This window comes from Pleurodeles waltl, chromosome 8, assembly GCF_031143425.1.
Source record: "Pleurodeles waltl isolate 20211129_DDA chromosome 8, aPleWal1.hap1.20221129, whole genome shotgun sequence".
In the NCBI taxonomy this organism is placed as follows: domain Eukaryota; kingdom Metazoa; phylum Chordata; class Amphibia; order Caudata; family Salamandridae; genus Pleurodeles; species Pleurodeles waltl.
This window is the reverse complement of record NC_090447.1, coordinates 1,452,351,937-1,452,496,115: the sequence shown is the minus strand read 5'-3', so window position 1 is coordinate 1,452,496,115 and position 144,179 is coordinate 1,452,351,937. Positions and strand designations below refer to the sequence as shown.

Below are 144,179 nucleotides of genomic sequence, written 5' to 3'. Positions count from 1 at the left end.
CTGCGGGTCCCTATGTGGCTCATGAAGTGCACAGGGATAAGGTTCCTTCCTCCAGTGCAGTAGTATATGGTCTGGCCAGGTGTGGAACCAGATGTCCGAAAATGTATGATAGAACCTTACTGGCAGACCGTCAGATTCCAGAGCCTTAACCATGGCCAAGTCTTTGATAGGTGCTAAGATTTCAGGCTCCATTATGCCCCCAGTTTTTCCCTATCATTAGTGGAGGCCCATTGCAGAGCACCTTGCTGGAGGTAATCCATTACCGTTTGCTCGGGGGTCTCCTATTGTCTGCTATAAAGTGCTGAGAAGTAGTCAAAGAACACTTCTTTTATTTCAGACTAAGATGAAGGAATTATGTCCTAGGAGTCCCAGATCTGGGTAATGGTGGAGTATCCCTGGTTAGGTTTGCCCACTTTGTCTCCCTCTGTGTATTGGCACCATAAATATTCTGTGTAGTTTATGCACTGTAGCCTCTCTACTAATGTTGCCTATTGTTCCCTGGCTGCAGTCAGTGTCTCATTTACCGCAGTGTAATGGAGGGCAGTGTTTTCTAGGTTTTTGGGCTCTGAACCCACGCCGTCTTCTCCCTTTCTAGGTTTTTGTCAGCTGCCTACTTTCACACGCATACACTTGCCCCACACCACCACTCTGAAGGCTTTGCATTTCACGGATTCTGGAGTGGTGGTGTTGGCATTTTCCTGAAAGTAGTGCACTATTACTTATCGCCCGCATCTAACCACCTCAGGGTGCACCCCAGCGCAAACATGCAGATAGAGGATTGCACCCTGGATATTCTACTCTAATGAAAGTCAGAACTTCTTCCCTAGATTCAAGGATTATATCCAGGTGCACATGCAAGACATGAAGCGGTGAAATGAATGAATATTCATGTGCATGGGTATGTTCTGTGTGCCAGACATCTACTAGCCTCCAGTCTTCTACCAGCTGGAGAACATGTGTGCCAGTTTCTCTGATGATGTGATGGGACTTAGGTTGCCCAATGCCATTTCAGCTGTGCGCACTTTGTCTGCTAGCTTTTGTTTGTTCTCTTGCAATAGCCCCTGGTCAACTTATATGTTGTCTATTTCTGTTTTAAGGGCTTCACGGGTTGCAGTAATGGCTTTTAAAATTGTAGCCAGTTCTGCTGCCTCAGAATTACTGCCCATGCCTCCACATCTTTGATCGCACTAGGTAGCGAGGCATCAGTGCCAAATGTTGCATAATCTTAGGGTATCGTCTGCAGCTAATCAGGTCTCTTGGGGTGGGGGGGGGAGTATGTTGGGTTGGCCCTCTAGGGCAGGGAGGCTCCCGCTGTGTTTTCCGGAGCAGGGCAGTCGTGATGCCATACTGGAGAATCCAACTCCCAGTGGCATTGGGCCAATTGAGCCAGGACCGCTGTCACCTGTTGCATCTGGGCCACTTTGCAGGGGGTTTGGGATGCAGGGAGCACCTGCCCATGTGCTTTTTGTCCGCTCCTAGCATCACTGCTGCCACCACTTCTCCATTTCCCCACTTGTGGTCCGGGCCCACCACCACATACTTAGTTCACTTTTATGGAGCCCAGGTAGGTCCCCCCACCGCAGTCTCGCCTCCTCTCCCCAGGGCCATGTTAGTACTTGGCAGTCAGTACTATTCCTATAGCAGACCATAACACATCACCCCCCTTTTTAAAACAATGTTACAAAATCACAACATCTGTTGAACTAGGCAACACATAAAATGAACTTATAATATTTATGCTACATATAAAAACTTTGCAAATGCAAAACATTAGAATTAATTAGTGAGAGAACAAAGACATAGGAACGAGAGACGAACTTAAAACATGACAAAATCTGCATAATGACAGTGTCTTCTCTTTGTCCATGAATTGCTTCTTCCTGTATCAGTGCCATTCGACGCATTTCAAATTTTCATTGCTCACACATCATTTTTTTATAGCTCCATTATTTTTACACCACTGTCAAGTGAGGTGTGACACTCACAGGTGTGTACTCATGCATTTCACCACTCTGGGCACGTTCTAAGTACTCCCTGAGGTCACAGTAACTACATGTTTCCTAAAAGATAAAATAACAAAAGCACCCATATACTAGGTTAATCCTTTCTCTCCCCAACGTGGTTTCTTTAACCAAACAAGATCATCCACATTCCACTTCCTTGCTTTGACAGAGAGTAGCCATTTCACAACTCTCCTTATACCCCTGCTGGTATCTTTCATTGCAGTATTTTCACAATTTTATACTGGTAACATCCATCTTGCTTGTAGACAACTTCCAGGAAGGATTAAGTTTGAAGCTTGCCACTCTATCTTTCAAAAGCTCACAAGGTGACTTAAAAGGCAAACAATTAAGTCATATGATAGGCCCATCAAGACTCCTTGACGACTGTTGGCGTATAATGAGAATAAAGCTGTATTTTGATGAGTTATTAATAGACGCTTCAGAAAACTGTTAATTTCATGTGAAACGAACAGAACTCCATTATCTGTTGCCAAGTATTTAGGCAATCATTCATTGGCTAAATCACCCCTGAGGAACTCAGGGACCATTCTTGTGTTTGCTACACTCACACACCTGGTGCATACCCATTTAGAAGAAATATTCACTAGTAATAACTCATGTCCTTCATTATTATAAGATAAAAGCTAAAATGGACCCCTAATATTCCAACCCAGTTTTACCTAAGGTCGATCTGGTATCACCACTGGAGGTAACGTAGCATGGGAGATAACCTTTAACTTATCATTTGTGGCGCATGTAAAACAATCCTTAACCACCTCTTCAACTCGAAAAGTCATGCCTGGCCACAAGTATGTTTCGCTTATTCTTGCCCTTGTGAGATTTCCACCCAATTGCGTCTCATGTGCTAAATTCATCACTCTCATCCTCAATTCCTCTGGAGGAAGGATCTTTTCTTCCCTCAACAATTCACTCCCACTAAATGGCAATAAGTTTCTAACACTGCAAAAAGGTTTTACCAGGTGATCCAGGTTTACATAACGAGGCCAGCCCTATTCCACATGATCTTTAAGGTTTGACCTTTGACAAAGAACAGTCTCTCACCCAGCACATCTCTAGATGATCAGTCACTTCTTGAACATCCACCTGGCAATCTGGAAAGACAGTCTGCTGTCTGATCAACAAGACCAGCTAAGTACTGGAGCTGAAAGTTACACTTCTCCAACCCCTCACTCCATCTCTTCAGCCTTGGAGTCAGCCATTCAGTCCCTTTAAAATAATAGATCTGAATCAGAGGACGGTTGCGGACCTGACACAGAAGGGAAGACCCCAAAGATAAAATGTGAAGTTCTGTGTAGCCCATGTCACTTCCAGAGCCTCTCTTTCCATTGCAAAGTAATGCCTCTCAGATTCATTTAATGCCCTTCAGGCAAAAGCTACTATGTTCTCTTCTCAATTGTAAATTTTAGCCAACACCACTCCTAACCCTTTCAAACTAGCAACTTTCATCAAAATCTTTTTTTTCTACATCAAAATGTTCCAGTACTGGAATTCTCCTGTTTTCTGCTTTGACCATCCTAAAGGTAATCTTACATTTTGGAGACTAACAGAAAGGTGAGTTATTTTTCAACAGCAACCTAATCGGCTCAACTACTAAGCAATTAATTTAATGAACTTCGAATAATATTCAGTCAGACCTAAAAAAAGGGTATTCTTTATAGTGTCCACCAACCTAAATTTGGGCTTAATTCCTTCACCAGAAAGTCACATGGCCCAAGTAAGTTACTGATGTCACCCTTAACTTAAATTTTTTTCTTTACAGTTAAACCATTTTGGGTCAATCCCCTCAACATTAGCCTTAGGATTTCATCATGTTCTTTTTCATTACTTCCAAAGAATGGAATGTCATCCTTTGAAATCAAGGTACAGGGTACACCTTCCAATACTATTTACATAACCCTCTGGAAGCTCCTCTCAGCTGCAGACCTTAAACCAATAGGCATCCTCACACAGCTGTATGTTCCCAGAGGCATTACAAAAGATGTAATATGTCTTTTTGTGCTAAAACTATGGGTGCCAACCATTCTGAGTACTCAATTTTATTAATCACATTAGGATGCAGCAGTCTATCCAATTCTGCTCTAACAGGTTCAGGCATTAAATTGGGACCCATTGTACTTTATGAACAGATGGCTTCTCGCCACTTCTGAGAATCATTTTATGTTAAAAATTCTTCAACAAGCCTCAGTTGTTTGTAAACACTTGTCACTCTGACACCTACCAACATTACTTGCTCATGAGCATTAGAATTTAAAGTAATACCCATATCCCTTTAATGAAGCCAACCCAACAAATTGTCTCCCCTCTTGGCAACATACATCTTCCAAGTTGTAGCTCTGTCTTAAAATAAAGATTTCATGACTACAGAATCTAACACATCAATTCTCATACCACCATAACTCACAGGATTTATGTCCGATGGCTTCATATCAATCTGTTCCTCTGAACATTTCACCATCTGGATTGTATTACAAATCATGGTGTAAGGTGGCCCAGCGTCAGTTAGGACTGAAAACCTGTTTGACTCAATGTAATTCCCACTCTCAGGCATCACCAAAACTCCTGTATCCACTGATGATGATCCTTTGCATTTAGAATTACATTCCATTTTCTTCCACTGCATTCGCCACAGTTCTCACTTCCTCTGACTTAAACAACCGGGCATAGTGTCTGTTAAGATCACACTTACGACAATTAGAATTCCTTGCAAAATAATTCAGACTATTAGATATGTGTGAAGAACTGCCACACCTGTAACACTTTCCTTTGAAATCTTTAAACTCTGTAGAAGGTGTGCCCTTAGCATTTTTCGTAGTCAGACTCTGTACCATGGCTTCACAGTCATCAGAAACAACATGTATGCTGCTCTATGCATCACTGTGAGTGTTGGGTTAAGTTTGTTGACCTATCATTTCTTTTTAGCCAACTCAACGTATTCTTCATAATTACCACAATGATGAATGCTTCCTTAAGTGATGGATTCCTTGATAAATTTTCTTCTGTACCAGATTAGAATTGGTGAATTGCACCAATTGATCCCTAATCAAAGAGGCTGTCAGCTCCCCAAAATCACACGTACATGCAAGAGTTTTGAGAGAGGCAATCTAGTTGTTAACTTTATTGATCCTTGAACTCTAATGAAGAACTTATGATGTTCAAATACACTATTGTTGTGAGGTCCAAAATGCTGTTCAAGAATTTTAACTGACACCCCATTGATGTGCACTGGTTCTCCATCTGTATTACCTATAGGTATTTCATCAATGCTATTGTAGATATTGCAACCCTGAGTACCTAAATCTTGTAATATGATGGCTTTTTTCTTTGCTGCCGAACATTTATAGGAAAGAAACAGTATTTTTCAGAATTTGCAAGGTAGCATAGGCTCGCCCTTCTTGGATAAAATGCAGGTGGTTGAGACATGTAACTGACCTACATGTCGCTGCACAGATTGAAGAACAGTAAAAAGGAAAAATAAAAGAAAATCAGTACCTTCATTCCAATCCTCTCAAGAGGGAATATCAATTTCAAGTTATATAAACAGATGCAATGTAAGACTAGAGACAGTTCCAGTGCCACACAGTTAAGTGAAAATGTTGACTGCATGATGATTAAATAAGAGTTCAAACTTGGCATCCTGGCATCTTCATATATCCTTCCAAAGAGTGCCTAGTTGAATATGGCCACTGCAGGGTGACACGTCTTGTCCACACATGTCAATCTCAAAATAAGATGCCTCAAGTAGAAGATGACCAAAGAAATATGGTCACCATCGTGGTGTGACAAAGTTTCTACGCTAGCGTGATGAAGTTTCCTTCCTGTGCTCTCCTAACTTATGACCCTGCAGCTGTCAACAAGGCAGGTGATGCAATGACATGATGGCATCCACTCGCGAAGGGATTCTTCACTGCACGCAAGCAGCTATTCCTCAACACCTGTTGCTGCCAAAATGGCAGATGCTTCCAACCGTTGTCGTAATACAAACAGCCCACGAGTCAAACAATGTTAAAATATTTCATTGAAATGCCATTTGTGTACAAATCATGGCCTGGTAATAAAGAACACTTGCAGTTTAGAGATGCATTCAAAATCCTTGGATGCACAGAAAAGTTCTTGCAAAATTATTGGGGAGGAATTGGTGGTGGCTCTGCCTGTCCCCAATCAGGCACAGCTCATCACCAATGTTAACAGTAGACTCCACAAAAAGATTGGGTTTGATAATGTGGATTTATTCCAGTTAAGAACTTGCAACGCCAACAGCTTCTTGTCAGGCTCCAACTCCAATCTCGACTGTCAGAATAAAGAACCTTAAGGAACCTACAGTCCTATTACATAGCCAGCGTTGTGATGTACTACTGACACAAACAAAGCAGTAGCCAGACCATACCAGAGAGCTTCTGTCTAGGACTGTTAAAAAAACTAATTGGCTAGCCTGATCTCAACAGTCTAATGAATGTTCAATGACACAGATTGTATTAGTGCTCAAACAAAGCAGCACAGACTTTTCACGTGTGTGTGTGCCCTCAGCACAATAGCATTGAGATAGTGGAGGTCTTTGCATTATTCATTTCATTTTCAATCTTCATTTTGCAGTAAAATACAGATCAAATTTCAATGGGGTGATATCTTGTCCACCTCTGAGGAACTTGAACTTATTAGAATGCTGAAGAAAAAAAAGTAATGGTAAAATTATCCAGGTACCTGTTCAACAAAGGAAGTACCCATTAGCAGAGACACTGGTATTGAAAGCTACAAGCTACAAAGCCATAAACACAGATTGTGTGTTTATATTAAGCTCCTTTGAAGAGCTTTAATGGAAGCAAAATCTCTTGATGTGAGGAGCTTACCGTAGTGAAAAATGATCTGTACAAACTGTTTATATGTAAGTCTAATGAGTGTGCTAAAGCCCGAGTTCTTTGGATATGTAAGAAAGGTTATCTAAAAATGGGATATGTCTGTATTGTAGAACTCACCAGGTCACACGAACACCCCCTTACATTACTTTTATCAGATTTTTCCAGTCTGGAAGGAAATATAGGAAAAATACATAGAACCACAAAATTCATTTCAACTGTGGATTGATGCGGCCTTAACACGGACTATGACTTTTCCTGATTACATTTCAGCTTTGCCTCTATATCAAATTATTCATCTGGCAACTCACTCCCAAGGATACACATTCAGAACTTGAACTGGAAATAAAGTATTCTGAGAACCCACATATTGGGATTTGGATTGGCGGTTCAAAAGGGATGAAGTCAGGCACTGATTAATTTGCAAAAGAATAAGTGCCAGGGCCCAATGTTTTGCTCAGAAGCCACGGCCAGTGGCAGAGCTATTGAATGTCGAATGTTCTTTTTGTTGCCCCTTTCTCCCTCTATTGTGTTTTTTCTGTCTTTTACTCCTTCCTTTTTCCCTCTCATGCATTTTCTCTTTCTTGCTCTGGGTCAAAGTGAGTGCAACCACCGGCCCAAATTAAGTACTGGAGTTTTCAGGGTAGTGCCACGTAGAGAGCCCATGACAGTCAGCTAATGTATTAAAAACTCTGGCCCCCCATAATAAAAATTGGCAATAAGGAGAAATTGGATGTTGAAGCTGTTCTGGATTATGTAATTAGTCAATTAGTCACAAATAGACTGGATTTGAAGATAGCTTAGAAGGAAAAAGTTGCAAATGGGAAATAAGACTGTCCCCTGTAGGAGGCTGGCCCAGTGTGTGGTGGGCACCTATGGTATTACACCTTATACTGGATCCAGGCAGCCCTTATTAGATAGTGTTACAGAGTCTAGGTAGTCAGGGCTTTCTAGTGGTAGCTGTGGTGAGCAGCCAAGATTTATCTAAAAGGAGTGTGAAGCACTTGCAATGCCACAGTAGTCACTCAGTAACTTATCACACATGAAAGGAACTCACACAGTGTTGCAAAAATGTAGGTACTTTATTACAGGAACACTAAACTAGATTACTATAGGCAAACCCCCCCTCTGGAGTTAAGTACACGCAAAATATACACAGGTAAGTGTCAGGAAACAGCACAAAATAGCAAGGGCCCGATGGAGGGGCAAACCATATACAGAAAAAGTGGAATTCAAGAATGGAGTCCCCCCATCAGAAGATATGGAGTAGTTAGCCAAGGGCTGGGAGTGAATGGAACCCCAAGAGGTAAGTATCTAGAAGACTCCCTGCTACCATGAGAGCAGGAGTAAGTTACCTGGTCGCCCCATAGGCTAACACGGGTACTCAGAAATGGAATATTGCAAGAACAGGACCAGGCCAGTGAATTCGGGAAGAAGAGGACCGGCAAAAGAGGGGGACAGAATCAAGTCCATGCAGGAGTGTCCAGGTGGGGCAGGAGGCAATGCCCACACTTCTGTGGATGAAGATCCAGGTCAACTGGGTGGATGAAGTTCAGCTGTGGAGTCCAGGACCTGCAGAGGTGTCCCTGAAGTCACCTAGAAGCTGTCCCTTGGCGGTTGCCAGATTGCAGATGGGTCAGTGGTCAGGAGGACCACCAACAAGCACAAGCAAATGCAACTGGAACTGTTGGAGATTTGTAGAGTTGAAGAGGACCAGCGAGGTCCTGGGGACCCGACCGTTGGAGGGGAGTCCAGGCTGACCCTCAGAAGACAGGAGAGCCAGCAGAAGCAGTCAAAACCCCCACAAGCAACCCACTGGCAGCAGGCACAGTAAGTCACAGTGAGGCCCAGGCAGCACACCGAAAGAGGAGTCCCACGTCACTTAAACAGCAGAGACAAGACTTTCCTTGCAGAGGTAGAGTGCTGGGGGCTGGAACCTGAAGATCCCTTGGAGCAGGAGTCAACAATCCTTGATTCCTGCAACAGTCACAGTGCACAGTGGTTCTGTCTTGAAGGAAGAGGCAAGGACTCACCGTCTCCTCAGTTGGACAGAAGGTAAGGAGGACCCAGAGGAACCCTCAGAACCACCACCTTGTTGGAGAATCTTCGCAGGTCCAGAGGTCAGCAGATCCTAGTGGCCAGACATAGGCCCTCATTCTGACCTTGGCGGGCGGCGGAGGCCGCCCGCCAAAGTCCCGCCGTCAGGTTACCGTTCCGCGGTGGAAAGACCGCGGCGGTAATTCTGACTTTCCCGCTGGGCTGGCGGGCGGTCTCTTTCAGACCGCCAGCCAGCCCAGCGGGAAAGAGGCTTCCACGATGAAGCCGGCTCGGAATCGAGCCGGCGGAGTGGAAGCTGTGCGACGGGTGCAGTTGCACCCGTCGCGTATTTCACTGTCTGCGCAGCGGACAGTGAAATACATTTAGGGGCCCTCTTACGGGGGCCCCTGCAATGCCCATGCCAGTGGCATGGGCACTGCAGGGGCCCCCAGGGGCCCCGCGACCCCCCCCTACCGCCATCCGGATCTCGGCGGTCCGACCGCCGGGATCTGGATGGCGGTAGGGGGGGTCAGAATCCCCGCGGCGGTGCAGCAAGCTGCGCCGCCGCGGAGGATTCAATGGGGCCGCGGTACACTGGCGGGACCCCGCCAGTGGTGCCGGTCCGACCGCGGCTTTACCGCCGCGGTCGGAATCCCCATTGAAGCACCGCCGGCTTGTCGGCGGTGCTCCCGCGGTCCTCCGCCCTGGCGGTCAAAGACCGCCAGGGTCAGAATGAGGGCCATAGTTGCTTTAGGTGCCTGCAGATGCAGGGGAGTGGATCCTTCACTCCAAGGGAGATTCCTTCTTGCTTCTTTGGTGCAGCTGAAGTCTTGCCAGCCCCAGAGGATGCACAGCAGTGGAAATGTTGCAAGATGCTGACAGGAGCGACGGAAACAATGTTGCAAGGAGAGGTTATGTTGGTGTTGCAGTCTTGTTCGCTTTCTGTGAAATCTAGCAGTGGTTCTGGTGAACAGGAGCAGAAGAGGTCACTGCAGAGGAGTCCTTGTTGAGTCTTGCCCCCGAATCTGGGGACCCACCCGCAACGGCGTCCCTAAATAGCCCAAAAAGGGGCTTGGTCACTTTGCAAGGTGACCAGCTATCAGCGAGGATCACTGACGTCATCTTCCTAATCAGACCAGTCAGATGCTCCCAGGGGCCTCTGCCCATCTTGTTTTCAAGATGGCAGAATCAAGTGGCCACCTGAAGGAGCTCTGAGCACCACCCCCGGGGTGGTGAGGGATAGGGGAGTTGTCACTCCCCTTTTCTTTGTGCAATTTCAAGCCAGAGCAGGTACCGGGGGTCCGTGGACTGGTGCAAACCAGATTATGCAAGGAGGGCACCGAATGTGCCCTTCAAAGGAAACCGGTGGCGTGGGGGAGGCTACCCTTCCCCAGCCTTATAACACCTATTTCTAAAGGAGAGGAGGTTGCACCCCTCTCCTACAGGAAATCCTTTGTTCTGCCGTCCCCTGCTTGAGCTGGTCAAGCAGTAGGAGGGCAGAATCCTGTCTGAGGGGCTGCAGCAGCGTGGGCTGCTCGCAGACCCTGGAAGACTGGTAGGCGCAATACTGGGGGCCCTCTAAGGAGCCCCCAGTGTGCATTGAATCATGTCACCAATACTGGCATCAGTACTGGGGTATGATTCCGACATGTTTGATACCAAACATGCCAAGGTTAAGAGTTACCATTATGTAGCTGCACCATAGATGGTGACATATGGCCAGTACATAGCTAAAATGTCTTCCCTGCACTTATGAAGTCCAGAGAATAGGAACTGGAGTTCGTAGTGGCACCTTTGCTCCTGCAGGGTTTCCCACTAACACAGGGACCTACACCCTGCCCTTAGGGATTGAAGGGCCTGCCATAGGGGTAACTTACAGTGACCTGGTGTAGTGACCAGTAGTGAAAGGGTGCATGCACCTTTTCACGCAGGCTGCCAATGGCAGTCCTGTAGACACAGTTTGCATGGGCTCCTATGGGTGCATAATACATGTAGCCCATGGGAGCCCTGGTGTACCAATACCCTGGATACCTAGGTAGCATATACTAGGGACCTATAGGGGTACACCTGTATGTCGATTGTGGAGTGTAAAGAGTACCAAGACAAACAAATTTAGAGGAGACAGCCTGCTTAGCAGGATCTCAGTGAAAACAGTTTAAGCACACTGACAACAGGCAAAAAGTTGGGTTAACCATGCCAGAAAAGTGGGCTTTCCTACATCCCCAAATTGAGATGTTTGCAGCGGGGACAATGATCGAAAGAACTAAGTGAAGGCCCCAGGTCTCCTGCATGCTGCAGCTCACAATGAGAACCACACAGTGAATATAAACTGCACCTTTTCATGTGTCCCTGTGTTGGCACTCTGCACCAAGACAGCAAAGAGAATTAGGTTGGTCCAGCCTGGACCCTGGTTAATACTCAAGAATAGATGCTGAAAACACAAAGTAAGTTTTTCCCATTTAATGTCAACACTATACGTACCTGATATTAAATTTTCTTCTAATCCAGCAGGTCTAAATGTTGATGCCCTATTCCAAATTGACGGCTGGAAAATATTATTCTCGAGCATCACTTCATTGTGATGACACCCCCTGACTTCAAAAAGAAAGGTATTTCAAAAGGCTCTTTATTAGAAAAACATCCATTGAAAACGGTTTAAGTATTTGAATGAGCCCAATTCACATAATCAACATTGCATCAGTCATTTTAGAAGAGTACCAGAGCAGAGGAATTCTAAGAGGTGTGCTCTCTGACATCACTGTAGCGCTGCACGCAATTGTACATTCAGGGAGCTGCAGACGTACTTGAAACACTGCCAGCGTAAAGCACTGCAAAACTTAACTAACAACATGGCAACATAAAGAAAGTATTGCAAACATACTCAAACCACTGCAGAATTAATTGGAGCAACGCATATATAATTAAAATATTGGAGTCGGGATTGAAGCACTGCAAATATAACCACAGGACTGAAGTCTTAACTGAAGCAATGCAAACTCAAAGCACCGCAGACTTACTTGAAGCACTGTGAACATGATCAAAGCACCGTGCACTCACCTGAAGCACTGCCAACATAACAGCAGCACTGAAAGCTAAACAGACTTAATTAAAGCACGGAAAAGTAATCATATCACTGCCAAAATGTGTTAATCAGTCACCGCAAATATAATGTCTACGTGTGATCGTCAGAAAATAATACCTCTGCTGGAATCCGAATCTCCAACAACAGCTTATGATAAATATTGATTACAAGAGTCAACCTTTATATGATGGAAGAGTATGGGGCTTCATTTACCTACCTATGTTACAGCGCCTATTAGGAACAGCTGCTTCTGAGAGTGCAGAGCGGGACGCTTTGAAAAGGAAAATAGAGGAGGCAGATGGCCAAAAAAGGGGAGCACTTAGCGCTCAACACAGTCCACTGCCTCCAGGGGAGACAGAGGCCATGCCAGTGGATATGGATGTAATGGGAGATGAGGATGGAGATATGGTCCCTGGGGCCAAGAGGTTGTGGGAGCCAATAATATTTATATGCAGGCCCCCAGGAACACAGGGCCCATAATGGAGGGCCACAAGCCCCAGGTAATCCCATTTGCAGGGTATGCAGGAGCAAGGGGCCCGGGAGCACCCTAGGAGGTGTGATGGCACCTTAGGAGGTGTGATGGCGAGCAGGGGTTGATGCCAGGTAAGCTATTACCGGGGAGCCAAACAGCTATGGTATCCGTGGCAGTGGAGGCCTTGGAGTCGGGCAGTGACAAAGAGGCCCCCTTTGGAAAGGTGTGTACATAGGAGATGTGGCAGTAGGGACGGATGATGAGAGGCAGCAAGAGAAAGACAAGGGGACATTGAAGGGGGACACCAAAGCAGCAACTGTGTCAGGGTCAGACAGGGGACCAGTAGTAGAAGGCAAGTTGGACAAATAGGACGGTCTGTAGAGTAAGGATGTTAAAGTTAAGAAACTACCATATATGGTGATATCTAAACCTTTGGGGGATCATATTTTGCTAGCAATAAAGGAGAAAAAGTGGAAGGGGGAGTATGCTGAAAGGTTGAACCTCCTATCCAGGGAACTTCGGTCAAAAGAGGGTTCCAAAGAGGAGGAAGTGGAGCTAGCCAAACAACCTCTGGTTCCGGTCACGAATGAGAACTGGACAACGGCATTTTCGATCTTTGCTAGTGTATATTGCAAAAAATATCCAGAGAGGTCAGTGGCTCTCCTGAAATATATGGATGTGATGAGAAAGGCACAGCTAAATTACAGGGGGTATGACTAGGTGAGGGCATGCTGGAACTTCAACAAGGGCCTATGCACAAGGGACTACTGCTGTTTCCGGCACGAATGCTCACGGTGTGCAGACAGACATTCGCTCATCAATTTCTACAGGGGACAGACCTCGGGATACAGGATACCAGTGGCCAGCACAGCAAAGCGGCAATGGGCCCTAGCAGTTCTCAGCAAATACAACCAGGGGTGGGAGAGGGGCGCAGGGAACTGGTGGGAAGAGCCCCTGCTCCATTTAACATGGATAGGTTGCTTTTTTGGTTGACACAGTATGACAGACCACATGGCGCAGAACTGCTACGAGAGATCTTCATGGGGATGTTTTGACTGGGGTACACAGGACCTAGAGAGCAACTGATCAGTATAGGGAAAGGTGCGGAAGACATTGTGACGCGAAGGGTTAATTAGCTTGAGCAGTGTAGATGAGTGTGATGCCTGTTGAAACCCCCCCCAAACAACGTGGAAAAGTTCATGATATTATTTTCAAGCTTGTTTGTGTAGAAGACTCCGTCTCCACCTTGAGAACGAGGGTACAGGGAGAAGATGGAATGAAAACAAAGGCTGGGGAAGGGCAGAGCAGCCAAGTACTGATAACATAGCTAGAAAATGCCTGAATGAGATAGAATCCAAGCTTTGAGTTATTTAAGCACTGAAGTGTGGGTGAGGGATTTGAAGCTCGCAGATGGAGTTGTGAAAGCTGCCATGGCCCAGCACTGCCTCCCTGTTTTGCTGACCGTGATGCTTGAGGGGGAGAGAGGTCCAAGCAGGTGGTAGAGCGCTTCCCAGCATTTCGTGGACTAAGTTAAGTTCCACACAGGGATGAAAGGCCTTTGTTTCTCTGCTCTATTATTATGACTGATTATTTATGCTTGCACTGTGTTTATAACCTGAAGTATTCAGCTCGTTTATATTTTGCTTTCTAAACCTCATAGTGTGAACCTGCTACAGTAACTGAAACATTCATTTTGGTGTGCAGTAAATCAAAGCTTATCTGAAGTATTCAGTTTGTTTATATTTTGCCTCCTGAACATCGTAGTGAGAGCCTGCTGCAGTAATTGAAACATGCATTTTGGTGTGCAGTAAATCAAAGCTTATCTGAAGTATCCAACTCATTTATATTCTGCTTCCTGAACATCGTAGTGTGATGCATTTTGGTATACAGTTAATCAAAATTTATATCTGTCAATGAACTCTTTGCTTATATATATATATGCATAGATGCTCTTTGTAGTGTACTTATATATAAATAGATGCTTTTCATTGCTATTCTTATTCTACTATTGTTAATGTGCTAAATGCCTACATTTACCTGCAATTCTAGTAAAGCTAAATTGTTGTATTTATAATTGGCGTGTGGTCCTTCATTGAGCGCCCTTATTGACTTATACCGAACAGGTGTCAACCAGTCACCTGGATCAGACAGCAACTGTAGGTGGATAACATGAAATCAGCAGGAACCCACAAGCAGGCGGTGAGGGATAAACTAAAGAAGGAGATAAAGGAAGTTCATATGGCAGGCTCTTTTTTGGTTTGGCTGATGCAGAATTTAATAATATCACCTATTGGTGTAGTGCCCAAGAAAGAACCAGGGCAGTTCAGATTGATTCAGCATCTTTCCTGGCTGGAAGGATTTTTGCTAAACAATTTTATTCCAGGGGAGCAAGTCTCAGTTTTTTATGCCTCAGTAGATGTGGCATTTTCCTTAGTGGAACAGGTCGGACCGGGGGCTTTTCATGGCAAAGAGCGAACACCCTGATGACTTTGAACTCCTAGGCATACAGTTTGAGAGTTGTTGGTACGTGGACATGGTGCTGCTGGTGGGTTGTATATCTCACTCGCACCGTTTGAATGTTTCATTACGTTTTCGCAATGTGTTTTTTTTCAAAACAAACAGGGCATACAACCATCACACACTTCCTGGATTACTTTTTCATGGTGGGTAAGCTGGATTCATCGCAATGTTGCGCAATGTTGGAATCTTTTCAGGAAACAATGGGTGAGTTGGGGGTTCCCCTGGTACCGGAAAAGATGGTGGGACCTGCCACTTCTCTGTCATTTCTGGGCATTGAAATAGATGCAGCGGCAATGGAGGCCCGCTTGCCCATAGATAAGAAAGTGGCAATGGCTAGCTAGGTGGATGACATGCATAGTCGAATTGATAGAGATCCAAGTCCTGTTAGGTCACCTAAATTTTGTGTGCAAGGTCGTCAGAGCAGGGAGGACATTCTTCAGGTGGTTGGGGTTGTCCTTAGCGGGTAGACAGTTGCTCCAACATTATGTTTGTTTGACAGCAGGGGTAAAGGAAGACTTATGGATACAGTGGATCTTCCTGGAGGCGTTTAATGGGCTCCCCCAGAGGCAATGGTGGGAAATGGCCTGGGATGGTCTGACCTTTTCAGATGCAGCAGGAGGGACTGGCTTTGGCATATACTGGCAAGGCAGGTGGTGTGAGGAGGAGTGGCCGCAGCAGTGCAATTGAGACAGGAGGAGCATTGCTTTTCTCAAGTTCTCCCCTTTGGTGGTGGCGGTGACACTTTGGGGAAATGAACTGTACCCACAATAAGGTTCTTTTCAGGATCAATAATTTGGCAGCTGTACATGTGGTCAACCGGCAATCTGCAAGGGATGTGCAGGTCGCTAAGCTTCTGCGCATCTTAGTACTGCTCTGCTTCCAGCATGATATATGATTCAGGGCAAGGCACATTCCTGGTGTGGACAATGACATTGTGGAAGCTTTGTCTCGTACACAGGGCGAGAGGTTCCTTGGTCTGGCCACGGATGCAGAGCTCACGAAAGTGCAGATGCCTCCAAAGTTGCAGATGATGGGAGACAAAGGATGCTTCAGCTGGTTTTAAATTAACTAGCAGTCTCCACACAGCAAGCATACTCACATGCCTTGCAGGAATTCTTTTAAAACAGGGTCTGCAAGCGGCGAGAGCAGTGGGAGCAGGTCGAGGACGTAGTGCAGTACATCTTGACACTCATACAAAAGGGGCAAACCAGGGTGACAATAGCAGGCAAAGTGGCGGGATCGCATTCATGGGGAAGCTATGTTGGGGGTATGCTCCATCAGCAGGGGAGCTGGGGAAGCATATGGTAGAGAGTTAGGCACCTGGGGGACAGCTAGGAGATGGATGACTTTGGCGCTACTTACCACCTTGATTCCAGTCTCGCCCTCAATCTCCTTCAACAGAGAGGAATCCCTGTTATTTATCTTAGTTATGGTATGGATGTTCTTTGGGGCCTTTAGGGTCTCGAAACTCCTGAGTGGCTGGGGACAATTAGTGGTCCAATGGCAGGACATTTATATTGGAGGAGAATCTATCTGGGTTTGGGTTAGCAGGTTAAAAAAGGATCAATGCAGGCGGCTAACAGTGTACTGTTGAGGGCCTATCCTGAAAGACCATATGCCCAGTAGTGTTGGGACGTACAATATGGGCAAGGTGGGGAGCTCTGGTGGAGTTAGTGTTTATGCACATGGGAAAAAGGCCTGTAATGGCTTTCCAGCTCCTGTTGGTTCTCAGAAAGGCGGCCCAGTCCTTGTGCCTGGCCCTGGCAGATTTTGGTACCAACTCTTTTAGAATATTCTTGGCTACAAAGGCAGGTAGAAGAGGTTGGGACAGGGAATGCATTATGAGGGCAGGAAGAAGGGTATTGGCTGCTTTTCAGAGGTACGTGCACAATCAATCAATCAAAGGCATTTGTATAGCGCACTGCTCACCCGGAGGGTCTCAAGGCGCTGGGGGGGGGGGGGGAACGCTACTGCTCGAACAGCCAGGTCTTGAGTTGCTTCCTGAAGGCGAGATGGTCTTGCGTTGTCCGGATGTGGATGGGGAGGGAGTTCCATGTCTTGGCTGCCAGGTAGGAGAAGGATCTTCCTCCGGCGGTGGCTCTGCGGATGGTGGCGAGAGCGAGGCTGGCGGAGCGGGCTTGTGGAAGGTCAGGCGGCTGTTGAGGAACTTGGGGCCCAGGTCGTGGAGGGCCTTGTGTGCGTGGGTGAGGAGTCGGAACGTGATTCTTTTGTTGACGGGGAGCCAGTGCAGGTCTCTCAGGTGTTCGGAGATGTGGCTGTGTCGGGGGATGTCCAGAATGAGTCGTGCTGAGGCGTTCTGGATCCGTTGGAGTTTCTTCTGGAGTTTGGCGGCGGTGCCGGCGTAGAGGGCGTTCCCGTAGTCCAGCCGACTGGTGACGAGGGCCTGGGTGACCGTCTTCCTGGTCTCGGTGGGGATCCACCGGAAGATCTTTCGAAGCATGCGCAGGGTGTTGAAGCATGAAGATGAGACGGCGTTGACTTGTCTGGTCATCGAGAGGGAGGAGTCCAGGATGAAGCCTAGGTTGCGAGCGTGGTCCGTTGGCTTGGGGGTGGCTCCCAGGGCGGGGGGCCACCAGGAGTCGTCCCAGGCGGATGGTGATGATCCCAGGATGAGGACCTCCGTCTTGTCTGAGTTCAGTTTCAGGCGGCTGTTCTTCATCCATTCGGCGACGTCTTTCATCCCTTCGTGTAGGCTGGCTCTGGCGGCGTCCGGGTCGCTGGTGAGGGAGAGGATCAGCTGGGTGTCGTCGGCGTAGGTGATGATCTTGAGGTTGTGTTGACGTGCGATGGTTGCGAGGGGGCTCATATAGACGTTGAAGAGGGTGGGGCTGAGCGATGACCCTTGTGGAACTCCGCAGATGACTTCGGTGGCCGCTGACCGGAACGGGGGGAGGCGGACTCTCTGGGTTCTTCCGGCGAGGAATGAGGTGATCCACTCCAGGGCCTTCTCCTGGATGCCGGTGTTGTTCAGGCGCTGTACCAGGGTGCGGTGGCAGACAGTGTCGAACGCTGCGGAGAGGTCCAGGAGGATGAGGGCCGCAGTTTCCCCATTGTCCATTAGGGATCTGATGTCGTCTGTGGCTGCGATGAGGGCGGTCTCCGTGCTGTGGTTGGCTCGGAAGCCAGATTGCGAGTGGTCGAGGGATCCGTTGGTCTCGAGGAAGGCGGCTAGCTGTCTGTTGACGGTCTTCTCGATGACTTTGGCAGGAAACGGGAGGAGCGAGATGGGGCGGTAGTTCTTGAGGTCGGAGGGGTCTGCAGTTGGTTTCTTCAGCAGGGCACTGATCTCGGCGTGTTTCCAGCACTCTGGGAAGGTGGCGGTGTTGAAGGAGGCGTTGACGATGTCACGGAGGTGGGGTGCGATGATGTGGTCGGCTGTGTTGAAGATGTGGTGTGGGCAGGGGTCCGTAGGGGATCCGGAGTGGATGGTGTTCATTGTGCGTGTTGTGTCTTCGGTGCTGACTGGGGTCCAGGTGCGGAGGGTGGCGGTGGGGGGCATCGGTTCGGTGGTGGGGTTTGTGGTTGGTGGGCCGAAGCTGTTGTGAATGTTGGCGATCTTGTCGTGGAAGAAGGCTGCGAGGGAGTCGCAGAGGTCTTGCGAGGGAGTGATGTCATTGTTTCCGGCGTCGGGGTTGGAGAGCTCTTTGACGATGCTGAAGAGTTCCTTGCTGTTGTGGGTGTTGTTGTCCAGTCGTTCCTTGAAGGCTGTCTTCTTTGTGGCGCGGATCAGTTGGTGGTGTTTGCGGGTGGCGTGTTTGAGGGCCGTCATGTTGTCTGTGGTCTGGTTGGTGCGCCAGGTGTTCTCCAGGGAGCGGCAGTTCTTCTTGGAGGTGATGAGCTCGTCGGTGAACCAGGAGGCTTTCTTGCTGCTGCGTCTGCTGGGGGGGTTCTTCTTCAGTGGTGCGAGGGCGTCTCCGCAGTTGGTGATCCACTGTGTGAGGTTGTTGGCGGCTTCGTTGGGGTCCGTTGAGCTGGTGGGGGGGTTCTGGCTGAGGAAGGTGGTGAGCTGGTCGCCGGTGATCTTGTTCCAGCTCCTGCGGGGGGGTTTGTTGAGGGTGGTGGTGGGTCGTCGTTTTACTGAAGCTGAAGTGGACGCAGCTGTGGTCAGTCCACTGGAGATTGGTGGAGTGGCTGAAGGTGACATATTTGCTGGATGAGAAGACTGGGTCAAGCGTGTGGCCGGCGTGGTGGGTAGGGGTGGTTACCAGTTGCTTGAGTCCGAGGTTGGCCAGGTTGTCCAGTAGACCAGTGGTGTTGCGGTCCTTGTCGTCCTCCAGGTGGAAGTTGAGGTCCCCCAGGAGGATGTAGTCGGTGGAATTGATGGCGTGGGGGCTGACGAAGTCTGTGATGTCTTCGCTGAACTGTGTGCGTGGTCCCGGTGGTCTGTAGATGAGGGTGCCTCTGAGCGTGGTCTTGGGGTTGGTGTGTATCTGGAAGTGGAGGTGTTCGGCGGAGGTGAAGGTGTCATCGGAGTTGGTCGTGATGCGGATGGTGTTCTTGTGGATGATGGCGATGCCTCCTCCTGTCTGGTTGACGCGGTCCCTCCTGGTGATTTTGTAGCCTTCTGGGACGGCGATGGCGACGTCGGGTGCTGAGGAGGCATTCATCCAGGTTTCCGTCAGGAAGGCGATGTCTGGTGCTGTCGAGTCGAGGAGGTTCCAGAGTTCGACGGCATGCCTGTGAACGGAGCGGGTGTTGAGCAGGATGCACATCAGGTGTTTGTTGCTGGGGCTCGGTTTAGTAGGTGCAGTGTTGGGTCGTAGGCTGGTGAAGCGGCAGGTCAGGCACGTGAAGGGTCCGTGGGTGCGTCTCGGGGTGGCTCGGTAGCAGGCGGTGTTTCGGCCGGCGTTGAGTGCGTGGAGGGTTCTGGCATCGTAGCTGTGCAGGGTGTGCTGGCGAGGGCGAGGACCAGGGGGTCTGGCGCTGGGCGCGGTCCAGGCGCGGACGGGCGCAGACGGGCTTACCTTTGGCGCACCTTCGGCGCTCAGTCGGTGCTCCCGCTGCACGCGTCCGCTGCGCGGTCGCTCTGGGGGCGTCATAAGTAAGGAGCCGGGAGGGAGGAGCAGCTGGGTGGCGGGAGCGGTCCGGCGAATGGAATCACAGGGGGGCGGGGCCGCAGGGAGGCAGCGGCGGGAAATCCCAGGAGCAGCGAGCGAAGGAATCTGCAGCCAGGAGGCGGCAAAGGCAGGCAGGAGCGGCAGCAGTGAGTGGGGCGACCAAGCCCTGTGGAGGGCACGGAAGGAGTACCATGTTGCTTGCATTGTTGGTGATAGCTGTTGTGTTTGTTTTTTACAGGTTCGGTAGCCAGACCGGCAAACGAGGTTCTGTCGATTTGGCTGGTGGGCCATTCCTTTGTGAAATGGGCAACAATACAAACACAGAAGGGCATTCACGGTGTCAGTTTGGGCCAAGATCCTGCAGCGTTCTCTTTGCATTTGCACAGCAAAGGGGGGATGCGGTGGACCGAACTGTTGCCAAATCTAAACAAGCTGATGGTAAGGGGCCAGTGTTTGGATGTGTTGCTAGTCCATCTAACGACTTAGTGTCTGAGAAAGGGCGGCAGATTCCCCCCAAAATTAAGAGGGATCTTAAAGAAGTGCGGAGGCAATGGGCAGGTTGCCACTTAGTCTGGACAGAATTCGTGCCACGTATGGTCTGGCTGGGTACAAGACAGCCAGGGGTGACTGAGCGGGTGAGGAGGAAAATAAAGAAAGAGATGAGGGGTTTTTGCAGGGAGTGCGGTGTCACGTATTTGGAGCATTCGGATCTTCAGCTGGTGGACACTATGGGCCTCATTATGACCCTGGCGGTACAGAACCGACAGGGTCAACGGGGGCGGGAGCACCGCCGACAGGCCGGCGGTGCTCCCTTGGGCATTCCGACCGCGGCGGTAACGCCGCGGTCGGACCGGGACAACTGGCGGTCTCCCGCCAGTTTCCCGCTGCCCAAATGAATCCTCCAAGGCGGCGCAGCATGCTGCGCCGCCTTGGGGATTCTGACACCCCCTACCGCCATCCTGTTCCTGGCGGTTCGCCCGCCAGGAACAGGATGGCGGTAGGGGGTGTCGCGGGGCCCCTGGGGGCCCCTGCAGTGCCCATGCCAATGGCATGGGCACTGCAGGGGCCCCCGTAAGAGGGCCCCGCTAGTATTTCACTGTCTGCATAGCAGACAGTGAAATACGCGACGGGTGCAGTAGCACCCGTCGCACCTTCCCACTCCGCCGGCTCGATTACGAGCCGGCTTCATCGTGGGAAGGTTGTTTTCCCCTGGGCTGGCGGGCGGCCGCCCGCCAGCCCAGGGGAAAACTTGGAATACCCTCCGCGGTCTCTGGACCGCGGAGCGGTATTTTGGAGGGGGGAAGTCTGGCGGGCGGCCTCCGCCGCCCGCCAGACTTAGAATGAGGGCCTATATTTTTCGGGGGGTGGGGTTCACTTGTCCTTTATGGGCATGGAACTTTACTTGTTGCACATGAAGGACACATTATGTAGCATATTTCAGGTCAGCTAGGGGGATCTAGAGGCGGGGGTTGGCAGTTTACAGAATTTGCACAGGCTTTAGGCTTGAAAGCGACTGCCCAGGTGAGAAAGGAGAGTGTACACTGGCCTACGCCTGGACACGCCAGTTTGTTTAAATGTTCAGTAGGAAGTTATGGTAGTCACAGTTGCAGAGTACAATCAGCTGGAAATGAGTTTGAAAACCACAGTCACTCAGCTACAAAAGGGAGAGGACAGGAGGGCAGTACTAAAAGGGGGGAAGGGGAGAAGAAGTAGGGCAGGGGCGGGGCTGTTACAGTTAAATTACATGTATAGTGAGGTTGTTAGTTTTGTGAGGCCTAGGGTTTTTGATTGTAAGGTGCACCTGTTTTCAATAAAGCGACCTTATCACATAGCCTGGTGTCAGTCTCAGTTGTGCTCCCCTTTTCCCCAACGCAGATGCTGTGCATGCTGGCGAGTTTTAAGCACTGAGTTCGATGGGGAATAACACTCATAAAGGAAGTGTGATTGCTTTCTCTGTCCTGTATACAACATGGTGATTTTCAACAGCAGTTGCAAGGAGGAAATAACATTTTCAGGACCGGTACTGAGACCGGAGAGCCTCTCTTGCTATGCCTAAAGTTGCTTTCACCGAAGGAGGTTACCACTGGGGAAGGGCGTAGTTTCAGTCATGTAATTTGTTTCTCCTTAAAAAGACAGGCATACCAAGACGGTCTACACTAAGGTGAAGGCTTCTTCTCCTTAAGGAGCACTTTTATTTAACTCGAAAAATGCTGCTTCTTTTTACTTTATTAATATTTTATATGGTTATCTTCTTTCTTCAAATATTGTGCCAAATACTGTGTATTTTTCTCAGATTTGTATACTCACTGGCTACCATTGGGGTCATATTCTACTACTGTGATAATTTAAGTAACTTTATCTCAGATATTCAGCTCGGCTGTCCTTCCTTTGAAGCTACTGCTGTATGGCAGTTAGGGTTACTACATCCTTGAATGCTAAATTCTCACAAGTGAATACAGACACAAGAAATCAAGTGACTTCACCTCCAGTGGTTTAATCTAAAGTAGTTGAATCACAGGAGATTTCCCTTAGTGAAATCTTAAAGAATATTCAGTTATTCACAGTGACGGAAGATCTACATCCATAACGATTCTGCTAAGAAAACTGTAGTTATTCAAAAATACTTCGCTGGTCTCCAACCTAGACTTAAAGACAATGACCATAAATATGGTTTATTTGTTCCTTCTGCCATGAAGATGTGGAAGGATGGAAACCCTAACTTCCCAATCAGATTCAATTGCCTTCTTTGAGCAGCATCATCCTATATTCATGGAAGGCCAAAATTCTGAAGAGTTTTGAAATGATCAGAAATATATATTAATGTATTTGCCTCACTGTCGTCTGTAATAGTATAATTAACTATGTGTGTTTGTATTATTTTGTATGCCTTGAATGCCTATTCTTTTACAAGCTATTTCTCAACGTGTTGGGCATGATGTCATTACATTATTACTTTTTCCAGTAATTTATGGTTATTAGTCTGTTCACCAATGTGCTTGTGCCTGCTGTCACAGAGATCACAGTACAGTACAGTTAAAGAATAATTTGTGTGTGTGGGGGCGTTGCCAGGCAAGATGGCTGACAGGACGCGCTCATAGGAGGCTCCCGCTAACCCCTGCATTATCCTGCATCATCCTGCCTAATATCCAGAAGCTGGCCCCAGATGTCTGCAGGGGGCATTACCACACCACCCCTGAGCGTGGTCATCCGCTTCTCTGAGGAATGAATGAGAAGGATGCATGAGAGGATAGGCCCTGGACATCCCTTCAGGCCACTGCGGGGAGGAGCCCAAAGCTGAGGAGCTGAGCCGCCCAGCCTCTCGTGATCCCGCGGCTTGGAGGACAGTTCATGGTGTGGCTGAGGAGGGAGCCGGCTGGCTGTGGGGGAACAGAGTGGAAGGGACCGGAGCGAGAGCTGAGCTCGCTGCTGACCGTGGTGTGAACCTTGCATGGCCTTACCATCTGGGACGGAGTGCTGGGAGGAATGCTCTGTTCTGGGTGCCTGGAGGGAGGCATGTGGCTGTGTTGCTGGGCATTCTGCCTTTCCCCTGGGCGGCCCTGCAGCTGACTGGAGATCGTGGAGAGTGGTAAGCCCTGGCTTCGGAGGGCTGCCCCCTACCTCCTCAGCAAGATTACTGAACTGGGCCGATTGGCTTGCACACCTGGACAGGTGGCAGTGCGCCTTCTGTCCTCTCAATCCTGCCCCCGTACTATCAAGATTTCTGCATTAGATGATACAGACACATCCACAAACAAGGTATCAGCCTCCCCTCTCAGCAAGAGGCATTGGGGCTCCCCCCCCCCTAGGTACGAGGACTGTTTACCCCCCTTTTTTGGGAGTGACACACCATCTGCGCTGCATAAACCCCAGCTGGCGGCTCAGGGGTTGCAGCACAAGGTATTGCAGAACAGCTCTCACAAATGGGGAAGAAAAGGCAACCTGGGTCCCCGCAGGTGAACACCATGGAGCACTAGACGTCTGTGGTGGCCGCCTCCCAGCTGCATACCTGCCAGACCGCCGTAGGACGGACCATGATCCAGAATTCCCCACAAGAGAGCTCTCGAGGATAGTGCTACTAGCGGCCATCCAGGGCACTAGAACTGCTTTGGAGAACAAAATTGACATTGTGGCCCTTGAGGTTAACGTGCTTCGCACGGACCAGCGCAAGGTTTCTGATAAGGTTTGGGTAGCCAAGTGTTCTATAGGGAAGCTTCAGGTGGAGGTCTGTACCTTACATAAGCAGATGGCAGAGGTCTTGGAGGCACAAGTGGAAGACATGAAGGGATGGTCATGCCGAAACAATGTGAGACTCTTGGGGTATCCGGAATGGGCAGAAAGTGCCACTATAGAACAAGTTATAGACCAATGGATTCGAGACACCCTGAAACCCAAGTGGTTTGTCCCCTATGTTCACCATTGGGAGAGCTAATCGGGCATTAGTGTGCGCCGCCACGGGCCATAATATCCCTTATACCGAATTATGACAGGACTGCATCCTTCGAGCGGCCAGGGAAACTGACACTGCCCTAAATGAGAACCAGAAGATCTCCATTTACCCTGACTACACTAAAAAAGTTCAGGGAGCCCAGAACTTCCTCATAATCAAGGCCACACTTAATGCTTTTGGCATCTGCTACATGTTGCTATATCCTTCCCAACCAAGAGTGATGTCCTGGGGCAACTCTCACATCTTCAATCACCCAGAGGACGTCTGGCGGTGGCTGGAGAACTGGGATTAGGTGCCCAGGGGAGGTCCTGGAGCCTGGAGGTCTGGGCCCTGGGGATCCAGTGGTACTGGTGGAGCCTCCTGGAGGGCCAGAATGGAGACCGATCCCAGACGTGGGCAGTTCCTGGGGAAGAAAGCCTCCCTAGGGTGTTTATTCAGCAGGGTGGCACCATGGCATTGGCATCTTCCGGGCCACAGGCTGGAGTGATGGTGGTGAAGGGAGCTCCTGAAACTCCACTGACAAAGGTAGACTCTGTGATTTGATGTGTTACCTTGGACAGAAGTTGAACTGTCTAACCATCATTTATTCTCTTTTTACAGAGAGGACTTTTTTTGGGTGGGCAATGCTTAGTATGGGCTAGAAATATTAAAATCAATGTATACTGATGATGGCACTATATAATACACGGGGAATATGAGACGCCACTCCAAAAACAGTGGTAGTAAACAGTTGAGGTCGTAGGGGTTAGGCTGTGGGTCCTGACAGCGAGAAGAGTATTGGATTTGCAGTATGGTGAATTGTGGCTATGCTGCTCATTCGGGTGGGGGGAGTTGGGATTGGTTATCTGTCTTGTGACCCCATGGTTGGGGTTATTTTTTGTTATTTCAGTGCAGACCTATAGACGGAACACCGGTTGCCCTTCTGGGTGGACTATGATGTGGAAGACTGCTTGGGAAGGCATTGGGGCAGGATTACAGCTTCCAACATACTACCTACATGGCAGGTCAATTAAATATTATTACATGGATGTCAGAGGACTAAAGGATTACTCCAAGTGCTAGTCCATTCATTCCTCGAAGCGTCATAATGTACAAATAGCTTGTCTTCAGGAAACACACCTTACGGGAATGGAAACACAGAAACTGGGTAAGAATTGGAGGGGTCAACTATTTTCAGCCTCTTACTCCCCATATGCCGGGGGTGGATATTTGGGTTGCTCTGGGTTCCCCTTCAGACACACCTACAGCAAAGCAGACATGGAGGGATGCTATCTCTTATTGCAAGGCACACTGAATGGCCGGATAATCATTATATTGAATTTGTATGCCCCTAACGTAGACAATCGACATTTTATAGTAGAATGCAAGGTCTGTTGGAGGGTGGTGTGAGCTTACCCATAATCTGGGCAGGAGATTTCAATTGCATTTTGGATGGGGAGAAAGACCGGTACCGACGGAGGAGGAGGACTAAACCCTTATTGGTGGGGACACTTCAGGGAGCACTGAATAATCTCGGTCTGCTAGATGCTTGGCAGGCTCTTCATCTGGGGGGGGGGATCGTGAGTACACCTACCATTCACATACACATAACAACTACAGACACCTCGACTGGTTATTATGGGGGGCATGGATCATGCAAGATTAGCTGTGGTGCAGCACCTGGGGTGGTGTCTCTCAGATCATGCCTCTGTACTATTGACACTTTCAGGGGGGATGCACCTCAAGGGACCAGGTGTTTGCAAATACCCGCTGATCTCCTAACGGACACTGTTTGCGGTGGATCCCTGGTAACGTCCTTGCAGAACTATATAGATGAGAACTGTGGTACCATGAACACTAGAGCAATTGAGTGGGAGGCCCTTAAGGCAGTGGAAAGAGGAGAATGTGTGGGCACAGTCTGTGGAGTGCGAAGGCGGTTGGTGGCAGACCTCAAGCTACAGGAGGGAAGGTTGGATGACCTCCAAAAATGTGAGGTGTCATCACCAGATGTTCGAACAGCAATGCTGGAGGTAAATAGAGAAATGCACCGGATCTGGGATACCCTGGATAGGACAGGTCTTAAATCATATTGTCAACTCTTGCATAAGGAGGGTGACAAATTGAGTAAGCTATAGGCTTGGATTCTTAGATGTGAAACAGAGATACCTTCCATTTTACACATATGGAATGTCCATGGGAAGCTACAGACCAGAAGACAGGATATATTGGCTGCCTTGCTGGAGCTCTTTAAATTTCTGTACCAGGCAGGCCCGAAAGGCACAGAGGGGGTGAGAGACAGGTTCCTGGTGAGGGTTGGGCTGCCCCAGTTGCGGCAACGGCACATACAGCATTTGGAACAGGGAATTACATTAGAGGAGCTGGGGAACGCCATACAGTCACTTAATAAATTCAGGGCCCTGGCTTGGAATGGATTCCCCACTGAGTTTTTTTCAGACTTACTGTATGCTACTCAAAGAAAAAATATTAGAGGTCTTTCTTGAGATTTGGGAGAGGGGGCTCTACCAGAGACCTGACGTGAGGGGATTCTGAGCCTCATGCTAGAACCTGGGGGTGACCCATCAGACCCTTCGTCTCACAGGCCCCTTACCATGCTTAATTGGGACCTCAAGATATTGTGTAAGCTTTTGGTATCCAGGCTACTGATGGTGGTCCGTGAACTGGTACCTGAGGACCAATGCAGCTTTATGCCGACATGCAGCACCACCCACAACCGGCGCAGGCTTGCTCACTTATTATATGACACCTCGTGCAGGGAGGAGGAGCTGGCCCTGGTTTCCTTAGACCTCAAAAAAGCATGTAATACACTGGAGTGGGGCTATCAACTGGCTTATTAGGCATGCGGTTTGGACCCAAATTTTGTGCATGGATACAACTTCTGTATTTGGAACCCTCTAGCCATGTCAGGATGGGCGGGGAACTCTCTAAGCCCTTGGATGGTCAGAAGGGGAACCCGACAGGGGTGCCTCCTTTCGCCCTGCTATTTGCACTTGCAATCAAACCCTTGCTCTGCTATTGGGGGGAGAGATGGGTCCCTGGGGAATCCAGGTGACCAGTTCCACTCATGTTGTGTCATTGTATGTAGATGACGCTTTAGTTTACGTTAGATCCCCTGGTGAAGCGTTCCCCCACCTAATGCAGTTACTTGATACATTTGGTGAAGTGTCTGGGCTTAAAGTCAATGTTCACAAATCACTCTTGTTCCCTTTGGTGGTGGGTTAATTGGGAAACCACAAAATTAAGTGTCATCTGTAGGAGTTTATTGGGAAACTAGAGGGTTTTGATACCTGGGGATCTGCGTCACACACACTGAGCCAGACCATAAGATAAGGAATGTGGGCAGGATCCTGAAGGGTCTTGAGTGTTCCATTGCATTTTGGTATAAGCTCCCACTTTCCGTGATGGGTAGGGTGGCTATAGCAAAGATGGTCTTCCTCCTGTGTTGCCTGTATCTTGTCCAAAATTAACTTTTTCTGCTTGAGGCCAGTTTTTTTTGCAAGCTGGACAGCCTGCTGGTTTCTCTAATATGGGCGGGGAAATTCAGCAGAGTAGGATTGGCAGTCCTTAAGAGAGACCTGGAGGACGGAGGACTATCAATGTTATTATTATGCAGCACATCTGCAGCATACCACCAGGTGGTAGGCAGAATCCGACAACTGGGAGAAGAGGCTGCTGGGGATCCAGGTAGGGGGCGACATCTTGCCTCAGTTGCTAATAAGAGGGGCAGGTTGAAGTACCCTCTACCATATCTAGTTAAGATCACAGCTACGATATGGGAAAGGGTGGTACAGAAGGCTATCTGCAGGGTACCCTTTGTCAACGAACTACGATTATGAGATTTGGAGGCTTTTTGGGCTATTGATACAGACATGTCAATGGAACACTGGAGGGCAGGGGAATCTCAGTTGGCTGGCTGATTTATACCACAGCAAGACCTTAATGGCTTTCCAAGAATTGCAGGACACTTTTGGGGTGGGCCCTGGCCAGTTTCTACATTATGCTAAACTTGAGAATGTGGTGAAGGAGTTAAGGATCGATTTTCCTGTGTTCCCCTGGCCCTCAGAAGTCTTTGATGGGCTTATTGCATTGGTAAAGGGACAACAATTACACCGTTTTATAAGATTCTTAGGGGTGACAGGTGGAAATGCCCCTTTACCGCATGCAGAGCCTGGAAACATGAACTGGGTGCACCAGTTACAGATTCTGACTGGACCTGGGCTTTCGCTTTGGTGCGTGCAGTGTCTCGTAATAATAGATTCAAACTGCTTCATTTTCATTTTTTGCACCGAACCTATATGACACCCCATACACTAAACAAAATGGATCCCTCTAAGAGGGCCAAATGCATGCGATGTGGGTAACTAGGAGCCACCTTCCTGCATCTGGCGTGGGACTATGTCAGAGTCCTGCCTTTCTGGGAACAAGTGTCACAGCGAATTGAGGAAGCCACTGGAGTAGTGATTCCTCTAATACCAATAGCCTGTTTACTGGGAGTTATGGGCAGGCCAAGGGGATGAAAAATCCTGCACAAACCTGCCCAACTGGCTCTTCTCCTAGCGAATGCTGAGTGGCTATTGGGTGGATGGGGGCTAAAGTTCTGCAGGTGGCCCAGTGGTTACATGACCTTATGGAATGGGTGGTGATAGAAGAACAACACCTGCAGCTGTCATACACAGATAAAAAACGGCTCAAGAGATATTGCTCTGGGCCCAACTGCTTGACATAGTTAATGAGAATGGAGATTCGTGCATAGATGAAAGCTCTGAGACAAAGGAGTAAGTTATTTTGAGGTTTGCCCTACTAGGTATTTCACAACCAGATTGGGAAATGTTATAGTAACTCTGTATTGATGTTGTTGCTTGCAGACTTTTGGCCTGATTTAGAGTTTGGTGGAGGGATTACTCCATCATAACGGTGACGGATATCCCGCCTGACGAAATATAAATCCCATAAGAAATAATGGGATTTATATTTTGGTGGACGGGATAACTGTCACTGTTGTGACAGAGTCACCCCTCCGCCAAACTCTACATCAGGCCCTTGGCCTACTTTCTACTGTTTTCCTTTTTCCCCACCTGCATTTCCTTGCCACTGATACACCTGCCATGCAAAGTCTCTTAATTTCTATGACTGCCAATGCCATGTAGCCATTGGGATAACGTGGGTAACATTGAAACTCTTGCACTCATGTATCTGCTGTATTGGTTGTTCATTTAAAATCAATACAGTTTAAAAAAAGAATAAGTTGTGTTGCTTGCTTTCTGTGGATGTAAATTTGAATGTGACTGACTTTAACAACATTTTGCACGCTAGAGGGGTGAGCTGGATAGTTTCCATAAGAAAGTTTTATATGGGGACTGTAAGATTATTAAGTTTAGATACTCCTTCCTGGGTCAACACATACTTTCCCAAAGAGATGCCTCCATTCAGAAGGGTAAGCTGATCAGTCCCATGCTACTTGATTCTTTTTATAAACACTCGATGCCAGTTATGGTCCCACAGTAGCAGGATCGTGTAACCACCACCAGGTCACAGCCTCAAGAATTAGGGCCTGATTTAGATTTGAGGGATATTCCGTCAGCCATATTACAATCTCCAAAGGCAATAATGAGCTCGTAATACGGTGGACGGGATATCTGTCACGTTTGTGGCCAAATATTCACCTCCACCAAGATTGAATTCAGGCCCTTAATATTGACTGGGAATCAATACTCATTACTTTCTGGATTAGATGATACAGATTGACAAATTGATCAAGCGGTGGTCCCCAACACTAAAGACTATGAGGAAATAGGAAATGTCTCCACCGCCCGCAACCTTCAATGAGATCTGAAGTGTATTGCTATCATTTGCTGGAACACTGCAGGCATCACTTCAAAGTGTGCTAATGTTGACTGGCTTGAATATATCAAGAATTATGGTCTTATTCTGTTCCAAAAACATTAGGAAACAAAGGAAATTGTGTGAGATTGTTGTTTCTACAGCTTTAGTAACCCAGCAGCCCCTTCAGTTATTGGTAGATCAAGGAGAGGGTTGGTTACCTGAGTACACATATCTTTGTTGGCCTGGTTGTTTCCAATTTCATTCCATCATCCAGGCATTCAAATTATATGACCTTTCATTCTTTCTTAATAGTAGTGTTCCCAAGTCTGTGGTGGGAGACTGGGTAGGAACATCTCTTGTTGGAGGTCAAAAGTCACGACTTTCAAAGTGGTCCAGACCAAAGGAAGTAAAGAGGGTGGTTGGAAATAGTGTGTGGTTGGATGACAACAAAAGATGGAATTTCAGGAAAGTTGCCATGTGCAATGATCTGGAATGTAACAAGTGGAAAGTTAAGAATAGCGAGGAAAATCTGTCCTAGAATGAGATTGTATCCATGCCTAATGGTGCAAAAGACGAGAGAGGTTGGATCAAGAGAAAACCTGTTTGGCATAAAGACTATGGCCCATATTTATATTTTTTAGTGCCGCATTTGCATCATTTTTTACGCAAAAGCGGCACAAACTTACAAAATACAATTTTATTTTGTAAGTTAGTGGCACTTTTGCGTTAAAAAACGGCACAAATTTGGCGCTAAAAAAGTATAAATATGGGCCTATGGGTCTCATTTAGAATTTGGCAGACAGAAACTCCATCTGCCAAACTCCTGACAGGGTGGCTGCCACTTACACTGCAACTGCCCTGGCGGAATCATTAAGAGTTTCCTGCTAGGTCCGTGGGTCGAAACCTACGTTTCTGCCCTCAGGCCTAGCAGGAAACAGATAACAGCATTGTCTCCAGCTCGTAATCGAGCAGGCAGCAATGCTCTAGCCAGCAGGGTGCACCAGCACGCTTGCAATGTTCACTGTCTGCAAAGCAGACAGTGAACACTGCGACGGTGCTGGGCAGAGGGGCCCATGCACTGCCCATGTTAACTGCATGGGCAGTGCAGGGGCTCCCCTGTGGTCTCCCGCACCTGTTCTCTGCCAGCCTTTTCATGGCGGTAACACTGCCATGAAAAGGGTGGCAGAGAGCGAGGTCATAATCCGCAGGGAAGCGCTGCCCTGGCGAATTAGCATCCCTGCCAGACCGCCGGGATCCAAGATCCTGGCGGAGCTGGCGGTCAGAGCATCCCCAGCCGTCCAGACCGCCACCACCAGTGTGGCAGTAGCAAGTCCCCCACACTCGTATTGAGGGTCTATGTATGTCTATGAAAGTTCTATTTTCTTACTTATCATAAACTCAATTGTGCTTACATATGTTATGTTGTTATGTAAAATGTCTCTTGTTTGCTGTAAAGAAGAAAGATGCGTTGTATCTTAGCAACTAGATGCTTCCTCTACTGGGTTCTAGAGTGAAGATTCCAGGAGCAGAAAGCAGGACGTTGCTGAGAAGAGAGGATGTATCAGGAGTTGTTGCACTTGGCTAATAAAACTGTTTAACTTCTACATTTTGGGTCCCTGCTTCTTAAAACATTTCATAGAAGCAGTCATATAATATCTAAAATATTTAAGGAACTATCAATTACTATTGTACTGCAATTTGCCGGGTATCAGAGATTTATGGAATACTGAGCTTTCTGCAACGCTTTCAAAAACCTTCTTATTTGATTGTTGTTTCTACATTTTTGGTCATATGTGTGGGATACCATTGTTAATATTATTCATATTTTTGACTTTTTTTTTTTTTTACTACAAAATCGGTTGCCCTTTCTTCTGCTCTACCTATTGCATACAAAAAGATATTTGACTTTCTGGTCTCTTCAACTATCAAATCAATTGCGTGTAACTGAAAAGATTTTAAAGTATGATTTGTGCATACAGTCAGCTGGAATCACTGGCACCAGACAAGCAGATAAGATTTCTATTTGCAAGATCGTCAAGATTTTGCCAAGACACCAACATTTTGGAATCAGCTTGACAGGTATGTTTCTAGAGGTTCCTAATGAATATTAAACTCTATATTGTTTTATGTGATAGTATGATCGATATTCATTTTTATTTAATATATCTCTTATTGTAATAGCTTAATTTTAGATATTATTTTGTTAATTAATGTTCATTACCTGATAGTATTTATGGTGCTATGTTTTTTGCAGCCACAGTAGTCTTTCTTATCAATAATTCCTACCTTATTTATGGTACTCTTTTTTGTATGTCGTATTATTGTTATACAATTTAAAAATATTTTCAAAACAAACTCTCCAGACTAACTCAAAAGACAGAATACAAGCTTCCATCAAAGAGTAATTTGAAGGCAGAGACGGAAACGTGAGAAAAACATCTCTTTTAAACATCTATCCTGCAAAAAGAGTAATGAGAAATGATCAATAGAACCTGCTTTAGTTAACTCAAAGTAAAGATGCATAATTTCTTTTGTGTAGTCTACGTTTTGTTGTTTTTACATGTGTTTGTTTTATATATATATATATTTCTGTTGGACTTTTGCTTATGCAGGGTCATCCCCAGTCTTTTTGCCTCCTGCCTCCTATTTTTTTCTGACCTGTTGCTGTTGGCTTTTCAACTCTGAGCACTTTACCACTGCTAACCAGTGCTAAAGTGCATATGCTCTCCGTGTAAATTGTATGTAATTGGTTTATCCATGATTGGCATATTTGATTTACTAGTAAGTCCCTAGTAAGGTGCACTAGAGGTGCCAGGTCCTGTAAATCAAATGCTACTAGTGGGCCTGCAGCACTGGTTGTGCCACCCACATAAGTAGCTCTGTAATCATGTCTCAGACCTGCCACTGCAGTGTCTGTGTGTGTATTTTTACACTGTAAATTCGACTTGGCAAGTGTACCCACTTGCCAAGCCTAAACCTTCCCTTTTCTTACATGTAAGGCACCCCTAAGGTAGGCCCTAGGTAGCCCCAAGGGCAGGGTGCAGTGTATGGATAAGGTAGGACATATAGTAATGTGGTTTATATGTCCTGACAGTGAAATACTGCCAATTTCGTTTTTCACTGTTGCAAAGCCTGTCTCTCTCATAGGATAATATGGGGGCTACCTTTAAATATGATTAAAGTGTAGATTCCCCTAGAGAGTAGATGGACATGTGGAGTTTGGGGTCCCTGAACTCACAATTTAAAAATACATCTTTTAGTAAAGTTGATTTTAAGATTGTGCGTTTGAAAATGCCACTTTTAGAAAGTGAGCATTTTCTTGCTTAAACCATTCTGTGACTCTGCCTTGTTTGTGGATTCCCTGTCTGGGTCAGTTTGACAGTTGGTTGTTTTTCACCTCACACCAGACAGTGACACAAAGGGAGCTGGGGTGTAACCTGCATTTCCTGATTAGCCATCTCTGCTAGGAGGGAGGGGTAGAGTGGTCACTCTCATCTGAAAGGACTGTGCCTGCCTCTAACAATGCCAGCTCCAACCCCCTGGTGTGTGTCTGAGGCCTTGCCTGGGCAAGGCAGGATTTCACAAGTAGGTGTGAGTCCCCTTTGAAGAAAGGTGACTTCAAAGACTAAAATGGGTATAAGAAGGGCACCCAAATCTACAGACTTGAGAAACACTTCTGGAACCAAGAGGAACCTCTGCCTGGAGAAGAGCTAATAGCTGAGGAAGAAGTGCTGCCCTGCTTGTGACTGTGCTTTGTGGAGCTTTCCTGCAGTGCTGCTTCTGCCATAGTAAGAGGGCAAAGACTGGACTTTGTGTGCCTTCCATCTTGTGAAGAAATCTCCAAGGGCTTGAGCTAGAGCTTGCCTCCTGTTGTTTGAAGTCTCAGGGACAGCAAAGACTTCTCTCTGCCAGCACCTGGAGTCTCTGGAGAGACTCCTACTCTGCCCTGTGGTGCCCATCCAGTTCCTGGGACCCTGAAAGGAGAAGCTGGCAGCCTAAAGACAAGAAAATCCACGCACAGAGCACCGTGCGGGGAAAAGATTGACTCAAATCTGATCTGCGGCTGAAAAAAATGACGCGCCGCCGGCTCCGCAGCTGAGAAACGACGCTCGCAGAAAACGCGACCGAAAAATCGACGCACGGAGCAGGAGAAACGACGCGCAGCATCGCTGACGGAGGCTGGGAGATCACAACCTGCGCTGCGGGATTTTCAAATCATCGTGCGGCTGGATTTTTGACTCAAGTACCGCCGTGCGGAGTTATTTTTGACTCAAGTACCGCCGTACGGAGTTATTTTTGACACACACCCGCCCGTGCGGGGTTATTTTTGACACACACCAGGTACATTTTCACTCTAGTAGCGCTAGTGTGTTTTTAAAACTACTCAAAGACTCTTTTTGAGTTTTTTATTGATAACTTGACTTGTGTATGGTGGATTTTTGTCGTTTTGGTCTTGTTTTGTTTAGATAAATATTTCCTATTTTTCTAAACTGGTGTTGTGTCATTTTGTAGTGTTTTCATTAAGTTACTGTGTGTGTTGGTACAAATACTTTACACCTAGCACTCTGAAGTTAAGCCTACTGCTCTGCCAAGCTACCAAGGGGGTAAGCAGGGGTTAGCTGAGGGTGATTCTCTTTTACCCTGACTAGAGTGAGAGTCTTTGCTTGAACAGGGGGTAACCTGACTGTCAACCAAAGACCCCATTTCTAATAATTTCCTAGTGGCAGTTGCCACTACATGGTTAGGATATATATATATATATATAGAGAGAGAGAGAGAGAGAGACACATACACACACACACACACACACATATATATATATATATTAATATAAAATATATATTTATATATATATGCAAAAAAAAATATATATATATATATATATATATATATATATATATATAAGCACTGGCTAGAGCACCTTGATTACCTGATTAACAGAATTCTTCACTTCTACTCTCCTGAGTGCACGTGACTCTGTCTGGAGTAACTTTAAATGGCTGGATGCCACATTTGGCACCATGTGACACCCCCGTCCCCTATGTGACAGTATGGCGACAAGCATCATTGAGAAGTATATATACCTATCCATATATATATATATATATATATATATATATATATATATACACACAAACCTAATATACCGCCTACGGGGATCAGCACAAAGCAGGTTAGAATCTGTAAAGGGAATATCATTGAGATGATAAACAGGAGAACTTGCTATTGCAAATGTTATAGTGATATTATTGATAATGCAATAGAAGATGTCACGACTGATGAAATATGTGGGGTAATTAGCAGTGCATGTTATAATTACCTTAGGGCACGAGTTATAGTACTGTGAGATAACTATGTCTATAACTGCCGAATTTCTAAGTTTTTGTTTGTGTCTAAAATTAGAACCTAACTTTAACTTACCTGTATTCTTTGTATTATAGTCAGATTCTAGGTTTTCTAACATAAAGTAATATTTAATTACCATTTGGAAATCCAACTGCCATGTGCAGCCAACCCCATGCTGTGGGTCGGTGAGTGGGTGTGTGATAGCTGTATGGGTGTGTGACTGGGTGTGTGAGTGGTTTTGTGGGTGTCTGACTGGGTGTGCAAAAGGCTCTGTGGGTCTGTGAGTGGCTGTATGGGTGTGTGAGTGGCTGTATGAGTGGCTGTGTGGGTCTGTGACTTGATGTGGTAATGGTTTGTGGGTCTGTGAGTGACTGTGTGAGTGGGTGTATGAGTAGCTGTATGGGGCTGTGAGTGGGTGTGTGAGTGGTTTTGTGGGTCTGTGGGTGTGTGAGTGGCTGTATGGCTGTGCATGGTTTTGTAAGTGTGTGTGTGAGTGGGTGTGTGAGTGGCTGTGTGGGTCTGTGATTGGGTGTCATAGTTGGTTTGTGGGTCTGTTAGCATGTGAATGGGTGTGTGAGTGTGTAAGTAGGTTTGTGAGTGGGTGTATGTTTTTTTTATTTGGTGTCTGGATCCGGGGATCCATTGCAGATTCACATGGGGGCAGCGCTGAGCACCATGGAAGATCCGTGGATCCTCGTGTGCCCCAAAAAAACATTTTTCAGCAATTTCTTGCCCATGAGGGGTGCCTCAGAGACCCCTCCACCAGTCCCATGGAGTCAGGGTACCTCTACTCAGATCCCTTCTAAGACTTTTACCTTTCATTCGCCCTCCCCTGGGACCAAGTCCTGATACGCAAAATGGTGGCTGCAACTTCTCTCAGGTTGCGGGCAGCCAATCACACCTTTGCTGTTGGCGCATGGATCAGTGGATCCACCACGGTGGATCTGCAGTGTATCTGCGTCTCTGGATATACATAATTCTTTTTTCTTTAATAACTCAGTAACTACTGAACAGATTTACACCAAACTACAAAAAGAACTTTCTCTGCCAAATTTGGTGTATTTCCGGTCAGCAGTTCAGGCTGTAGTTGCGTCTAAAATCCCTATCGGAAATTGCATGGAAAAAACGTGTTCTGGAATTTCCCCTTTTTCTCAGCCCCATCTTGACGAATCACCCTGAAACTTTCCAGACAGCAGCTGAAGTGAGTGGTATACCAGTTTTAGAAATTTCAAGAAGATTTGTCAAATGACGTGACAAAATACGCTTTTTCTAACTATAAGTATCTACTAGTGAACATCAGTAGTTTGTGTGTGTGTGTGTGTGTATATATATATATATATATATATATATATATATATATATATATATATATACTACCTAGTGGCGGTCACCTCTAGGTAATTATAGGTAGGACCAAGTTTCCAAAGAAAAAGTGTTTTTTTAAAGTTGCCTATATCTGTGGCACCGTTTGACGAATCTTCACGAAATCGTCCCAAAAAAGAGTTTCGGGATTCTTGTTGCACAATGAAAGTCTCAGGGGTGATCCATCAAGCGTGGGGTTGAGAAATAGGGGGCTCAAAAAAGTTTCCCATGTTAATTCCAATAGGACCTTTAGACATGTCTACAGCCCGAACTACTGGACGGAATTACACCAAATTTGGCAGAAAGTTAGCTTTTGGTACACAGATTGATCTTTTCCTTATTTGGTGTAAATCTATTCAATACTTTTTGAGAAATTTAGGGAAATCAAAATTTGTATATCTCTGGCCGCAGAGTATTCGTGAAAAAAGACAAGCTTGTGCAGGGAAATGCACATCTCTGATTGGCTGCCACCACTTCAAACCAGGAAATGTTGGCAGCCATCTTGCCGAGTCCCAGTAAAAAAATGAAAAAAGAAAAAGGGCACCCTGGCCTCTTAGCTTTGGTGGTGGGGTCACAGAGGGACCCCTCCAGAGCAAAAACGTTTTTTTTAAAAAAATTGCTGCGAATTCACTGCAAAAAAGTTAAAAAAACAAAAAACAAGCGTGGGCTCCTGTGCTTGTTTTTTGATAAGCCCCGGGGTGGGCCAGGCCCCAGGGACATTTATAAATTTAATGAGGCCCCCCCCACAGCCCTGGGGACCACCACCTCCCCATGACCATTATTGTGATTTATGCGGGGGGCCAGTGGCCCTCCGCGCCTCAGGGACCACCACCTTCCCCGGGGCAAAATAGGTAATTGTGTGGGGAAGGCCCATCAGCCTCCCCCACTGTCCCCGGGGACCACCACCTCCATATATTTATATTCTGTCAAGCAGGTCCAGCTTCCAGAAAGGGGAGCTTTCATCTTAGTTGGGAACAGAGATGAAAGGTTTGCTTTAGCAACCACAGAGCTGCTGTTAAAAGCAGATCCTTGGTTGCTGAAGCAATGAGATCGAGGGGGAGGCCTTGAGGCTTCCCCCGTGGTTCCAGATATCCTGTAAAGGGCATGGTGTAAAGTAAATTTTAAAAAACATATAGAGACCCCTCAAGGGTTCCCCCACGGTCCTAGATATCCCATAAAGGGCTAAAAAAAAAAAACACGGATGGAAAAAAAAGGAATAGCTCAGTTTGAAGGTCACAGACCTTCACCCTGAGCGCAGAGGGTTTGTTTCCCTCCTTTTTTTTTTTATGATTAAAGGTCAAATAAAAGGTGATTTTACTTTTCTAAAATAACAAATACATTTTTGTTTTTAAATTGTACAGAAATATTTCATTCTAAGTATATCATACATCAAAGCCTAAAAAAGTCTCTATCTCTCTCCCTCTCACTCTCTTTCTCTCTCTCTCTCTTTCAATCTCTTTCTCCTATTCACACACCCACTCAGACACTCATGCACCCACTCACAGACCCACTGAAACCCCTGTGCACCCACACACATCCCCAGTCAGACCCTCATGCACCCAGTCACAGATCTACTCAGACTCTCACTCACCCACTCACAGACCCACTGACATACTCATGCACCCACTCACAGACCCGCCTACACACTGACGCACCCACTAAAACACTGATGTACGTACTCTCACACCCAGAGACACCCTCTCACACCTATTCTGAAACCCAAAGAGGCCGCGGCCAACTTCTGCCAACGGTCGTGCACAGCATGGGGTTGGGTGGTTGGGGGGAGGTGGTGGCTGGCTGCAGGCCAGCCCTTGCGGGAAACCCCTACTGTGCACGGGTGAAGGCTGTGCACGGTGCAAGGTTGGGTGCTTATAGGGAGTAGGCCACGGCCAGGCCCTGCGGCCAACTGCCACTGGGCACACCCTAAGGCTTTGCACAGCGGTGGATAGATTACCATATAATAATGAAAATTACTATACATTAAAAAAAACATAGAAATTCACTGAAAAGAACCAAAGGTTATGGAACATTATAGTTAGGAAATATAAATAAAAAAACATAGAAATTCACTTAAAAGAACAAAGGATACAGGGACCTTATAGTTAGGCTTACATTTTAAACGTACAAAACCATAGACATTCACCAGTTATAGTTAGAGTTACCTCAAGTAACTATAACTTGAGCCCTAAGGTAACTATAACTCATGCCCTCGCCATGCACTCCTAATTATCCCACAAATTACGGCACTCATGACAGCTTTGATAGCATCATTGATAATATCAATGTAATATTTGCAATAAAAAAAAATCCGAAAAATCTGCACATGAGGGGCGCGTGTTAGGGCATGAGTTCTAGTTACTTGATGTAACTAACTATAACTGGTGAATTTCTGTGGTTTTATACGTTTAAAATGTGAGCCTGACTTTAACGACCCTGTAACTTTTGTTTTTTAAAGTTTATGTATATATATATATATATATATATATATATATATATATATATATATATATATATATATATATTTATATGCAACACACATAGAAGTGCCAAATAGCCATTGTAGATTGTTTATGTGCACATAAACAATCTATCCCCTCAACGCAGACACCCTTGCACTATGTTGCAAGGAGCTTAATTCAGTTCCGGCGCAGCGGGAAACACAGGGGTGCGCTGTATTTCTGTAAATACAGTGAGAATCCCTGTGTTTCAGAAAGTGATGCAGCCCTGCACTTCTTTTTTTGTCGCAGCACTGCGCTGTACCACTTTGTCGTAAATATGGACCAAAATACTATGCCAAGACAACTTTTAAAACTTTTCTTACTTTGTGCGTGTGCTGTACAGTGCAGCACACATGTAAAGTCGGAAAAGAAAGAAGAAATGCTAATTTTTTACACAAAGCCTTTCCTCAAATTTTTGACAGATAGTGTTTTGCGTCAAAAGCATGGGTGGCTCCTTGGGAACGCATATGTACCACCCATGTAACACTGCCTTTACGCTAAGTAACTTAAAGCCCCGCTTTGCGTTACTTTTAGGCAACTTTCCTGCTCAAAACAAGTTTTGCACTGGAGAGTAAATAACTAAAAAAACATTTTGAGATGTTTGCGTCAATTAAGAGACTCCAACAGAAGTCAAAATATTTGTAAATCTGACCCTATGATCTGCCCCGTGTTTCTTTATATTTACTAAACCGCGCAAAGTCGCGCAAAGTTGCTGTGCGTGGCTTAGTAAATACTCAAATGATTTGGGTCCTGAGCGACACAAGTGGCGCAACCCTCAACACATAATCTTAGTAAATCCGAGCCCAGGTTAGAGCTACGTTAAACGCATGTGTCTGTAATAGACTCTCATCCCGTTAGGTTTTTCGACAGATTTCTAAGTGATGTCCCTGTCATTTGCGGCACTGCAGGTAAACACAGGTGTACAATTCTGTAAGGTAAGTGGTACCTATAACAGATGAACCAACATAGCAACTGGGGCGCCCAGAAGCCTTCTAAGCCCCTCGCGTAGGAAGCCAGTCACCTCTATCTTTGAGACTATTTTCCTGAAACCTTCTGACACCCCCTCTGATAGGCTGAAATCCCTTCATTAAAAATAGCCTAACTCGAGCAGAGCTGAACGCGGGCCAGGCCCCGGTTTACAAAGCTGCCTGTCATCGCGCTCCTGCCGCAACCAGGAGCTGCTCCTCAGCAAGCGGGAGGCGGTCAGCTGCCTCCCTCGGAACGGCGAAGCCCGGAGTCAGAAGACTTATCAAGCGACGAACATCACGCCGAATCACCTCTTGGCGCTTCCTGCCAGAAGCTGTGGCTGCATAAGGGCTCGACCAGGCCGCACACATAATCACCTCCGGGCACTTCCTAGCTGAAGCAGTGGCTGGAATAAGGTTTCCATAAGGCGCAAGTTCACTTTCTCCCGAACACTGCATGCCGCTGTTTACAGAGGTCGATCTCCGACGAAGTCTTTACTTATCACACTGAATCACCTCAAGGCGCTTTGTGGTGGAAGCAAAGCAGTGACGCAGAAGGGCTTGAAAAGGTGCGGAATGGGTTTATGTCTGAAATCCAGGCGTCTTTCCTTCACAGAAGCAGGCTTCTGAGAGAGGAGGTCTCTACATCACCGAACCACAGTGAATCGCCTCTAGGCGCTTCCCGACCGAGGCACTTACTACTGCAAGACTGTTTAAAGAAATTCGATTTCCCTTTCTTTCTGAGGCTGGGTGCAAATGTGGGGAGCACGTTTTATAGATCTTAAACAGTAATACTGTCCACCCCTCCACACACACACACACACATACCAGAGTCATGCTGCTCAGGTCAGGTCCTTGAAGGGATGAGCGCGTGTTTTCAGGGATTCCCTAGACCCGCCTCCTCAAAGAAGCATCACTTCGCGGAGCTGGGCTACCACTAGGCATGCCAACAGGTGTCGCGTGGACTTCTCGCCCTGGACTCCGGGCCTCGCCACATCGGGGGAAACTCGGTTCATCACAAGCCCTCATCCTGTCAGACTCCAGGCTCCATCAGGTAAGATCACGTCACTTCCCTCCCGGTACCTGTTTATTTGTTAGACTCGTCTCTATTACGCTGCGCGCCCTTTCAAAGGCATGTGTTGGAAATCAAAATTTGCAGCAATAAAAAGAGGGTTATTGATGTGCTATAATACGTATTTAAGTAAAGAACCAGCAATCTAGCGAGGCATGTGATAACTCACTCCCAATTGTTTGGCATTTCTACTCAACAAAAATATGAAAGCAGACCACAGAATCAACAGCACCTGAATTTGCACACAACATCAGTCTGTAATAACTATCATTAATATTACTAGGAGCAATATTAATAATAATTAAGCGCGTAATATCACCTTTCTGCTTTCAGGCGCTATAAATATGCGCTCCCAGTCTCAGAGGTTATCTGAGGCCTCTCTCTACAGCTCCGGGCACAGGGAGCTGACTTCAGGTTACAGCCTGATGCCATAACGAGGAGGTTTCATTACTTCTGCAGACGAACACTTTTAAGGCAAACCCTCGCCAAAGCCATTCACTGCTATTCTCTAGTCTCCAGGCATCTATATTCTGCTTCTTTTAATTCATTCGTGTCCTGTTGTCACTCGTATTCATTCCTGTACTGCGTTTACCTCCATTTGCCCATTTCACTCTTGTAACACATTCAGTCCTGTTTTGTTTACTCCTCTTCAATAATAAATCCTGATTTATACTCACTCTGATTTTGTTTCACTCCTCACGTATATTTATTCGTTTTATATGTTCACCCTCCTTTCATATTCTCTGTAAACACTCCTGTTTTATATTAACTCATTTTGTGTACTCACCGTTTTTTGAATAATCACTACAATTCTCTAATCAGTTCTTTCGCTTGTTTAGTGTTCGCTCATTCTATTACGATCATTCGTTGTTTCAACCCCATATTCTACGGACACTCATGGTAAATATTCCCTTTCAAGTTTCATTCACGATCCTCCTCTTCTTTATTCAGTCTTGTTCTATACCTCATTTTATATTTACTCCTCTTCTATTTTATTCAGATTGTTTTAACTCTTTACACTCATTTTTTCCACTCTTATTCCAATAGTTACTGCCGTTCTGTTTTCAGCCAGTTGTGTATGGACACATAGCCCATATTCAGTGAATTTCTCCATTTAGTCTTCTTTGATATGTAGTCCAGCATTACAGTCACTTGTTTCGTGTGTTCTTTTCAAGTCTATATTCACTCCTACTCCTTTTCAATATTCATTCCCGTTATATATTCACTCTTCATCCTATATGCACCTATGTTCAATTTTCACTTCTATTTGGTATTCATCTTTGGTCTGTAATTCTCCTTTTTTGTAGTCAGCTGTTTTCTTCTTAAACTTGTGATGGGGCCGAATAACTAAGCTTTCTGTGGACCTAAAATAAATCAAATACCGAACAAAGCAGATTCAAATACAAAATCTCAGTCCACAATGCAGCAAGTCTGCCTGGAGGGCGGGACTACCACCTTCATAAATATTGGTTAGGAAGCAGGTTGGTGGCTGTTTCTGGGTAGGACACCCTGCAAAGGCAACAGACTCTGATATTTTTGAGTAGCTCATATCATTTGGAGGTTGTTTCCAGGTTTGGAAAGACATCAATGTATCACTGTCAAAGTCAGGATTAAGTATGATTCAATGGTGGGACAAGAGAATGAACACCCACATTTTTATGGGCCAAGGGAATCTTCACAGGTAGGAAAGAAAAGCGTTTAAGTGCTCATACATCATTCCTTTTGCACAAGCGGAGTTTTCCACCTCGAGTACAATCTATTCGTGTAAATCTTGTGCACCGAGTTACTCCGGGGAGTTCACATATTTAAATTAACTGGCGAATTTACTCCGGGGATTCATTCTTAACCCCTCAAAAGTAGATCAGTTGCTCCTGACATATGTGTAATTGATAGTGGACTTTATCAATCAACAGTTCAGCTATTTTTCACAGAAGAAAGCAAAATTAATCTCAAAAGACAATAAAACTAACTGGTTACCCAGCCCAGTGGGTTAACGCACTTCTTGCAGGGATCTCGGTCTGATCTGCTGGTCACATCTTTGATCTACAACAAAGTGGCTTGTTTTTATCCTACCATGGTCAATATAATGAGTACACTTTTTTGCATAACTTGTTCCTGTTTCTTTACTGTTCTATGACGTCACAAAATAAGAGAAACTAATACTACATTAACACTCAGTGAGAAAGCCAAAAGGTTAAGCATCTGTATAAGTGAGCCTGCAAACAACAAACATACATATATTGCCTATTTACATCTATCGTCATCAGTGTCTGATAGAACAAGATACCTGCAACAGGCACCCGACCCAGAGACCACCTGACATGCACCCTTCCCCACAGACCGAGAGATGCTATGTTGGTTGTATGTAGAGTGCGTTATACTACTCTAAGACCATATCAAAGCGCTAGATGTCAGGGTTAGGGAAAGGATGGGACAAGATAGAGAAATGACAAAAGTCAATATAGAACTGAGAAAAAATGAGCCACGTGGGAGGAAATGAGGGTTCAGAAGAGGTTGGGAGGTGTTAAGGTGGATCGGGTCACACAGTGTGAGGAAGTAGGGCCTGACAGAGGGGAATGATAGATTGTTAGAGAGGGGCCAGGGCACTGCAGGGAGAACCAGGTTCCCATGTTCACAAACCAACTCACAGAAGTTGAGATACAAGACAACTGACTTACAAGAACACACAATGGACCATATCTACAAGCTCCTTGCGCCTACTTGTGCCACTCTAGGGTCATTTCTTTTATACTAATGAGGGATTCTCCTTCACCAAATGTACAAAGTGGCGCAATGCATGCATTGTAAACCCTTGCACCACATTATGCCTGCTCCAGGCATAATGTATTCAAGAGGGGCATTCCCACGCAGGAAGGCCCAAACAAATGGCACTGTGAAATGTACTAAATTTCACTATGCCGTTTTTGGTGTCATTTTTAATGCCTGCTCAGGGCAGGCATTCACATGACGCACCCATAATCTCCTAAGGGCCTCCTTGTGCTTTTCTGGACTAGTGTCAACATTTTCGCACTAGTGCAGCAATAGTGCCAAAAATGTTGATGCTATTATGGTACTGTCTGCCATGGTGCGCTGTATTGTAAATATGCCGCATCCATGGTGCCTTTAGCGGGGCTCAGGGGGGGCACAAGAAAGTGGCACATCAATGCTGATGTGGCAGTTTCTTGTAAATATGTCCCACATGACACAGACAGTGTCAGGCCACACTGATAAACTTCCAAAAGCACTACAATGTCTTAGACAACAAACCTACAAGAACAAACAGAGTGCCACACAACAGAGATAGTGTCAGGCAGCACTGATAAACAACCAAAACCACAAATTGTCATAGTGATGGTGGGCTATGTGTAACATAAGTGACACATACTATCAACAAGCAGACACACATAGAGGGTCACAGAGATAAACAAACAGGAAGATGGGTGGATGTGTTGGAGCAGGTTTCATGTAATAATTATACCATCTCGTGTCAAAATCATATTTAAGGTAGAGGAAGGCTTGGCATGAATGCTGTATCAGTGCTTGCCCCCCTTCTTAGAGGAAGCACTTCTAGAGTAATGTGAATGATTGCATGTCCCTTCCCATCAATTCATTGGCCTCTTTGGAATGATCACCTTTTGGAATCTCTCCTTTGCCAATTCCATTCCTTGCCTCTTTGATATAAGCATCTATGTCCGCACTGCAGTTGAGTACCTCAACTTCTTTACTACTCACATAAGACATATGTAAGTTTACCACATTGTTACATCTACAGCGACCACTTTGCAGCCAGTCCTAGACTTTTCCCTAACACATTATTGTCATGAAATGCATTGCTTAATTAAAACAATTAAAGACTACAAGTTCCACAATGCCTGATTTGTTAAACGGAATGACCAGAGCGCCCGCCATAGGTGGAGCAAACGTGGAAAAAATCTGCTTTTTATTGATTTTCCATTTCAGTGTAAATGCATTAGATGGGAAACGTTTTACTGTGCTAAACATACACGTGTTACATATGATGGCATATATGTGCGCTTCTGGTTTCACATGAGTTTAATGATTTTGCCATCTGCAGCCGCCACATTAGTTGTTTATAGTTATCTTACAGTGCCCAGTTATAAGCATCTATTTATATGACACGCTGACAATTGCTGCCAGGCAGCTTATTACTAATATCAAGTGGAGAGACCTTCTTTAAAAAACACTAAGATATTTTACCCACACGTTGATGCAAGTCACGCAGCTATCACAAGAAAAGCTGCTTCAAAGAGCAGTCTGTACAAAAGCACTTTGTTTCTGCCAGTGCCATCGGGTACCAATCAATCAATCAATCAGGAATTTGTAAAGCGCACTACTCACCCGTGAGGGTCTCAAGGTGCTGAAGGGGGGGGGTAAGCGGGGTCTAGGGGGGTAGGTGCTGCTACTGCTCTAACAGCCAAGTCCTGAGAATGAAAATAAGAGAGACTTCATTAGTCCTGAAAGATAGAAACTCCATCACTGAGCTATGATACTTGTAGACCTTGTGTACCTCTGCATGTTAACCAACTGCAAAGCAATTCTAGTGGCGTATTGTATGCAATCATTTGTCATCAATGGTGCAAGCCTTAGGATGTCAAAGCTGAAAAGCAGAACAGTTTCAAAGTAAAACAAAATGGCACTTGAATACCTCTCCCTCTTAACTAATTGCACAGAAGGTCTAGGGACCAGTCATCACAACATCCCTTCTTCTTCTATAATGTATGCCTTCATTTGCTGTGAGTGGCACACACGTTATCACATCGAAACAAATAAAAACAGCGATTTAATTGTCTATGCTAGTCTCCAGGATTTATAAAGCGCATGGCTATGCCCAGGGCTTACAAGCGCTATAATAGCAATTAAGTCGTGTGAACTAACTGGGCAACATTATTCAAAAAGAAAAGTTTTTAAAGGTTTTCCTAATTTAAGTTCTGATTCGGTATTCCTAATTTGCAGAGTGAGGGAGGGCATTCCAGAGTTTACGAACAACATAAGCGAAGGAGTGACTGCCCGCTGTAGCTCTGTCTATCCATGGCACTGTTAACAGTTGCAGATTTTTTTAGCACATTGGTTTTTTTAGGTGGGGTGTCGGAAATCTCTTGTAAAGCTTGGATCCTTAAGTATATACTGCTCTATCAGGCAGGCAGAGTGCTTCGAAATGTATCCTTTTTAGGTCGAGCATAGCAGTGCGCGAGCTCTGCTTTGCCGACATGTTGTTATCTATTTGGGCTTTTAACCACACCTACTTCATGCCCATCACTATCGCTCGTTCATGGGCTTGCCCTTCAAAAATCCTTTGTTATCATTGGTAATTACTTTACGTTTGTCCCTCATTGGGGTGGTTTGGTTACCGCCTTGGACATCGACACTGTTACATGGCTAATTGCACTTTGTCGATACGTTTGATTGCGAGCTAACTTCTTTTTCATTTTTTTTCTCGCTCATGGCATGGCGCTTTGAATCGGCTCACTTATGTGAAACTGTATTACTTTTCATTTTCAATTTATGTGGCAAGAAAAGTCTGGTTAGGAGTTTGCACCGCTAATAGCTATAACTTGAGCAAATGCTAGACCCAGTGCATTGTAAATGCTTGTTTGTACTGGGAGTCAGTGCATTGTAGCCCGGGCTGCAGTTACCAACTGAAGTTTTGGGATTTTCACCAGCGTTCCCACTGCAGCATTGCTATTGCCCTTTATGAAAAATGTCCATAGCTGTTGATTTCCAAGTCAGTGTGTCAGCTTCCTTCCACAATGAGAAGGAAGTGAAATTAATAGCCATTAATGCCCAGCAATTCGATGCCATTAAGACATTGCTCACTTCCTTTCCCGATATTACCCCCATGCAGACACACACCAACTGTGCCTTTTGGTTTATGACTCTGCTCTGAACACTCATCAAACTCAGGTAGGCTTAGAATTCAGGTATGCAACAGTAGTTAATGCCCTCAATCTAATACTCATCACTGGCTGAGCCAATCTCTGCATTTATTAGAGGGGTCCAAAATTTAAAATTACCATCTTGGGTCGGCAAATCACGTAAGTGATTCTTTGGCGTGTTTAGTCTTCTCAAGTAAGCGAAGGGAGAACAGTGGTCAAAGTGTACAAAAAGTATTAAAAGTGTGGCTCTGAAGCAAAAAATCACAAGTGCAGGACAATGGATGGGGCTGCTTCATGGTTAATGTGCTGGCTACACAAGACTCTCCCTCCTACCTCGAAGCATCCCTGAGTGATGTGGTCAAACTTGTACATTTCTAAGGATCACTAAATGATGGGCTATCTATGCAAGCTGTGGCATGAAATGGGGCACACGCCTAAAAAAGACAAACATAATAATGATGATTGCAGTAGTAATAATATTAATTATAACAGTAATAATTGCAACTGTAATACCAATAACAAACATAATAGCAATAATAATATTAATAAACAGGAGGAACTTAGGGGCATCTTTACAATAAAATGGCGGGCGATGCGCCAAAATTGGCAGCGCTACGCTGCGTCACTTTAGAAACGCAGGGAGGCGTCCTAATAATAAGAATACAGCGTACCCCTGTTTCCCCCTGTCCCGACAGCCACCCTTCCGCCATGGTGCAAGGATGGCTGCATTACGGGGGAGATTGTTTTTGTGCAGGAAGGAACACCTTCCTGCACAAAAACAATCTTCAATGGGGATTTGCTCTTTCGATGCAAGCTGTAGAATGCAGCACACATCAAGATAAAAAAATGAGGATATATAAAAGCATTTCTCCTCATTGCGCAATGCTAACACCACCCCAAGGGTGGCGTTATATTTTGGCGCTGACTCAGATATATGAAATCTCATAAATCTGGGGCAGCGTCAAAAGGCAATGGGTGCTGTTGTGGAACTCCCACTACAGCACCCATTGCACGCCCCTAACACACAAAGTGCTACATGTGAGAAAGGGCGTATTTACAAGGTACCATTAAGCCACTAAAAAGTGGCTTAATGCCGCTGTAAAGAAATGGCTCCCTGTTGCAGTTACCCCCCACTTTTTGCCTGATACTGATGCTGACTTGACTGAGAAGTGTGCTGGGACCCTGCTAACCAGTGCTCTTTCACCTAAAATGTACCATTGTCTCCACAATTGGCACAACCCTGGCACCCAGGTAAGTCCCTTGTAACTGGTACCCCTGGTACCAAGGGCCCTGATGCCAGGGAAGGTCTCTAAGGGCTGCAGCATGTCTTTTGCCACCTTAGGGACCCCTCACTCAGCACAGACACACTGCTTGCCAGCTTGTGTGTGCTGGTGGGGAGAAAACAAATAAGTCGACATGGCACTCCCCTCAGGGTGCCATGCAAACCTCACACTGCCTGTGGCATAGGTAAGTCACCCCTCTAGCAGGCCTTACAGCCCTAAGGCAGGGTGCACTAGACCACAGGTGAGGGCATAGGTGCATGAGCACTATGCCCCTACAGTGTCTAAGCAAAACCTTAGACATTGTAAGTGCAGGGTAGCCATAAGAGTATATGGTCTGGGAGTCTGTCAAAAACGAACTCCACAGCTCCATAATGGCTACACTGAATACTGGGAAGTTTGGTACCAAACTTCTCAGAATAATAAACCCACACTGATGCCAGTGTTGGATTTATTAAAAAATGCACACAGAGGCAATCTTAGAGATGCCCCCTGTATTTTACCCAATTGTTCAGTGCAGGACTGACTGGTCTGTGCCAGCCTGCTGCTGAGAGACGAGTTTCTGACCCCATGTGGTGAGGGCCTTTGTGCTCTCTGAGGACAGAAACAAAAGCCTGCTCTGGGTGGAGGTGCTTCACACCTCCCCCCTGCAGGAACTGTAACACCTAGCAGTGAGCCTCAAAGGCTCAGGCTTCGTGTTACAATGCCCCAGGGCACTCCAGCTAGTGGAGATGCCCGCCCCCTGGACACAGCCCCCACTTTTGGCGGCAAGTCCAGGAGAGATAATGAGAAAAACAAGGAGGAGTCACTGGCCAGTCAGGACAGCCCCTAAGGTGTCCTGAGCTGAGGTGACTCTGACATTTAGAAATTCTCCATCCTGCAGATGGAGGATTCTCCCAATAGGATTAGGGATGTGCCCCCCTCCCCTCAGGGAGGAGGCACAAAGAGGGTGTAGCCACCCTCAGGGCTAGTAGCCATTGGCTACTAACCCCCCAGACCTAAACACACCCCTAAATTCAGTATTTAGGGGGTCCCCAGAACCTAGGAACTCAGATTCCTGCAACCTAAGAAGAAGAGGACTGCTAAGCTGAAAAACCCTGCAGAGAAGACGGAAACACCAACTGCTTTGGCCCCAGCTCTACCGGCCTGTCTCCCCACTTCTAAAGACACTGCTCCAGCTACGCTCTCCCCAGGGACCAGCGACCTCTGAAGCCTCAGAGGACTGCCCTGCATCTAGAAGGACCAAGAACTTCCGAGGACAGCGGCCCTGTTCACCCAAGACTGCAACTTTGCTACAAAGAAGCAACTTTGAAACAACTTGCGTTTCCCGCCGGAAGCGTGAGACTTGACACTCTGCACCCGACGCCCCCGCCTCGACTTGTGGAGAACAATCACTTCAGGGAGGACTCCCCGGCGAGTGCGAGACCTTGAGTAGCCAGAGTTTCCCCCCCTGAGCCCCCACAGCGATGCCTGCAGAGGGAATCCCGAGGCTCCCCATGACCGCGACTGCCTGCTTCTCAGAACCCGACGCCTGGTAGGGGCACTGCATCCGCAGCCCCCAGGACCTGAAGGATCTGACCTCCAGTGCAGGAGCGACCCCCACGTGGCCCTCTCCCTTGCCCAGGTGGTGGCTACCCCGAGGAGCCCCCCCCTTGCCTGCCTGCATCGCTGAAGAGACCCCTTGGTCTCCCATTGCTTTCTATTGAAAACCCGACGCTTGTTTGCACACTGCACCCGGCTGCCCCCGTGCCGCTGAGGGTGTACTTTCTGTGTGGACTTGTGTCCTCCCCAGTGCCCTACAACCTACAAAACCCCCCTGGTCTGCCCTCCGAAGATGCGGGTACTTACCTGCTGGCAGACTGGAACCGGGGCACCCCCTTCTCCATTGAATCCTTTGCATTTTGAGCACCACTTTGACCTCTGCACCTGACCGGCCCTGAGCTGCTGGTGTGGTAACTTTGGGGTGGCTCTGAACCCCCAACGGTGGGCTACCTGGGACCCAAACTTGAACCCCGTAGCTGGTTTACTTACCTACAAAAACTAACAAACTCTTACTTCCCCCAGAAACTGTTGAAAATTGCACTGTGTCTAGTTTTAAAATAGCTATATGTGATTTAAGTGAAAACTGTATATGCTATTTAGCTAATTCAAAGTTCCTAAAGTACCTACCTGCAATACCTTTCATTTGAAGTATTACATGTAAATCTTGAACCTGTGGTTCTTAAAATAAACTAAGAAAATATATTTTTCTATACAAAAACCTATTGGCCTGGAATTGTCTCTGAGTGTGTGTTCCTCATTTATTGCCTGTGTGTGTACAACAAATGCTTAACGCTACTCCTTTGATAAGCCTACTGCTCGACCACACTACCACAAAATAGAGCATTAGTATTATCTCTTTTTGCCACTATCTTACCTCTAAGGGGAACCCTTGGACTCTGTGCATACTATTCCTTACTTTGAAATAGTGCATACAGAGCCAACTTCCTACAGCCGCCTTGTAAGTATAGCGGAGCGCACAGCGTAACCAGAGCATCACAAAAAGTGATGCTCTGGTGGCGCTAGGGGCTTGTAGATATGCCCCTTGGTTTTTTTCTAAACAAAAAAACAAATGTCCTTGACGTGCGTGGAGTTTTCTCCCTGCACTTGGGGCCATATTGCATTGTATGGCAGACAGGGCAGGGAAAATCAGCGATGTTCACCCTACTCTTAATAGGGTGAGATGGCTCAGATTCTGACCTAGTCGCACCTTGGTAGAGGCCGAAACAGCTAAATCACCACTGGTGTAAATACGGGCCAGATTTTGGAATATTTGACACAGCGCAACCCTGCAAGACAACGTGCTATACCGTGCTGTGTCACATGGAGAGGGCAGGAATACGCCATATCTTTTAAGATGGCATACTCCTGCTTTCTCCCTGCTCTGGCGCACAGTGCAGCCTAGCACCAACGCAGGCATGCAAGGATGCCTACGTTGCAGGCAGGATTGTTTTTCCCAGTAAGAGACACGTTGTTGCACAAAAACAATCCTTACAAGTGTTTTTTCTCCTGGTATGTGTGATGCAGAAGGCAGCCCTCATAAAAACAGGAAATAATGAAGAGAAATAAAATTATTTCTCCTCTTTTCACATCCTCTGGGATGGTGTACCTTTTTTACGTATTCCCTGGTTTACTATTGGTAGTAAAACTGGGAATGTGCCAAAATCCATGGGTGGATGCATGGGAACACCCACGCTGCACCCAAGGAACACCTTGCATTGCACAGTAAGCAGCGACTTAATCTGCAGTGCTTTGAGAAACTGGGTTACTGCTTAAGGGGGATGAAACCCTATTGAAGCAGCAACCACAATCTTTGTCAGAGGGGGGCACACGCAAATCCCAAATTAACCCTCTGGTACATTGACGCAGAGCAGTCATGCTTAAATTAGAGGGAAAGTGTAAATTATTTAGGTAGCAATTCAAACGGCAATAAAGTGAAAGCACATCACAAGAAAAATCCTACACCAATTTAGAAAAACAGAGCAAAATGTAATAGATAAATCAAGACCAAAACAACAAAAATCCAATCAGTTAACTGGAGATATGCAATTTTAAAGATTTAAGTGAAAATAGCACAAAAAGCCCAAAGAGGAACTCACAGCTATCTGATCGTGTGAGACCATGAGAAAGTCACATGTTCAGGCCCACTGTAATGGAGTGTGGCTTTATACAGGCACCAGGTTAGTCCCGCTCAAATGTTGCCTTTTCAGTCCAGAACTTCATGTTGAGTTGGCTATTTTCAACTTTTGTGAGAGTGTTACCCACTTTCTATTTTTATCAGGGGAGTGATTATTTGCAATTTTCATCAGACTCTCAACCATTGACATGGTTTATCAGTGTGGGCCTTTTAAAATGTTTATCAGAATACTGGTTCTTGACAAAATTTGTCAGAGGATTCAGACTTTTAATATTTTATCAGAGTAGTGGCCCTTTGGACCTTTTACCTGAGAACTGGCACTTAACAACTTTTACCAGCTTATGACCTTTGAACATTTTTAAAATTGTACTTAAGACTTGCCCCTTGATCTAGGAATGTACATTTAAAATGTAAGCGTATAATAGGTGTAGCCCAGATCTGAGTGGCTACAGTGTTTCTTGCATCAATAGGTGTCACAATGTTTCATTCCTGCCCCAGTATATACAGACAGGCCTCCCTTCCTACTGTGCATGCTGCTCCAGCCTCACACTGAGCATGCAGCCCCAGCCTCAAATGGTGCATAAGTGGGAGCGAAAGATATCCCAAAACTAACACACCCCAAAATTTACCTCAGCCAGTTCTCCCATAGTTTACGTGATCAGAGACAGTGTTATACCTCAATTTCATGAGGTAATGTAGAGAAATATAATTAATTAGGTAATTGGGTCCAATCAATAACTGAGTTCTAGATCAATGAAAAGTTAAAGGAGTTTATTACAAAAAATCTAAATTAAGCTATCGAGTCAATGCCATGCAAGCTCACAAATGCAGAATTATACAGAATATGCAAAAGTCAGAAAATATTCTAAGTCCCAATGGGCAGCAAAAATCATTAGAGAAAATGTACAGCATCCACGCAGCATAAAGGAAAGCTCAAAATCTCTGATTCAACCTCAAAATCAAGGGTTTAATATAAAAAGTTTGCATATTAAATGAGCACCTATGAAGATTCATTGTAGTGTGAGCAAATGTATAATTTCTTCTGCCAATCAGAGTATGAAGAAATTACTTGGGTTTGGTGGAGTGCATGGAGTCGCGCTACGTGGAATTCCGCGTAGTAGCAAAAACACTCTGCTGCGCAGAGTTCCGCGGGTGGGTGGAGTTCTCAATTGCACTAGTTCACATTGCATTTTACGTTAAACACAACTTGAAGTACGTTCTTGAATTCAAAATTGCGTGCGAACGGCACCACACAGTTCACATGGGCACGGCCATCTTGTTTTTCACTCTGTTTATCGTGCTGGGCCTGTTTTTTTCATCCCTCGTTAATCTTTTCAATACTCCATCCTTCTAATGAATCTACCCCTCGTGTTTATTCATTCTATTAGTATGTCTTTTTATGTCTGACTATTTTTAGTTTTTTTTTGTTTTTTTGTGCTTTTTGAGATTTTTTTTATTTTTAATTTTCTCTTATTTATTCCTTCCTTCTCCTCATGTTTCTTTTCTTCTTCACCCCACCTCCCAGCACCATGGCAGAGCAGGGCAGCGCCGGTGAATAAGAGACCGGCAGCGCAAGGCCCCGCCAGACAGTTAGCAGCAGCCGCCTACCTTGTGGGCTGCGGCGCTGCCAAGGGGTGCAGCCTTAACCCATCTTTACTGAGGAGGAGGTGGGAGCACTGTTTTTTTAAGTGTAGAGCCACCTTCCCTCCATGCTGGCAGCAGGCAGCAGGTCTGGTTGTGGTTAACCCCTGCAAGAGAGTTGAATGCGTTGAGCTAGGATGCGCTGGTATGTCCGATGTACCACCCTGCAACTGACACACCACTGGGTAGGTATCATTGACCGTGAGCAGGACCTGCTCGACCTGCTAGGCATTGAGATTCCAGGACTCGGTGAGTATTAATTATATTATTTGTTGTTTTTGTGTTCTACAGTGCTAACTTTTTTTTCTGAATAGCATGCTGCTCACGCTCTGAGATAAATTACGTTTAGTTTATGTTAAGAATATTATTTTGTGATCCAGTTTGAGCTAGGCAGGTGCTTGGTGCTACCTAATCGTACTTGTCGGCGCTCACTTTGGCTAATTATTTAAGAAGCAATTGAAATGCATACACCTCTGTCCTCCGGCCACCATACTGAATTAGTGCTATCCATTCAGTTAGCGTTCTCTGTGACTTTCTTTATTTAGCTCTAAATGTGTAGTACTAGTATGCCTCTATGCATTGCAAAAAAGAGAGACTGAGTTGGTCTATCAAGGGGTTGAGAAATGAGAATAGAATCAAAGAACATTCATTACAATGCTTTAGTTCAAAATATAGTTTTGGTAAAGGAAATTTGGAATAGGGATTTTAGAAGTATAGCCAACTCAATGATAGTCGATCATACTAGCACCACCGACGATCTGATTTAGATAGGTACAATGTTACTGCGTTTGCCTATTATAATAATTTTGTGGAGATTAACTGTACCACTAATCTATTTTTTTTACATTCTTTATTTCTCACATCAGCACCTAAGGGCAAAAAGAGGGGCACCACAGAGGCGGGTTCAGCATGAGCTGGGGAGGCACCAACCACCAGCACCAACGAGGGCTCTGCTCATCCTAGTAATTCCTATTATTTAATAATATTATTATTTGATTTTGTCTTGTTTACTTTTTTTTTTACTGTCTCCTTTTTTCAATTTCCCTATCCAATTTTTGTTTAATTCCTGTTATCCCTGCATTATCTTTTTTTGTCTTTCATTGACCATTTAATTCTACCCCTTATTGCTCTTCAATGATACCAAGTCATCATCATAATAGACTATAGCTCTGCCCCACCATTCCGCAAAGTTTTTGGTTGGCTTGATTACTTGGCTTTTCCAACAAAACCAACAACATACCCAGAGTGATATTTTTGATAGAAGATACTGCAGTGCTAATCAAACTGCAATGATGTATTGCAGTTGCATTATTTTGATTTAAAAAATTAAGGGGAGGTGTACCTCAGATCTAAAAACTGTATAATGTTTTTCCCAGCCACCCCAACTACCAGAGGAGCCGGCTCAAGTTCTGCTGCAGGAGCAGATGGAGCAGGGGTAGAAGCAGCGGCAGGGACGCACGGTGGTAAGTCACATTGCTTGCTTGTTGACAATTAGTATTATTCACTAGCTACTAGGGCGTTGTTGTGATCATGAACCCCTGTGTTAGAGAGAAAGCATGCATAATGTACAGTAAAAAGGAACGCTTGATCGAAATGGGAAAGAACGTAGGGTTAAAAGAAAGGATGGGTGAAATGAGCAAAAGGAAAAGATGCATAAGTTGGTGCAAGAATACGTGGGTGAGTATTGGGTAAATGGATGGATGGGAAAGGATGATTGAAAGAAAGGATAGATAGCGGATACTGAATGGATGGATAATGGATTGTGAATTTTGGTGAAAGGCTGGATGAGAAAAGATAAAGCTTAAATCATGATGGCTATGGGTGAATAATATAGTGGGAAGAATGAAAGGATGATTGGACAATTGCTTGGATAAACAAATAAGGGAGCTCTTATGTAGATGTGCATGCTCCTCGCCTACTATGCTTACTTTATGTTTTATGGTTATCAAAGCTAGGGTTCAAAGTGCAGTGTATTTTAATTTGTATTCTAACCCTTGACTCACTGTATCTGTTAAACGAGGCAGATATGTATCCCACCAATCATCATCATTCATCAACCACCTCCCTGCCCATGGCATTTTGCCACCCATGACCGAAGAAGTGCAGTATGGTTCAATTCATGCCAACAGTGTTGGCTGTGCAATGTATGTCTGCTTTAGTTATTGAGGCATTTACAAAGTTGTCAATGCATTGCAAACCAAACAGACAAGGGGTGTTGTTTTCCCTTTGCCCACTAAGTCACCTCTTAGTACTTCACTCCTTTATTCTTTTGTAAGTTCTTCTGTCCCAGCCTACCAAACAAATCCATTCATGGCATGTGCTGCATTTTTGTGGCTATGTGAAGTGTTTCCAAAATATATTTCATGATTTCCGATGACAGATTTATTGTACGCCTGTTCAGATTCTTCCCTTTAGACTTTCATCTAGAATGTGACTGAATAAGCCAAAGCTTAGGCACATGATGAATCGATGATCATTGACACCCCTCTATTTTGTAGCAAAAGCTCTACCTACCCGCCTAATCCCAGTGCCTTATTCTGCAGTAGAGTAAGTATAATTTCCTTTCCGTACTGCCCAGTGAATTAATTTGTAGGAAAGAACTAGTGGTGGTGGACAAGGTCAGTGAGTAAAAAAAGGACTAGTAAGTGCCTAATTTGATTTCAAGTTTGGCGTGAGTGATACTCTGTGACAAACATGTCAAATACAATTTATATAGCCCGTTCCTTTCCCTGTAGTGCAGTGCAGATTTTCCCCACTGTCTACTTGCGGCACATAGGATAAATATATCCACATTTTATACATGACATGTGTGATGTATGTTATTCATCCATCTGCATCTTTGACGTCAGGGTAGAAACTAAGTGAAAGGCATTTGGTGAAGATCAGGGCCATTGGAATTAAAGATAGATAATTGTCCACTACAGCTGCCCTAGCTGAAGACAGTAGCAACGTTTTCTAAGCGCTGGTTAGCATGCCTCCATTACTATGGCTCAACAACTTGTACGCCATAGTGTATAATGCCTTACTCATAAATAAGAGGTAATTTATTTTTATTTTTCCACTAAAAGTGTCTGTTTCGTTACTAGCAAAGCCTTTAAAGGAAAAAAACATGAATTCACAGTTTTTTTAATTTGGTGTTATTCTGCCTTAATTGTTTTCTACCAAACAGTCAGTGCTTTTTATGTGAGGTGTATGTGGGTATATCATCATAATACACATCAAATTCAAATGTTCCTAGGGCGCCAGCAATGTAGTGCTACTATGCTACCCACTACCTGATTTTAAAGAAGTGTTTGTTCAGAGCATTGTTTACAATTTGTCTTTTTTATTTTTGTTTGTCTCAATATAGCTACTCCTGCTGGACAACCACCAACCAGGCAGGAGATAGCAGCCCGCCTGCGGTGGCAGAGGCTGGGAAACATCCAGGCCAAATACCAGCGACTGGTGGTCCTGGAAGAGGAAGAAGGTGAAATAGCTGCCTCGCACCCAGGACCCAGCTCAGCAGCATTCCATCATCAGCCTCCCAGACACTACAACACTGGCACTGCCCCCAGCTCTCAGGGTCCCTTACTGCCACTACTGCTACCCCCTTGTGTTCAGACAGGCAATTCCAGGTTTGTGTCCTGCAGTGGATCGACTGCATTGAAAGCCGGCTAGAGAGCATTGAGCGGAGCCTGGACCACCTCCACACCCGTATGAATAATGCTCTCTTCTGAGCCCTTTTTTTAAAAAAAATGTTGTTTTGATGGGGGGGACTTGTTGTGGGTGGACAGGGTGGAGAAGGAGTTGGGACCGGGGTGGGCCTGTTGTGGGTGGAAAGGTGTGGGTTTTTGTAGTTGTTAAAAATAAACAGGAGATAATTTGTTTTACTTGATTTATGCCTCAAATGTTTATTTTGGTGTTTTTGTTTGCGTTGCTGTCTTTTGGCACAGCCTGTTTTCTAAAGCTGCTGAAAAAAAGTGTGTCATTTACTTAAACCCTTGCACTACTGCCCTCTGCAACTATATTGACCAGTAGGGGTGATTATCATTGCCTATTTTGCCTACAAAAACCCAGTACACACAAAACACATCTTCTTCAGGAGGCGTTAATTACTAACTAAACAAGTTCACTTCAATCCAAAGTTCTTCTCTTTCCTGAATAGATGAAGCGATGGAGTCTACTTACTGCAGCCTTTTTTTCCCAAGGTGGCATCTTTGGGGGGTGGTAGTAGTAGTAGCAGGTTAGCATGCTAACAGGGAAGACAGAAGGTGCCACTCCCACCTACGTGAACTCCACTTGCAGGATTAATCAAAGGGTTTTCCGTCACTGTCAACTAGGTTGAAAGAAAACAGAGATTTAGTGGGTCTTATGTTATTATAACTTTAGGAAGACTGAAACCAGACTACTACAATGACAGTATTTGACACACAACAAAGAAGACCTGATATCATAATAAAAACTAGCAATATGAACTTCTTCTGTGCAATGGTGGGGAGCCAGTATTTAAAAAGTAAACTTAGGAAATTAAATCATGGAGTCAAGAGAAGTGGGCTCAGAGTCACGAGAGGTTGGATAAGGTTAAGCGTTTATGCAACACACAGTACAAGGCATGAATGGTGATGTTGATGTGGTCCATGTGGAATATTTCTCAGGTAACAGAAGGTCATGCAGTGAGTTGGTGATGCTCTCACCACATCTGCCCCAGCAAGTGTGTGATCCATTTATGGTGTAAAATTTAGTCACAACTCAATCACACATCCCATGGAAGAGTGTTAGGGGCTCGAAGAATGGATGGGAAAGGGGATTTGGGGAAAGGTGTGACAAAGACAAACACTACATAAAAGGAAACCACAACAATATTCATCGGGGTACTGTGTAGCACACCATCATCAATCTGTGGTGGAAGGAAACGATGAAGGAACAAGTACAACATAGTTCAGTTAAATGCATTGCAAACCCCAGAGACACCCATGATAGTATATCTCTAAATGTTATGTCTGCTAGGTTTGAAAAATACAAATTATGGAGGATTGAAGTTAACCCACCCAGTTCTACAAATTATGATTGTTAAAAGAAAAACTATAATGTATTGCCAAATTGGGCGGTGCATCTCCATTCTTCTTGGAAAGTCTGTCACTCTTGGGTGCCTGCTGACTGAACCAGTCCAGTAGGTAAGCTGGAGTCTTGAGATTTCACTCCAGAGGTGCCCAGGGCCTGTAAATCAAATGCTACTAGTTGGCTCTTTTTATACATATAAGGCACCCCTAAGGTAGGCCCTAGGTAGCCCCATGGTCAGGGTACAGTGTATGTTAAAGGTGGGACATGTACTGGTGAGTTTTTACATGTCTTAACAGTAAAATACTGCCAAATTCATTTTTCTCTGTTGCAAGGCCTATCTCACAGGTTAACAAGGGGGCTGCCTTTAAATATCCTTAAAGTGCAGTTTCCCTTTGAGAGCAGATAGAAATCTGGAGTGTGGGGTCTCTGAACTCACAATTTAAAAATACATCTTTCAGTGAAGGTGGTTTTTGGATTGTTAGTTTGAAAATGACACTTTTATAAAGTGGACATTTTCTTGCTTAAACCATTCTGTGACTCTGCCTGTTTGTGGATTCCCTTTCTGGGTCAGACTGACAGTTGGGCTGTTTGTGAATCTCCTCTAGAGAGTGACACAAAGGGTGCTGGGGTGTAATCTACATTTCCTGATGGTCCAGCTGGGCAAGGCTGGAGAGAGGAGTGGTCACTTACTCCTGAAAGGGATGTGCCTGCCCTCACACAAAGCAGTCTCCAACCCCCTGGTGTCGGTCTGGAGGTAGGCCTGGGCAAGACAGGATCCTGTAAACAACAGAGACTTGTCCTTGAAGTTGGGCAACTTCAAAGGCAGAAAGGGGTATACGTTTTGGACCCAAAACCCCAGACTTCAGATTATTTCAAGGATTCAAGAGGAACCTCTGCCAGGGGAAGAACTGAGGAGCTGAGGAAAAGTGCTGCCCCTGCCTGTGCTTTGTTGAGCTATCCTGCAGTTGCTGCTTCTGCCTGTGAAAGGGGACAAAGACTGGACTTTGTTTTGCATTCCTGCTTGAGAGGTACATCGAAGGGTTTGGACTGAGCTTGCCTCCTGTTTTTGAAGCCTCAGCGACAGCAAAGGCTTCACCAACCAGTCTCTGAGTCTGAATGCTCTGGACTCTACCTTGCCAGAGGGTGCCATTCCAGTTCCTGGGCCCTGGAAGTGAATTCCTGGTGAAACTCCTGTGAAATGATGCCAGACAACTCCATACGACTTTGCTAAAGCCACCGCTGCCCGAAGCCTGCAAAGCCGCCTACATCTGGATCCCTGGACCCTCACTGAGGCGTGACGACCCACCGTCAATGTAGGCCCAACATCGCTGAAGCAGTTTACGTCCACATGAACCCGTGAGTTGGAGTGTCGTACACCCACCGTTCGTGACACCAGACTCCATCACAGCACCTGTGACCTTGTGACGTGATCCCGACCCCATGTGGTCGCCCCAAAGCATCCTGACTTTCCTGGACTTCGACTTTGCCTGAGGTGCCCAGGGACTGACTCCTCGCAACTGATGCCGCCTCACGTCCACAGCTCTACAGCAAGGACCCAACGCCTCCTTGTGATGCCTCCGATCCTTCACCCCACAGTACCGGAACCAATGCTGCATCAGATCTAGCGATGTCTCGGTGCCCGACTCCATGCACCGACCTGTTTTCCACACGTTTCACTAAGGTACTGTACCTGGGGGTCCGTGTGACTCTGTAAACTGCGCCTGTGGCATCTCATTCTGGGAAACGACTCTGTCACGACGCCGCTTTAACATCAGATTGCAGCATTGGCGCCTCTAGACACTATTTTGTGTTTTTAATTGCTCAAGTCATATTTTTAATTGTGTATTGTTTGATTTAGATAAATATTTACTATTTCTCAAAACCTGTGTGGTGTCCATTTTGTAGTGTTTCACTGCATTCCTGTGTGTGTTGGTACAAATACTTTACACATTGACTCTGAGTTAAGCATTTCTGCTCGTGCCTAGCAACCAAGGGGGTGAGCAGGGGTTAATCAGGTGTGTTTCTCCTTTGCCCTGACTAGAGAGAACGTCCTTGTTTGGACAGGAGGCAACCTGACTGACATCCAAAGAGCTCATTTCTAACAGTGAGTATCATTTGTACTACTTCTGTAATGGGCTCTTAGAGTAAATCTGAGAGCAAAAAATGTGTGTGCCTCATTTCACACAATGAACGACTGTGTATAAGGTCCGCGGTAGTCGGGAATGAGGCGCATTGTTAGAGTGTTGTGGGTGTCTCACCATCGTGAGTACCAGGGTGCACAGCAGGTCTGGGGTAAAAGTGTGAGAGCTCTTTGAAAGTCTTAACATTGTTTTACAAAGAGCAAAGGTGTTTTATAAGAACTCTAGATTATGACTGGGCGACATCCTTCTTTTCAGTCCATATTAAACAGATGAGTAATTGCAGACAAATCTGGCCATTTCTGCTGTTTTCGCATCCACCTGCCCTGGACTGAAAAAGTTGAAAACTCCTCATTCCACAAAGTGAGAAATGGACAGAAGGGCACATTCTTGTGCCGTCTTTGTTATCAGTAGTAAGATTAAGTTATTCACATTGGTGAGCCCTAGGTAGTGTACTTAAAAGGAACTTCCCGTCTTGTGGGGGGCGGCGGTTGAGGGGCTTGTGTGTTCTCTCTATTGGGGAAGTGCACTGCCAGGAGAGGAGTTCAGGCACTGCATGTATCGTAAAACCAGTGGCGTAACAAAACTGGAGGGGGCCCGCCTGCAAAGAGCATGGACGAGGCCCACCACCGGTCTCACTCAGGCCAGGTGCTTTGGGTAGAGGGTCCCCGGGAGCCCCCCCTCCCCCCTCCCCGGGCACCGCGCGACTCAAGGGGCCTTTGCTACCCCCACTGCGTAGTACAGAAAGGTAAAGAGGGATGGAGTGTGGATAACATAACGTACAGCAACCCTCAAACCAAGCCCACCTCCATAGTGCAGCGTGTCCAGCAGCGTGCTTTGGCGCCTTGCCTGTCATGTGGAGCGCTATACAAATACAAGTGCAATTACTAATTCCTGAAATGGCACAATTTAGAAGGTGACTTGTGTGCGTGGGATGTGGAGAGGCTGAGGCTTGTGGGAAGACTGCACATGAGAGCCTCCCTGATGAGGATGGCGAAGTGTGGCAGGCAGATCACAGTCAAGCTTCTATGAAAGCTCTAGTGAATCCAGAATGCAGCCGCATGTCTCATCCTCAACCTTCCTCGCCACGAACACATATCCACCCACCTCAGATCCCTACACTGGCTGCCCATCAACAAAAGGATCATTTTCAAAATCCTAGTCCACGCTCACATAGCCCTCCACGACACTGGACCGGCCTACCTCAACGAACGAGTCAACTTCCACATACCAACTCGGCAGCTCCGCTCCGCCGACCTCGCGTTCGCTACAGTCCCCGCATCCAATGCACCACCTCCGGCGGCAGATCCTTCTCCCCCACTTCGCCACCAAGACCTGGAACTCCCTCCCCACCAACCTACGCAAGACCCAGGACCTCCTAACCTTCAGAAAGCACCTAAAAAAATGGCTTTTTGATCAGTAACTGGCCCCGCCCCCCCTCCCAGCGCCTTGAGACCCTACAGAGTGAATAGTGCGCTTAAGAAATTATTTGATTGATTGATTGATTGGAGAGATGCTGGGTGGACCTTGTAGCATCTGCGCTCAGAAATAAATTAGAATTTAAATTGTTCATTTTCACACGCAATGGCAACAAAACAATACCGCGTGCACGTGCAGCAGAAGTGAGCACGCACACAGAAAATACTAAAGGCCACCTTTTAGTCCCACTCTATAGATCTGTTCCTTAGCCACACCTCAGGTTTCTGCTCCTCCATTCGAAGAGTGCATGCAAAGCACTGAACTCCGCCAATGCTGCATGTGTTTAATTCATACAACCTTACACAAATGTTGATTGCCCTCTAGCTAAATGTTCTTGAAGTGTTTACCATTCTCGCTGAAACGGCACATTACCGCGCTGCACTGGCTTCATGCAAGATTGTGTTTAATCATGACTACATTGTAACATCTATATCAGCGCCCCGGGCCCTTAAGGACGTCACCTGTCGCGAAGGCCCGGCAAAGAACTTGTGTCATCGGGATCACACCGCCACCGGCTTCCAGCGTGGACTGAACGGCGTCCATGAAGATGTTGTCAACATGTAAGACACCAAGAGAGGCGATGCAGCACGTGGGAAATTTGAAACACAATGAAAAGTTATTTTTAAGTCTGTCAGAGACCGCTGTAGCTGTCTCACAGGCCTCACGTTACTGTCTGAGTGGCATGTTTGTATGGGTCAGACCATACAGGATTATGTAATTTGCAAAAAAAAAAAACATAATTGGATTTTTTTTTGTAAAAAATGCGAATTTTACTATAGTTCCCACAAAATCTTTTAACAAAACTTGGAAACTTATTTGACCCTCTTTTTATTGACCGTGCACTGCATTGTGCCCATAAAAGAGGAAGGCAGGCAGAAGACGCGTGTTTTTATTCTCTCTGTCATGCTCCGCGCAGTGGCGTAATGTACAATGCCCCCTCCCCTCAGAATGTGACGAGAGGGCCCAAGGTGTCCCGTATTTCAGAGATACCCATTGCCCTTGGGCTTAAGGGGCCCCTCTTGAAGGGTTGGGCCCAAGTTGCCATAGAGGCTGGAGGGGGCTGCGCTACGTCCCCGCTCTGTGACGCCACTATCAGCGTCCTGGAGTCCGAGCCCCTGACGTGTACATGAGCCTCCTAACATGCTATGCCACGCCTGCCCAGTGGGGAATAAGACTTTTGGAGGCCGGACCGAGGAGGTATGTAAGCTCCCGTGCATTATTTGGCAGCCTTTCTGCTGGTCTCCCAAGCCTCTTGTCTGGCAGACATCGTCCTGCTCTTCCCCAGTCTACCTGCCCCTGAGAGTCGTCGACCTTTCCTTTACGCCACCTCACCTACAGTGCTTAATTTAAGCCAGTGGTTTAACGAAGAAACGAAAAACGAAGACGCGTCACAAAGGGAGAAAGCAGAAAGGTGCAAGAGGGAGCTGAAGGGACAGGAAGTGGCTGTAAATGGATTGAAGAGGCCCGACATGCCTTCAAGATTATGCTGCCTAAGCAATCCGTGCTCGCACATTTTTGCAGCAGCCGCGTGTTTCAGAGGAGAGCTTTAGGCACCCGCACGTTTTTTATTTACAAATTAAGCACTGCTCCCCTAGTCCCTTTCCACTCGACTTAACCCTTCACATTGCCGAGCAGCGTGAAACACATGTTGCTGCAAAACACGTGCTCCAGGAGGTTGTTAGAGTATCCCGCACGACTATCCTCTCACCTTACATTAAGATGTGGGGAGGGTGCAGGCGGCACATTTACTCCTCTCTCCAGCAACAGCATGGATGTCACGCTGGTAAGCAAGGTGTCTGGGCAGTGCCGGAGGGAAACCACATTTTAAACTGTATTTGCACTCTCTCTGGCGTAAGACATCTCATTCCACAACTCACACTTGCTGCAGATGCTGTTTTGTATTTTTGAGACATGCACTTTGTGTGCCTGGCATGATAGTACTCAGGGCCGTATTTATACTCCGTTTGCGCCGAATTTGCGTCGTTTTTTTCGACGCAAATTCGACGCTAAACTAACGCCAACTAACGCCATATTTATACTATGGCGTTAGAGGCGAATAGCGCCAAAGTTCCCGGAATGTGCGTCATTTTTTAGCGTGAACCCCTTCCTTGCGTTAATGATATGCAAGGGAGGCGTTCCCGTCTAAAAAATGACTCCCAGGCCTTTACGTGGTATTTATACTCCCGGGCAAAAGTGACGCCCGGGAGTGGGCGTGGCTAAAAACGGCGCATTTGCGCCGCTTTTTAACGCCTGGGTCAGGCATGGCGTTAAGGGACAAGTGGGCTCAAAATGAGCCCAGAGTGCCCTCCCCTGCCCCCAGGGACCCCCCCTGCCACCCTTGCCCACCCCAGGAGGACACCCAAGGCTGGAGGGACCCACCCCAGGGACATTCAGGTAAGTATTTTTTTTTTTTTTTTTAATAATTTTTTTTGGCATAGGGGGGCCTGATTTGTGCCCCCCTACATGCCACTATGCCCAATGACCATGCCCAGGGGACAGAAGTCCCCTGGGCATGGCCATTGGGCAAGGGGGCATGACTCCTATCTTTACAATGATAGGAGTCATGTTGATGGGGGATGGGCGTCGAAAATAAATGGCGCAAGTCGGGTTACGACGATTTTTTCGACGTAACCTGACTTGCCCCATTTTAAGACGCCCATGCGCCATTTTCCCCCTACGCCGGCGCTGCCTGGTGTACGTGGTTTTTCTCGCGCACACCAGGCAGCGCCGGTCTGCTTGCGCCGGCTAACGCCATTCAATAAATACGGCGCCCGCATGGCGCTGCAGAATGGCGTTAGCCGGCGCAAAACTTTTTGACGCTAAACTGCGTTAGCGCAGTTTAGCGTCAAAAAGTATAAATATGGGCCTCAGTGTTTGAAATGGAAAACTAGAAGTGCAGGTACTCTGTACGAGAGTACCTGCTTATTTCTGATAAGTGCCGGTACTCACCAATTAAAAGCATTACCTTTTTCTCAAGTACAAGTACTCCCCTCTCAAAATAAAAGAGTTGCATTACTCCGTACCGGACAGTACCGGCCCGTTTAAAGCACTGATAGTACTGCATTTTTATTGTAGCTGCAAATTCTAGTTTTTCGGCCACAAAATTTGGCAATTCAGGCAAAAATGTCCTGGGGTGTCTGATCGGTTTCATTTTTGCAACAGTGAGATGAGATCACTCAGGGGTGGGTGTGCTATTTTGGTTACTGTGTGCGACTTCATTTTTTTCATTTCCTGGGTTGGGAAACAGTTTTCTTCTGTTTCAAATAAATGCAGAGGACTGTCAGGCCCTTTCACAAGTATGAGAATTCCCTCCATGTTTGTTAAGACCATGAGCCTTGCTGTACACTTAGCCTGAATTCTCAGTATTGCTAAATGGTCAGTAGACAGCTTGGGAGCCAAATCATGATGAATGGAAGAGTAGCTTTTCAGGGATTGGATGTATTCTTGACTGCCTAAAGCCTATGAAAAGCCCCACCCGCTTGCATGCCAGACACACCTCTGGGTCAGTAGGGCCTGCAGTCGCATGAGATGCATATCTGACAGGACCGGAGAACTGTGAGAGAGTCTAAATTAACCTGTGCTCCCCTTCTGGTAGCTTGGCACAGAGGAGTCAGACTTAACTTGAAGGCAATGTGTAAAGTATTTGTGCAACACAAACAGAGAAACAGTGAAAACTCCACACAAAAAGGATCCCACACCAGAAAAATATAACTTAAATTAATACATGAAACAAGACCAAAATGACAAAAATCCAATCAGTAGAACTTGAGTGATGAATTATTAAACAATAAACGCAAGAAGTGCCAACTGGGTATGTCTGGTTGCACCGGACCAGGACAAAGTCAACAGTTCAGGTCAACCAGGATGGAGCGCAGGCTAGCACAGACACACAGTTGGGACCACATAACTAAATACCTTAAATCCCGGTTGTGGAGTGTTTCGTGGATCCAGGGCAAAGATGTGTTGCACAACCAGTGGCAAAGCTGAGGTGTGAGGTCCTGTTGCATCGACATCGAAGGTCCTGTTGACAGGACTTTGGATGCAAAGGCTGGTGAAAGTTGAGAACATGTGTTGATTATGGATGAGTGGGGAAGCTGTGATGCAGAGAATTGGCGTCATCATCAAGGCTGCCGTCGACGAGGGATGCAAGGACCTGCTCCAGCGAAGTGTTGCACATTGGCGGTTCCAAAGGCGATGAGTTGAACCCAAGATGCAGAATTCTGCGGTGATGCGAGTCTTCTGCTCTGGGTCCAATCAACGCAGCAGCAGCGATGTGTCAGTCCTGCTTAAGGATGCACCACTCAGTTGAGGAGATGTGTAGATTTTGCTCGGGATGTGCTGCTCAGCAGTTCTGCTGGGAAGCACCTTAGGCCCACTTCCAAAGCTCCAGGACCGGGGTGGCACTACTTGGCAGGGTGGACAAACAGATGGCAAAGGCCAGGTGCAAAAGCAAGGTGGTTGGAGGTCTCTTGTGTCCCTGAGAGTTCAGATCAGGAGATCAGCCAACTAGCCTTTAAGTCACGTTGGGTTCTGGGTTGGAGAGATGCAGGTCTAGTCCTTCTCACTCCCAGACAAGAGGGCAGCAAACAGAGGTCAGCACAGCTGAGCAGGAGTGTAGGAAAGTACCATCTTGCCTGGCATGTTACCCCCATTTTTCACTGTATATATGTTGTTTTAGTTGTATGTGTCACTGGGACCCTGGTAACCCAGGGCCCCAGTGCTCATAAGTGTGCCTGTATGTGTTACCTGTGTAGTGACTAACTGTCTCACTGAGGCTCTGCTAATCAGAACCTCAGTGGTTATGCTCTCTCATTTATTTCCAAATTGTCACTGACAGGCTAGTGACCATTTTTACCAATTTACATTGGCTTACTGGAACACCCTTATAATCCCCTAGTATATGGTACTGAGGTACCCAGGGTATTGGGGTTCCAGGAGATCCCTATGGGCTGCAGCATTTCTTTTGCCACCCATAGGGAGCTCTGACAATTCTTACACAGGCCTGCCACTGCAGCCTGAGTGAAATAACGTCCACGTTATTTCACAGCCATTTTACACTGCACTTAAGTAACTTATAAGTCACCTATATGTCTAACCTTTACCTGGTAAAGGTTAGGTGCAAAGTTACTTAGTGTGAGGGCACCCTGGCACTAGCCAAGGTGCCCCCACATTGTTCAGAGCCAATTCACTGAACTTTGTGAGTACGGGGACACCATTACACGCGTGCACTACATATAGGTCACTACCTATATGTAGCTTCACCATGGTAACTCCGAATATGGCCATGTAACATGTCTATGATCATGGAATTGCCCCCTCTATGCCATCCTGGCATTGTTGGTACAATTCCATAATCCCAGTGGTCTGTAGCACAGACCCTGGTACTGCCAGACTGCCCTTCCTGGGGTTTCTCTGCAGCTGCTGCTGCTGCCAACCCCTCAGACAGGCATCTGCCCTCCTGGGGTCCAGCCAGGCCTGGCCCAGGATGGCAGAACAAAGAACTTCCTCTGAGAGAGGGTGTGACACCCTCTCCCTTTGGAAAATGGTGTGAAGGCAGGGGAGGAGTAGCCTCCCCCAGCCTCTGGAAATGCTTTGTTGGGCACAGAGGTGCCCAATTCTGCATAAGCCAGTCTACACCGGTTCAGGGACCCCTTAGCCCCTGCTCTGGCGCGAAACTGGACAAAGGAAAGGGGAGTGACCACTCCCCTGACCTGCACCTCCCCTGGGAGGTGTCCAGAGCTCCTCCAGTGTGCTCCAGACCTCTGCCATCTTGGAAACAGAGGTGCTGCTGGCACACTGGACTGCTCTGAGTGGCCAGTGCCACCAGGTGACGTCAGAGACTCCTTGTGATAGGCTCCTTCAGGTGTTAGTAGCCTTTCCTCTCTCCTAGGTAGCCAAACCCTCTTTTCTGGCTATTTAGGGTCTCTGTCTCTGGGGAAACGGTAGATAACGAATGCATGAGCTCAGCCGAGTTCCTCTGCATCTCCCTCTTCACCTTCTGATAAGGAATCGACCGCTGACCGCGCTGGAAGCCTGCAAACCTGCAACATAGTAGCAAAGACGACTACTGCAACTCTGTAACGCTGATCCTGCCGCCTTCTCGACTGTTTTCCTGCTTGTGCATGCTGTGGGGGTAGTCTGCCTCCTCTCTGCACCAGAAGCTCCGAAGAAATCTCCCGTGGGTCGACGGAATCTTCCCCCTGCAACCGCAGGCACCAAAAAGCTGCATCTCCGGTCCCTTGGGTCTCCTCTCAGCACGACGAGCGAGGTCCCTCGAATCCAGCGACACCGTCCAAGTGACCCCCGCAGTCCAGTGACTCTTCAGCCCAAGTTTGGTGGAGGTAAGTCCTTGCCTCACCTCGCTGGGCTGCATTGCTGGGAACCGCGACTTTGCAAGCTTCTCCGGCCCCTGTGCACTTCCGGCGGAAATCCTTCGTGCACAGCCAAGCCTGGGTCCACGGCACTCTAACCTGCATTGCACGACTTTCTAAGTTGGTCTCCGGCGACGTGGGACTCCTTTGTGCAACTTCGGCGAGCACCGTTTCACGCATCCTCGTAGTGCCTGTTTCTGGCACTTCTCCGGGTGCTACCTGCTTCAGTGAGGGCTCCTTGTCTTGCTCGACGTCCCCTCTCTCTGCAGGTCCAATTTGCGACCCCCTGGTCCCTCCTGGGCCCCAGCAGCGTCCAAAAACGCCAAACGCACGATTTGCGTGTAGCAAGGCTTGTTGGCGTCCATCCGGCGGGAAAACACTTCTGCACGACTCTCCAAGGCGTGGGGGATCCATCCTCCAAAGGGGAAGTCTCTAGCCCTTGTCGTTCCTGCAGTATTCACAGTTCTTCAGCCTAGTAAGAGCTTCTTTGCACCAACCGCTGGCATTTCTTGGGCATCTGCCCATCTCCGAGCTGCTTGTGACTTTTGGACTTGGTCCCCTTGCTCCACAGGTACCTTCAGACAGGAATCCATCGTTGTTGCATTGCTGATTTGTGTTTTCCTTGCATTCTCCCTCTAACACGACTATTTTGTCCTTAGGGGAACTTTAGTGCACTTTGCACTCACTTTTCAGGGTCTTGGGGAGGGTTATTTTTCTAACTCTCACTATTTTCTAATAGTCCCAGCGACCCTCTACAAGGTCACATAGGTTTGGGGTCCATTCGTGATTCGCATTCCACTTCTGGAGTATATGGTTTGTGTTGCCCCTATCCCTATGTTTCCCCATTGCATCCTATTGTAACTATACATTGTTTGCACTGTTTTCTAAGACTATACTGCATATTTTTGCTATTGTGTATATATATCTTGTGTATATTTCCTATCCTCTTACTGAGGGTACACTCTAAGATACTTTGGCATATTGTCATAAAAATAAAGTACCTTTATTTTTAGTATAACTGTGTATTGTGTTTTCTTATGATATTGTGCATATGACACTAAGTGGTACTGTAGTAGCTTCACACGTCTCCTAGTTCAGCCTGAGCTGCTTTGCTAAGCTACCATTATCTATCAGCCTAAGCTGCTAGACACCCTATACACTAATAAGGGATAACTGGGCCTGGTGCAAGGTGCAAGTACCCCTTGGTACTCACTACAAGCCAGTCCAGCCTCCTACAAGGAGTCTAACACAGTGCAGTCCAGTAGAGTGGTAGTTTTTTAACAGCACAGCAGCCCTTCTACCTTGCACAGGATCCACAGGTCCAGAAGTGTACTGAAGTGGTGGTGTCTGAGGTCCAATATTTATACCTTGGTGCCCTGACTTGGGAGGTGGGAGAAACTTCTAGACAGTGACTTTGGAGTGCAAAGGGATCCCTGCCTTCCCTGCCCTGGCCCCAAGCTGGCTGAAGTGACAATACAGGGTTGTTAAGCACTTTGTGTGTGGACAGGACACAGCCTATTCAAGAGTAAGTGAGGCTCTGTCCAGCTCCTCCCATCCTGCCCAGGGTGACCAATTATGGCACACCTAAGCCCCCATTGTGTGTTGCTGTCTAGGAGGAACACACAAAGCCCAACTGCCAACTACACCCAGTCGTGTGACCAAATGGCTAAGGCAATAAAATGCCAACTTTCTAAAAGTAGGGTTTTCAGAATTGCAATTTAAAATCTAACTTAACCATAAGTTATTATTTTAACTTGTGATTCCAGAGACACCAGGCATGAAGGGGTCATCTCTTCCCATTTGGAAGTTATGCTCATAAAGGGTAATAAGGCAGTTCCAATGTTAACCTATGGGAGAGATAGGCCTTGCAGCAGTGAAAAACACATTTTCACTACTAGGACATGTGCAACTAAAAAGTACATGTTCTACCTTTTAAATTAATTGCACCCTGCTCTCTGACTTATATGTGTTAAAATGTAAGGTTTAGGCCTGGCAAAAGGTTTATTTTGCCAGAACTAAAAGTTCAGTTTTAGACTGCACACACATGCTCTGCAATGGCAAGCCTGATCCATGCTTAGAAGGCTACTTAAGTGGGTGACACAATCAGTGCCTCAGGACCACTGGTAACATTTAATTTACAGGCCCTGGGCACATGTAGTGCACTTTGCTAGGGACGTATAAGTAAATTAAAAATGCCAATTAGGTATAAGTCAATGTTACCATGTTTTAAGGAGAAAGCACAAGCACTTTAGGGCTGGTTAGCAGGACTACAGTGCACAGAGTCCTGAGGCCAACAAAATTGAATTCAGCAAGAAAGCGGAGGAAAACGGCAACAAGTTTGAGGATGACCCTGCAGAAAGGGCCATAGCCAAAAATTGTCAAAATTACGAAATACCTTTTCCAATTAAAAATAATATGTTTGTGGAAAAAGTGAATGTTCATATAAAAAACGGATCACACTAGTCCATGAATAACACCACACAGGAAGAAAGAAGAGGACAGCGAGACACAGGTAAGAAGAGTAAAGAAGGAGGGCATAGAGGATGGGAGGTGGCATGGATGAGGTAGGGGAGGTTGTTGGGGTTTAGAAAAAAAGGCATTGGGGTAAAGAAGGAGGGAAAGCAACACATGGTGTATTGAAGGCAGGGTGGAGGGGGTAAGGGTAGAGGGGTGAGAGGGATCATGCCCTTAAAAAAAGAAAAATAGGATTGTGGGTCAAATGGTGGAAACCTTCCTTAAAGGACTCAGCAAACTAAGCTGAAGAAACAAATAATTCTTGAAGTATAGTTTTCACCAGGTAGGTTTGGGCAACCTAGTGAAAATAATAATTTTAGAAAAAAAAAAAAAAGATTAAACGTAAAAAGAAACATCATAATCATTTCCTTCAGGTTCATTTTTAGTCAGGAAAACATCTAAACATCAAGGGCAACTTTTGCAGGCCATCAACAGAGTCAGTTATGTGTCAGATACACATGTAAAAGAAGGCTAAGAGACTGCAGAATCACTCGTGTCAGATACCACTGACAAGCATGTACATTTCAGGCAATGTCAGGCACACTTTTGGCAGGCAGAGAGGATTGAAGTAATCAGTCAAATGTCAGATTTCCTATGCCTCACCTAAAGCTACTAGAGTTTTCAAGAAATCGCTTGATATCCTAAGAGATTTTACCTCTCTGCCTCCCTATCACATCAAGTATGGTAGCCCTTAATTAATACAGACTGTCACCTAGAATGGGTCAACAATTAAAGTCCAAAGTTGGAATGGAAAAAGGACCACTGTCCTAACCGAACACGAGGGTAGCGTTTCCTTAAGGAAGAGGAATCCATACACACACATTAGTGTCATGCTTCATCATCAGCTACCTCTCCCGACCCTGGTAGGGCAGTGCCACCAGGGCAGACTCAACCTCCTGACAGGCTTAGACAGGAGAAAGTTCTTAGATAATAGCTACTGGACAGAAAAAGGGACCCAGGTTCACTAAAAATACCTTGTGGACAACTGGTTGTATCACCAAGAAATAGCCAATACGCCTATTCCTTGCCTGCTCCTGGTCTGGGAAGAGGAGAGTGTCCTTTGTAGTCACACACTAGTAACAGAAATCAGACAGTCATAGTTCTGGTGAATTGTTTTACTCAGTGTTGATCTGACTGAAAAGTCATCAATCCAATCTATATAAGAAAAAACGCTCAAGTCAGATAATCATGTAGCAACAGAAAATAAGCCACTAGTCGAGTAATGGCCCCTAATTGGATCTTGAGAGGAGACTTAAAAAATTAAGGCCCAAATTTAAGAGGGCCTATCGCCTCCTTGTGCCACATTAGCGTCATTTAATATGACACTAATGTTGCCCAACAAGGCCAAATTCGCAGCGCCATATTCACAAAGCGGTATTTAAAGGTTCCAGTGGTTGCCCAATAATCAAAGGCACCTCAGCGGCGCGTTAGTACATAGACGCCTCACCGCTGCGTGGGGCGTACTCTGCTGCCATGTCTTAATAAGCACTCACAACGGCAATATTGATATTATGTTTTGCATAGCCCTAGCACACAGAGTGCACATACATGCATTTACAGGCGAAGGGCAAAAGAGGTTCACACTTCCCTGCACTGGCCAACTTACTCATGCAGTCACCCATACTCTCTGACAACACACAGCCAAGCACCAGTACTTAAAGACAACACACAAACACACCCATGTACACCTGTGTGTGTGTTTGTAAGATGTTTGAACTGCTTATGCCCCTTGCCATACATAATGTGTGTGTGTGTGCGTGCATGCGTGTGCGTGTGTGTGTATAGCTAACATTGAAGGTTGCTGACTTTCACAAATCTACTGTTTTTCTTTGACCAGACGATCTAACAACTTGTGTTGTTAAAATTCACCTTTAAACTTTTTTAACACAATCACAGAGGGAACTCAGCACCTTTCAAAACTATCAACGATACCCACAATAATTAAAAAAAATATGTGAGCCTTTATGTGCTCAAGGAACCATTGTCAAGAGCACCTAAGGGTACGAAGAGAAATTGGACGAAAATACAGTTGGATAGATGACTAGTGATGAGTAGTTAAAGAAATCCCCTAAGCCAATGAATATGAAAAGCCGGTATGCTTTGACAGAGTGGTTCACATACAATGGGCGACTCTGACGAGCCCGCATGGCTGCTGTAGAGTCAGTCACATACCTAAAGCACCTCTGTATATGCCAGGTCGGAAAAGGGGCAGTGTTAGCACCCAGGTGCAACTGACAGAGTATTAGGGCTAGAGCAGTTAGTTGCATGTCTGGGTAACAGCTGACAACTGGATACAGCTGGTCTTATGACAGTCCCATGCTGGTGTAGGGCTGTGTTGAGCCAGCCACATGTCAGAAACACCTCTGAGAGGGCAATAGGAGTAGAACAATGTCCATCACATGATAGTTGCACCTCTGTACTGTCAGTATGGCTCAGGCATAGTCAGCCACATGGAAGAGACACCTGTGAAAAACAGTGGGTCTGGAGGAGTCAGTCACTTGTCAGGTGAAACCTTGACATGCAGATAAGGTTGAGGGATAGTAAGCCACATGTTAGTCATGTGTCTGACAACGTGATAGAGCAGAGACAAAGTCAGTCACATTCCAAGTGCACCTTATACAGGTTGTAGGTCTAGGACAGAGGCATTCACGTTAGAGGCATCCCTTAAACGTAGGGTTGTGGCAAAGTATGTCACATGTCAGGTGTACCTGTGTGTGATCAGTAGGACAGGGACACAGTCAATCACATGCCAGGTGTACCACTGACAGTGGCAAGCTAGTATGTCTGGGACAAAGTTTGTCACATGTCAGACACACTTTTGGCAAATAGCGAGGCCTGGAGAACAGTAGTCACAAGTATTGCACACTCTGTATTTCTGGAAGGGCAGCAAGGTTGTTACAAAATCACTGAGGGACCTTTTCTTCTCTGCAGCCATATTCTAACAAGCATTGACAAATTTGATTTTGTTTATGTTTTTATCATTATTATTATTAATAGTAGTAGTAATAGTAATAGCAGTATTGACATTAATTAGACAATTATCACAATGAAATAGTCTCTTGCACCCTCCAAGGACCACCACACGATCCCTTACCAAGCACAGACAACCACCTCAAGTGCATACTCCTGAACACACGCTCCCTCATCAAGCACGCAGTAGAAGTCTGGGACCTCCTCGACTCAACCGCCCCGGATGTCGCCTTCTTCACGGAGACATGGATCACCCCCACCTTAGCCCTGAACATCACCACGGCCATTCCAGACAACTTTAAAATCATCCACAAGAACAGAGCCAACCGGCCTGGAGGAGGCATTGCCATAGTCTACAAGAACACCCTCTGCCTGAAAATCACCAATGAGTCACAGTCTCAGCCAACCCATGAACACCTACACTTCCAGGTTCAGACCAACCACAACTCCTCCCTCCATGGCACACTCATCTACAGGCTGCCCGGACCCTGACCTCAATTCTGCAAAGACATCACGGACCTCATCGCCTCCCAAGCGCTCACCTCCTCAAATTACATCCTACTCGGCGACCTCAACTTCCATCTTGATATCCACCATGACCCCAACACCACAAACCTCTTGGATAACCTCAAACAAATGATCAACGTCCCCACACACATCCTCAATTCCGTCTTCTCAGCAGGAAACAACATCACCATTTCTCACACCTCTGAACATCACTGGACCACCACAAATGTGTCCACTTTTCCTTCATGAAGAAAACTGCACGCCACTGTGCCCCTTGCACAGAAGTGCAACTCACCAACACTCTCAGCCTCCCCCACCAGACTCAGCAGATGCTAATGAAGCCGCACGCAATCTACACCACTGGCTATCGGAATGTGCAGGCAGCGTAGCCCCCCTCGGTTAACCAGCTGGAAACCGGCATAGCAAAACACCTAAATGGTTCATGACAGACTTACAAGACTCCAAACGCTCCTGCAGATGACTGAAACAGAAATGGAGGAACAGCAAATCAACCGAAGACCACATAGCCTACAAGAACTCAGTCACCACTCACCACCGGAACATCAGAGCCGCCAAAAAAGTTGCCATTTAAGAATGCCTCAGCACCAGCGCTCACAACAGCAAATTGCTCTTCACCATTATCAAAGAATTCACAAATCCTGAGACAGACACCTCATCTATCCCTCCCGCCCAAGACCTCTGCAACAACCTTGCCACCTTCTTCCACTGAAAAATCCAGGACATTTACAAAGGCTTCAAGAACCAAAACCTTCCCACACCGCTCACTAATACCACCACGACCCAGCACCACACCAGATCCTGAACTCCTGGACCTCGATCACCAAAGAGGACACCCAAAGACTCATGAACTCCATCCACTCTGGAGCACCCTTGGATCCGTGCCCTCATCACATCTTCAACCTGGTTAGTGCCACCATAGCACCTGAGCTCTGCCGAACTATCAACTGATCCTTCGAGACTGCCACCTTCCCATCAGATTGGAGCATGCTGAGATCAACCTGCTACTCAAAAAACCCACTGCCAACCCAAGAGAGCTGAAAAACTACAGACCTATCTTTCTGCTTCCTTTCCCAGCCAAAGTAATGGAAAAGGCCATCAACAAGCAACTCACCGAATTCCTCGAGACACACCAAGTCCTAGACCCTTCCAAATCCGGATTCAGGAGCAACCGCAGCACCAGAACAGCACTGCTAGCAGCTACCGACGACATACATGCCATACTAGACCACGGAGACACGGCCGCACTCATCCTCCTTGACCTATCCGCTGCATTCGACACCATTTCCCACCACACCATCTGCGCCAGACTCCACGACGACGGCATCCAAGATAAATTACTGGAATAGATCAGGTCCTTCCTCACCGGAAGAACACAGATTGTCAGACTACCGCCGTTCACATCAGAACCCAAAGATACATGCTACAGAGTACCCCAAGGATCATCACTCAGCCCAACGCTTTTCAACATCTAAATGGCCCAGCTAGCCAAGATCACCAAACAACACAGGCTAAACAGCCTCTCCTACGCTGACGATACCCAACTGATCCTCTCCCTGTCCAATGACCCTGTGAAGGCCAAGAGAAATTCCCACAATGGGATGAAATCAGTTGCCGCCTGGATGAAAGCCAGCTGCCTCAAACTCAACTCTGACAAGACAGAGATCCCCGTAGTTGGCTCTAGCCCTTCTGCCTGGAACGACTCCTGGTGGCCCACCACACTAGGAAACGCCCCCACCCTCACACGCAATCTAGGCATCATCCTGGACTCCTCACTATCCATGACCCGCCAAGTCAGTGCCGTCACTTCGTCATGCTTCCACACTCTCCGAATCCTTGGAAAGATCTTCAAGTGTATCCAACCGACACAAGGAAGACAGTCACCCACGCACTCGTCACTAGCAAACTGTAACTACAGCAACACACTCTATGCCGGCATCACCAAGAAACTACAATCAATACTACAAAGAATCCAGAATGCAGCAGTCAGACTCATCCTGTACATCCCCAGACACAGCCACATCTTCTCCCACCTCAGAGACCTACAATGGCTCCCAGTCAACAAGCGCATCACACACAAACTCCTGATCCACACATGCAAGACACTACACAACATAGGACCGGCATTCCTCAACCACCGCCTCACCATCTACGTACCCAACAAACAACTCCATTCATCCCAGCTCGCCCTTGCAGCCGTTCCCAAGATCTAGAAAAGCACAGCAGGAGGAAGATCCTTCTCGTACCTAGCAGCTCAGACATGGAACACGCTACCTCTCAAACTCAGGCAAACAGCATCACTCAAGTAGTTCAGGAAGGACTTCAAGACCTGGCTCTTCTATTCAGCAGCACATCCACAGTGCTTTGAGATCCTACAGGTGATTAGCTGTGCTTTAGAAATTAGTGATTGATTGTTCTAATGCCAAACAGAGTTGGCCTTTGTGTACTGCAAGCATACAAAAGGCACACTTACATATACATATGCAGACAGAGCAAGACAGTTATTCATAGTATAACATATGTGCAGTTACACATATACTTAGACAAAATGCATGCACTTGTGTGTGTATATAGACAGCCGATGTATAAAAAGCCAGGCACACCACTTTGTGGGGTGGCACAGAGGAACATTTCACTGCAGTGTTTGCATTATACCTGTTCTGCATGTGTGAAGTAAACCTCTACTGCTGATGTTTGCACTGTACCTGTGTGGTGTTTGTGTGGGTGGTGTTGGAGATTAGATTACTACTGGTTGAGGGAGGTGAAACCCGACTCAAGCAGCAACCACAATCCCTGTCAGGGTGAAACACAAGCAAACCCCAAATACACCTGTGCTTAATTCTCTGATTGTTTATACAAAGCAGCCAGGCTTAACTTAGATACAATGTGCAAAGTATTTATACAGCACTTCGAACAGTTAAAAAGCGAAAACACAACACAAGAAAAATCCTGCACCAATTTAGAAAAATAAAGTACAATTACTGCTGTGGTACCCACTCTGACAGCTTCCCTCACACTAAGAACACTTAAAAGGCAGCAGGGTGTGTTTTCTCACTGCCACAGAACAGGTACATTTGCTGAAGTAATGCAAAAGTTCAGCTACTGTGGCCAATAAACATTTAACAATACAGTCTGTTTCTCTTATAACAAAGTCACCATGCATCGCTTCATATATATTGTCTTCAGTTTTAGAATTTCTGATACTCTACATTTCAGTCTTATAAATTCTTGTTATTTTGTATCAAGCTGATCGGTGTTTTTTCCTTCAATTACTGCTTCAATTGCATTTGGATAATCCTCACTGTGCTACGTTTGAAGAAATGCCAACGAGGTAGCCCTGGTTAGTGTGAAAAGCCTTTGTTCTTGTTTTGTTTATAACCATCAATGCCTGTAGGGCTTTTTTGCAGTTCTGATTTAGAGTTGGTCTCTGTTCTTACTCAACCTCTTATAAATGTAGGTGGAGAAACAAGTGCTACTGAAATGGAGAAACTTTCAATTTCTGGCTACGGTTGATGGCTAAGTGCAGGCTCTGTCAGCCAGAGCGGGTTTCTTTTTGCCTGATGAATGCTGCTTAGTCAAGCAATAGTGATGCAGTGCGGCTCCTCCATTAAGGCGGAGAAGTGTCACCCCCCTGGTAATTTTAGGAGGGAGTGGGGTGGGTGGGAAGCACACGCGCACTCATTCATTCACACACACACCCATTCACAACACTCATCAACATTCAAACATACACGCACGTACCAAACATTCATTTAAAAAAAAATGCACCCTTACCTTCAGCTCAGAGGTCCAAGGAGGGTTGGGACTGCAGCCTTCCCTCACTTGCTGGCCTTAGGTGAGGGATGGCAGCAGTCCCAACTTTGTCACAGAGTGGGTTGGGATCAGTGAGACTTCTGACCCCACCCCACTCTGTGACAAGGTCTCACTGATGGACACTCGCCCAGGGCTCTTCAGGGCTTAAACCTGAAGCGCCCAGGTCAGAGTCAATGGGTGACGCTTCCCCTTGTCACCGATCGGGAGGGCCTCGAGGCACCTTTGCTGAGCCGAGGAGGTCACACCCATAGGAGCTGTGACCTCTTCAACCCAGCAAAGCTCAGCTCAGGCAGCCAGGAGTCTGCGCAAATCTCGCATGTCTCGCTCCTGGCTTGCTGAGCTGAACTTGAAGAGTGTCTGTCAGGCTGACCTTTGCCCTAAAGGATGGGCCATGGCTGGTCACCCCACTGCTCTCGCAGCAGTGAAAATATGAAAAATAAAATGATAATAGCATATGCTTGAGCCAAGTCTAAGGTAGGGTGGGCCAGGCCATCCTGATGGACAGCTGCAGCAAAGAGGATAAGTGGTGGCACTGCTGCGAGTGCGCATGACGGTTTGGTCTACAGTCTTAGGACAGCCAAATTGGCATGCGTACTTAGTTCTCTCCACCCGGGCTGTACTGTACAGCTGGGTGGAGAACAGGCACAGGGTTGTAGTCCCTTAGTGAGCGCTGTGCCAGGGTGCGCATACCACTCCAGGTGCTGCTCTCATGCTGGGTAATACCTGCTTGGCGTAGGGGCGTAGGGGAGTCTGTGGACTGCCGGGAGTGGAGGTAAGCGCTATTTTTTTATATTCTTCTCCATGCGATGACCCCAGCGCTAACTCACCACTTTAATGCCACAGCAGCCACCACTGTTGTGATGTAGAGTTTGGCTCTGCTCCACCATAAATTGGTAGAGATACTGCCCTGGCAACATATGATCCCTGAGATGGGTTTCCAATGGCAGAGCCTCGGCTGTCTCTGTCATTAGAAACGCTTATACTGTCTGCCCATCTGCCAATATTTAGAGCAGGGCCAAAGACTCTGAATTTCCTGCCTGAGTCCAACATTCCCTGTAGACTGAAGCAGGGAAAACAAACAAAGGCTCTTATGCACAGGGCAAAAAACAATGTTATTGTTTTTACTGAAGCAAACTCCCATTTTGGGAGTTTTATTTTGTTTTATAAAAAGTTGAATGCTGACTGGGCCAAACAAACATGGTGCCCCCTTGGCACTCATCTTTGCCTTCAGTGCTACACTTGTGGATGTACTAAAGTCATAAAGATCCTGGCCAGGCGAAGTGAGGTTTTTAAATATTGAGGTGGAGTCTCTGTTGACTTGGCGTGCTGGTGGCCCACCAGCCAAAAGATAAATGAAGCCCTACACCCAGGAGGTGTCCATAGGTTTTCAACTTAGGTTCATATTTATGAAGTAGTTGCGTTGCTTCTGTACCATGCAACGGGGTGCAAGCGTGATGCAACTACTAAGTGCGATTTATCAAGCCAAGCAAGGCCACCTTGCGTGACCCTGAGTGGCTTGAAAAAATCCAGAGTAACGTGACACATCGCAAATCACTGTGTTGCATTACTCTGCCCCAGGAAGACGTTCCATGGGTGGTGCGTGGGTGTTCCCACGTAACACACATGAATTTTGATGCATTCACTGATTTACCCTAAGTAGTAGACCTGGAAATGCACCAAAACTACCATGTCTCGCCAGGTGAGGCGTAATGAGAGGAAATATGTTTATTTCTCTTATTGTTTTCCCCTTTCTATGTGTGCTGCATTCTGCAGAGACTGGACTGTGCACATGGGTGTCTGCCTTCTTCCACATACGTGTGACTAATATGTGCATGTGTAAATGTATGTTGTGGGTCTCCGAGTGCATACACTAAACAAAAACAATGGCTGTTGGCTGTACCATTACTCATTTCATGTGTAAATGGATGTGCAGCCTCAAAAGGTCTATTGCAACATGAATGGCTTACTGGCTGTATTTAGTAAGCGTCCACCAAACAAATGGGGTTTTGCCTCTACTCTTAAATCTGCCTAGCCAAACAGATAAGTCTTCGCTTCGTACCTGACACTTCTAAGTAAGGATGGGAATTTGCTTTCAAGTGGTAGTATATTTCCACAGCACAGGGACCTGAAAAGCGAAGGAGTGACCTCCTTATTTACATATATTACCTTCTCTAACTCTTAGAAAGATCTTATCATTATTTTGTATGCCAAGCATGATGATCTTTCTTTGATTTAAAAGGACGTGCAGCCTAGGGCTAGCTGATTAAGGCATTTGTACAAAAGGCATATGATTTTGAAAGGAATATGGTTTGTGCGTGGAAGCCAGTGCAAAGATCTACATGGTGATTCTTGTCATCCTGTAAACAGCTGCATTCTGGGACTTTTGGAGCCAATCCAGATGATGTGTAGGAAGGCAATTGTAGAGGAAGTTGCAGTAACTGAGCCAGTCGCTTGAGTTTGGTTGTTTGAGTCTCTTGATCAAAGAGTTTTGACAATAGCCTTTAACTGAGGCCTAAAGGCAACCTGGGTATCCACCTGGATCTTCAGATTATTTTTCTATATTATCCATAGGAGCCAGTTTGAACCCAAGGATGCTCGGGGTCTAAGAGATATTGTGGTATCCCTTTGCTTGATGTTAAAAATAATAATTGGATGGATCAAGAAGGATTATTCTGCTATGAATGTTCCTTAGCAGTTGTAAAGGGGAAGATAGGAACATAGGGAATTATACATTGGTTTCTGATCATTTAATCAATACAGCCCTGAGAAAGCCCCAGGCCTGTGAGCCACCTAAGAGGTGAAACACGTGTTGGAAACCTCATACATTTTTATGTTTTAGTGGCTGAAATATTCCTCAAATTACTATCAATTCTTCAATAAATTATTACCTTAATATTTTTATATTACTTTTACCTTATTTGAACACAAACATAATTACATTTTCCATTGCCTCCCTATCTTCACCTTTACTTTGTACCAGTGGGCTTAGGGGTACTGCCCACAAAGTAGTGTTAGGCAAACGTAACTATAGAGTAAGCCAATAAAGAGCAGTACAATCCGTGTGGTACAACCCCTACTCTCAATCGTGTCCTTAGCAGTTGTATCTCATCTGGACCAGTTTGAGTGCCTTGGAAAACATGATCTAGATCAGTTTCATCTGCATAAGATTGTATTGCCACTTGGCGCTTTCAAATAGGTCAAGCAAGAGGTGTAGCTATATTAAGAAAAGCAGACAGAGCTGACTCTGTGGTACATCTTATATGTGATAGTCTTCTGATAGAAATGGATCTAGCTTCATTTGCTGTGTACTATATCAAAAAGGATCGAAACCATTTGCATGTTTCTACAGAGGCACCCAATATGATGAACAAATGTTCTAGTATGGCGTGGTCGACCAACTTGAAGGTCCAATATCACAAGGAGCAACGCTGCCCCATCAATGAACTGATGTGTGTCTTCCCCTAAACATAGAAGGACTATTTCAAATCAATGCTCCGGCCTAATGCCCGATGTCCAGAAAATAGACTACAGTTGGAGTCTTGAAAGAGTTGGTGTTGTTTAACATCCACCTTCTCAAAAATATTTTTCAAAACTGGCCTGGGGATGACAGGCCAGGTATCACAGATCATAGAGATTTGCGGATGTGGCAACAATTGGAGCATTAGGAGAATGATCTATGGCAGTCACCTTGTTGGTAATGAGCTACACGTTTTCTCTTTTCCGGAAATATTGTTAAAAAACTATTAGAATTACCTGTTGGATGGGTGGGGTGACATTTCAGTTAGAATGGTGATACTGCCAATAGCTTTTACCACAGACAAAGTAAAAGGTGACACAAAACTGTTTACATGATACCGTTCTATATCCATCAACTCTACCCAGGAGTTGCTTCCTCCCCCACCATGGGCTCTAGTTAATCCCCAAGTATGGCCCTCATTATGGGTTGGTGAATTTTACTCAGAGAAATGACTTGGGATCAAATTACCCCCTGCAATAGTAAGTATCTTGGGGTCTGTAGTTATTGGGTCCAGTGACTCCAGACCTGATAATTCCGGGCCTGGAGACACTGGACCCTTTTCTAAGTTGCAGGTGCCTAGAGTGCAGGCAGGAGAACAGCTCGACCAGCCGCCACCTAAACCCTGCAGCAGAACGGGAAGCACACAATGCTCCTCAGACATAAGCTGGCCCTAGGCCCCCCCTCCCTGACTCCCACTGGCCCTTTTTAGGTCGAGCATAGCAGCGTGCAAGCGCTGCTTTTCCCGATGTGTAGTTATCTATTTGGCTTTTAACCACGCCCACCTCACGCCCATCACGTTCACTCGTTCGTGGGCTTGCCCTTCAAAAATCCTTTGTTATAATTGGCAAATGCTTTACGTTTGTCCCTCATTGGGGCGGTTTGGTTACCGCCTTGGGCATCGCCCCTGTTACATGGCTAATTGCACTTTTGCTGATACGTTTGACTGTAAGCGAACTTCTTTTTCCTTTTGTGTGTCTCCTTTACACTCATGCTCATTGCGGACGTCGGCTCACTTATGTAAAACTGTTTTACTTTTCATTTTCAATTTACGTGACAAGAAAAGTCTGGTTAGGAGTTTACAACACCAATAGCTTTAACTCGAGCAAATGCGAGACCCAATGCATTGCAGTGTCGGCGCACGTCAGCGTTCAGTGCTTCAGCTAGAGGGGAGGGGCACGTATATTGAGCTGCTCTCAGTGAGGGAATGAAACGATCCCTCTGTAGATCGCTTGTGTGTTTTTAAAGTTTTTAGATTTATCTGCCAGTATCATATGATCGGAACCTATTTCTGCTGGGGGCTTGTGATTAATTTTGCTTTCCAGAGTTACAGTGAGAGTGCTGGTTTCTTAATCCTCGTGTTCCTTCTGTAGGTATTTGAGAACAGAAACCCGCGTGCGCGTCTTGGCAGTTTTTCCTCCTTTCGGACACCATTGCAGAAACTATTTGAGTCATTGTACAATTGTGAGTACAATGTTCCTTTGTACCTGCGTTTTTTTAATGTGTTTCCGTGCCCTCCTCCAGCACTCTGGCCCCTATTTATACTCGGTTAGCGCTGAATCAGCGTCATTTTTCTTTTACGCTAATTCAGCGCAAACCTAACTCCATATTTATACTTTGGCGCTAGACACGTCTAGTGGCAAAGTTAGGGAGTTAACGTCATTTTAGGGATGTAAAAAGCTACCTTGCGTCAATGAGATGCAAGGTAGGTGTTCCTGTCCAGAAAAGGACGATATGGCCTTTGCGCCATATTTATCCCCGTGCTAAAATCCAGCACTGGGGAATGGGGGCCTTAAATAATGGCGCTAAGCCTGCTTAGCACCTTTATTTAACGCCTGGGTATGGGCAGGCGTAAGGGTACCTGTAGGCATTTTTCCATGGTCAGTTTTGGTGAAAAAGTATAATTCTGGCCCTCTGTTTTAGTGTCTTTAGGTTACCCGAACTTGTACCCAGACACCTATTGTTCAGTGCTCCTTCTGCTCGTTGAAGATTTTTTTTGGTTCCATTCTCCCATGTGATACGCGCCGCACAGCGACACACGATTGTGCTAAACTTCAGATAATGTACCCCTTTAAGTGCAGGAAGCGTGCAGTGTGTACTGCTATTCAGTACTTTGGCCCCCTGAGGGAGACGCCAGTCCTTCTCACAGCAAAAGGGTTCCCATTTCAGTGACTTGAATCACCTGCCCTATCCTGGATGTAACAGACACACGAGGCATGGTTTAAAAGATACTTAACAATGACAGAGCCACCACCCTCCTTGATAATCTGCCTCTTCCACGATTGTTAAGCCTGTATCTCTGAGCGTTAAATGGAGCAATGCCTGCTATTCCAGAGCCACAGCCTGTGTGCACAATGTTTAATTTCACTAGATTAAAAGCTCTTCAGAATAATTTTATTGTGCTAAAGACCTTCTCTCTGAAGTTTCTCTACTGGCAGCTCTGTGGCCAGCCCTGTAAATTACCCTCAAAGTCTGATTACTATACTCCACTGCACTTGCAACAGCTGCAGATATGTATTCTGCTCATGTCCCCGTTTTATTTATCCAAGAGCACCTTCTAGTATTTAATCACTGTTTCTATTTCTGTGCTTGAGACAGATTGATATTTATCACTGAGTCCTGAGCACAGCTTAGCTAGCAGTGGTGTAGCCGGTACAATGCACCGGGTCCCAGAGGTGTGAGTGGGCCCAACTACATCAGGCCCTTCGAGCCTCAAGAGGGTACATATTTAATCATGCTGGAGTTCCGAAGGTGAACGAAGATTAAGAAGAATTTTAAATATTTTTTTTCCTGCCACATTTGCTGTGCGTTCAAACACAGAGGTACAATCTTACTATTTTAACCCCTTCGCTGCCAGGCCTTTTCCTCTCCTGTGCCGAGCTTTTTTTTGGCCATTTGGGGCAGTTCACACTTAGGCCCTCATAACGTTTTGTCCACATAAGCTATCCACGCCAAATTTGCGTCCTGTTTTTTCCAGCATCCTAGGGATTCTAAAGGTACCCAGGGTTTGTGGGTTCCCCTGGAGGAGACTAAGAAATTAGCCAAAATACAGCAAAAAAAATTGTGTTTTTTTCCCCAAAAATATGAGAAAATGGCTGCAGAAGAAGGTTTGTGGTTTTTTCCCTGAAAATTACATCAACGAAGGGTTTGCGGTGCTAAAATCAGCATTTTCCCAGCTTTCAGGGACAAGCAGACGTGAATCAGAAAACCACATATTTCAAAACAATTTTGGAATTTTACTGAGACATATCCCATTTTTACTTTTTTTTGTGCTTTCAGCCTCCTTCCAGTTAGTGACAGAAATGGGTGTGAAACCAATGCTGGATCCCGGAAAGCTAAACATTAAAAAAAAATAAACAACATTCTGAATTCAGCAAGGGGTCATTTCTGTAGATCCTACAAGGTTTCCCTACAGAAAATAACAGCTGAAATAAAAAAATATTGAATTTGAGGTGAAAAAAACAGCTGTTTTTCTCCACATTTTACTCTGTAACTTTTTTCTGTGGTGTCAGATGTTTGAAAGCAATATACCGTTACGTCCGCTGGACTTTTCTGGTTGTGAGGATATATAGGGCTTGTAGGTTCATTAAGAACCCTAGGTACCCAGAGCCAATAAATGAGCTGCACCGTGCAATGGGTTTTCATTCTATAACAGGTATGCAGCAATTAATTTGCTGAAATATAAAGAATGAAAAATAGGTATCAAGAAAACCTTAGTATTTCCAAAATGGGCACAAGATAAGGTGTTGAGAAGCAGTGGTTATTTTCACATCTCTCAATTCCGGGGTGCTCATGCTAGCATGTGAATTAAAGGGCATTTCTCAAATAGACATATTTTTTACACAATGTGGAAAAAATGTAGAGAAAGACAAGGGGCAATAACATTTGTTTTGCTATTCTGTGTTCCCCTAAGCCTCCTGATAAAAATGGTACCACACTTGCATGGGTAGGCTTAATGCTCGCAACAGGAAGCGCAACATGGACACATCACATTTCTACATTGAAATCTGATGTGTTTTTTGCGAAGTGCCTTGCTGTAGATTTTGGCCCCTAGCTCAGCCGACACCTAGGGAAACCAACCGAACCTGTGCATTTTTAAAAACTAGACAACTAGGGGAATCCAAGATGGGGTGACTTGTGGGGCTCTCACCAGGTTCTGTTACCCAGAATCCTTTGCAAACCTCAAAGTTTGGCCAAAAAAACACTTTTTCCTCACATTTCGGTGACAGAAAGTTCAGGAATTTAAGAGGAGCCACAAATTTCCTTCCACCCAGTGTTCCCCCAAGTCTCTCGATAAAAATGGTACCTCACTTGTGTGGGTAGGCCTAGCACCTGCAACAGGAAATGCCCCAAAACACAATGTGGACACATCACATTTTCCCAAAGAAAACAGACCTGTTTTTTGCAAAGTGCCTAACTGTGGATTTTGTCCTCTAGCTAGGGAAACCTACCAAACCTGTGCATTTTTGAAAACTAGACACCTAGGGGATCCAAAATGAGGTGACTTGTGGGACTCTTACCAGGTTCTGCTACCCAGAATCCTTTGCAAACCTCAAAGTTTGGGCAAAAAAAAACACTTTTTCCTCACGTATCGGTGACAGAAAGTTCTAGAATCTGAGAGGAGCCAAAAATGTCCTTCCACTCAGCGTTCCCCCAAGTCTCCCGATAAAAATGGTACCACACTTGTGTGGGTAGGCCTAGCGCACGCAACTGGAAACGCCCCAAAACACAACATGGACACATCACATTTTCCCAAAGAAAACAGAGCTGTTTTTTTGCAAAGTGCCTAGCTGTGGATTTGGGCCTCTAGCTCAGCCGGCAACTAGGTAAAACTACCAAACCTGTGCATTTTTGAAAACTAGACACCTAGGGGAATCCAAGATGGGCTGACTTGGCGGGGCTCTCACCAGGTTCTGTTACCCAGAATCCTTTACAAACCTCAAAATCTGGCCAAAAAAATCACTTTCTCCTCAAATTTCTGTGACAGAAAGTTCTGGAATCTGAGAGGAGCCCTAATTTCCTTCCACCCAGCACTCCCCCAAGTATCCCGATAAAAATGGTACTTCACTTGTGTGGGTAGGCCTAGTGCCCGTGAAAGGAAATGCCCCAAAACACTATCTGGACACATCAAAATTATCAAATACAAAACTACCTGTTTTTGTGGAGGGGCTGCGTTTTCGGTCCTGGGCTCAGCAGCCATCTAGGGAAACCTACCAAACCAAGACATTACTGAAAACTAGACCCCCGAGGGAGTCAAGGGGGTATGGCTTGCGTGGATCCCCAATGTTTTCTTACCCAGAATCCTCAGCAAACCTCAAATTTAGCTAAAACAAAATCATTTTTTCCCCACATTTCTGTGTGGGATCACTGCACCGGGACAAATTTCCTACCACCCAACATTAACCCTCAGTCTCCCTGTAAAAATTATACCTCACTTGTGTAGGTGGGCCAAGTGCCTGTGACAGGGAAGAAATATGTCGAAATTGAGGGGGAAGCAAAGCGGGTCCAAAAGGGCAGTTTGAAAAAAAACAATTTTAGGATGACAAGTGCAGCAGAATATTTATCGGTATAGATGAGACAATGCTGGGTGGTAGTAATTTTGTGGATTCCTGCAGATTCCGGAAGGTTCCATCACAAAAATGTGGCAAAAATGTGTGATTTCCAGCAAAGTTGGAGGTTTGCAGGGCATTGTGGGTAAGAAAATGGTGCGGGGTCCATGTGAAGCACACCACCCTGGAATCAACCAGATGTTTAGTTTTCAGATGTGTCTAGGTCTTGTGGATTTTTCTACATGGCAGCGTCCCAAAGTCCAAAAACTGCAGCCCTCACCATTCCAAGTGGGACGTTTTTGAGAGTTAGCCAATAATCAAATGTCTTCTTGCTTGCCATGGGATAAGATGTTTTAGTGTGCGGGGAGAGCTGAAAGACTGTTAGCCCCTTCAGTTGGGGTGGGGGCATAACCAGGCCCATACTGGTTGGTAGCCACCACCCTACAATTCTTTTTTCTATTCCCTGGCATCTAGTAGACTTTCTGCCCCCCCGGGGTGTGGATCAGGGGCAATTGCCCCATCTGCCCACTGGTGGCAGAACAACTTTGTCCCCATTTATTTGGGGTGGGGCTTATATCCATACCCCCACCCTCTTATTTTGAAAAATAAATCTTCCCTGGCCTTCTAAAAATTGGCCGATTTGCCCCAAATGGGGGCAGATATGGCCAACAGTAATGTGCCCCCATGGGGAGCAACCTTTGCCCAAGGGGCTTCCCCCCCAAACAAAACACACACATACACACACACCAATCCCTTGTGCCTAAATGGTTTCTGCCCCCCTTGGGGGCAGATTGGGCTAATAAAAGTAGGCCGGTCTGCCCCCAAGGGGGCAGAAATGGCCTAAATACAATTTGCCCCAGGGAGGTGACCCTTGCCTAAGGGGTCGCTCTCCATACATAAAAACATAAACTAAATTAAAAACTATATACATTCCTGGTGTATGGAGGTTTCTGACCGCAGCGGGGGGGGGGGTTCAGAAAAGGCCTAAACATATTTTGCCCCCCCCCACCACCCCAGGAGAGGCCCTTGCCCAAGGGGCCGCTCCCCTTATGCATAAGTATAACTAAGTATAAAAAACAAAAAATCCCTGGTGTCTAGTGGTTTCTGCCCCCCCCCCCCCGGGGGGAGATAGGCCTAATTATATTAGGGCGATCTGCCCCCCGGGGGCACAAGTGGCCTAAAAATATTTTGCCCCACCCTGGGGAGCTGCACTTGCCCAAGTGACCGCTCCCCTTATTCGTAAGTATAAAAAAAATAAACATTCCCTGGTGTCTAGTGGTTTGGGGAGCGGCCCTTGCCCAAGGGGCTGCTCCCCTTATGCGTAAGTATAATAAAAAAAACAATCCCCTGGTGTCTAGTGGTTTCTGCCCCCCTGGGGGCAGATCTGCCTATTTATATTAGGCTGATCTGCCCCTGGGGAGGGGGGGGCAGAAATGTCCTAAAAATGATTTGGCCCCCTGGAGAGCAGCCCTTGCCCAAGGGGCCGCTCCCCTCTTGACAATTACCTAAAAAAAAACATCCCTGGTGTCTAGTGGGCTTTTCTGGTTATCATGGAGACCAGTGTTTACTTTTCTTTCGCTTATGGCAAAGTATGAAGTGTTTTTAAAGTGCAATATGTGGCATTCTTGCTGGTATGAAAGGGAAGGCTGTATGATGTAGATTTCTTCTAGCACAACATTAAAATACCCTATAAATGAACAGTACAAATATTTCAGAATAAAGAAACATTTCGGAAAGCACAAATGAAGCAATTCTTTGGAACACTGAAGTGTAAGGAAACAATTATTTTAATAGGATCAAACCATATCAAGACAATTCACTTGGTGATGCACGAATGACAAATAATTGCGGAACCAAGTTTCCACACATCATTTGTGTGCAGTATAGTTTTATCAGTGCGCATATTTAGCAGTCATTTCAGTGGAAAATGTGTTGTCCGTTCAGGACAGTGGCTACCACGCCGTGCTTTAGTAATGTTTTTGTGACATTGTACTCCTGAATGTAACACAAGCTACATGCTACACAGTTGCCACTCTTGCTGAATGAGTATGGCTCCTTTGTGACACTTGTTACTTGTGTGATGCTTGGATTTTTCAGAATCCTTATGAGTTTAGAGTTGTAACATTGATGGCAGCACCTCTAGTCTGAAAATGTTTCCCGCACCGCTGCCTGCTGGAGCCACAGGAGCTCTTACATCCCTGGGAGCTTGCTGTTTACTCCATCCATTTCCCTTAGCTGCAGGCGTCAGACAGTGTGCAGCAGAATCTAATGAAGCACCTGCACTGGCATTGCGAGGGCCTAATCGTCCACACACGGAATGACCGAGCAGTGCGCATGCTCACTTTCGTAAATGCAGAGTGCTCCATTCGGCCCTGGCTGCCTGACTTCAGCAGAGGTCAAAGAAGTGCCGCCCAGGCTGCTGGGTGGCTTATGAAGAATAGACAATCACAGAAATCACTGAATTCAGCATGATGGGTGGAGGGCAAACAATGCAGTTAGTGAAAAAACATAGACTTACTTGGGACAGAGCAGGAACCTGAAAAATGAATGATTTGAGTGTTGTTTGTTTCATTTTAGGCAAACAAAAGTGCACAGGTAACTTTAAAGCAACTTCTTGGTGTCTCTAATGCCCAATTCTTTGTTATTAAAATCAGGAATAGGAATAGTTCTCTTTCTAAGACCTGTGGAAACCAGCCAGAATATCAGAAAACAAGATGTTGCTTCCCAGAGGGAGATACTGAGAAAAGTGGGACTTGAGTGACTATTATACATAGTACTGTATCAGAGATGGGCGAGCCAACAAGTTAACCGGGAAAACTGAGCCAAGAGCCTGTAATGGTTCTAAGAGCCAATGCACAAGCTGAGCGATGGGAACATTTGGCATGGAAATCATGCAACAGATATAATGTAAAAAAATATGAGAAAGTGTATTAAAAAAAAAAAAAAAAGTATGTTTCTTTGGCAAAAGTTTTTAGTACTTCAGATAATATCACTACATTAAGAGGCATTTACTAAAAGTGATAGTTTTTAAACATGAACTAAGAAACATTCATGCCCCTCCACCCCCATTCCGACAAATATACCTAAGTACCTATAAGAAGGCAAGTTAGTTATGATGTGCATCCTTTATGTGGGCTGTATTCTTATTTTACATTGAGCAACATACAGTCCATTAAGTCAAACATGAGAGATTTTAGTACAGCACGTCCTCACATATTTCAAGGCTTTTCTCCTATGCAGTAATGAAAAAGTAGGAGGCACAATAAAATAAAGTGATTGGCTAGGATCATACAATTTGATCAAGTGGCCAAGCCAGGACTGATCCCCGGTTTTCTGGTTTCACATTGTGTAATTCGGCTCTAAATTTGTATCTCTTTCTCGCTCCTGTTTGACATTCAAAGTTTAGTGGCCTGACTTTCATTCTTGGTGAGTTTAGAGAGTTAGCCACTAGAAAGCTCGGCTCATTTTGGGCTCCAGGACTCAAGAGGACCTTGAGCCGAACCAGATTCTAGCCTCTGGCTCAGCCGCCTGTACTCTTTATTCTGGGCAATCTGTGCCTGAAATAAGGTTAGATTCTACTGCCAGTGCTATGCTTGTTTTGTATGTAAGCATATCTTAGCTTACTCTTCCGATCACCATCTGTTAACTGTTGCAGGTGCTAGGCCTGAAAATGTGTAAGGCACTATTCCCTCTAGGGGCTAAATATATGGTTCCATTACACTATTTTGTGCCATTCTACTTTCAAGTGTTTATGCCCTCTAGGGGCTAATTATATGGTTACATTACCATGTTTCTTACAAACAATATTTTTATTGTGGTGTCCTCTAGGGGCTGTTCTGAGCATTACAGTCATCATACTACAATATTTGCTGCACTCAGTCTTGCAGGGCATTCCTTTACAAAGCATGTTTGCTCATAACTCAGCCTGCGGTGGTCCTATGACAATGAGACCACCTTCAAAACATTCACCACATCCTGCTCTTTCTGTCTAGATCATTTCTGGGTCCCCACACCAGGTTAGTGGGGACCCTAAGATAACCCCTCCCTCCATTCTGTGTCTTTTTAACTTCTCCCATGGCTGGAACTTTTGTTTTACAGCTGAGAGAAATTTGTGGTTTAAGGGTCTTGTTTGTGAGATCATTGTAGTAGGCCTGCTATCCCTGAAAATGTGTAATGCACTACACCCTCTAGGGGCTAAATATATGGTTACACTGCAATACTTTCAGTCATTTTCTTTTCATGTGGTAATGCCCTCTAGGAGCTAACTATGTTTCTTACAAATGCTATTTTCATTGTAGTGTTCTCTAGGGGCCATTCTGAGCATTACAGTCTAATGCCAAATGTTTATTTCTGATAAAGGTTTTTATTGGGTTTATATGATAATTGTATATGCTTTATTAATCTCTCCTTATTGCAATTATGACCATGATTCAGGTCAACTTAACATCCTTATTACACTATGACTGTTTGAACAGTCTTGATATGTTTGGGTGACCCTTCTAGTTTATTTCTCTTGTTACTCCTTTGTGGCTGTTTTGTTTTGGTAATTGTGTTAGCCAGCCATCAACTCTGGTGGTGGAAGTGGTATTCTTTTGGAATTAGCATGACAGATTTAAATTGGGATTCTAAATGGCAACAATTTTTATTTTTGGCTGTAGATAGAGAAAGAAAGTAAATGGACGTGCTTTAGTTATATGCAGGGCCACTGGAATTATGTGGCAGGAAAAGACCAAATTATGAGGCAGGGTTGACCAATTTATGTGGCAAGAAAAGTCCAGTTATGAATTTACATCGCCAACAGCTCTCACTCAAGCACATGTGAGAACCATTGCATTGCAAATCCTTGTTCTGTCAGTTCCCGCCTGCACAGAGCGGATGGAAAATGTCTGTGTTTTTTTTCTCTGTAATCAGAGAAAACTACATGGAAATGGATGGGGGCTTGTGTGGTTATTTCTCATTCCAGGGAGAAAACTTGTAATTGGCAGATGTTGGTACTGGAATACAAGCCAGAATTGGGAATTCCAGCCCTTAGGTTTACCCAAACTAAAATTTGCTGAACTTGTAATAAGGTGCAGCGTGTTTTATTTTGTACTGTACTTTCTTCCCTTTCTTATATTCCCTTGATCTTACCTCTTCTGGTTTGTATTTATCGTTTTTTCTGTATTTCTCGCTTTTTTAGTTAATAAGAACTACATTTCCTCCTTTTTTCAGGACTTGCTGTCACTGCTTTTTCCAAAAGGTGTTTTGCATTTCCAGAAACACCTCTGTGAGCTGATATTAATACAAATATGTGTTCCTGAGAGAAACAACCAGTAGCAGTTGGAGGACATATAAAACACTACTAATTCACTTTTTCAGTTTGGGTTTTTCTTCTAAAATACAATGGCCAAATATTACTAGGATTGAAATAAAATGGCCATCCAATGGTGTAATTTCACCTTAGTGTCTAATAAGGTTCTTGGCAGCTTTGGGTGCAATAGAACGTCTCAGAAAACCTGTTACAATTACTAGCATTTCAATGATTAACCGTAAAATCTGTGAATATTTTTTTTTAAGTTGGTACGTCACAAACCTGTCTTTTCAGATAACCAAGGTAGACTTCTCATGAATGACAGAAAGTCTGAACTAAAGGCAAAACACATGATAGCTCCTCCTTAAGACCATGACAGTGTTCAGAGGACAACTGAATCACATACAAAAGGATGGAGATAAAATATATTAGGAGGTGTAATACAAACACCAAGCATTTGGAAAAGTTACAACATCTTGAAACCCAGCATGACTGGAAACCTGTATGCTGCTACCTAACCGTGCTTGGGGTGCGAATGCGAAGTTAGGAGGTTTTTTTTTGCTGGGTTTAGGGTGGTCATCTCGCGCTGTCAACGTTTCCCCAAAAATGAATCGCTATTACTTGTGTTACTCTAATTAGTACAATTGTAGCAAGCCCACTGCTTAATTTATGGAGGTGGAGGCAGCGGCAGCTTGTACCTTTTTAAAGTGGCGGGGCAAGGGACGTACCCCACCACTTTGCAAAAAAAAAAACGCCCCCTCCCTCAAAAACCCCAGCATAAACCACCCCTCCGCCCTAAAGCCCAAATAACACTATAACACAAACACTACACATATATGCGCTACACACTTACATGCACTACACACGCACATAACATTACACACATGCATTACACAAACATTACACATTAAAAAAAAGGCACTTACCCACGGGCTGCACGCCCTCCTCCTCTGTGTGGTTCTGCTTTCCGATGCCGGAAAAGCCCCTGTAACCAATCCAGGCGCTGCTATCATGCTGTTATAACCAGCATGAAAGAAGAGCCTGGATTGCATGAAGCGTCCTGGCTGGATGCTCCTTCAGCCCCTTAAGGCCTGTGTCTGGTCTCCACCCAGCTGTCTAGACAGCTGAGTGGAGAGCTTCAAAGTGCGCAGGTCACTTTGGCTGGCGCAAAGCAGCTGGCCAAAACGACATGCGCTCTGAAGCGTCCCTGTCAGGTCCTCTGCTGCCAGAAGCAGAGTCAGTCCTCTGTTGCCGGCAGCAGAAAACATGCCCAGCATGTTTCTGGGCTGGTGCACACTGCAGGGGGAAAAAATAAAATGACAATGAAATCTTTTCATTGCCAATCTATTTTTTCCTCTGCAGCCTGCAGCTGGTGGGTGATGCTCCCCCGCCCTCTTGAAGAAACCGCAACTGGGTGGAGGGCACAACTACACTCATTTCAGGGACACATAACTTATTTTTCATTATCAGACTTTGATTCCAGAGAGCCTGAAAAGGTGGAAGAGAAAGGTAATGAAACAACAACAAATTAAAAGTTATGAAAAATAACCTGCAAGAGATGCACAGGGAGCATGCAGTGGAATCAAAACTAGACATTGTTGATATTCAGCAACTCCAGTACTAAGCATCACCTGTACTAGGTGCCTAAGAAAAGCTTTGGACCTATGCACTTTTTTTTTTTTTTAATAAATTGAAACACATGGCTGTCAAGTATCGGGCTCAGGGTAAGCAAGGATCATGGGGTTAACCTATATTAACACAACAGTTAATGCACCACAAAGTCTGATACACTTCAACTGCTGTCCATACGATAGTGCATAACTCTGACATTTCCTCTAAAATGAACAGATCAGAAGCTTGGAGATGTGGAAAACTGGCCTGTGGCGGCTACCCGTCAGCAACCACAGGGCAGGACATCCTGGTCACACTAATACCCTTCCAGAGCAGGGTAGTCAGCACAAAATAAGTTTTCTTAGTACACCTTTGCCTGACAATACTTTGTGAGGTGCTCCTAGCTTCTTGCCTCTGAGTGCTTGTCACTCAGCTTTGTGTTCCTGCACATTTATTGTTTTTCTTCCCTTTTCTGTTCACTGGCATGTAGATTTCTCATTAGTTATTTGCCCTGCCGATTTCTCTCCCACTCATGGTGTTCCCTGCTTCCCTTCTTAGTTGCAGTACCTCAGGTATCTGGATAATATGGCATGCCGTGATGTGGTGCCTCGCTATCTGGAGCAATAGTGTGTGTTGCTATATGACATAATGTGTATGCTATAATGTGTGATGAGTAGTGTCAAGTGGTGTGGCTTTGTTTGACGTGGTGTGATAATAAGGGCGGTGAGTTGTATGGTATTTTGGGGCAGCATGTTGTGTTATGTGGCGTGGTGCTATGTGGTGTAGCACAGTATTATGATATATAGTATGGTTTGCTGTGGAACAACTTGATTTGATGCTTGGTATGGATTTGACAAAGGGAGGATTATGAGTAAAGTATAATGTTGTGCATGATTTGATATATTACCTGGTGTAGTGTTATATAATGCAGTATGGAATGTTGTGTGGATTATTGTGGAGAAGTGTGAAGCGGCGCAGCAAGAGGTGAAGATGTGGGGAGTGAGGTTGCACAGTCTGACGTACTGTGATTTTATTGGTTGTTTTTTATAGTTTTTATATTTTTGTAGTTTTATATTTTTATAGTGGCGAGATGTATTTTAATGTGGTGTGGTTTGATGCTGTTGGTGTAATGAAGTGTGGTGTGGTGGTCTGTGGAGGTATGTGGAATGATTTGCTGTGATACGAAAGTGGTTTTATGTGTGTTGAAGTGTGGAGAAGTGTAGTCTAAAGTGTTCCGCAATGTGACATAGTGTGCTGGGTGGGATGGTGTAATATCACTTCTTTTGGGGCCACATGTACGAAGCAAATGAATTGCGAGTTGTTAATAGCAACTCCTTGCGAATCGCTATATCCGACTCGCAAAACAGGATGCAGGCAAAAATCGCAATACCAATTTGCGATTCGGTGCCGAGTCGCACCACAATTTGCGATCTCACAATTTGCAAAATCGCTATTTGCGAAATCGCAATTTGCGAGGTCGCAAATTGCACAAGGGTGTGATCCGGAGTCGCAAATTGCGACTGACTCGCAAATTGCACGCAGGTGCAAAGAAAATAGGTGAAAACACACTTCCTGGTTCTCAGTCATGACATCAGAACCAGGAAGTACCCCCATGGAACAGGGACGAGCCTACCCAGCACAGACAGCAGAGGCACACCCAGCTGAAAGGAGCAACTACAGCCATGTCAGCTCAGGACAAGGAGACACCCACTGCTGGAAGGAAGAAGAAACTTAAGTTTTCTGAAAAGGAGCTGGAGGTCCTGACTGAGGAGTGCTGCCTGCACCATGATGTCTTGTTTAGCAAGGCATCAATGAGTGTCCCTGACACCCAAAAGAAGATCTGGCAGGACATCCTTAGTAAGATCAATGCGATCGGAGTCAGCCATCGCACCATTGATGAGGACCGCAAAAGGTGGTATGACCTCAGGTCCAGGACCAAGGAAAGAGTGGCAGAGCGGATGAGGGAGATGCACGGAACTGGAGGAGGACCATCAACAGTACCACCCCCTACAGCCATTGAGAGCATGGTGGATTCCACTCTGGAGCCAGAGGCTGTGGTAGGAATCTGAGACCTGGACAGTTCGGCACCGGGAACTTCTAAAAGTAAGTACCAAAAATCACTTATTTACACCACTCAATGCACCATGCAGACTCCCACAGAACACAAAAGCATGCATCCTCCAGATATGCTCCATTCCCATATTGCAACCTACAGAACAATGCATTATGGGCAATGTAGTACAGTAGTCAAACTTTTGAGAAATATTTATTGTGATAAACCAAGCATATGTGAGGCACTGGCAGTGTATCCCCTGTGTCCCACAGGTCTCCCACAAAGACCCACCAACAACCCTACTGTGCAGGGAGAAGAACCTGCCACCAACACAGCAGACGAGGCAGCCAGTGTAACAGCTGGGGAGTGCATGACAACACCACTCGTCCACCCTACACAAGAGACCACCGACGACACAGATATTGATCTTGAGGCAGACAACATGACACTGGGGCCACTGATTAGTGGGAGTCGGCCACATAGGTCAGCTGGGTCTGGGCAGAGACGGCAACGTCCAACACAGTCAGCCAGTGAGGAGGATGTCACTGGTGAACGATTCCTAGGACTGGAGGCATCCTTACTGAGCAGTCACCGGCTGCAAAATAAACACATGCGGGTTATGAACAGGAACCTGCACAGACTGCAACAGACCCTCTCCCAGGGTTTTGCCAATGTGGACAACCAATTCACTGCCATGAACAACAACATGGCAAACCTCACCAGCTCCATCAATGACTTGGTCAGGGAAATGGTGGCAGATAGGGCCCATGCAAGGCGCAGAGAGTGCAACGCTGCTGCCCGTTTGGACCGACTGAGTCAATCAAGTGGGCGCCTTGCAGCCACTACGACCTGCCTGTGAAGGCGCACCGTAAAGCTGCAGGTAGAACTTGGCCATTTTGCTGGTGATGTGGCAAGGGGACTAGGGTGCATCAGCCATGCAGTGGACCTAATAGAGACCACCCAGGCAGCAAGGGGCATTGGCGATACCCCTCAAGATAGTGAGAACATCTCCAGCGTAAGCAGTGTATCTGCCTCAGATGCACGCATTCTGCGGAGTAGCAGTTCCCGCCAAGGATCAGGGGACCAACCAGGATTGGGCCATGGTGGCCGTGGTCTCAGGAGGGTGTGAGCTACCTATTCTGTGTTTTGCCAGAGGCACATGATGTTAATGTGTCAGACATTACATTTTGCTTTTTTATTGCAGTTGAGATGTCAAAAGTTCATCATTACATTCCTGACATTAAAGGGATTCTTTTTTGTACTACACAACCTGGCTATGTGTGTCTTACATTTGTGAGTGTTGTCACGGTTGCCATGTTCCTGCCAAAGTAGTGAGTTGCAATGTGGTCCCGTCTCTGTCTGCCCTCCAATGCGATGCTACCATCCCCAGGCTGTCGGTGTGGTAGCTCTTGCTCCTTATCCTCTGAATCTGTGTCGTCAAGGGTGAGACATAGCCCACGTCTGGGGCAATGTTGTGGAGGATGGCACATGTTGCAACAATCTTGCATGCAGTCTCAGGGCATACTGGAGTGCCCCTCCACTTTTGTGCAGGCATCAGAAACGTGACATCCACAAGCCGAAGGTCCTCTCAATGACAGCTCTGGTCTGCCGATGTCCTAAGTTGTATCGCCTCTCATTCTGATTGCCAGGTGTTAGGTATGGGGTGAGTATCCATGGTCTCAGAGCATATGCACGGTCACCTGTGTGACAAAAGAGCCAAAATTAGCAGGGCATCACATGGTTATGCAGTGACATGTATTTAAGACATCAGAGTGTACTAGACAGTACCTAATAAATATCCTTCACCAAACTCCCCACGTTCTAGGCATCAGTGTATCCCACTGTGCCTGAATATGTATGCATCATGTGTACTCCCTGGAAATTTACCCACTATGTCAGAAATGACATTATGGTCATCACATAGCACCTGGATGTTTAGTGAGTGAGTACATTTCCTATTGCGGAACACATATTCCAGATTTGCGGGGGGCAAATTGGTATATGTGTCCCATCCACACACCCTATTACATGGGGGTCGTTGGCAATTCTGTAGAAGTCCAACTTGGTGCTGTTAATTTCCGCCTCATTTCTGGGAAGGTATATATATCTGGACATGTGTGCGAGTATGGCATCTGGGAACCGTCTGAAGAATCGTGAGAGGGCACTTTGGGGCACCCCACCTGCAACAACAATCACCCCCTGATAGCTACCCGATGCCAAGAGGTGCAGTGAGCAGAGCACTGGCACATGTGTGGGGATGGAGCAGCTGCGCATTGTCTGGCGTTCAAGCTGAGGTTTTAGCAGTTCAATGATCTCTAGGATAACTGCGCTGCTCAGTCTGTATTTATCATAAATCTCGTCCTCAGTTTGTTGAAATAGTGTCTGCCTGGTTCGGTATATCCTCTCCTGTCTCTGCGTCCTCCTCCTCCTCTGCTGGGCGGCCTGGACTCTCCTCCTCCATGCTATCACGTACAGTTCAGCCATTTTGAGAAACCCAGATGCCTTCTCGGTCTGATTTTATACTTTGGTTCTGGTTACCACCTGTTTGGAATCAGTGCTAATCTGGATGTGAAAAATGTGCTTTTTGCAACTAGTCGCAATTTGCGACTGCCTTGTGCATTCGGTTTGCGACTCGCAATTTGCGACTTCTTAATTGCGAGTCGCAATTTCAAGTCACAATTTTTGCGAGTCGGTAATGGGTCGCATCGCCATGTGGAACTCCGAAATGGCATTGGAACATACCATTTCGCTTTTTGCGAGGTCGCAAATAGCGATGCGACCGATTTGTGACTTGCACATCTTTCGTACATCTGGCCCTTGGTCTTCTATGAAGTGCTTCTTGCTGCACAGCAGCGCAAATGAATGCAGCAAAGAACTTTCACTCACAAAAGATTTTGGGTCGAAGGTTAATGTGGGCACAGTGCAAAAACCTAGTTGTTAAACAGAGCGGCAACCCCGATAATATATGCAAAGGGCTTGTAGTGGAATGAGAACAGTGCAAAAACACACAGGATTCCAGGAAAAAAAGCCAGACCTACCAACGCCCTGGCTTATTAAATCAGGACCAAACAATGCCCCCAGGGATTATTAAAATTTCTAATTGTATTTGTATTTATTTAGAGCTTATTACCCCTGACGAGGTGTTGAATCGCTTTACGGCGAGTAGCACGCCACTCCGGTACCCAAGGTTAATGTTTAATTTAGTAGTTATTGTTGGTTATTGCCATTAGTCACATGTTTTTAAGAAACAAACTGGCAAGCATTTTCTCCAGTTACTTGTGTTTCAGGTAAACGGTTGGTGAGATAGAACGGGTGGTGGAGATTAGGTGATGCTAGATTACAGGGATAGGACTTTAAAAGGAGAGGTTGTGATCTATGAAGTGCGATATCAGCCAATTTCAGAATTACAATAAGGAGGATTGAGGCAGGTGGGCATGAGACTGAGAGGAGGCTATACTCAGAAATAGAAGGCATGCAGAGGATGGAAGGCAAGGAAAGGGTCACTAGAGAAAGAAGAGGAATCAAGCAGAAGTACATCAAGATCAATTATTCATGGAGGGTGCTAGGAGTATAGTGGGGCAGTCTTTCTGAAATAGCAAACAATCGTAGGATGTAAGCTATAGAAAGGAACAGCATTATATATAGAGCTCCATATGTGGGACATATAGCTTAACATTTGATTCTAAGAGTACACATAATTTAAATATTATTGTGTGATATTACCATCTGTAATCTGTAATTTCTATGGAATTACACCTTTGAAATGGCTTACTCTTGAGGTTGTGGTTATAGTGAATTTTTTACTGGATGATGTAACTCTAGTACAAAATTTCACCCAGAACACCACTTGCTTACCTTTCTGCAGAAGCGCATCACTCTAAACTGTTTTTCTGTCATCTGTGCATGATGTTTTGTGTATATAGCGCTGCAGAATTTTTCCTATCTTTCACACAATGCAGTGCTGCATATTTTAATGCACATTTTTAAATTCAATACATTTTATAGAGTATTTAATGAATAAATCATTCTTTATTAGCCATGAAAGTAAATAATGATAAACCTAACACTATTAAAAATATAAAACATGATTATAAAAGATACACCATAAAATGAATATCATCCCAACATTTTTAATCCATTTGCCCATATTTTGCAGTGGGGCTTTCTTCACCCTCTATGCCAAGTACTACCCGTTCCACATACTTTCCTCACACTCATAATTCACCTAGTATAATTCATGACAGCATAACAAGTTATTTTGACCCCAACTGCTGTAAAAATATAAATCCAATTTTATGTTGCTATATTAGCTTCCTTTAAAATAGGGATCAGAAAACGTTTCCTGTGAGTGTTATATAAGGTGCAGAACAACATCAGATGTAAAGTGCTTTCTCTAGAGAAATGATCAAAGGGACAACTGGGAGATTTTGAAAGCAAGTTCCTCGATTAGGAAATCAAAATAAAAAGTGCCAGGCGCTTAATCTAAGACTCATGAGGTAGAAAAGAATTGAGCAGCCTGAATCCAACCGAGATGGGGGACCTGTACCTAATGTGATAGACAGGTAAGGGTATGCCTCTGTCTTCTGTCATTTTTGTGCAGTTTCCATTCGACCATTCAGACAATAAATATGAAACAGTCATTTTACTCGATCTTTGAAGACACTATGGGGGTTATTCTAACTTTGGAGGAGTGTTAATCCGTCCCAAAAATGACAGTAAAGTGACGGATATACCACCAGCCGTATTATGAGTTCCATAGGATATAATGGACTCGTAATACGGCTGGTGGTATATCCGTCACTTTTCCGTCACTTTTGGGACGGATTAACACCTCCTCCAAAGTTAGAATAACCCCCTAACTATTCTCTCCATGTTCGAGAAATATTCATGGACCTCCACAGTGGTGAAGGTCTGCTTCACATATGCAAGCCAAGGAACAGAAAGCATAGCATCCCGCAACAAACAATCCTTTAAGAGAGACTTTGAGAACGCCTCCAGAAAAGAAAGCCATAGAAACAAAGCAAAGGACTTATTTTAATCTTATCTCCAAGATAACTCATCCCCACCTCTGAATGGCAGATGTATGCTGGTGCGGTTTAGGGATTATTCTGTCTCTATAAATGACCATCCAGTGTCTCCCAAAGTTATCCGTTAATTTAGTCCACATGTGAGTTGGCATCTTCAGCCCAGTAGGCAGGCAACAGAGGTGGCTAACATGGGTGTCAATGTGTGTGTGTTGAGTTGAAGATTGTGTACTGGAAAGGGCATGGAGTATAGAAACCCAAGGATCAGCATCCTGCTTCTGCTGGGAGATACCAAGCAAGGTGTCCTCTTGATGGGCCAATGCATTTGTGGCCTCTTGCAGCTTCCTCCTTTGGTGGTCCTCGTTTGTCCGAGCAGAGGTGGTTTAGATTTGCAGCGGAATAGCAGGTGCAGGTAGAAAGTACCTGGGTGCCCCAGGATCAGAGGACATCAAAGACGGTACACCTTAGCTCACTTGTCCCTCAAAGAGGCTGCCTGGATGGGAATTCCCTGGGCTGCCTGCTACAAAATATGTTCTGACCCAATTAGTCTATCGGGGGCCTTGGTGCAATAAGGTGTATTACTCAGTTAACAAAGTAATCAAACTAACAAAGTCAATAGATATTGCTTTTTTCAATTGGTGAAAGTACTTCTTCTCTGACTGGCGAAAACTGGATTGTACTTGTGAAGACGAGTGAGTGGGTGAATGCAAGTATACATTAGTAACTGGATGAATAAATGATTGCAGTTATGGGTGAATGACTGCATGTGGAGAAACAGAGGAGTGAGTAGGCATAATCAAATGGACAATTGATAACCTGGGTGGATAAATTGGGGAGTGAGTGGATGCATGGACACAGGTTAAACGAGTGGTAGACAAATGGATGAGAACGTTGATAGGTGACCTTAATGTGTGAATAGATTAATGAGAAATTGGGTATAGTACTAAAATACTACTAGTGAAAAGCGTATTAACATAACTCTTGCACCATCCTCTCTTGGGAATATGACCAATTTGTGGATTTATTCGGGTTTTATTGTATTCAGGTTTTCACATACCTCTCTGCCTGCACCTCTTTAATAATGTTTGTCCTACATATGTTCTTTGTGTCATCAAACATGGTGCGTCACTAGAACGCCGCAACAGCAACAAGGGATTCAGCCTGTTACACTTAGCAGCCACAAATTTGATCACTTTGACTGACCTAAAAAATGTATTCCTATTGATGAATACCGCTAGCCTTGAAAAAGCCCCAGGTACACCCACCACTAGGGGGCAAAACACGTGTCGGCTGTCCGGTTAGAAGCCTATAAGTCTTCATCCAAAAAAGACATCAACAAGTATCCTAGATCTCCAGACCAAATGGGCACCAATAAACATACTTGAATTCATCAAATTGACTCAAAGTATTAATCTCACATCATAACGAAATTGCAATTTCGAAATCCTATATGGTTGTGGGATCTCAACCTTTTTATTATCGCATGTGTTTTGTTTTGGGGCAAACTGGCTCACAACCCCTTTTGACAACCCACAGTATGGAATACAAATGGGCATTCCTTAGGAAGAGAGAAGTGGGCCACATAAACTTCGTTCATACGTTCTTTGTGTGTCTGCAAGTTGTTGTGTTGTGGGATAGGTCAACCCACATTTGTTGGATCCACAGAGGGGGATCTGTCAAAGACCCCTCCATTTTCACAGTAATGGGCTTAACCATTATGTGAAATAAGAATAACAATAAAGGGGACTACAGGACTTCCGCCCGGCAGGTCTGAACCCAACTCGATGTCCCAGTGCATGGTGTCCTGTGCTGTCTCGCCAACACATCACCCCCATATTCACGGTGCGGCCGCCATTGAATTTCACGAGCTCCGCTCCTGCAACCTAACACGTGCCTGTACGTCTGGAGCGTGTGGGCTAGAGTTATTGAAGGTGTGCTTTTAGGTATGCATCTTGCATGTACGTCTGTTGGTCTGTGTGTACCTGTGCTTGTATGTATGTTGATCTGCCTGGGATTGCTTTTCCTCCAAGATGTCAAACTTGTCCAGCTCAGAGGACTGCAGTGGTGAGGGCTCTCTGCCTTTTGATTTGTTGCTAAGCTTTGTTTCCTCAGCAACACTCAGATTATTGTTCACATAATAAAACACACAAGGTACAGACTTGACAGCATGGTGGTTTAAAAATCACACGCCTATCTGCACAAACTCCGATGCAGTTGGTGGTTGTGAGTGTTTTCGTTTTCTTTCAATGTGTAAGAAATGCAAATAAATTTCATTTGGGTGACTTCCTGAAATGTAAACCATAGCATGGGCTCTGCGCCACACTTGGCTTCCTGGCCAACAGCAATTTACATTCTGTAACTTGTAGTTTCACGTTTAGTGCTACAGGAACCAGAGACATTTTAAGACAAAACGTGTCACACAAGGCATTGGTCCACAAGGTAGCTCTGCATGGACCACCCGACCCTGTCCCCTTCACAGATGCACATTCTGATATAGATCTCCCTCTAAAGCAGTCTCTCCTCCTGATTAACTTAATCAATCTACTGCCTGCACCTTCATTTGTCCCACTGTAGACAAGAGTAGCACATCCACTTTGGGGGTTCCCTCCGGTACTTGTACTTCAACATTTATAATGGGAAATTCAGAACTACAAGGGCTCGAACAAGGTGTATAAACTAGAACTGCGTTGCTGCTCAGAAAGCACAGTACACAACCTCAGGGCACCTGCTATTGTGATAGCTAGCCTCTCTGCTACGTTTGTTCATTGTGCCCTCATTGTTCCTTTTACATGTGGGTAGGAGCTGCCATCTTAGTCCTTCTTCGGCCACAGCTAGTTTGCAGTCTTACGTCTGTGTCTAACATCACCCGTTCTAAGATTCAGGGGCAGATTTATGAAAAGTGGCGCTGCTCACAGTGCAGCGCCACTTTCCTTGCGCCCCTTAGCGCCCCACTACTGCCACCATGTGTGCGCTGTATTTAAAATACGGCGCACCATGGTGCACGGTAGGGGGCAATAGAATCCGATTTTTTTATGCTATTGATGTACTGTTGAGGTTAGCGCCAAAACCCTGAACATAGGGGTCCATTTTAAGCAATGGTGTGCCCCCTTTTAACGCTTGCTCTGAGCAGGCTGTAAAAATGCCCCTAAAAATGTGCCATTTGTGCCTAACAGGGGAACAACCCCTTTGCATACACTATGTCTGGCGCAGGCACAATGTGGTGCAAGGGGTTACAAAGTGTTGCAGTGCATGTATTGTACCACTTTGTAAATGGGTGCAGCATTTTTGCCTTAATATTGCCACATTAGCATAAAAAAATGACGCTACTGCTGCTATATTATTGTGCAAGTGGCTCTTAAATCTGCTGCTTAGTTTTTAATATCTGGTCACAATACACTTCCATATGCTGAGGTGGGTAAGGCTCCAGTCAGTGGTGCATGCCCCTTGCTCGAGATGTAGTGTAGCTTGCTGGGGTCCTCTTCGACAGAGGAGGTAAGCTCCAGCACTATGTTTAGGTTGGCCAGATTATTAAAACCAAAAACCAGGACATTGCAGAGGAGCGCAGAATGACTTAAAAGCCAGTACTCACCAACATAGCACACTCAGAGACAGAGGAACTAAAGAGCATAAATTAAAAACTGCATTTACACAGACTATCATAAGTGCTAATTAAATTGATTTCTGAAAAGACTGGTACCTATTCCTGCATTGGAACTCATAAAGCTTGTTCAGTGGAGCCTCTCTTGAAAACCCAGGACGAGCAGTGCTTAATTTGTAAATGAAAACTTGCCAGTGCCCAAAGCTCTCCTCCGAAACATGAGGCTACTAGAATTAAATGTGCCACCACTGAATACTGAGGCAGCATACTCCTAAAGCTATCTCGGGCCTATTTAATCTATTTACAGCCACTCGCTGCCCCTTCAGCCCATTCTTGCAGCTTTCTGCTTTCTCCCTTTGTGAAGCTATTTCGTTTTTTGATTCCTTCGTCTTTTCCCTATGTGTCTTTTGCTCGCAGTAAATGCTTGAGGTAGAAAAATAAGTGCCGACCCTGAGAAAATAACTGCCAGTTCCCCCCACTGGAAAACACCGGCTCAAATTAAGCACTGGCAACAAGTGCCTAATTTAATAAAAACTGTTGGTATGGATCATCAAAAAATCGGACTGCACTGGCAAATCCATTACGCCTAGTCACCCTATATGTTGCCATCATGAGTTCTGGACATCCCCAACACAGAGCAGACAGCATTGGATACTCACACAGCATTGGATACTCACGCAGCCTTGGTCACCTCCGCTGAGGTGGCCAAGGCTTGCCACACTCCACCTACAGGATCTGATTAGCATGATGGAGGAAAAAAGACCACTTCCCTTCCAAAGAAAACTAGTGCGACTTCTATTCCAATGAAATGGCTTTATTCCAGTGAAGATCAATCCATCATGACTGACAGTTCAAGTCAACCAGAGGCTGAAGAAGGTGGGCTGAGCAATATGTGATAACGCTTACAAGAACCAATGGCTGAGTGGGGCTGACCTTCTGTCCCTCTTTCTTCAGAGAGCCTAACCTGTCTCCTGCTGATTCTCAAATTTGAAAGCAATGGCAGATTATCAGTTTGTCAGAAAGGTCCCACCATAATGTTTTGATCGAAAACACATATCTTCAAAGGTCATTCTACCGGTGTTTATGACATTTTTATTAATCGACATATTTAAGTAAATTCCTGGCAGTGGCTTGAGGCATTGTGCGCTGTTATAACTAGACTGATAGCAGAGGGCAGACACTTTTCCTCCTAATAATATAAAAAAACTCCGTCGGGAAAACAAGCAAAAGTCTGATTTATTTGACTGAGTCGACGATTTAACATGTTTATTTGGGCAGCAATGTTTATTTTACTAGAATGTCCTTGGACTTGCAGTGACGTAAGGTAAATTTAAGATTAACTAAAACAAATGTAGCCCGGCTGGTTTATTGCACAAAATATTCTCATGTCTTTAAAATGGGAAAAAAGGGTTCATTAACATTATTTCGCAAAGTAAATCTGCTTTTTTAAATGATTATCGGAGGAGGTATGCATTTATGTAGGTGTTTTATTGGTTTTTGCATAGTGCTGCATTATCTTTCGACCACTTCAGTGTGCTAGTTATTCAACACGGTAAGTTGAAGCTGAAGGAAGGATCTCTTGCCCAGCATTTTTCAGTCGCTGCTACATTTGACTGTAGTGCACATGACATTACGGACCCAGGCTATAACCCTTTTATTAAACGGTGTTATTACCTAACTCAGGCATACACCATCCTGCCATGCTCTATTCTCGTGTTCTATAGAACAAACCCAGATCTCTTCAGCAGGCACTCAACCTACCGAGAGTGCCTACCAGCGTACAACCATGGCAATAGGTGGAATTTAAACAATCCAGCTGACAGAATCACTAAAACATGCTTGACGTGTCTCTTGCACATGTTTTGTGTGGAAAGAGTCCCAGTGGGAAGAACAGTTCTTTAAAAGGAAGCTTCTATTTTCAGATACCTATGAACATGAAATCTCTTAAATCTCTGGATGGGGCAGCTGCTGTGAAGGAGGAGGCTACTTAGCAGGTGTTTACCAGAGCCAGGCATACTGATGACGCGCATAATACTCTTAAAACAGCACTGCCATCTAGGGTATTTTTAATTATCAAGTGATTCATAAATCTGTCAAAAAGGAACTTGCCTCGAATAGAAAAACAAATCCATAGAATACCGATTCAGATGAGCTGTTTCATCTAAACGGTTTACTCAAAATTGTCAAGATGAATGGCATTTTACTATTAGGTGGAAACCACTTCATAGAGTCTCTTTTTTAAATAGCCTTTTTTTGTGCTTATTTAAGATTGAAAGTCATTATTCTCAAAAATGGGTGCTCTCTGCTGTTTTGTTTTCTGCGTGTGAATAGATTGTTGTCTTCACTTCCTCATACTTTTCAATCAGTGCTTAATTTGAGCCGGCGGTTTCTGGTGCGAGGCACTTATTTTTGAGGGCCTGCACTTATTTTTCTGCATCAGGCATTTACTGCAAGCAAAAGACACATATGGGAAAGAGGAAAAGAAAAACGAAAAAGCACAAAGCTGCAAGAGTGAGCTAAAGGGGCAAGGAGTGGCTGTAAATGGGTTAAAGAGGCCGAAGATGGCTTTAGGATCACGCTGTCTCAGTATTCAGTGGTCGAACTGCAATGTATTGCAATGCAGCAGCCACTTGTTTCAAAAGAGAGCTTTGGGCATTGGCACGTTTTTATTTACAAATTATCCACTGTTTTCAATGTCTAGTGGCATTTCCCCTTTTAAAAACCTGCTATTCCAGGGGTTACCTCTCTTTCCTCACTTTCTTCTTTTCATTTCCTTTTCCACTCTTGCATTTCTTGTTTCACCTCCCCGTGTTTCAATTTTTCAGGAACTTTTTCATCCAATGCCTACTTTAAAACTAGTTCATTTTCGCACCACCCCATGCTCTTCCTTTCACCCACTCTTTTTTTCTGCCATTCCATGTTCTTCTTGTTCCATAACCAGGACTCGTTTTGAGGTAAATGATTCGTCCTGCCTTTTAAAATACGTTTCTTATTTAGTGATTTAATATTATTAGTTTAATTCTTTCTTCGGGAGGGTGGTATTATTGTCAAACAAACTGCATTTCAGTTAATTTCTTTTTCCACTACATAGTATTTCAATTATTTAGATTCTCAGAAGTGGGTTTCATTTTAGTTTTTTGATGCATTTACATGATACCATCAAATTTAGGCCCATATTTATACTTTTTTAGCACCACATTTGCGTAATTTTTGATGCAGAAGCGGCGCAAACGTGCAAAATACGATTGTATTTTGTAAGTTTGTGCCATTTTTGCGTCAAAAAGCGGCGTAAATGCAGCGCTAAAAAAGTATATATATGGGCCTTAGAGTCTACTGGGTCCGGGGCTGACTTTATTGTTTGAGTTTCCAAATTTATGTTCTCATTTTGGTAAGTGGAAATATAAGACATACATCTTTAATTGTGGTTGCTAAAGCACAGTTTGAAACTTTTGATTCAGAGTAATTGCCAAATTATTGATAATGCAGACAGGAGTTATAAGGAGCTGATTTTTAGATGGAGAGAGGGTCGTTTCCGGGCCCCTTCTTGGCCAACCTGTAGTATTTTTGGAATACTACTGGCAGAGGCAGACATGGAGGAGGAGCGTCGCACCCCTGCCAGCAACAAGAGCTGCGAATCCTTTAACAATGAAAGGATAATACACTGCGTTTATTATCCTTTCATTGTTAAAGGGGCGGGCTTTATGGATGACGAGCACTGAGGGGAGTGCACTGTGCATTCCCCTTGGTGCGCATGTATGTTTGGCCGGCTGTCTCTTGCCGGCCAAACACATATGCGCTCTGTGCTTTTTCCAGCTCAGCACTGTGTTGTGGGGGTGGAGAGAGCAGGTACAGGCTCCTTCTCTGCCTGGGAACACCCAGGTTGGGCACTCCCAGCCAATCCTAACGCTTCTTTGAGCAGCGTCAGGATTGGCCGCAGGGCAGGCTGGGAGCCTGTGCCTGCCTGCTGCTGAGACGATGAGGATCGGCAGCACATTTTTTAGAAATGTATTTTATTAATCTTCCCCCCCCACTTGCGCAGCACCCCACCCCATGTACCCCTTGCAAGGTGCGACTGACTGCTGGCAGTCTTGCTCAAATCCATGTGTGTGGATTGTGAAGATGTATGCACAATCGCAAACATACTGCAAGAAAGCTACAGTGAAGCCATAGTTGTCCTGGGTATATAAAACCATTTGAAACCAACCCAACTGCCACAGGAATGCTGATTCAACAACACAAGAAGCCATATCAATTTAGGTCTGCCTAATCAATGCCAAGTTTTCCCTATTTTGTGGTTGTGAATGTGAAAAACAGTTAATGCCCCTGGGAGAAAAGTTCCAGGACAATCAATAGCATTTATTTGTTGTTTTCTGAAATAAAAACCTTGCTTTGAATATTTGTTTCTTAAAAACAAAAAAAAGTAAACTGGGGTGCCATGATTTGTATCTTCACTGAAAGTGCTCCAAGTTGTGTGAGCGGGAGCACTGTCACTAATACTCTGTCGCAGAGCAATTGAGAACTACAGTTATGGTGGACCAGCCTCTGATGGACCAATCGGTATGATGCCCCTATTGCCCCAGCTAAATGGCAGGCATTCTGCAATTTTAAATGAGGCCCTAAGTACAACTTGAGCTGAAAAAACTCTCTTACATTGTGTTCTATTCTTGTGATAGGGTGGTCCAGAATCATCCCATGAAAGTTAATGTATCTGTATGCTTGAAAGGGAACTCCAGTAAATAGGACAGAAAAATTACGAACCACGCATAGATATCCATCTGCAAATACTTGCACCTGTTCCTGAGTCTCGCCAAAACAACTACCCACCTACTCTAGGATTGGAATAAATTTGCATCCCAAATCCAATCATGGTATATTTGAACATGTATCTGCTTGCTAGTGGGTTAGGTGTATCTTGATATGTTTACAGGAGATGTTGATATATAGTCGATGTTTTTTCAATTTTTGCAGCCATCCTCAGGCAACCATGACAAGCAATCAACCCTTCTATTTTTCACACCTGTTACATATTGCCCTCAGTACACATATTCTTGGCATTCCTTGGGTAACTTCTCAGAACTCTCTGGGGCCTTCGGCATGCCTCCTTTGGTTAAAAAATGTCATCTTAGGTTTATGGTCTTGCCTGGTTATAAACTCTGTGCCCCAAATGGAGTTTTGGAAATGGCTTGTCCCCAAATGCACAAAAACGCTTCACTCTATCACCAAATATTTTTCCTCCGCAGGGGATCAGTGCTCTTGGTGCAAACAGATTCGCACTTTTGATGGTTATCTAAGACATTGCATCAATCTCACTTGCATCAGCCACAACCACACTTGTCAATTAAAAATTAAGGGCCTGATTACAACTTTGGAGGAGGTGTTAATCCGTCCCAAATGTGACGGATATACCACCAGCCGTATTACGAGTTCCATAGGATATAATGGACTCGTAATACGGCTGGTGGTATATCCGTCACTTTACCGTCACTTTTGGGACGGATTAACACCTCCTCCAAAGTTGTAATCAGGCCCTAAATCTGTTAGTGGAACAGACTCACACAACTCCCTTCACACTCACATGATGTTTAATAGTCGCTTGTATTGTGCATTTTAGAGGGCACTCTTTGAGTTTCAAGGAAAAAAACTTCCATAGGGTCTTGCCTTGTATATGGAGTGTTTCTTCCCTAAAAGTATTTATGCTGTCACTGAACAAAAATTAAGTACATTCAAGGAGAAGCAACTGTGCTGCCTAAAAGGCTGGTAGAGGAGGAAGGCTTTTGAGAGCTTTTAAGTCCGGTGTAAGAATTATAGACTATGCTGAGAGTAGTAAACTGTGACCTACCAATTATGAAGCATCAATGACTGACTGACTGACTTAGTGAGCCAATGAAAGGCTTTATGAACAGGTGACATGCGATCATCTCGTTGGAGACCAAATAGAAGTTGAGATGATTGGCTATGAACCCTTTGCTGTTTGTTTACTGCTGTCTGCTCTCTGCACAGGTTATTGCAATAGTCCATGTGGGAAGACATTGATGCAAGGATTGTTACACTGATATGCAGGAGATGAAGAGCTACCTATTTAAGTTTCCTTACCAGTGTGTATTATTTACACAGTGTTCTTCTTGGCCTCTTCTCAGCTGGTGTGGGAAGGGTGCCGTGGGCCCTCATGCAAACAAGGAACAATGCCTCCCTTCTGGTTTGTCGGGTAGTAAGGAACAGGTATAATCGGGCAACCGTGGACCCCTGACATCTTTTAGCCTTGGTGCCACTGCAAAATTAGCACTAATAATAGCTCCAGATCCTTCAACCACAGATCGCTAAACGAGATAGCAAGCAGTTTTCAATTGTGTTTTAGACAGAGCAATCATCAGTTACCGTATGTGATTTAATATCATTAATCGTCTGCGTTCCTCTGCTATTTTGTGTTTTTCCAATAATATAACCAGCATAGATTTTAAATTTCGTAGTTTAATTTTAGTAATCATCATTAATTACATTAATATTGATGAGTAATAAAATAAAATACAGGAATGTAATTATGGTGGAGGACATTCAGATTTGAAAATATAAAAAACAGAGGACCCTGTATGGTTAAGAAAATGAAACATTATGCAAAACAGTAGAAAGGGGACATCTGCTGTTGTTTAACAGTTACAAATATACAACTTTATCTAAAACTCAGGATTGTTTTATAAGGCCTACGTAATCATTTCTGTGATCCTCTCACGCTTACATTATCCCAATGGGATGTACCTTGGGATCCATTTCTATAGATGGTGAAGACTGCAGAGAATCCAGAATGTGTCTGCTAGACAACTCCTACATCTAGGTATCGAAGTCCACACCTCACCAGGCGTGCAAGCTCCCCACTGGTTGAATAGGACTGAAGGCAACTCATTCCAAGATCTCTACTTTACCTACTGAGTCATCCATGGTGTTGGGCCTATCTTCCTCCAGCTAAAATAATCACCACACTCCAAAAAATAAAAGCTAAACATGAAGTTGCATCTGCAGTCTAACAAATTGACTAGTTATGTCCCTATCACAAAAACTTAATAGGAACACAAATGGCACAATGTAACAATCCACAATATGTGAAGGCCTTGATGAAGAGTCGTACCTACCACATATAACATACGTATTCCTCCATGCCTAGTACCTAACATATTATACCTACCTTATCAACCTACCATACGGATTCCACCATAGCTCCCAAACCTACCAAAATGATCTATGTGCCCTATTTTACCTATGCGCTTGCCACTGCTAGTATACCTAACCTATCATGTCTACCAATGCCTAATTTACCATTTCTAGCCCTACTTACCTTTGTTACCATATCAACCTACAAAACCTACCAAACCTAAGTAAAATAGTTAACCTACCATACTTAACCTAACATATCTAACATGCCCACCATAACCTATCTATCACAAAGACCTACTATGCATTCTGTCATATCAACCATACCTTACCTACATACTAATCCATACGTATCATAGCTAACATATTTACCTATTTCATCTTGCCTATCACACCAACCATATCTTTGATACTTAACTATCTTATTTAAATAACTAACTATAAGTAACCTAACTAAGAAACATTAGCTATGTATTATACCTGCTTTCCTATCCTACCTATTTTACCTACCTACAATACCCAATTTTTCTAATTAACCTACCATACCAAGCACATCTACAATACCCACCCACCTACAAAATCGACACCTACCATAGCTACCTTTCATACCAACCTAAGAAAACATACCTAACCTATCATAACTATCAACCATAATTAACTTACTATGCTTACCTACTATACCTACCATACCTAACCTACCATACCTACCATAGCAATCCTACCTACCGTTTCTACCTACCATACCTTCTGCCATTTCTACCATCATGACCCACCACCTGTACCTCCCTACTGCCCATATCATAGCTACCACACAGAGACTACCATTCGTCCTATAATATCTACCTGCTATAACTACCGTACGTAGCCTAGAATACTCACCTCTGAGAAAGTAGGATAGTATTTAGGTGAATGTGCGTCCATCACAAGAAATAAAGCACAAACTTGTCAGGGGAAAACCCAGTCTCAGTATTTTAAACCTGGGCTCAACCCCATGGTACCTATGGTACAGCGCAGACACGCTTCACTTAGGAAAATATGGAAAATATTTAGCTGCAACAAAACAGTTAAAAGGTCAGCACACAACAAAATAAAAATCCCACAGCCAATTTCTAAAACTGAGGAAACAAGTAATGAGCGAAAAGACACCAAAAAACAACAAAAGTCCACTAGAGGGAGCCAAACATATGATTTTTGAAAGATTTAGGGCAAAAAGAGGCAAGAAAAAGTAAAGCACCAATCACAAATCACTGTTCACAGTTAACTGGGTTCTAAGCCCGATTTCAGGCTGACCTAAATGATGGACAGCGTGTCGGATAACCCAAGCAGGTTGTTCCAGTCGAAGATTTTACCTTCTGACTTAGGGCCTTATTACAAGTCTGGCAGTCAACAGACCGCAAGACTCGCAGTGGCGGTAGGACCGCCATGGTGATGGCAGTCCAACCGCCACATTACGTTGTTGGTGGGCAGACCCGCCAACCTCCCGCTGTCCCCACCAGGATCTCCAATCTCGATGGGATGATGGCGATGCAGGTTCTAATGAGCTCGGGCGGTGCTGAAGTCCTCGCCACCCTGCTGATTACAACCTTGTTCTCCGCCAACCTTCTCATTGCAGTTCAACCCCCATGAAGAGACTGGTGGAAAACAAGTGCAGGGGGCCACATTGTGGCCCCTAAACTGCCCATGGCATGTGCAGTGCAGGGGACCCCCCTGCCCAACACCCTCGTAATGCGCAGTCTGCCCTGCAAACAGTCTGCTGTAACCTTGGCCCCCACCCGCAAGCCCAGTGGCAAAGTCGTAATACGGCCAGTGGGGAGACTGCCACCTCGACGGCGGTCTCCTCACCACGGGTCTGTCGGTAGGCTTTGATCAGGCCCTCAATTTCTGAAAAGGAAGCCAAAATACCAGTGGGGCAATTTTGCAAGCTGTATCCAAAGAAGTCTTCTTACTTACTAGTGGAATTTCCATTTATAAAGTAAAAACAAATTGATAAAACCAATGAGTTTTGTATAGTTCTTGCACAAAGGGGAGACACATAGTAAAGAAAGACATGTACAGGCAGCAGCAACCAAGAAACCTGTAGACACCATAGACACAGAGTAACACAGACACAGGTACCCATGCCAACAAAGAAAAAGGCATAAAGCACCCATGTGCACTGACAAAACAGAGAATGCATGAGTATGTGGGTAATGGACCAATGTTTCAAATATAAAAGATACATTGGGTATTTATAATGCTAGCAATTGGCATTATTTTTTGTTTTGCAGCTTTCTAGGGATTTATTAAGTTTCATATATTGACATTTTGCCACGGTCTACATTGCAACTTCACAAGTTTCAGAGAAATTATTTTCTATATGACGAACAAAAAAGTATATTTAAAAAAACAAAGCAGTTTACTTTCTAATGTTAATTCTGCTAAGAGAATGTCAGTTTGTGAAAACCATAACTATTATTGATTTAGTAGAAGCCACAATATACCTAGTGTGAAAACAGGAACACCTAGGAACCAGCGGCGTAGCTCCCAGTGGTGCAGCAGGTGCAGTTGGACCTGGCCCCAAATGCCAGAGGCGCCCACTGAACCCAGATTATCACTGGATTGCACTACGATGACAGTGGTCAGGAGGACTTCGCTGCTTGTACAAGGGTCCATGGTACCCTTGATATGCCACTGTTAAGGGTCTTATGAACAAATGTGTTTTGTAATTGCAATTCGCAATATCACATGGTTTTTGACTGCAAAATACCGTTTTATTATCTACAAAAACAACTTTTATGAGTAGGAAAAAAGCTTTCTGACTCATAAAATTAACTTTTCAGACATGCCAAAACAGGAGGAAGCACACTCCTATTTGCGATTTGGACAGGAACATATCAATGGTTTGCAGTTGCAAATGTTGATGCAAACCATTGTTCAGAAAGCAACAGCCTAAGTGAGGTGTTATCTGGTTCACAAAGGCAAGGATGTCCCCTGCGACACCTTCTCTCTTGGGAATCGTGATGGCTGCCGTGGTGGAATCAGGCTTGTTCTCACCATTATCTTCTCAAATGGGAAACTTTTCTTGTTAACAGCACCCTTCCTTCATTGGACACCAGCTGCTGAAAAAATATGTATCCACTTTGGGAATGCAAATATGCAGGCAGGGGTGTGTTGTCCCTTCAGGATCCATCCCTGCATTTTCAGCCAATCACAGTGGGTTGCGAAGTGTGACCTACCTAATTATTATTCAGCGGGTCACTTCACAACCCCCGTGAATTTACAATTTGCAATGCGATCTACTAGTACATAGGTCACCCCATCAATTGCAGTCCCATTAACAAACAAGCCGGTGTGCAAATTGCACTTCCCTGGTTTGAAACAATGGTACACCAGGCTCTCTCTATTGAGAATGAAGGCCTTGGGAAAATAAAAGCAGATACCACTCTGAAATTAGCTACTGATGCTCTAAAGCACATAAATCATAAAAACAAGCACCTGAATCTCTTATTACACTTCTAGGACTATACCTTAAATAATACACTAATGAAAATTGGAAATCCCACACTAATTTTTCAGCATTTAAATTCCATTCTTTCCTCTTATCTTCACAAGCACGGAACAACATCCTTCAATTTCACACACAGAACTAGGCTCCCTGTTTTTTGTGATTTTGCAATATATATTTAACAAGTGAACTACTAAAGTGCCATTAAATCAAAATTTAGGACAAATATAACTCTTGGAAATAAATTAATGCATAATCTATCATTTGAAATCCCATTTGGTCCCTTAAAGATATCTACATCCCCTGCTGTCGCTCACTCATATGAGATAGATAATGATATGGACGCGCATGTAGATAGTCTAATAGGCTCCTTTACCAGACATGCCTCCTTCATAGTATTATGTGGACAAGGGGAATTTGGTCAGATCGCTTTTGATCTTAATTACACTGCGGGAAGCTGCTCCTCGTCAAAGCACTTAGGGGCAGATTTAAGGAAAGTTACGCTGCGCCCAGTGCAGAGCCACTTTCCTTGCGCCCCTTAGTGCCCTCCTACCGCCACCATGTGTGCACCGTATCTAACATACAGCGCACCACGGCGCAGAGTAAGGGGCAATAGCATCAAGATTTTTTACGCTATTGATGTACCTTTCAGGGTTAGTGCCAAAATTGTGGCACTAACCCTGAACAGCACATAGGGGCCCATTGTAAACAATGGTGTGCTCCCTTTTACCGCCTTCTCTGAACAGGCGTTAAAAGTGCCGGAAAAAATGACGCAATGAAATCTCTTAGATTTCTTTGCGCCATTTATTCGGCCCCCCCTAATAGCGGAAAGCCTCCTTTTGCATACATTATGCATGCATAATGTAGTGCAGAGGGTTACAAAGTGACACAATGCATGCATTGTGCCACTTTGTAAATATGGCGCGGGGAAAAGCACACCTAGCGGCGCCTTAGCATAAAAAAATGATGCTAAGGCGGTGCTAAAGTGGTTCTAGCCCCTTTTAAATCTGGGCCGTATAGATTGAAGTGTGACCAACCCATGGATACGCGTTTAAAAAAATAAATTAAACCTAGATGCACAACTGTGTCTCTCAAGCCGATGAAACAGACGAGGCCACCCTTCATATCACCTTCCTAAGATATATGCCAAAGCAAACACCTCATGATCCAAGAGTCAGAGAACCATCCACAGTGGTGGAAAGACAGCCTGACTTTGAGGAAGAAAAGCAAAACTCAGGATAAACTGAGGTGTTATAACAGTGCCCTCTTCACGGCCATCGTCATTATGAAACGAGGATCTACAAAGCAGTACAATCGACCATAGAACACACTGAGACATACACTATTCTGCACATGACATGTGTTTTTATTCCTCCAAAAGTGATACTCACATATTAACCTATTTTCGGTTGATTCAAACAAAGCAGGCAGTCAAAGGTCCCACATCCTGTTATAACTTTGCATGACCTCGCCAGCAATACAGAGTCATAGGGTGTCACATGACCAATCCTTGCCAAAGGCTTATGGGGATTGAGCATGTGAGCTGTGGTCGGTCTGACCTTTGAGTCACAAGCTGACCTCTAGGTGTCAAAACAGGAACACACATGCGAGAAAACTATGAACAGGAAGTCAAATACCCTAGGATGATAGCAGGGAGAAGACAGCTTAGCAGCAGGAGAACCCAGTGAGGAAAGGAGGACTTGTGCATTACTGGAAGGTTGTGCTGTTGAAGGCCTCCTCCCTGAGCAACCACTTCTGCTGCAAGCTGTGCCACTCATATTCCAAACCGCTACTTACAGCTCTTTCAACTTGTTTGTCAAGACCAAGGCCCACATTTAAGAAAGTTCGATGCAAAATCCTTTTCAACTCAAATTGGTGATTACAATGGTTTGTAAGAAAAAGTAAGGCAAACCAGTGTGAAGCGTTTCTTTGAGTAGTGTTTGGACAAACTATTGGATTAGAAATATCGAGCTACATAAATATTGAGTTTTTAATATCTTGACACATAAAGATCATGATGAAGAAATATCATTGACAAGCATATCGATTTTTTACGTTAATATCATTTTCAATAATATCTGTGTTATTACTATTTTCAATAATATTCATTTTGGTAATATTGTTTTCAATTTTATAGCTGTAAATAATATTTAATTATCTTTGTTTTTAGTCCGTATTTTAATTGTATATCTTATATATTGTTTGCATAATTGTTCTTAATAATTTGAAATATAGTTTGTAATTTTAAGTTATTTATAATTTTTAATTTAATTGTTAATAGTAATTTATAGTGTCATATCAGGTTGTGAGGTGTGCAGGAGTACAGGGTGGGAAGTTAATTAAGTAAAATTAATTCATAATTAATTTCTAATCAATATTAATGATTTATTTGATAATTATGTAAATTGTGTTATTACTATTGTTTCATTATATTTTAGGTTCTGGTTGTTGGGTTTGTAGAGGTAATGGATGGGAAGTTAATTATTAATTGATTAATAATTATTAATTTATTATTAATTATTTGATTGATAATTATGTCAATTGTGTTATTATAATATTATTTGTTATATTTTAGGTGCGGACTATTGGGTTTGTAGGGGTAAAGGGTGGGAAGTTAATTATTAATGGTTATTAATTCTTAAATAAATATTCATGTATTAAGTATTTAATGATAATTATGTAAATTGTGAATTATTTTTTTTAAGTTATATTTTAGGTGTGGGTTGTTGGGTTTGCAGGGGCATATGGTGGGAAGTTAATTAAGTAGTAATTCATTATCAATGAACTATTTTTTAATAAAATAATAAATATAATTATAATTATGTAAATTGTTTATTAAATGGTTGTACGACAGAACCACACATGGCAGAACCACGGATGGCTTAACAACACGGTCCGAACCACGACCGCGTCCTTAGCATGCATGCCTTTACCATGCATGCCATTGCAACAAATTAAGTAAAAGCATGCTTAGTAAAGGTATACGTGATAAACACAGGCGTGGTCATGTCATAGAAACTCCCCCCCCCCATATTATTAAAAACTACCCTGCTCCTCCCACCTGCCCGAAGGCCTAAAACTACCTCACCCCTAAAAAACTCAACCCCCAAAACCCGATCCAGCGTCCCTCCCCAACCCTAAACCTTAAAACCCTGCCCCTGTTACTAAAAAACGACCCGACCCCCATAAAAACCCTGGTCCCTGTTATTAAAAAAAACTACCCCAACCCACCCACACCCGCCCTGAGTCCTAAAACATTCCACCACACTAAAAACTAAATTATACCACCACCCCCACCCGCCCTGAGCCCTCAAACATTTCCCCCCCTAAACCCCCCCCCCCATATCCTGGCCCTAGACCCTCACTGCCCTTAGCCCTAAAACTTCCCCCACACCCCTAAAAACTAAATTACCCCTACACCCAACCCTGAGCCCTAAAACTGCCCCCAAAACTGCCCCTCCAACCTCACCCTGCCCTTAAAACTGCTGCACCTTGCCCCCTGCCCTGAGCACCAAAAGAGGCCCCCTGTCAAAAAACAACCGCGACCACCCCCCTGCCATGAGACCCAGAAACCTAAAACTGCCCCTTGCCCCTCCCCACCCCCTGCTCTCAGCCCAAAAAACAGCCCCTTTCCCCCCGCCCTCCAACCTCACCCTGCCCTGAAAAACACCCCGGCCTCCCCACACGCAGAGCCCTCACACCGACCCCCTGCAAAAAAAAAATGACCCCAACCCTCCCAAAACTGCCTTTTCCCCCACCCTATCCTTAAAAATACCCCCCTCACCCCACAACCTGCCCCAGCCCCACTTACCCAGCTGCCGCATCCGGAGCTTCCTTCCTCTCCCCGCTGTTCCCGCTGTGTGCCTGAACTAAGCATATGCATGGTGCCTTAAATAAAAACGCATTTGAGTGGGTAAGGCACACGCGTGGTTCAGGCAAGTGTGGTAATGCGTACTTACATCATAAGTGGCTCCACCCGAGTATAAAAGCCTGTTACCCTTATTAAATATATTTTTTATGTTATATATTAGTTGCAGGTTGTGTGTGTTTGAAATAGAGTGCGAAGTTTTTTGAATAATAATTAACAATTAATTATTCATTTATTACTCATTATTATTTTATTGATTTGATATGTTAATTTTGTTATGTTTTTTTTATTTTAATGATTTTTTAATTCTGGATTTGTTGGAGGAGAGTGTGGGAATTTAATTAATTACTCAATTAATAACATTTTTATTATTTCATATTCATTTTTTAATAATTATGTAAACATTGTTTATATATATGTATTGTAGGAAAGTCCTCCTTTTTGCCCTGGCCACCCACAAACTCTTTGGACAGGTACTGGTGATTACTGACTCTGAGCTGTGCCCTGGGTACTGCTTACCAGTCCCAAGGCCAGTGCACTGTGTAAAGTGGATATGCAAATTAGGCTAATTATAATTGGCAAAATTAACCTGCCTATAAGTCCCTAGTATATGGTAGGGCATGGAGGTTTAGGGACCCCAGCATAGGTAGTGCCCCCATTGGTGCACTGCTGAGGTGCCCAGTGTCATTTTAAAGGCAGGCCTGCCTTGCTGGCTGCTTTTAAATTAAAGTTACATGCAAATTCGACTTTGGAATTAAAAGTAGTTCCAAAGTCTTAACCTACCCTATTTTTACATATAAGTCACACCTAAGGTGTGCCCTATGTGCCCCTAGGGCTGGGTACCATGTAACTATAAACAGGGACCTTATAAAATAGTTTTATAAGCCCTGGTGAGGTAAAACAGCCAAATTCATTTTTCCCTCATTGTAGTGAATGGCCTCTATAGGCTAGAATGGGGAGACTTTATTTTAATTTTAAAAATCCCCTTAAGTAACAGATACCAGAAGTTTAGTATCAAATTAATTGTTATAATGAATCCCACAACTTCCAGTTGTTGGATTTAATATAACTTGTTCAGGTAAAGAGTTTTAAACTGTACCTGAAACATTGCCAACTTCAACCCTGCAGTGTTTTTGCTGCTGTGCTCTGATTGGCCAGCCTCTTGCAGCCTGGCCAGGCTGCTTGATGAGGTGTGAAGTGGCCTGGCTCAGCACAAAGAGATGTGCCTGGGGGAGGAGATCTCCCCTCAGCAGATGGGGAAGCAGGAAGGGGGAGGGCTGCCAAAGTGGTCTTCAAAGGCAGAGAAGGACGTTTGGAGCAACCCAGCAACACCCTCACATCCTGCAAACCCAGACAATTAGGTGCCCCCTTGATTAGATTAGGAGAGGGCAGGAGAGGGGTGTGTTTAGGATTTTTAGCCACACCAGTGGGTGGGCTCAGCCAGATGTAACCTCCAGAAATCACTTTCAGCCATGATGGATTTGTGAGGAATGTTACTCCCTGGGATTGATTTTTGCCACACTTCCCAGGAAGTGGTCCTCACAGGGGGAAGAACCCTGCCCCTGATTGGGGAACCAGGACCACCCTGTTTTTCACCCAGGAGCAAGGATAAAACTGGCAGACCTGCACCCACACCTCAGATCCCCATCAGATTCCAACAAGGAAGAATTACAGTAGAAGAAGGACTGCCCTGCTGGACCCCTGGCCTGCACCTGGACCCTGCACTCTGGAGGACTGCACCAGCTGCACACTTGGGCTTCACCACAAGAAGGACTTTGCCTGGCTTCAACTGGTTCAAGGAGGTACTCCCTGTTTGCTACAGCTGAACACCTGCTAACCAGACTGCCCTGCACCAACTCCTGAAGAAACCAACCAGCTCACCACTGCCCAGTGGCCAAAAAGGAGTTTGCATCAGGTGCATTCTGGGAGTTGTAGTCCGCACCCCCAAGGAGCATCTCAGAGCTTCTGGAACCTTGGGGTGATTTGTAGACCTCAAAAGAACCCTAGAAGAACATCTGGAAGAAGATCCAGAAGTTTGGAGAACTTTGGAGAACTTTTGGAAAAAAGCTCCATAGAGGGACCGACCCGCCGCAGCAAATCTAGCCAGCTCACCTCAACCGTGACCCGGCCTCACTTGCTGGTTCGTCCCGGTGAAGAAAATCTTCAAAAAAAGAGACTAATTCCGAACATAGGAAGTTGACCGGGACCTCCCAGCCAGCGTATTAGCGTTCTGCTAAACTCGTAATGAGGCCCTATATGTCATGGACCACTTCCAGATCCCAAGCCACTGAAACATGGTTGTGCCCAAAAGAGGTGAAACTCTGGGTTCAACAACCCACTGGTGTCTAGTTCCTTGAAGTTATTAGTAGCTGTGGCCCAGAATAATCAATATTGCTGGCTCCAATGAGTGGAGGAAAGTTGACTTTTAACAGGAAGACTAGTACTTCAACCTCTGGAATTAAATCTGTTCCTGGAGAATGATTGAGGACGCGTGTGAAGATGGCTGAAAATGTGACTGCAACTTCAGAGAAGAGCATGTCTGAGCTGTACCGGTAGGCTTGGGCCAGAAGGGAACAGAAAGCTTTCATGCTTTGCCAACTTTGACCCTTTTGGCTGTTAAATAGTCAAACAATGTCAGGCCCACAAACAGTAGAGCTAGCAGCAAGACCTTCTGCGATGCTTCTCCATTCCTCATATGGAGCTAAAACTTCATAAACCTTCATAACAATGAAGGGGACACCAGGCTTCATTTGCATCTCTTTCCCAAACTTCCATTAATGGACACACAATTCAAACCTTCATCAAAATCTACCAACATTATCTATGAATCCCACGAGGGGCATATCGTGGGATGGTGTAGGTCACATTAGTCTAACATGGAAAATCAACAGTAGCTACAGAGTGGGCCCTCTTCCCCAGGAAGGTGAAGAGAATGAGGATCCAAATTTTTCCTCGTGAGCCAGAGTCTACTTTAGTACATTCTTTGGAATGCATTTGCTATGTTCCTCTGCATCCTGGTGACTTCATCTTCAGAGTTGTACGAGTGGGAGATTGAGGAAATGCTAAGGAGGATAGGAAGGGATCTCTACAAGGAAGTCTGTGAGATGAATGGAAGGCAATACAGTCATACGGCCTCATTATGACTTTGGCAGTCCAACACATGGACCTCCAAAGCTGCGTGGGTGAGACCTCCATCATACTGGCGGCCTCCCCCTCCCCCCCCCCCCTTCATATTAAATTTTTTCCTCCTGGCTGACCGGTGGAAACATCCTATTACGACGTGTTCTGCTGGTCAGTCCGGTGGAAACAGTGCCACAGCATTGGACTTGGCTCCCCAAAGCAGATGGTGCACATTCCAAGGGTGCTGGCCCCAGCACTGGCTTTCTGTCAGCCTTTTCATGGCAGTGAAACCACCATGGAAAGGCTGGCAGAAAGTGGACTTGTGATCAGCATGGCAGTGCTCCCATGGACACTGCCGTAGCTCACCACAACTCCATCCACCACCACCCTGTCGAGGATCCGTGAACCTGACAGTGACGGCGGTCCCGTGGCGGTCTGACCACCAGGGTTGTAATCTGGCAGTCAGACCGTCAGGAGTGCGGCGGTCCATCTACCACCGCGAATGTAGTGGTCCTAAGACCGCCAAACTCCAGAGCGCCAGTCATAGTTACCTTAGGTCACAAGTTATAGTTAGTTGAGATAATTTCCATGTCACTAGATACAAAGTTTTTAGGCATTAGTTGCTCAAAAAACTACTGAATGCATTTACACAAAAATACAAAAAGCACTCTTTCTCGAAGTAGATCGAGCTTTCTGCAAATTTAGTGTAAATCCGTTCAGTGGTTTAGGCTGTAGCTGTGTGTAAAATTCCTATGGGGAAAAAAGGAGAAAACACGTTTTGGGAGCCACTCTTTTTTCTCACCCCCGCTTGATGGATCACCTCTAAACTTTCCATGAGCAAACGAGGCAAAAAATAGCACTTTGTTGGAAAGTTTGTGGAGATTCGTCAAACAGCTCCAAAGTTATTAGCAACACAAAACATGCATTTCCTATGAAAACACAATCCTAACTATAACTACCAAGTTATATATATAAATTTACTGTAAGAAAAGGGTGACAACATTAACATTTTGATCTTAAAAAAACACAGAAAGTCAACCACTATAGTTAGCAGAGCAAACTATAAATTGCACCCCACCATGCACTGCTTATGATCTCACATATAACATCACTCATGACATGTTCTAAGATATAATTTATGACACCACTGATGTATCTCACCAGGCCCTGAGGACCCCGTCCCTCAGAACCTATTAATTTTTAAAGGGGAGGGGGCTGCGTGACCCCTCTCCCCAAGCCTCATTAGGCCCTGGGCTGGGGGTTCCATCCTCCAGGGCCGTATATACATACACACACGTGCATATATGTATATATGCATATATATATATATATACATTTATATACATGCATATATATATATATATATATATATATATATATATATATATATATATATATATATATATATATACACATACACACACACACACACACATATATATGTATATATCTATCTATATATCACGCCCCTACCCCCAAAAGCTTCATTAGGCCCTCGAGTACAACCAACACATGGGATCTGGTATATCGTTTATGAGCTATTTTTTGGCCACGGAGACCCTATCTTCCTGGCCAAGTCTGTGAATTAACAAGGAGGGGGGTGCCTGGCCCCCTCCTTGAGCATTTAAAAGGCCCTGGGGACCCCATCCCCCAGGGTCTTTTTTGTTCATTTTATAGGAGAACGGGGCCACATGGCAACCTCCCCCAACCTATTATGATTGTCCTGGAAACCCATCACCCACGGCTAGCTATAGATATAAATATATATATATATAGGTTAAAAAGGGAGGGAGTTGTGTGTCCCCCTCCTCAAACCTATTTTGGTCCTGGTGACCCAATCCCCAAGGCCCTTATATATTTATTAAAGGGCGTGCCTTCGCTGTGCCAGAGTCGTGCCAGAGTCGTGCCCGTCTGCGCTAAGGAAGCGCGGCTCGTGGCAGAACTCTGGACCTGGTAATCATGACTGTTCGTTTGAGAACCTATAGTAGGTCCGATTTACTGGCCCTTCGGGGTCAATGTACACGTTGCGAGTGTTCGCCTGTAGGCCCGTTGTGTGGCCCATATCACTGTAGGTGCGGTGTATGGTCATTGGAACCCCCCTCCCTTATACGCTCCTTAGGGCCTGCTGTCAAGAGGATAGGACAACGGGACTTGAGTATCTGGAGCTTAAACGTCAGATCTGTGGTAAAGCACTATCAGGAGATTTACGACCTTCTTGCTGATGGTTCGCCGGATGTGCTTTTTCTGACGGAAACGTGGCTCCAGGACTCTGACTCCTCGATAACTAACTTAGCTTTTCCCCCAGAATATGCTATTTTTACTTTAAATCGTACGACTAGAGGTGGAGGTATTGCGATGGTCACCAAACGGTGTTATCCCTGTCAGTGGAAAGCTGCTGAACTTTTGGGGTGTGAGGGTGCCCTATTTAAAATAGCGTTTAGTCATCAGTTTACCTTCTCTGGGTTATTAATTTACCGGCCTCCGGGCTGTGATTCTGTTTTTAGGGCTACTCTTCCTGAGTATATTAGCATAGAGGCACTAGGATGCGCAAATTTTAATGTTGTGGGAGATCTTAATCTCCATTTGGACTGTCCTTCCTTACCTACTATTAGGAGCTTTTTGGCGGATCTTGAGGCTTTACAGCTCTCGCAGATGATTACCTTCCCCACACATAAAGGTGGTCATATTCTTGACCCGTTCTTCACAAATTTAGAAGGTCTCAGAGTTCTTGGTTCCTCTCAGTTGGTCTGAACAGACCACATGCTGGTGAAAATGGCATGCTCTCTGTCTGACTCTCCTTTTGTATCTCAGGATAGATTTGTTCTTAAACGACACTGGAACAAATTAAGTCTGGAGGATTTTTATCATCAGCTCGAGAAGGCTCCTTTAGGTCCGCTCACTGAGGTCGATTGTGGATACGACTCCTTCTGTGAGTGGATTTCTGGTGCCCTCGATTCTCTGATTCCTATGTGTTGGTCTAAGTGTCACCGGAAGGAGCCGAGCCCTTGGTATGACACTTCCTTGGCATCTCTTAAGAGGGTCTGTAGACAGGCCGAAAGATTATGGAGGAAGTCATATGACTCTGATCTGAAAATATGTTATCTTGCTAAAATCAAGATTAATCCAGGGCAGTGTGTCAAACTCGTGCCTCCTTTTATGCTCAACAATTTCAGAAGTCTACCAATCCATCGAAACTTATTTTTAAAGTATTAATGGACCTGATGGCGAAGAGAGTAATTGCAGGGGAAATATGCTCGGATTCACATTGTGAGGGTTTGGCCTCTTTCTTTCATGAAAAAGTGCAAGCCATCTATCGCACTTTCCCAACGGGTTCCCTGATGCTAGAGCAGGTTGGTCGCACCTTAGGTGAGGGGGAATGTCTTTCCATCTTACCCCCCTTATCTCTGGAGATGTTTGACTATCTCAGCGCCAAAATTAAGGTGGTCATTCTGACCCTGGCGGTCTTTGACCGCCAGGGCGGAGGACCGCGGGAGCACCGCCGACAGGCCGGCGGTGCTCCAATGGGGATTCCGACCGCGGCGGTAAAGCCGCGGTCGGACCGGCACCACTGGCGGGGTCCCGCCAGTGTACCGCCGCCCCATTGAATCCTCCGCGGCGGCGCAGCTTGCTGCACCGCCGCGGGGATTCCGACCCCCCCTACCGCCATCCAGATCCCGGCGGTCGGACCGCCGGGATCCGGATGGCGGTAGGGGGGGTCGCGGGGCCCCTGGGGGCCCCTGCAGTGCCCATGCCACTGGCATGGGCATTGCAGGGGCCCCCGTAAGAGGGCCCCTACATGTATTTCACTGTCTGCTGCGCAGACAGTGAAATACGCGACGGGTGCAACTGCACCCGTCGCACAGCTTCCACTCCGCCGGCTCGATTCCGAGCCGGCTTCATCGTGGAAGCCTCTTTCCCGCTGGGCTGGCGGGCGGTCTGAAGGCGACCGCCCGCCAGCCCAGCGGGAAAGTCAGAATTACCGCCGCGGTCTTTCGACCGCGGAACGGTAATCTGACGGCGGGACTTTGGCGGGCGGCCTCCGCCGCCCGCCAAGGTCAGAATGAGGGCCTAAGTCTGGCTCTCCGGCTGACCCGTTGAAACCCGCCCAACTTAAGACTCTGGCACCGGTTTGCCGCTCCCCGGTACTGTCCTTGATCAACCTGTCTCTTTCTTCTGGAGTGGTTCCCGTTAGATGGAAGCAGGCAGTAGTTACGCCAATTCTGAAGAAGGCGACCCTTGACCCCCTTAAACCTGAAAGCTACCGCCCTATCTCCCTTCTTCCTTGGGCCACGAAAATAGCAGAGGCCCATGTGAATGCCACTCTTACAGACCACCTTGGTAGGTTTAACATTCTTGATCCTACCCAGAACGGGTTCCGCGCGGGTCATAGTACGGAGACGGCCCTCCTCTCGATGGTCGAGCATCTGCGCTCCGTGATGGATTCCGGTCGGACGGCGGCACTGTTGTTATTAGATCTTAGTGCCGCCTTCGACACGGTCTCGCACGGAATTCTGATTCGGCGTCTTGAGGAGGTGGGCGTTTCTGGCTCCGCCTTGCACTGGTTTCGTTCCTTCCTTATGGATAGGTCATTCCAGGTGGCGATCCCGCCCGGTAAGTCGTCACTCTACCCGTTAGACCAGGGAGTCCCACAGGGGTCTTCACTGAGTCCCACCCTTTTCAATCTGTATGTGAGACCGTTGGCTGCGGTCGTCAAGCGGTGGGGCCTAACCATGGTATCCTACGCAGATGATACGCAGCTGGCGGTCACACTGAGTGGGGACTCAGACCTGGAGGCTCCCAGGTTTTGTGATGGTCTGCGGGAAGTGGCTAACTGGATGAAATCCAACTGTCTCCAGTTAAACACCAAAAAGACGGAGATTATGGTGGTTGGTAAACAGGTGGTTTTGTGGGATGATAAATGGTGGCCTTCGGAGTTGGGTGTGACTCCCCTCCCAGCGGCAGAGATAAAAAACTTGGGGGTATGGTTTGATTCTTCTCTGAGTTTCATCTGTCATACCAAGAAGGTGGCGGCTTCTTGCTATGGCATCATCAGAGGACTTCGACCTATCCTCAAATTCTTTGATGCACCTACAAGACAGCTGGTGGTTCAAGCATCAGTGCTGTCTAGGTTGGACTATGCCAACTCCCTACTGGCGGGGATAAACCAGTCAGAATTTCGGCGGCTCCAGCGGGTTCAAAACGCTGCGGCCCGACTGGTCTCCCCAGGCGATGTTCGGTGTCCAATACTCTGCGCTCTCTCCACTGGCTCCCTGTGCAGCAGAGGATTAGATTTAAGGTTCTCTGTTTTGCATTTAAAATCTTAAAGGGTACTTCCCCGCAAATCATGGAGAAATTGCTGATTCCTTATGTTCCCTCTCGCACTCTTAGATCGTTAGGCCAGAACTTAGCAGTGGTTCCGCGCTTTAAGCTGAGCAGAATTGGGGGCCGCTCTTTTCGAGTCCTGGCAGCGAGTTGGTGGAATTCTCTTCCTCCACAAATCCGGGCCATTGATGAGCTCCTTCAGTTTAGGCGGGCTATTAAGACCTTTTTATTTGTCTAAGCTTATCTGTTGTGTTTTGTCTTCTTTTGCCCGCTTTTAGTGCTGTGTTGTGTTTACCTTCTCAAAGCGCCGGGACGCCCCTTTGCTGGGGCAGCTGTGCGCGGTACAAATAAAAATAACATAACAAAATAACATGTGGCTCTCTCCCTGAGACGTATGCGGGCCCCTTCAACCCATCCCCACATCAGTTAGAGGTGGGTGCCCACACGGGGCATCCATCAACCATGCTTTGGGGGCCGATGGAGGAGCCCCAGGGCCTCTGCTACTTATGCTGCTCCCCCAGGGTGGGAGCAATATCTTGATCTGGTCCCTGCACACACCGGTGCAAGTTGGGGAAAAGATCTCAAGTCTGCACCCAGCCGGTGGGAGCACTTTTAAATCTCCTGCCCACTGTTAACTGACTTTGTATTTACTCTCATTTGGCAGACGTTTTAAAAATGCTCCAGCCAGGCAGAAGCAATAGCAAGTTTCCCTGTCTGCGCCGGTGCTCCTGGATGCGCCCCTTCCTTTTTCCTAAAAGTAGCAGCCCTGGGGGATGGGGTTCCCAGGGCCTTGTAAAGGCTCAGGGAGGGGGACCATGCTATGTAACTATGCCTGCATACCTCTAAAGAGTTAGTGCCTTTCATGATAACATCTGTGCCCTTCATGATGACATACAATTAGGCCAGGTTTATATGTAACATGCATGTACTACTAGGAAAGGAAAGGCCTATCACACATGACAGTTCGGCCTCTTAATTGAGCCACACAAGAATACTGGTTGAAAGGGCCACGTTTTTCGTTAATAATAATGACTTTCTTTTTAAGATAATTATTATTCACAATAATAAGGATATGCCATAAGCAGCGCATCTGCACTATCATATGCCAATCAAATGATAGGTTTCTTTGACAAATAACCAATAAACCAAGGTTTCCACCCATCGGCCTAGCGGGAAAGTGGCAACAGCATAGTCGCCGGCTCGTATTCGACAGGGGGCACCAGCACTCTCACAATACTCACTTTCTGCACAGACAGACAATGAGCATTGTGAGGGTGCTGTGCAGGGGGACCCCAGCACTTCCCATCTCAAGTGCATGGGCAGTGCAGAGGCCCTCCTGTGGCCCCCTGCACCTGGTCGCCACCAGCCTTTTCATGGCTGTGGTACTGCAATGATAAGGCTGGCGGAGAACCAGGTCGTAATCAGCAGGGCGGTGCTGCATACAGCAGCACCCTGGCTGATTCTGGCCACCGTCAACCCATCGGGATCATCGATCCCGAAGGAGATGGCGGTACCCTGGCGGTCTGATCGCCAGGGTCGTAATGTGGTAGTCGGACCGCGACAGCAGCGGCTGTCCTGATCGCCACAGCAGAGGCGGTCCTGACTGCCACCCCGAGGCTGGCAGTCTCAAGACCGTCAGCCTAGTAATGAGTCCCTATAATCAAACTGGTGATTACTCACCAAATAGTCTGGATCTAGAAGAGGAGTCACCATATTTCCTTAACAGTTATGTAGTACCAACATACACTAACAGGCAGTATAAATTAAGAAAGTTGATATTATATCTGCGATTCAATAAATATATAATGGCAAAATTAGTAGTCTGCATTCAATTAATATAAATTTTTAAGTTATGTATAACTTAAAACATGAATTTTATTTTGAAGTTGGTAACTCAACAAAGAAGGATGACATGCACTGCTTTTTATTGAGCTATATGTAGCAATAATTGTGCTTATACGCATGTTTTAATAATTAGTAATCACATACACAATACAAACACTGCCTATTTATATCACTTAAGTATTGAATTAAAAATATTTTTCTCTAGGCAATTCATATAAAGCATAGATCATGAAATGTTAACCTATCAATCAAAAGTGTGTTTTATATAATCAAGTGGTATGAAAGCACTTTTAAAGCTGTATAGAAATCTATTCTATGAATCTTTTTCTCCTTCCCAGGAGTAAATATGCATCACTCTGGTTAGTTATGCCATTTAGGGCCTATGTTTAGGGCCTGGATGTTTTCCATAATATGAATTACAGGTTCGGGAATTTAAATCAGTATCAGTCCAAGATGCCTTCTCTAGCCTTCATCAATTTACATTGTCCTAAGCAGCAGAACTTCGGACAAATTCCTCCTAATGTTGGTGCCGCGTTCTTACAAACATGTAAGGCATAAATTGAAATTCCTCTTACAAAACTTTTTTTCTTTAAAAGCGTATTAAATATAGACAAAGAAATGTCTCTAATGTTCACTCATTGTCATCCACTTTAAAATCTCAAAATGTTGTAGACTCGGGAGACCCCGAATATGCAGAAATGTTTGCTTCTGTAACGTCCATAAAAAACCTCTCTCTTCCCCTCTCTCACTCCTGGCACTTTTTGTTCCTTTTTTTGCGACCTCTGCACACCGAATGTTTCTATAAGATCTTTAGAGCTTTGTCTCGCTTCCTCATCACAGTCCATGTATGTGACGGTGATTAACCCGCAGATATTTAAATAAAAGAAAAAGTGACCCCTTGTGGACTTATGAGATAAGGCTATGGCGCACGAGTATTTTCGACAATCTATAAATACTTCCACCAAAAGCATTCCGGTACCATATTCATTTCTGTGGCAGGTTCGGGCGCCTTGGGCCTGCTCGTGCAGGATTTGCCAGCATTACAGGAAACTACTTTTAAAACCTCCAGGAATTCCAAACACACCTGCTGTCTGATTGGTCGCCCTCAGACCCCTGTTTACCACTGAAGACCTTCCCCATAATAGAAGTGTGAGCGACACAATATTCCATAAAAGGGCCCGTGCCTGGAATAAGGGGAATAAAAACAGCTGTAAGTGTGCATGTTTATTTTGTGACAAATTGTCATATGAGATCAACAAACTGCAGCTACGGTGAACTAAGTTATGTGCAGCTTGTAAGAGCTTCTCATTGGTTCTAGGGGCATTCAGCGGGCACTGGGGAGCATCCGTGGGGAGGGGATGGGGACGCGAGCTGTCATTTAATAGTGGGGGTAGGCCCAGGGCCGCAGGGTATCCAAGTTACTCCCTCTGCACAGCTGACTCTCCAAGGGTCCCTCAGGTAAGGCGTCAATGCTTATTTCAAGAAGGCTGTAATAGGAAGTTCAGAACTCAGTAATAATACAAAATGCAATTAATGGCCAACTACATCTATACTGTATTGTAATTGCATTTATATAGCGCTTACTACCCCTGGCGAGACGTTGAAGCGCTTTACAGCAGCCAGCATGCTTCTGTGGAACCCAAGAATATATACACACCACAGCACAACTTCTTTTGGTCAGTCTTTTGTGTTTGGGCGCTAACTGTGTGCGAAATGTACTAATTTTTCACATAACACAGAGCAGCGCAGCAACAAAAGTGCAAGGGTATGTGAAAGATGTCTAGCACAGGTTTTGTACCGGAAGGCCTTCTTTCCAGTACAAAATACTGTGCTGCGACGTAATCTAAAAGGTTTCCAAGTTTCTTTGTGCGCTGTACATAACATCCCATGTGCAACCTTTGAAAATTCTGGAGAAAAGAAAACGTGTCACCAACGATATGCCTTCCTCAAGGTGGCGCATATTTTTGAATAAAGCTCTGTCTAGTTTCTTAGTAAGTAGGGCTCTGCAACAAAAAACTATGGATGGTTGCATGAGAAAATTGTCTTCTTAAAGCACAGTAGTACACATTAGAGCTACATTGCATTACTGTAGGACTACTTTTAACCAAAAAACACGTTTTACACTAGAAAGTAAATCCCAATTCTACTCATCATCAGTTTGCATCACTTTTGTGATGCAAACCAGCGCAAAGTGTTAGTAAGTGTGGTCCTATTTGTTTCTTGGAACCAGAAGCCGAACGGGGAGAAATTGGTAAGGCGTCTCTTGCACAGCTTCCGTGACTGCTCCAGTGATGGGGAATCCACAGTGACACTACCATCATTGTGTGCTGCACAAAATGTGCGTTCGTAGAAGCTACTATTGACACCGGATCTAGTCTACATGCACACCACAAATAAATTCAATCCACAAAACCCAACCATGTTCCAAACCACTAAAAACACGCATGACGGACATCTATTATTGGGTACTGAGGTGGTCATTCTGAGTTTGGCGGATGGCAGAGGCTGCCCGCCAAACTCAACCGGCCACCTGACCACTAGTGCCGTCAGGACACCGGCCCTATTCCAAGTTCACCACAGGGCCGGCGGGCAGAAACAGTATTCCACCTGCCGGCCCTGTGGTGAAGAGGGCCTTAACATTGACGCCGGCTCGGAATCGAGCCTGCGCCAATGTGGCGGTGCAGCGGGTGCAGCAGCACCTGTCGTGCATTTTTTTGCCCGTAATTCAGGCAGTGAAATGCGCGACAGGGCTGCCCCCGGCACCCTCATTCCGCCATCTTTTCCACGGTGGTGTAATGGGAGTCATAATCCGGAGTGCAGCGCTGCTTGCAGATTACAACCGCCGGGACCGCCAGGCTGGAGGCTGACTGCAGCGTGGTGGTGTCGGCGGTCCGATGGCCACCACGAGTCTGGCGGTCTCAAGACCGCCAGACTCAGAATGACCCCCTGAGTGTATTTCACTCAGAGGGCAGTGGTAGGACTTCTCAACACAAGGAGAGCACATAAAGAGATCTGTGCCACTGAACCGTTCACCCTCTGCTGTGGGTGAGCGTGCAAAACCTGTCTTTCAGTGTCTGTCTGCGGGGAAATGCCAGAAGAAAATATTAGCAAGCTTTCTGAGGGAAAATCATAAGTCAAAGAGGGGTTGGATGGCACTTCTCTCCCTGATACACATGACTATCATTCTTATTCTGACTTTATGTTTTAGGGAGACCTAGATTTTGCAGCATCTTTCATTTGTTTGTTTAAAAATAGTATTTATTTATGTAGGTTTTGGCACAATTTGTATTTTATTTGTACTGCTTGCAGCGGCGGCTCCTCCTCTAAGGCCGAGGAGAGTCGCCCCACTGCTTTATGCAGTGAATGCAAGGGAAGAATAAAATGATAGTAACGTGATGTTATTATCATTTTATTTTTCCTTGGGGAGCTAGGTTAGGGCAGGTGGGGTGGGGCGGGCAGCTGGACGAGGAGGAGGGCTGGAGACAGAGTGGTGAGTGCACATTAGTGCGCATGGCGCATTGGCTGGCCATGTTCTGCTGGCCAAACAGTCATGCGCACTTTGCATTTCTCCACCCGGCTGTATTGAACGGTGCACAGGGCCCTACTCCCTGTCTGAGCGCCGAAGCAGGGCTCTCAGATCAATCACGATGCTGTTGTCATGCTGTTGACAGCAGCGTTGTGATTGGAGGGGAGTCTGGAAGCCTTGTGCTTCCGGGAGGCTGAGGACGGCGGAGGGAGAGACGGAACCACCTCTTCCAACACAGAGGTAAGTTAAAAAAAAATATATATTATATATATATATATATATATATATATATATATATATATATAGAGAGAGATTCAGAAGGATGGAATCTGAGTATATAATTCGCTTAAATAGCAGACACCTGTGGGGATTGAACCAGGATGAGGAACTATTTGTGCATATTGGGTACTTTAGATAGCATATGGATAATGTCACAAATGGTCAGAGCCACTAGGGATTGGTAATTTTGACTTGCTTTTTAGTACTGTCCCGTACTTCCGACATGATAGGTGAATATGACGCTCATTAGAGGAATGAAATCAGAATAAGAGTGTGGGGACCTATTATTAGGCAGCCACCAATTGGTGGGTCAACGGTACCACTGGGTATGTTATTCAATGTATGTTGAATTTAAAATTCCTCTTTTTTTTCTTTTTTGGAAATGAAATGTCTCAATATAGAATGTAAAATTTTGGTTAAGATATTTTGGTCCCACACATGTGCTTGGATTAATTATATTTATATATTGGATTTACTTAGGATTTTTTAAATGTCTATAATAGCCAATGGTATATTTTCTGTTGGGGGGGGCCTCTGTAATGATTTGGGCCAGTGAAGAAGACTGTAATGGTTGAAACGCGTTGCCATTGTAAGTTGATACTTTGTTATTTTGCAAAAGATTTTACAAGGCTTAAGTAAACATTGAAGTTGTTCGGAGTGCCGACTGTAATTGAATTGTTTTTTGACATATATATATATATATATATATTTTTTTTTTTTTTTTTTTTTAATAACTCCCCCAGCCCCAAAATGGCCTCTTTCAGCATGTTGTTTTCATTAGTTGATTCTGTTGGGTCTACTTTAAAATGGTGTCTTTGGCTTATTATAATAAGTTAGTCCTGTTGGTAATGTTCTTCTAAATTCCACTTTTTCCCTTCTCGTTTCTTGCTGCCCTCTTTATATGGCATCATGGACAGGCAGACAACCTTTCCTTCTCTGTCTTCTGGCCTCAGATTTATCAGCTCTTCTGCCCAATGAGGGTATATTCCTTTCATTAGGATGACTTACGTGTCTTATATTGTTACCATTGTTTGGTCTCCTTTTTCAGAATGATGCCCTTGATGATTTACATATGCCAGCTGCAGGATTACCCCTCTGAGGGATTTTAGCATCACAATCTGGCACCCTCCTCGCAGGAGTCCTTCAGTAGACACAGATTGCTCTTGGTGAATAGCCATTAGGGCTGCAAATTATTTTTTATTTTATGCTGCTCCATCGTAATTGATCTCCAAGTGCTATTTCCAGATGTTCTCTTGCTGGACAGACATAACATCCTGAAGGAGTACATCTTGGTTGGTATCCTGGTTGCTCATGTAGACCTCCAGTGCCTTGTGAATGTCCTTTTTCATTGGCAGACTCACATCTTATCAGACACTGCCTGCTTCATCAAAGTGGTAGGATGAGGAAGCTGTGACAGCGAATCAATGCGGTGGCCATTCCATGCTGATGTTCTACCCCAAAATGGTTTGCCTGCTATTGCTATGAATGAAACAGTGTGGGCTCCTGCTCTTGTTTTGGAAAAAGCCCCCGGGTTGGCCAGGTCCCAGGGGCATTATTTAACAAAAAGAGGGGATTGTGTAAATTTACTCGTACAAAACCATACAAATTCAGAAGTTAGAGTTATTTCAAGTAACTATAACTCGGACCCTAAGGTAACTATAACTCGTGCCCTTGCCATGCATTGCTAATTGCCACACATATTACAGCACTCCTGACAACTTCTATAAAGTCATTAAAAATATAAATGAAACATTAGCAGTCAAGTTATTGAAGAAAAAACTGTGCATGGTGAGGGCGCAAGTTTTAGTTACCTTAGGGTGCGAGTTCTAGTTACTTGAAATAACTCCAAGTATAACTGCTGAATTTCTATGGTTTTGGGCGAGTAAATTAAATTCAGAACCTAACTATAGTGTCCCTGTAACCCTTGTTATTTTCACTGAATATATATATAATACCAAGAATTTTCACCGCACTCCACGAGGTACCAGTAACGTATATTTTATTGCTGTCCCAACCATCAACGCGTTTCAACTCCCCAAGGAGTCTTGTTCACGGTCATATATATATATGTGTTTCTCTCTATATCTCTAACACAAAAACTCCCACACTGCTTTCTTTCTCTGTCATAGTCTCTGCCTTTCACTGCAGCTCTAGTTTTACTTTCTTATGCTCCTTCCTTCCCTTCTATTTCTCTCTGCCTCTCCCTAACCCTTTCTTTTGCTCTATCTTGTGTTACTTTACCATAGCTCTTTCTATCCCTTTCTATTTCTCTCCTTTGCTTCTTGTTCCTTCTTCTCATGCAGGCCCCACATTCTCCACTCCTCGATTGCCTTTGTTTATGATATTACGACAGATGAATAAAAAATGATCTGTTGCTGTCAAAGACATGATCATAAACTAAGTCCAACATGGTTTATACTTATAGTCATAGATTTGGTTTATATTACGGTTTCATTGTGCATTAGATATAGTTTGGGTAGGATGACCATTAAAAGAGTATTTTGTAGCACACTACGGATAAACCACAGGTTCACCATGAATATAACTGTCATTAACTTAGCAAGGTGGCGTAACGTGTAGCCAATATTTGTTGCTGGCAGACAACTGTGACTTTATTAACCGTATTGATGTAGCTGAATGATGCTTGCTATTTCAGATCTTGAATAAAGAGTGTTCCATTTTGTATAGATGTGCATTCTTACATACAATAGGCAGTACTGCAAAAAGTCAATATTGCAAGCAACACATTTATTGGAAGAATATTGAAAGGCTTTAGATACACATAAACCATCACCAAACAAGTGACTATGCATCAAATTTAATGTTTACTTTGAAAAAAATGTTAGAAAACATCCCTGGAGACATTTATTGCACAGCAACAGTCCATTAATTATTATGATCAGAGCTCATGTGCAGGGACCCCCCAACATATACAGCCAATGCAGGTTGCCTACCTTCGTGTCCAGCGATTGGGGGTTCGTGTTTTCTCTGTGGTCCTGTGGCAGCAGCGACGGAGGGTCCTGTCCAAAAACAGTAGTTGAATCGGGAGAAAAGGTGAGTTTTCACCCCTTTGACCTCCCCCGCCCAATCCGCCAAGTGGGGGGCAGCCCGACACTTTTTGCTTGGCGGTATAGCACATCCAAATCTGCTCGGTGGTAAGTGTGGCTGAAGTCCCGCTCTCACCCAGTCTTTACTATGGCGCCATGGCGGCGGTTGGGATTCCTTGGCAGAGTCAGAGGGACTTGGGCAAGTTAAAGTCTATGGGACCACCAACATCTAAATATGGCAGGCGGACTGTCATGGCGGCGAGTGGGTTTTCAGTCGGAAAACTGACGGCAGGACCATTACCGCCAATATCTAAATCAGGTCCTTAGTGACCATGAAATAGAAAATGTGCAGTCTGTAAATGACAGTGTGCTCCCACACCATGCTTTAATGATATATTTATGACATTGGGCTCCAAATTGCGCCACCTGCTACATACCACACCAATCTCCTGCTGAATGAGCATGGCTCATTTGCCACACTTGTTCTTTCTGTGAAGCTTGGATTTTCTCACAATCCATATGACTTCAGTAATGTAACATTGATGGCAGCACCCTCTCCTCAAAAATTGTTCCATCTCCACTAGACAGAAGGTAATCACACAAATAGATATGTAAGAATGCTTGCCTTTTCGGAGTCACACACTTTAATAGAGTGTCCACTGGGGCTTGACCAACTGTAGATATGAGTAGGCATCAGAAACAGAAGAAGCCGGATAGTAGTCACACTCGAGCTTTCATTGGAGAAAGAAAGCACAAAATTAGGAAGTGGATGACTTGTTTTATCTTCAAGGATGCAGAAGCATCATGGGAAATTCTAAGATTCACCTGTCATAAATCCCCAGTGGCCACTCATCTCAGTCTGTGATGGAACAGGTGGTCAGGCTTGCTTTGGATAGTACTATTCTGAAAGGCTACTCAGCGGCTAATGAGAACATGTTTGATCACATGAAAACCTCTCGGATTGGTTGAGGACAAACAATAGGAATTTCTGAACCATCCACAAGTTTGCTCAGCGATTACTGTGCACAGCCAATCGCATAAGGTTATATTGCCAGCATTTCTTTCCTTTGGAAATTTAACTCTAACTGGGACAATGCTGAGAGTCTTAGGAAAACGAAAGTAAAGAAGGACTCAGCATATGAGAAACTACCTGCAGTCTTACTTAGAAAGCAGAATTTCTCGGGAGCTGTCTGTCAGTAGTTCCCATGGCTAAAGGGTGAATATGGCATCGCTTGTCACATGCATTAAATTAGTCTTATGTCCGAAATCGCTTGTGGTAAGAAAATAACTAGCAGGCCTTTATAGGGAGATCATACTACCATCTTTACTATATAATATTTAACATCTAGCCAGCTCTCTTTCAAACTGAGGGCCCAATTTATATATTGGCAGAAAGGGAACTCCTTCGCAATGGCAATGAAATTCCCACCCCGCCAACATAGTGGTCCGGCCACCTGATTTGAATTCAGGTGGACCACAGTTTGACGACAGCGGAGACTACTCCTTCTCCTCTGTGGTCAAACCCCTCCGAATGCCTGACAAAGTAAGGGCCATCAGAGGTTTGGCTGTATCTCCACCCCCCTAAGTTGGGCAGACATGCAGCCTTTTTCCAATTTTACAGGAAAACCTGGTAGTAAGGGCACTGAAAAGTGCTCCATGTCCCCCTCAACATAGGAGGAAATGGTGGCATTGTTTTTTTATTGAAAAAAAAAAAATCCCACTTTAGGGATGGCAGTTTCTGTCTATGCCTGAAATGTCCTTTGGGCCCGCGGACATTTCAAAATTTCGTGGGTGGGCCTTCCATCAGGGCAAATAATTAATTTACTCCATCACCCTGGCGGAGTACGAGTCGTCTGCTGAGTATTAAATCAGGCCCCAAACTTTGGTTTGAAAAAGTTGAATCATCTTTCCAATTCTTTTCCGAATCCAAACTGGTTGTTCATCAACAAGATTGTGCCAGGCAGTCCAATACAGAACATCATTCATTAAAGGATTGCACTGTGTCTGACCACATTGGCTTCCTTCTTCAGACAAATTAAAACCTGTGATAGCGGTAATGTACAAGCTGTGATGGGGTGATGCACATGCTATGATGCACAGTTGTCATAGGGATCATGCACAAGCTACTGTGCAAGCTCATAGTTTCAAGATACAAGAGGAAAAAGTAGAAAATCTATCAAAGCTATGGCATGATCCCGCTTCAGAGCTTTGACACGAGATATCAGATTTCTAGATGCAAAATAAAATGGAGTTGTGAATTTTATTAACAGTCTGTCACCTGTTGAACATAGTATTCACTTGTGTGTGTACCCATATCATTCATCAATATGTTACCCTTTGGTTATTAAATTTATGTCAGTGTTTTTAAATAATTAGCATATTTTAGTATATTATATTAGTATATTTTATATCTTAATAATACTGTTAATCGGTATTTAGTATTTTTGCACTGTCAACGCAGTTTGATAATAGTTTTGCTATGGTTTTGGCGCTATGTTAGAACAAATACTATACCTCCCTAAATAAGAGGTCACCACTGTGTGATCTAAACGTATGCTCCTAAATTTTTGTATTTGTAGGGAAGTGAGCACATCATGGCAAGTCCAGAATATTTATAAAATGCCTTTATGTCATACATTTAATAACTGATTGGTTTGCATGGCTATCAAACTTGCATTTCATCCTATACATGCTAAGGAGAATTGAAAAGAATATCATTTTTTTCTTTAATTATTCTGTTCCCTTCAACAGAGCCTGCAGATTTGGTGAGCAGACATGAGTGACTGGAGCTTCCTGGGGGAATTCTTGGAAGAGGTACAGAAAAATTCCACAGTGATTGGGAAGGTGTGGCTGACCATCCTCTTCATCTTCCGGATGCTGGTGTTGGGGACAGCGGCCGAGTCTTCCTGGGGAGATGAGCAGTCTGACTTTATGTGTGATACTACCCAGCCCGGGTGTGAAAATGTCTGCTACGACAAGGCGTTTCCAATATCCCACATCCGCTTCTGGGTCCTGCAAATCATCTTTGTGTCCACCCCATCGCTTCTATATATGGGGCATGCGATGCACACCGTGCGCATGGAGGAGAAGAAGAAACTAAGGGAACACGAGGAGAGGTCAAAGATGATCATTAATGATAACTCTTCCTACCATCAGCAGGAGTATCCGGTGGAAAAAGCTGAATTATCCTACAGAGATGAGTTGGGTGGAAAAATTAGGCTTCAGGGTTGCCTGCTCAACACTTATGTATTCAGTATCTTGATACGTACCGTCATGGAAGTGGGTTTCATCGTCGGACAATACATGCTTTATGGGATATTTCTGGACACTTTGTATATCTGTCAACGCAGTCCATGCCCCCATCCCGTGAACTGCTTTGTCTCTAGACCCACAGAGAAGAATGTCTTCATCGTGTTCATGCTTGCAGTGGCAGTGCTGTCGCTTCTCTTGAGCCTGGCCGAGCTCTGCCATCTTGCATGGAAAAAGTTCAGGAAAAAGTTGCCAGTGTCCGACAAAGCCATACCACCAGCAGCCTGCACAAAGCTACCAGCAGACAACGTCCATCAACCAAATGTGAGGTCTCGGAGTTGCACCCCACCCCCAGATTTTAATCAGTGCTTGACCAGTTCAAATGGAAAATACATCCACCCGTTTCCCAATAAACTGGAAACTCAGCAGAACACAGTCAACAGCGCTGCAGAATGGGTCCAGAGACAGGAGGATATTGGCGATGGTCGGTTTGTTCAAATCGATTACACACAAAGTACTCCAGAGAATAGCAAGACAGTGCCACTCGCCGCTGCCAAAATCTACTTGAATGACAACCGTAGACTCAGCAAAACTAGTCGAACCAGCAGTAGGGCCAAGTCAGATGATCTGGCTGTCTGAACTTCCTCAGGAGCTAGCATTTGTATTTTACAACAATGTTACTCCAACTACACTAATTCTCCATTTTACCTTTGTCTTTTCTCACAACTCATAAAAAGATGATCAACGTATGGCTTTACTCTAAGCAGGTCCTTGTATAATATAGACCAGAGTTTCTCTAACTTGCTTGTTGATGCTTTGGCCCACATGTCCTTTTGTAACCCAATTTCAACATTGTTGTGTCCACGCTGTGACTTATAATTGGTTGATTTGGCGATACAGGTGACCTCATCACAGTTCCAACTTGCAGGTTTGAGAAACCCTTCATTAGAGAGAGCCCTTTGTAAGACTACTCTTCCCTTCAACCAAAACAGCTGTTGTCACAGAGAGATGGATCTAAAACTATGTTCATCCAGTTGTCCTGATAAAATGCTGTGCACTTTTCCAATATGTCTCTCTCTCAGCTCTAGAACGTTGACCCGTCGACTTACTGTGATGCTAGCTGATTGCACTATTGAACTCTGAACTGTATCATCAGCCAATGTAGCTCCAGAGAAAACTATAATATTTGGTGTCACATGCTACATAAACATTGAGACAAGTTATAGTCTTAACTGTTCTCAGTACTCTGGCTCAAAGGCCAGTCTATGGACCTTTATTTCTTTAATCTGGTCAATCAACTCAACAATTCAGTAAATCTGCATTGTGCCACACTCCGACAAACCAGCATCACTATCGCTCCAGTGCATACATTTACCAGTCCTCCCTCCCTTGCTTACCTCCTAAATACTCTGATGTTGCTTTGTTTGAGTGAGGCTCTAGCACAGGCTTCGGCACAGGCTTCAGCACAGGTTTTTCAACACACCAAGATAAATGCACTGAAAGTCTATTACTTGATACCTGATACTTGAATAATTATTACTCTAAATAAAAATGTTCAGCATCCTTTCTAAGAGTATCATCAGAGCAATGGATGTGTTACATACTCTACTCAATGACATCAAATAAAAAGTGAATCAAATAGATTAATTGATCATATATGGAACTGATCATTCTTTATCGCGCGTTGCATCGCCAAGTGTTCGTTATGTGGGTTCGCACCACCTACCCTACAGATAGTGCTGGGTTTCTTGATGACTTTAGAACAGCTGGACTGCCTTGCATTCTCTACTGGAGGTGATGATTAGAAATCACACCAATGTAGTCAGTTGCTTTAAAAAATAATTGTAGAAGAAGAATGGACTACTGTCTAGATCGACTTTCCTCTGGTGCTTGCTCTCATTATCATTATTTCAGTATAATAAGTTCATATCTTGGCAGGAGAGACTGTCTCATCACAATTTTGGTACCCAGGGATTGAAATAAGTGTCCAACAGTAAGAGAGATTTTCTCAGAAGTGATTCAAAAGTCGTTTTTTTGTTATTAAACCGGGTGAGGGCAATAGCAAAGTCCAGGACACTGGTGAAAGTCAGGAGGCAGGAAAAGGGAATCTCAAATGCAATGATTTGTTTATAAAATAGTTTGAATACCCATCACTGAGACGTAGCACAGTTCACGTATTATCTGCTACCCCATTGGTGAACAAATGCATTCTGAGACAACCAAAGTTTGTTAAATTGTACTGTTTCGAAGCAGGGAGGCACTTACTTGGGTGCATAATTGGATCAATTATATTCCAATTATCTATGAAAGCAATGGCACTTACTACAACAGGAATATGGAACGAAATTTTCCAGTATCAAAATATGAAGTTGATGTCATAAACTAAGAACAGGCAAATGAGTGTTGAGTAAATGCATAAAAATATTGGAAACAACTCTGCATCGAGTCCAATAGTTTCTAAGATCTTTTAACCTGAAATCCGCAAGCATCTAATATTCCAGCTAAAATACGCAAGTGGAGCCAACCACTACCACAACTGATGATGTATTTTTCATTATTTAAAATATCTAAAAGATGTAGTATATAAATGTTTTCAAAATGTAGTATATCTATGTGTTCATGTATAAAAATATTGGGGCAGAAATGTTGGAGCTATATTTCCTAGGACATTTTGACATAAACTCTACAGACAGAAAAAAATGTGAATTGTGACCAAACTATTTGAAAACATGGATAGGTAGAGGTTTGAAATTAATACATCAAGAAAGTTTCTCATCCTGATTTGTTACATATACATTGCCTGCTCCTTATGTGGAATAACAATGTGTTTGTGTTGGGGATGGGGGTGTAGTGAGTACATTTGAAGAAGATCCACACTAAGGATGATATTTGCTCCTCCTTGAACTACGAAAATCCTCTGAAAAACAAAGGTGGTCACTTTATATCACTTCCAGAACTGTGGCACAGGGAATTCTGTGCCCATAAAGAGAGCATCCTTTGTAATGCAACTTACATAGACTGAAGACACAATATGTGATTGTGTGCACATCATCTGATATTGACTATTTTAAGCCAGCCCGGGCAGGTGGAGGACATATGATCCATCCCATCCTCATCCCCTTGGTTGCTATTCCTTTTCTACTGTCTTTCTTTGACAACTTGTCTGACTGGGATAAGTCAGTGCTATGATGGAATGGCTAGCATTGCGCAGTGTAGTTTTCAGATGAGGGCATGGACGGTGGAACAGGCACTTCATGTACTTGCATGGACTGAGGGAAGGGTAGTTGAAAGTTCAGTATGAAGATTTGGGGGGTGGTTAGTCAGTCTGTTTTAGACCATAAAAGTACATCATCAAACAGTATTACAATTGACACTCATTAAGAATAATAAAACTTCAGTTATAAAATGTAGATTACCTTTAAAATACTAAAAAGGCGATACAGACAGGGTTGTGCAAAATAGCATAACGTAAATTATTTCACCTTTTCCCTCAAACCAATTATACCGATATCAAGGTGGGGGAGGACCCCTATCAATATATACCCGATAACATTAAAAAGAATCCCATATTTTTAACACCCTCTGCTCTATGTAAATTATATCCTATAAATTACATTGTGCATTTAATTGGACAGTAATACAACATATATAGCATAATGCGGGTGATTAGGAGTGCAACAGTTATTCAAGGCATTATGTTATGGGTATTCAAGGTTGCAGTGGACAGTGCTCCCACCCATCAG

At 45.1% G+C, this 144,179-nt stretch overlaps 1 protein-coding gene across 1 annotated transcript; it reads left to right on the top strand.

The window, feature by feature from the left end:
* Positions 1 to 40,685: 40,685 nt before the first annotated feature.
* GJA5 (gap junction protein alpha 5) lies at positions 40,686 to 142,087 on the top strand. Its single transcript, XM_069202623.1, has 2 exons — positions 40,686 to 41,555; positions 139,939 to 142,087. Exon 2 carries the CDS (start codon positions 139,963 to 139,965, stop codon positions 141,073 to 141,075), a length of 1,113 nt encoding a protein of 370 aa, XP_069058724.1. The 5' UTR covers positions 40,686 to 41,555; positions 139,939 to 139,962; the 3' UTR covers positions 141,076 to 142,087.
* The last annotated feature ends 2,092 nt before the right edge of the window (positions 142,088 to 144,179 follow it).

Excerpts from the sequence above, each read along its gene's own strand:
- GJA5 (XM_069202623.1), top strand. The coding sequence starts at position 139,963 with ATGAGTGACTGGAGCTTCCTGGGGGAATTCTTGGAAGAGGTACAGAAA.